Here is a 144,179-nt window from a genome sequence, read left to right as displayed (position 1 = left end):
TCCCTAGAGGTTGGCCGTTTTCCTTCTGAATGGAAACACTCTTTTCTCCAGCCCTTACTTAAGAAGCCCACTGCAGATCCGGCCACCTTGAGCAACTTTAGCCCATCTCCCTTTTACTAGCAGCAGCCACAATCTTGGAGAAATTGGTAAATGGCCAGCTCTCCTCCTTTCTAGAATCTAATGGCCGGTTGCACGACTCATAGACTGACGTATGGCAAGGTATGAGTACTGAATCCTCCTTAGTAAAAGGGACTTAAGATATAATAGAACATCTTGACTCTATCATGGTGATTATGTTCGATCTATCGGCAGCATTCGATACAGTTTCACATGCCACCATTTTGGATAGATTTAGTTGGGCTGACATACAAGGCACAACCTTCTCTTGGCTGAAGTTGTTTTTAGAGGATAGATCTCAGCGGATTTATCTTCATCCTTTCTCATCCCACTCTCAGCCTCTTCTATTTGGAGTTCCTCAGGGCTCAGCTTTGAGTCCTACTTTGTTCGATCTTTATCTAGCACCACAGCCCAGTTGGTTGAGTCTTGTGGTGTGCATGTGGTGTCTTATGCGGATGATACCCAACTACTATTGCCCTTCCGGCAACACTCAGATTCTGCCCTCAGTAAGCTCAAGGAATGTCTAAAGGGAGTTGCTGGTTGGATGGATGCTAAATTTCTTAAATTAAATTTGGACAAAACTAAAGTTCTTTTCTTTGATCCAAGTGTACCTCCTCTCCCTGGTCTTTGGTGGCCTGAGGAAATGAATCCGCCCGGCCCCTGCTTCCACAGCCTAGGAACAAGTTCTGCAGGACGGAGACAAAATCCCGCAGACAAGGACTGTATCGGGAAAGCCTTGGACTCGGAGTAATAAAGATTACCGGTAAGTAACTGGGACATTATGGTGCAGAATGTGGGACCCCGCCCCTCAACAGGCAGGGGAAGGGAATGTGCAGGTGCCATTTTGCTGCCTGCCCTTATTTTTCCTTCACAAGATTATGACTCGTTCAAGTTGTGCGCCTCACTTTCCATCCTCCTGGCATCAAGACTTTCTCCCTTTGGCTTTCACTCTCCATTGCAACTACCTCCTTCTCCACTCCTCCTGCCCGTCTCACTCCATTTTCCACAGCTCTCCCTCAACTTCCTAAACTTCATGCTTTGACTTCCCTCACTATCCAACCCCATGCCTACTTTTACGCGAGCGCGGGTGCGGTTTGCAGAAGGTTCTGTGGCGCTCTACAGAAGTACACTTGAAAGTTGTTGTGAACGTGTTTATGTGCGGTGCTTTGAGGTAGAGAGATCATCCACTCCCCAGTTAGACGATCAAAATCACCCCGTTTGTACAAAAAATTGTAAACAAGAACATATGAGAATAAACCTAACAAACACAACGAAAGACAAGAATTGTTGATATCTGTTATTTATATAATATATGTTAACATTAGCGTGTGCTGGGGAAACCAATTTCATGTCCACTTTTAGTTGGTGTCATCTGAGCTATTTCCTACCAGCTGTCCACAAAAAGGCCAATCTCTAACACAGTTCTATAGTGTTAAGCCCTATCCAACCCTCTAATAGCCTTAAAAAGAAGCAACAAGAAAGTCAATGCTCAGATCAAACACCATAGAATATTTATTTAAATATGTATTGAGATATTTATGGCTATTTTCAAAGTGCACCATTTACCAAGCATACTATAGAATAAATCTTTGCCATTTTTACACGCTAACGTTATCCGGGCCAAAGGTTCACCAAATTGTATCCATCTGACACCCAAATACAGCAAGAAGCAACAGAAAGATGACCAGTCAAACTCAGTGAAGGGATTTCCACTGTGTAGCAACAAGTGTTGTGCATTTCTGGTAACTTTTGATCCATTTGAGCTAGAAACAGCATTGTTTGTTGTTAAAATTTGCAGCAGACGATGGATAATGCAGCAAATCCATAACTATGCAGAAAACGAAGCGACTGCAAAGTTGTATAATTCCAGTGGCCCTGCACATAGGGCAATCTGGCAGCGCTGGTGGGGCTGCTCTGACCGGTCAGTGTGTGGGGCTTCTTTTGGCTGGTTGCGGGTGTGTTTTATAGTCTGGAGGACCGGTTTTTACTGTTGATATTTCTGATATTGCTACAAACAAACACCTTACAAAACATCTATGATGTGTCATAACAAGTTCGAAACTGACTCTATTTGGAAATGTCCCACCCACATTTGTAGCTATCTGATTCGCTAATGGGGGCACTTTATTTTGATGGCCTGACATATTTTCTGTCCCAGTCCTATCCTGCCCGCTTTTACGACTACAAGTACACTATCTGGGTAGTTTCAGGGGGAGGGGTTGGCAGAGCAATATTTACAAGAATTGTTACCAACTATACTTTTTTTCAAGCAGGTTGAAGGTCAGTAATAATGATACAAACTGTGCACGATTGAAAGCACCTCTAAACATATATGTAACTGTTAAACTCACTGCTAATTAGCCTTTGTGTAGTGCATAACTTGACTTTTGTGTGGTATTTCCCAGGAAAATTTTAGATAATTATATATTGAGGAATTTGTGGTTATTTTCAAAGTGCCACGTTTACTGAGGATCCTATAGAATAAATCTTGGGCTGATATCTGATCAGTGGTGTGGTCAAAACAAAGATTAAAGCTGGTTCACAAATCATCTTCAGAGTAAGTGGATTCCACGCCAGGGCCCCGTGAACGAACCCCGTAGGATCTAAGACCCCATTTCTTCAATTTTTCAAGGAAGAGGTGTCTCATAGAAATGTATGCCTTTCGATGAGCACATTTATTTAGCAAATTTCCCCATTGAAAGTCTGTATTGAGATCCTCACCTTGCACACTGAATAAGACCTTGATGTCATTTGTATGCATACAAATTCACAGGTGGCAACACTGTTAAGTAATATTGCTGGAGAGAGTAACAAAGATATGTGCCTGAAATGTGATATGTCACTGAAATTCTGCAACAGCAATTTTTGGAGCAGAAGGATTATTGCTTTTTAGGTAGAGCCTGGGCAGCGCGTGTGCTGCTCTGCGAGGCATGCTGTATTCAGGTATGGACTTGAAGCTCCACCCATTTTCCAGTCCATCTTTTTAATTGGCTCCTGTCACCGTCCTTTGTAAACTTATTGCGTTTTTTATTGGTCAATGGGTTTAGTAGTCTAACCACCTTGTCTCATCTTGTAACTTCCCATGAGGGCTGGCCCTCTTACGTGTGTAGTTACTCATAGTTACTCTGTAGGCTTTAATTACAGCCTCAGAGCACTATTTTCTTTAATGACTTTCGGCAGACCGGACATGCTTCCAACTGCTTTTTTTTTTTTTTAGCCAGCGTGTGCCTTTCTTTATCCAGCGCGCGACTTACTTTATCCGTCCCTCGCCATATCATTTTTTTTAAAGCGCTACGACACCGCACTTTAAATTTAATTATTATTTGTGAACGCACGGCATGGAGTGCTTTTACACACCAAAAAAAATGTGTTAACTTAACAAACAAACACTTCTTTTTTGTTAATCCGCTCCATACCGCACTTTCAGTTGAATGGCGGTCGCGCACCTTTCTTTAAACGCGGGTTGCCTAAAGAAAGGGGGTTGGCCACCATTAAAGTGAAAGCGCGGCATGGGGCGCTTTTACACAAAAGCATTTGCAATGCAATAGGTCTCACATTTGCGAGAGTTTAAGCTATTGGCACTCTAAATGACAATGTCTTTTCTTTATGTTTTACAAACCAATACATAAATAAAAGGCATTGTCATTTACAATGCCGATAGTTCAAACTCTCGCAAATGCGAGACCTATTGCATTGCAAATGCTTGTTTCTTTTCATTCCAAAGAAGCTGGACCTCAAGGATGCAGATGGGATTGTTATGTGAATGAGAACAATTTCAGCCGATAATTGCCACATATTTTTTTTACATTTTCAGTTGCATCTAGCAAATTGAAATATCAGCACATAAACATTTTATCCTATAACACTTGCAACCACAACCTATTGTGGCGCCAATACGAAATCACTCACTCAAAGAGGAACATATGAGTACATGTACAGCCACAGACACACTTGTGTGCACACACACACACACACGCACACACGCACATCCACACACACACACACACACACTGAATTCATTTGTGACTTCCTCTCTCCTGCTTTGCTTCTCTGATCCTACTTCCCATCACACAAGAACTTCCTTTTTTTGCAACAATACGCACTACACAACACCTTATCACTAGATTCATTATCTTCTTTTCTCAACCACAACAGATAACTTCCCTGACTGCACACCAGAACACCAAAGTCATATCCATCAATCAATCCGTCGGTATTGGTATAGCGCTGCTTGTCACCCGGCGGGTATCCAGGCGCTTTATATAGTTGGCAAAGTGCTGCCAGCTCCCCAGCTCTACCCAGGCAACCCATCGACATACGCCTTGAAGGCATTCAGATGATCTTAACGTAAATCTACTACACACACTGCATCGATAACTTTCACCAGACTAGTGATGCTGCCAGGAATCAATCTCCCTAGGCCGGGCCAATGGACAACTGACCACCCAGCTCAATATAAAACACCAAAGTGCTTTAGCACACCACAGACACTGACCACTAGAAGGACTTTACTTGAATCAGCTCATTTTAATTTCACGTTAACGATACACTTCACTATACCACAGCGGCAGCTCCTTTGCTATGGAGGACTTTTTATTATCGTGTTATTTCCTTTCCTGCCAAGTCTTTGACGGCGGGCCAGGGGGGATGACAGGCACTGAGTGGAGGGGAGTGGTGGGCCCCGCCTTCAGTGAGCATGATGGTTTGATCGTCCATCTCAGGCCGTCCAAACCGCAGTGGCGGCTGGTGACATTTGAAAGTGGTGGGGCGTAAAATTATTGTCCTAATGCAGCGCAACGAGCGAGCGTAGCGAGCGAGCCGGAACAACCTACGCAGAAAAAAGAGTGGACAAATGGTGCATTTTCAAGCAAATTTGAGAAAACAGGAAGGTTAATAAAGCAATTGTGAAAGTGCAGTTATTACATTAATAAAGAGATGTCATATAACATAGGTAGCTGCTTAGTCAGTATATGTGTCTTTGCTCTCCCTGTGCCCTTACATCTCACTCCTGTGTGTCTTTCCTTTGTCCGCGTCCTTACATATCTCTCATCTGTGCCTTTGCCTCTCCATGTGCCCTTACATATCACTACTGTGTGTTTTTTCTCTCCCAGTGTCACTACATATCACTCCTCTGTTTGTTTTCCTCTTCTTGTGCCCTTGCATATCACTCCTGTCTGTCTCTGCTCTCCCAGACCCCTTACATATCACTCCTCGGTGTCTTTGCTCTCCCTTTGCCCTTATACATCACACCTCTGTGTCTTTTCCTCTCCACGTGCCCTTACGGATCACTCCTCTGTACATTTTCTCTTCCCTGTGCCCATCCCCCCTAACCGCCTTTGCCTTTATCCACCACTCCTAGACCCTTTGCTCTCTGTGCCCCTTCTGCATCAGTCGCTGTGTCTTTCCTTCTCATATCTGTTTCACTTTTGCCTTTAACTTTATCTTGTATCCATCGCTCTGTCCCTTGCTCTACTTGGGACCTTATAATAATCTGTTTGTCTCCATCCTCTCCCTGTGCACTCATGCACTTCTCCAGAAAACTTAAATAAAACCATCATACTAAGGGGCTGCTAACCGTATCTACCTGCCAAAAATGCACCCATATCCCACAGCACTCTATCTTCAACCACCTCCTTCATCGCACTCTACGTCCTGCGAGGCGTCCTCAGGCCCCTCTGATCTGTCACAAACGACAAAAAAACTCTCCCCCACACAAGATCCCAACAATACACCCTGCCTACCACTCATTCCCCACTGTGCAGCCTGCTACCCGCTATGTGTAGAAAACATGCATCAGCTTCCAAGAGAGATTTCTCTGAGTGAGGGTCGTGCAATACTTTTGATGGGAGAGTGCCAGCACTTCTCAATAACACAAAGACACTCTTGGTCACTGAGTACCTACACACCTTTGTATTTCCCTTTCATTCACTGTCCATTACTGAAGTGTGCTGTTTAATAAAAGACTTTGCCACACGTGCAGTGGACTTGGAGCACGGAGAGTAGACGAGCCAGCCACACATCTCCCCTTGCTGTGATTTACCCGCTGCGACAAATGCTCGTGACCCGGGACACAACAAATGACCTGCGGTGCTCTTGGTATCTGTTAGACTCAGCAAGAACAATTGTCACAGTTGAAATACAATTTACACCAGGGAGTCTAAAATCATACGTAAATGGTATTATTGCTGGTATTAATCTTTTACATCACACATAACAACAACAAATAGCATTGTATCTCGGTGCTTCATCGTCGTACCTGATATACACAATGGTCTAAAACGTTATTTCTAAATGTAAATAGGGCAAGAATCAGTTTACAGATAAAATAAGGCAGACCCTCCCCCAACTACCAACCAATTTCTCCTAATGCAGACCACAAACACTGTTGGCAAGACACATGATAAACATCTGGCTGGTCAGATGTCATTATTTTCTCCTGATGAGGCCCCCGTTTACTTACAATACAATCGCTGCATCTACAACCCAGCCTGAATGCGCTGGTTTTAATCTTTTATATTGTGATGTTTCGGTTGCGCGTTTATATGCAAGGGTGAAATATTGCTTTGAGGTTGGTGGTGATTAACAAAAAGGACAGTGATAGCGCGTGTGTCATGAATAGAACATGTACCGGGCACCAATGGTTGGAAATGGAATTTTCTGACTGCACCCTACGATTGGAAGGACTGGGCTGGGCTCTCCTACGCATCAACGCGAACTCCCAGTGACCTGGAGACGGCTGTCCTCAGAGGAAGAATGTCATTGCGGCAAGCCAGCCTTGCAATCGCGGCATTTTGGGGGAAATAGAGGGGGATGCTAAAACCCTTAAATGAAACACACTGGACAAAGAGCTATCGAGGCCCATGTTAGTGCGGACAGGCTCGGACCGCGAGTCTCCAGCTTTCATTGTGCCTTGTATCTAGGGTGACGCCGCGCCTTGCTTTTGAAGACGCCCACGCGGGGTCATACATTTACGGTTTTGGCAGTAATGTGATTCACAACTGTACGGTTGTGTCTGTGCACATCGCAAAAGTAAAACTCGATTCCTGCGCATTTTTCTGGGGTTTATGACAAGTTCTCCTTTATCCTAACATTTTCCCCATCACTGTTCATGCTGAAAGGTGCTGGACCCTGAGCTAACGCTCAGGCCCGGGTTATTTTTGTAGTCATTCACACTTCCCTTAAACTTAAACAGACACAGACGGGGGTCAAAGGTCGCATTTTTCCTCGATAAGACGGTCCAGTGTCGACGAAGTGCCTCCTTCTGTGGACGGCTTCCTTTGACCTCGGATTCTGACGCGCTGAGGAGTGACAGGCTGCTAGTGACGGAAGAGCTTGTGACGGCGCGGCCAAGACCTTTTTTTGCAAGTCCAGGGCACTTCAGGTCGGCCGGACTGGGCTGGCATAAAGTATATAATAATCCAGAGTCCCTTCCTAAAACAGACTGTGTGCGGCGGTCTAACAACACCCATCATGAATCATGATGCCAGTCGCGGCTCGCGGGGAGGGGGGGGGGGGGGTCGCGCACGGGGGGAATGTAATATTTTTTTTAAAACTTACCTCACAGCCGGTCCACGGGTCCACGCCACCTCTCAGACCTCTGCTCCCCTGGGCGCCTTCACGAACGGCACTGGAGGGGCCTACCAACCCCTCTCAGCCAATCCTGGTGCTGCCAGCAGTGCCAGGATTGGCCGACGGCACAGCTTACGCTACGCCCGCCGCCTGCCCATTAGGAGACCGAGGGGCTCCTAATGGGCATGCGCAAGCCAGTGCAAACACAAGTGCGCATGACTGGGCACGGGTGAAAATCCGCTCACCTTCCCCACTCATGCGCACTTGTGCTGCTGCCTGTTGCCCCATGTCTGACACAATCATGTCAGTCAACATGACGCCGGACCGCCCACCCCCTTCAGACTCTGAAGGGGGTGGGCGGTCCAACGTCATGCTGACTGACATGATTGTCAGTTGGTTCTCCCTCGGCTGCTCGGCATCTTTAAACTTAAGTAAACTGATTCAGTTTACTTAAGTTTAGAAACGCCGAGGGAGCTACGGGCGGGGGGGCTACGCCCCAACGCCCCCAATGGACGAACCGCCACTGCCAAACCGTCATGCGTGCTGAAGCTGTCTCGAACCCGAGTTGCATTGCCGGGTTGGAGAAAGCAGGGACAGGCTCCCCGTCTCACTGGAAGCGCAAATACACGGCGCTCAGGCCAACCCTGACGCTGCCTTCATGCTGCCACCAGCAGCATGAGAGCTGCATCAGGATTGGCCGCAGTGGAGTCTGGGAGCTCGTGCCTGGAGGAGAAGAGCAGAACAGCGCGATGCGGACTGCTGAAGTTACATTTTTTTCTCGTCTCCGCGCCCCGTCATTCAGAATAGATAACATGACAACATAACAATACTTTAGAAGAAAACCTAATACCCACACATTAACCCTTTACTGCTCAGTCTAACGCTCCTTGACATACACTACTAACTCAGCATTGCACATATTCGCCCATTTTCCACAACCCAACAGAAATTTACTCACTTGCCCCATTTCCACAATGCCACAACAATGCACACATTTACCACAATGTAGCGCAATTCATTGACACACTGGTGTAACAAGCACACAAAAACAGAGGCAAATAGGTTCACAGTAACACACAGGCAGGTCACATAAAGAGGCAAACAGTACAAAAGCACAGTCTCTGGCAAGCCTCCTACCTTGCCAGTTTGTTGCCCGACACACAGACCCGACCGGGCTGTGCAGGCGGAGGAATGCACCCCATACAGAGATGCTGGGGCATCAGCAGAAGGGTAGATAGATGTGGTGGACAGCCAGAGGTTGGCAGAAAAAGGGTTGAAAAAAATCAGCCTTCTGCTATGCAACACACACAATGTGAATGGGCATGCATAAGTGAGACCTGCCCACTCCATGTGCTAGTACTTGTATGTGGGGGGCTTGAACCTGGTTCCTCCCCCGTGCTCCTACTTCATGTACCACCAGACCCTACAATGACAACCAACAGTGGACAATGCAGCCAATTAGAACTGACTCACACTCGCTGTCCATCTAGCACTGAGGGACAGCCAGCCTGTGCCTCGCCTTGCCCCTGTCGCTCCCCAATCCACTGGCCCTCTAATCCAACCTCCAGTTATTCTACCCCTGCACCACAGCCACCATTTATTTTCACACGCCTCAAACTGATGACATCTTCTGACTTCACTACCTCTCTCGCCTCCCCCAAAGCTAATCCTTAACCCTAGCCACCCCCATGACCACCTCGTCATCGTAGCAGCTCGTCCTTTGCTTGACACTACAGCCTCCCGTAGTCCCAACATGCCTTGCCCTTCCAATCTCACCAACAATGTCTGCTAGGACTCTCTCCCTAAACCCACAACTCCTTCCTCTGACTCCCTAGAATATACCCATCCTCTCGACTCCTCCTCGAGGTCTCCCTTCAAATCTCTTCCCATCCTCAACCCATCACCCTTGACTCTCCCCGGGGTCTCCCTTCATCTCACTCCCCCGCCTCTACCCATCCTTGACTCTCCCCCGAGGTCTCCCTTCATCTCACTCCCCAGCCTCTACCCACCACTTGACTCTCCCCTGAGGTCTCCCTTCATCTTACTCCCCAACCTCTACCCACCCCTTGACTCTCCCCCGAGGTCTCCCTTTATCTCACTCCCCCGCCTCTACCCATCCCTTGAATCTCCCCAGAAGGTCTCCCTTCATCTCACTCCCCAGCCTCTAGCCACCCCATTACTCTCCCTAGAGGGAACCCTTCATCTCCCTCCCCAGCTACTACCCACCTCTTGACACTCCCCTGAGGTCTCTCTTCATCTCACCCCTAAGCCACTATCCATCCCTTGACTCTCCCCGGAGGTCTTCCTTCATCTCACTCCCCTGCCTCTACCCATCCCTTCACTCTCCCACAAGGTCTCTCTTCAACCCACCCCTGCCTCTACCCATCCCTCAACTCTCCCACAAGATCTCCCTTCATCTTGCTCCCTGGCCTCTACCCAACCCTTGACTCTTCCCAGAGGACTACTTTTGTCTCACTCCCCAGCCTCTACACATCCCTTGACTCTCCCCCGAGGTATCTCTTCATCTCGAAACCCCGGTGTCTACTCATCTCTTGTCTTTCCCCCGAGGTCTCCCTTTGTATCATTCCCCAGCCTCTACCCATCCCTTGACTCTCCCGCGAGGTCTCCCTTCATCTCACTCCGCAGCCTCTACCAATCCCCTTGACTCTCCACCAAGGTCTCCCTTCATCTCACTCCTCAGTCTCTACCCACTCCTTGACTTTCCGCCGACGTCTCCATCTCACTCCCCAGCCTCTACTCATCCCATGACTCTCCCCTGAGGTCTCCCTTAATCTCACTCCCCCGCCTCTACCCATCCCTTGACTCTCCCCCGAGGTCTCTCTTCATCTCACTCTCCAGCCTCTACCCACCATTTGACTCTCACCAGATGTCCCCCTTCATCTCACTCCCCAGCCTCTACCCACCCCTTGACTCCCCCCGAGGTCTCTCTTCATCTCACTCCCCTGACTCTACCCATCCCTTGACTCTCCCCCGAGGTCTCTCTCCATCTCACTCCCCAGCCTCTACCCACCCCTTGACTCTCACCAGATATCTCCCTTCATCTCACTCGCCAGCCTCCACCCATCCATTGACTCTCCCCGAGATCTCACTTCATCTCACTACCCTGCCTCTACCCATCCCTTGACTCTCCCCGGTATTCTCCCTTCATCATACTCCCCAGCCTCTACCCATCCCTTGACTCTCCCTCGAGGTCTCCATCTCACTCCCCGCCTCTACCCATCCCTTGACTCTCCCCAGAGGTCTCCCTTCATCTCACTCCACAGTCTCTACCCATCCCTTGACTTCCCCCGAGGTCTCCCTTCATCTCACTTCCCAGCCTCTACACAACCCTTGACTCTCCCCTAAGGTCTACCTTCATCTCACTCCCCAGCCTCTCCCACCCCTTGACTCTCCCTCAAGGTCCCCATCTCACTCCCCAGCCTATACCCACATCTAGACTCTCCCCCGAGGTCTCTTTTCATCTCACTCCCCAGCCTCTATCCATCCCTCAACTCTCCAGCGAGGTCTCCCTTCATCTCACTCCCCAGCCTCTACCCATCCCTGACTCTCCCCGGAGGTCTCCCTTCCTCTCACTCCCCAGCCTCTACCCTCCCCTTGACTCTCCCCGAGGTCTCTCTTCATCTCACTCCCCAGCCTCTACCCACCCCTTGACTCTCCCCGAGGTCTCTCTTCATCTCAATCCCCAGCTTCTACCCATCCCCTTGACTCTCCCCTAAGGTCTGGCTTCATCCCACTCCCCAGCCTCTACCCTTCCCCTTGACTTGTCACCAAGGTCTCCCTTCATCTCACTCCCCAGCCTCTACCCATCCTTTGACACTCCCCAGAGGTCTCTTTCATCTCCCTCCCCAGCCTCTACCCATCCCTTGACTCTCCCCCAAGTACTCCCTTCATCTCACTCCCCGGCCTCTACCCACCCAAGACTCTCCCCCGAGGTCACCCTTCGCCTCACTCCCCAGCCTCTACCCATCCCTTGACTCTCCTGTGAGGTCTCCCTTCATCTCAGTCGCCAGCCTCTACCCATGACCCTTGACTCTGCACCAAGGTCTCCCTTCATCCCAGTCCTCAGCCTCTACCCACCCCTTGACTTTCCGCCGAGGTCTCCATCTCACTCCCCAGCCTCTACCCATCCCATGACTCTCCCCTGAGGTCTCCCTTCATCTCACTCCCCTGCCTCTACCCATCCCTTGACTCTCCCCCAAGGTCTCCCTTCATCTCACTCGCCAGCCTCCACCCATCCCTTGACTCTCGCTGAGGTCTCCCTTCATCTCACTCCCCCACCTCTACCCATCACTTGACTCTCCCCTGAGGTCTCTCTTCATCTCTCTCCCCAGCCTCTACCCACCCCTTGACTCCCCCGAGGTCTCTCTTCATCTCACTCCCCTGCCTCTACCCATCCCTTGACTCCCCCCCCAGATCTCCATCTCACTCCCCAGCCTCTACCCATCCCTTGACTCTTCCCGAGGTCTCCCTTCATCTCACTCCACAGCCTCTACCAATTCCTTGACGCTCCCCCGAGGTCTTACTTCATCTTACTCCCCAGCCTCTACCCATTCCTTGACTCTCCCCAGATATCACCCTTCATCTCACTCCCCAGCCTCTTCCCACCAATTGACTTTCCCCCGAGGTCTCTCTTCATCTCACTCCCCAGCCTCTGACCACCCCTTGACTCTCCCCGAGGTCTCTTTTTATCTCACTCCCCAGACTCTACCCATCCCCTTGACTCGCCCCTAAGGTCTTGCTTCATCCCACTCCCCAGCCTCTTCCCTTCCCCTTGACTCGTCACAGAGGGCTCCCTTCATCTCACTCCCCAGCCTCTACCCATCCCTTGACACTCCCCAGAGGTCTCCATTCATCTCACTCCCCAGCCTCTACCCATCCCTGGACTCTCCTCCGAGGTGTCCCTTTGTCTCACTCCCCAGCCTCTACCCATCCCTTGACTCTCCTGTGAGGTCTCCCGTTGTCTCAGTCCCCAGCCTCTACCCATGACCCTTGACTCTGCACCAAGGTCTCCCTTCATCCCACTCCTCAGCCTCTACCCACCCCTTGACTTTCCGCCAAGGTCTCCATCTCACTCCCCAGCCTCTCCCCATCCCATGACTCTCCCCTGTGGTCTCTCTTCATCTCACTCCCCTGCTTCTACCCATCCCTTGACTCCCCCCAGGTCTCCTTCTCACTCCCCCGCCTCTACCCATCCCTTGACTCTCCCCGAGGTCTCCCTTCATCTCAGTCCACAGCCTCTACCAATTCCTTGACGCTCCCCCGAGGTCTTTCTTCATCTTACTCTCCAGGCTCTACCCATCCCTTGACTCCCCCCGAGGTCTCCATCTCACTCCCCTGCCTCTACCCATCCCTTGACTCTCCCCGAGGTCTCCCTTCATATCACTCCACAGCCTCTACCAATTCCTTGATGCTCCCCCGAGGTCTTTCTTCATCTTACTCCCCAGCCTGTGCCCATTCCTTCACTCTCCCTTCGTCTCAGTCCCCAGCCTCTACCCATGACCCTTGACTCTGCACCAAGGTCTCCCTTCATCCCACTCCTCAGCCTCTACCCACCCCTTGACTTTCCGCCAAGGTCTCCATCTCACTCCCCAGCCTCTCCCCATCCCATGACTCTCCCCTGATGTCTCTCTTCATTTCACTCCCCTGCTTCTACCCATCCCTTGACTCCCCCCAGGTCTCCTTCTCACTCCCCCGCCTCTACCCATCCCTTGACTCTCCCCGAGGTCTCCCTTCATCTCAGTCCACAGCCTCTACCAATTCCTTGACGCTCCCCCGAGGTCTTTCTTCAACTTACTCTCCAGGCTCTACCCATCCCTTGACTCCCCCCCAGGTCTCCATCTCACTCCCCTGCCTCTACCCATCCCTTGACTCTCCCGAGGTCTCCCTTCATCTCACTCCACAGCCACTACCAATTCCTTGATGCTCCCCCGAGGTCTTTCTTCATCTTACTCCCCAGCCTGTGCCCATTCCTTCACTCTCCCTTCGTCTCAGTCCCCAGCCTCTACCCATGACCCTTGACTCTGCACCAAGGTCTCCCTTCATCCCACTCCTCAGCCTCTACCCACCCCTTGACTTTCCGCCGAGGTCTCCATCTCACTCCCCAGTCTCTCCCCATCCCATGACTCTCCCCTGAGGTCTCCCTTCATCTCACTCCCCAGCCTCTGCCCATCCCTTGACTCTCCCCCAAGGTCTCCCTTCATCTCACTCCCCAGCCTCTGCCCATCCCTTGACTCTCCCCCAAGGTCTCCCTTCATCTCACTCCCCAGCCTCTACCCATCCTTTGACTCTCACCAGATGTCTCCCTTCATCTCACTCCTCAGCCTCTACCCATCCCTAGACTCTCCCCCAAGGACTCCCTTCATTTCACTCCCCGGCCTCTACCCATCCCATGACTCTCCCCTGAGGTCTCCCTTCATCTCACTCCCCGCCTCTACCCATCACTTGACTCTCCCCTGAGGTCTCTCTTCATCTCACTCCCAGCCTCTACCCACCCCTTGACTCCCCCCGAGGTCTCTCTTCATCTCACTCCCCTGCCTCTTCCCATCCCTTGACTCCCCGCCAGGTCTCCATCTCACTCCCCCGCCTCTACCCATCCCTTGACTCTCCCCGAGGTCTCCCTTCATCTCACTCCACAGCCTCTACCAATTCCTTGACGCTCCCCCGAGGTCTTACTTCATCTTACTCCCCAGCCTCTACCCATTCCTTGACTCTCCCCAGATATCACCCTTCATCTCACTCCCCAGCCTCTTCCCACCCACTGACTTTACCCCGAGGTCTCTCTTCATCTCACTCCCCAGCCTCTGACCACCCCTTGACTCTCCCTGAGGTCTCTTTTTATCTCACTCCCCAGCCTCTACCCATCCCCTTGACTCGTCACCGAGGGCTCCCTTCAACTCACTCCCCAGCCTCTACCCATCCCTTGACACTCCCAAGAGGTCTCCATTCATCTCACTCCCCAGCCTCTACCCATCCCTTGACTCTCCCCCAAGGTGTCCCTTCGTCTCACTCCCCAGCCTCTACCCATCCCTTGACTCTCCTGTGAGGTCTCCCTTCAACTCAGTCCCCAGCCTCTACCCATGACCCTTGACTCTCCCCTGAGGTCTCCCTTCATCTCACTCCCCGCCTCTACCCATCCCTTGACTCTCCCCCTAAGTCTCCCTTCATCTCACTCCCCAGCCTCTACCCATCCGATGACTCTCCTCTGCGGTCTCCCTTCATCTCACCCCTCCGCCTCTACCCATCACTTGACTCTCCCCTGAGGTCTCTCTTCATCTCACTCCCCAGCCTCTAACCACCCCTTGACTCCCCCCGAGGTCTCTCTTCACCTCACTCCCCTGCCTCTACCCATCCCTTGACTCCCCGCCAGGTCTCCATCTCACTCCCCCACCTCTACCCATCCCTTGACTCTCCCCGAGGTCTCTCTTCATCTCACTCCACAGCCTCTACCAATTCCTTGACGCTCCCCCGAGGTCTTACTTCATCTTACTCCCCAGCCTCTACCCATTCCTTGACTCTCCCCAGATATCACCCTTCATCTCACTCCCCAGCCTTTTCCCACCCATTGACTTTCCCCCGAGGTCTCTCTTCATTTCACTCCCCAGCCTCTGACCACCCCTTGACTCACCACGAGGTCTCTTTTTATCTTACTCCCCAGCCTCTCCCCATCCCCTTGACTCTCCCCTAAGGTCTCGCTTCATCCTACTCCCCAGCCTCTTCCCTTCCCCTTGACTCGTCACCGAGGGTTCCCTTCATCTCACTCGCCAGCCTCCACCCATCCCATGACTCTCCCCGAGATCTCACTTCATCTCACTCCCCTGCCTCCTGCCATCCCTTGACGCTCCCCTGAGGTCTCTCTTCATCTCACTCCCCAGCCTCTACCCATCCTTTGACTCTCACCAGATGTCTCCCTTCATCTCACTCCCCAGCCTCTACCCATCCCTAGACTCTCCCCCAAGGACTCCCTTCATTTCACTCCCCGGCCTCTACCCATCCCTTGACTCTCCCTCGAGGTCTCGCTTCATCTCACTCCCCAGCCTCTACCCATCCGATGACTCTCCCCTGAGGTCTCCCTTCATCTCACTCCCCCGCCTCTACCCATCACTTGACTCTCCCCTGAGGTCTCTCTTCATCTCACTCCCCAGCCTTTACCCACCCCTTGACTCCCCTGAGGTCTTTCTTCATCTCACTTCCCTGCCTCTACCCATCCCTTGACTCCCCGTCAGGTCTCCATCTCACTCCCCCGCCTCTACCCATCCCTTGACTCTCCCCGGGGTCTCCCTTCATCTCACTCCACAGCCTCTACCAATTCCTTGACGCTCCCCGAGGTCTTACTTCATCTTACTCCCCAGTCTCTACCCATTCCTTGACTCTCCCAGATATTACCCTTCATCTCACTCCCCAGCCTCTACCCATCCCCTTGACTCTCCCCTAAGGTCTCTCTTCATCTCACTCCCCAGCCTCTGACCACCCCTTGACACTCCCCGAGGTCTCTTTTTATCTCACTCCCCAGCCTCTACCCATCCCCTTGACTCTCCCCTAAGGTCTCGCTTCATCCCACTCCCCAGCCTCTTCCCTTCCCCTTGACTAGAGGGATCCCTTCATCTCACTCGCCAGCCTCCAGCCATCCCATGACTCTCCCCGAGATCTCACTTCATCTCACTCCCCTGCCTCTACCCATCCTTTGACTTTCACCAGATGTCTCCCTTCATCTCACTCCCCAGCCTCTACCCATCCCTAGACTCTCCCCCAAGGACTCCCTTCATTTCACTCCCCGGCCTCTACCCATCCCTTGACTCTCCCACGAGGTCTCGCTTCATCTCACTCCCTAGCCTCTACCCACCCCTTGACTCCCCCCGAGGTCTTTCTTCATCTCACTCCCCTGCCTCTACCCATCCCTTGACTCCCCGCCAGTTCTCCATCTCACTCCCCCGCCTCTATCCATCCCTTGACTCTCCCCGAGGTCTCACTTCATCTCACTCCACTGCCTCTACCCATACCTTGACTCTCCCTCGAGGTCTCACTTCATTTCACTCCCCGGCCTCTACCCATCCCTTGACTCTCCCACGAGGTCTCGCTTCATCTCACTCCCCAGCCTCTTCCCATCCCATGACTCTCCCCTGAGGTCTCCCTTCATCTCACTCCCCCGCCTCTACCCATCACTTGACTCTCCCCTGAGGTCTCTCTTCATCTCACTCCCTAGCCTCTACCCACCCCTTGACTCCCCCCGAGGTCTTTCTTCATCTCACTCCCCTGCCTCTACCCATCCCTTGACTCCCCGCCAGGTCTCCATCTCACTCCCCCGCCTCTATCCATCCCTTGACTCTCCCCGGGGTCTCCCTTCATCTCACTCCACAGCCTCTACCAATTCCTTGACGCTCCCCCGAGGTCTTACTTCATCTTACTCCCCAGCCTCTACCCATTCCTTGACTCTCCCCAGATATCACCCTTCATCTCACTCCCCAGCTTCTACCCATCCCCTTGATTCTCCCCTAAGGTCACTCTTCATCCCATTCCCCAGCCTCTTCCCTTCCCCTTGACTCGTCACTGAGGGCTCCCTTCATCTCACTCCCCAGTCTCTACCCATCCCTTGACTCTCCCCCGAGGTGTTCCTTCATCTCACTCCCCAGTCTCTCCCCATGACCCTTGACTCTCCCCTGAGGTCTCCCTTCATCTCACTCCCCGCCTCTACCCATCCCTTGTCTCTCCCCCTAGCTCTCCCTTCATCTCACTCCCCTGCCTCTACCTATCCTTTGACTGTCCCCCAAGATCTCCCTTCATCTCACTCGCCAGCCTCCACCCATCCCTTGACTCTCCCCGAGGTCTCACTTCATCTCACTCCACTGCCTCTACCCATACCTTGACTCTCCCTCGAGGTCTCACTTCATCTCACTCCCCAGCCTCTACCCATCCCATGACTCTCCCCTGAGGTCTCCCTTCATCTCACTCCCCAGCCTCTACCCATCACTTGACTCTCCCCTGAGGTCTCTCTTCATCTCACTCCCCAGCCTCTACCCACCCCTTGATACCCCCCCGAGGTCTCTCTTCATCTCACTCCCTGCCTCTACCCATCCCTTGACTCCCCGCCTGGTCTCCATCTCACTCCCCCGCCTCTACCCATCCCTTGACTCTCTCCGAGGTCTCCCTTCATCTCACTCCACAGCCTCTACCAATTCCTTGACGCTCCCCCGAGGTCTTACTTCATCTTACTCCCCAGTCTCTACCCATTCCTTGACTCTCCCCAGATATCCCCCTTCATCTCACTCCCCAGCCTCTTCCCACCCATTGACTTTCCCCCGAGGTCTCTCTTCATCTCACTCCCCAGCCTCTGACCACCCCTTGACTCTCCCCAAGGTCTCTTTTTATCTCACACCCCAGCCTCTACCCATCCCCTTGACTCTCTCCTAAGGTCTCGCTTCATCCCACTCCCCAGCCTCTTCCCTTCCCCTTGACTCGTCACCGAGGGATCCCTTCATCTCACTCCCCAGCCACTACCCATCCCTTGACACTCCCCAGAGGTCTCCATTCATCTCACTCCCCATCCTCTACCATCCCTTGACTCTCCCCCGAGGTGTCCCTTCGTCTCACTCCCCAGCCTCTACCCATTCCCTTGACTCTCCTGTGAGGTCTCCCTTCATCTCAGTACCCAGCCTCTACCCATGACCCTTGACTCTGCACCAAGGTCTCCCTTCATCCCACTCCTCAGCCTCTACCCACCCCTTGACTTTCCGCCGAGGTCTCCATCTCACTCCCCAGCCTCTACCCATCCCTTGACTCTCCCCCGAGGTGTCCCTTCATGTCACTCACCAGCCTCTACTCATTCCCTTGACTCTCCTGTGAGGTCTCCCTTCATCTCAGTCCCCAGCCTCTACCCATGACCCTTGACTCTGCACCAAGGTCTCCCTTCATCCCAGTCCTCAACCTCTACCCACCCCTTGACTTTCCGCCGAGGTCTCCATCTCACTCCCCAGCCTCTACCCATCCCATGACTCTCCCCTGAGGTCTCCCTTCATCTCACTCCCCTGCCTCTACCCATCCCTTGACTCTCCCCCAAGGTCTCCCTTCATCTCACTCGCCAGCCTCCACCCATCCCTTGACTGTCTCGCTGAGGTCTCCCTTCATCTCACTCCCCCACCTCTACCCATCACTTGACTCTCCCCTGAGGTCTCTCTTCATCTCTCTCCCCAGCCTCTACCCACCCCTTGACTCCCCCCGAGGTCTCTCTTCATCTCACTCCCCTGCCTCTACCCGTCCCTTGACTACCCCCCACAGGTCTCCATCTCACTCCCCAGCCTCTACCCATCCCTTGACTCTTCCCGAGGTCTCCCTTCATCTCACTCCACAGCCTCTACCAATTCCTTGACGCTCCCCCGAGGTCTTACTTCATCTTACTCCCCAGCCTCTACCCATTCCTTGACTCTCCCCAGATATCACCCTTCATCTCACTCCCCAGCCTCTTCCCACCCATTGACTTTCCCCCGAGGTCTCTCTTCATCTCACTTCCCAGCCTCTGACCACCCCTTGACTCTCCTCGAGGTCTCTTTTTATCTCACTCCCCAGACTCTACCCATCCCCTTGACTCGTCACTGAGGGCTCCCTTCATCTCACTCCCCAGCCTCTACCCATCCCTTTGGACCTCCCCAGAGGTCTCAATTCATCTCACTCCCCAGCCTCTACCCATCCCTGGACTCTCCTCCGAGGTGTCCCTTTGTCTCACTCCCCAGCCTATACCCATCCCTTGACTCTCCTGTGAGGTCTCCCGTCGTCTCAGTCCCCAGCCTCTACCCATGACCCGTGACTCTGCACCAAGGTCTCCCTTCATCCCACTCCTCAGCCTCTACCCACCCCATGACTTTCCGCCAAGGTCTCCATCTCACTCCCCAGCCTCTCCCCATCCCATGACTCTCCCCTGAGGTCTCTCTTCATCTCACTCCCCTGCTTCTACCCATCCCTTGACTCCCCCCAGGTCTCCTTCTCACTCCCCCGCCTCTACCCATCCCTTGACTCTCCCCGAGGTCTCCCTTCATCTCAGTCCACAGCCTCTACCAATTCCTTGACACTCCCCGAGGTCTTTCTTCATCTTACTCTCCAGCCTCTACCCATCCCTTGACTCCCCCCCAGGTCTCCATCTCACTCCCCTGCCTCTACCCATCCCTTGACTCTCCCCGAGATCTCCCTTCATCTCACTCCACAGCCTCTACCAATTCCTTGATGCTTCCCCGAGGTCTTTCTTCATCTTACTCCCCAGCCTGTGCCCATTCCTTCACTCTCCCTTCGTCTCAGTCCCCAGCCTCTACCCATGACCCTTGACTCTGCACCAAGGTCTCCCTTCATCCCACTCCTCAGCCTCTACCCACCCCTTGACTTTCCGCCAAGGTCTCCATCTCACTCCCCAGCCTCTCCCCATCCCATGACTCTCCCCTGATGTCTCTCTTCATCTCACTCCCCTGCTTCTACCCATCCCTTGACTCCCCCCAGGTCTCCTTCTCACTCTTCCGCCTCTACCCATCCCTTGACTCTCCCCGAGGTCTCCCATCATCTCAGTCCACAGCCTCTACCAATTCCTTGACGCTCCCCCGAGGTCTTTCTTCATCTTACTCTCCAGCCTCTACCCATCCCTTGACTCCCCCCCAGGTCTCCATCTCACTCCCCTGCCTCTACCCATCCCTTGACTCTCCCCGAGGTCTCCCTTCATCTCACTCCACAGCCTCTACCAATTCCTTGATGCTCCCCCGAGGTCTTTCTTCATCTCACTCCCCAGCCTCTACCCATCCCTAGACTCTCCCCCAAGGACTCCCTTCATCTCACTCCCCGGCCTCTACCCATCCCATGACTCTCCCCTGAGGTCTCCCTTCATCTCACTCCCCGCCTCTACCCATCACTTGACTCTCCCCTGAGGTCTCTCTTCATCTCACTCCCCATCCTCTACCCACCCCTTGACTCCCCCCGAGGTCTCTCTTCATCTCACTCCCCTGCCTCTTCCCATCCCTTGACTCCCCGCCAGGTCTCCATCTCACTCCCCCGCCTCTACCCATCCCTTGACTCTCCCCGAGGTCTCCCTTCATCTCACTCCACAGCCTCTACCAATTCCTTGACGCTCCCCCGAGGTCTTACTTCATGTTACTCCCCAGCCTCTACCCATTCCTTGACTCTCCCCAGATATCACCCTTCATCTCACTCCCCAGCCTCTTCCCACCCACTGACTTTACCCCGAGGTCTCTCTTCATCTCACTCCCCAGCCTCTGACCACCCCTTTACTCTCCCTGAGGTCTCTTTTTATCTCACTCCCCAGCCTCTACCCATCCCCTTGACTCGTCACCGAGGGCTCCCTTCAACTCACTCCCCAGCCTCTACCCATCCCTTGACACTCCCAAGAGGTCTCCATTCATCTCACTCCCTAGCCGCTACCCATCCCTTGACTCTCCCCCAAGGTGTCCCTTCGTCTCACTCCCCAGCCTCTACCCATCCCTTGACTCTCCTGTGAGGTCTCCCTTCAACTCAGTCCCCAGCCTCTACCCATGACCCTTGAATCTCCCCTGAGGTCTCCCTTCATCTCACTCCCCGCCTCTACCCATCCCTTGACTCTCCCCCTAGGTCTCCCTTCATCTCACTCCACTGCCTCTACCCATCCCTTGACTCTCCCTCGAGGTCTCGCTTCATCTCACTCCCCAGCCTCTACCCATCCCATGACTCTCCTCTGCGGTCTCCCTTCATCTCACCCCTCCGCCTCTACCCATCACTTGACTCTCCCCTGAGGTCTCTCTTCATCTCACTCCCCAGCCTCTAACCACCCCTTGACTCCCCCCGAGGTCTCTCTTCACCTCACTCCCCTGCCTCTACCCATCCCTTGACTCCCCGCCAGGTCTCCATCTCACTCCCCCACCTCTACCCATCCCTTGACTCTCCCCGAGGTCTCCCTTCATCTCACTCCACAGCCTGTACCAATTCCTTGACGCTCCCCCGAGGTCTTACTGCATCTTACTCCCCAGCCTCTACCCATTCCTTGACTCTCCCCAGATATCACCCTTCATCTCACTCCCCAGCCTTTTCCCACCCATTGACTTTCCCCCGAGGTCTCTCTTCATTTCACTCCCCAGCCTCTGACCACCCCTTGACTCTCCCCGAGGTCTCTTTTTATCTTACTCCCCAGCCTCTCCCCATCCCCTTGACTCTCCCCTAAGGTCTCGGTTCATCCTACTCCCCAGCCTCTTCCCTTCCCCTTGACTCGTCACCGAGGGTTCCCTTCATCTCACTCGCCAGCCTCCACCCATCCCATGACTCTCCCCGAAATCTCACTTCACCTCACTCCCCTGCCTCCTGCCATCCCTTGACGCTCCCCTGAGGTCTCTCTTCATCTCACTCCCCAGCCTCTACCCATCCTTTGACTCTCACCAGATGTCTCCCTTCATCTCACTCCCCAGCCTCTACCCATCCCTAGACTCTCCCCCAAGGACTCCCTTCATTTCACTCCCCGGCCTCTACCCATCCCTTGACTCTCCCTCGAGGTCTCGCTTCATCTCACTCCCCAGCCTCTACCCATCCGATGACTCTCCCCTGAGGTCTCCCTTCATCTCACTCCCCCGCCTCTACCCATCACTTGACTCTCCCCTGAGGTCTCTCTTCATCTCACTCCCCAGCCTTTACCCACCCCTTGACTCCCCTGAGGTCTTTCTTCATCTCACTTCCCTGCCTCTACCCATCCCTTGACTCCCCGCCAGGTCTCCATCTCACTCCCCCGCCTCTACCCATCCCTTGACTCTCCCCGGGGTCTCCCTTCATCTCACTCCACAGCCTCTACCAATTCCTTGACGCTCCCCGAGGTCTTACTTCATCTTACTCCCCAGCCTCTACCCATTCCTTGACTCTCCCCAGATATCACCCTTCATCTCACTCCCCAGCCTCTACCCATCCCCTTGACTCTCCCCTAATGTCTCTCTTCATCTCACTCCCCAGCCTCTGACCACCCCTTGACACTCCCCGAGGTCTCTTTTTATCTCACTCCCCAGCCTCTACCCATCCCCTTGACTCTCCCCTAAGGTCTCGCTTCATCCCACTCCCCAGCTTCTTCCCTTCCCCTTGACTCGAGGGATCCCTTTATCTCACTCGCCAGCCTCCACCCATCCCATGACTCTCCCCGAGATCTCACTTCATCTCACTCCCCTGCCTCTACCCATCCTTTGGCTCTCACCAGATGTCTCCCTTCATCTCACTCCCCAGCCTCTACCCATCCCTAAACCCTCCCCCAAGGACTCCCTTCATTTCACTCCCCGGCCTCTACCCATCCCTTGACTCTCCCACGAGGTCTCGCTTCATCTCACTCCCCAGCCTCTACCCATCCCATGACTCTCCCCTGAGATCTCCCTTCATCTCACTCCCCCGCCTCCACCCATCACTTGACTCTCCCCTGAGGTCTCTCTTCATCTCACTCCCCAGCCTCTACCCACCCCTTGACTCCCCCGAGGTCTTTCTTCATCTCACTCCCCTGCCTCTACCCATCCCTTGACTCCCCGCCAGGTCTCCGACTCACTCCCCCGCCTCTACCCATCCCTTGACTCTCCCCGGGGTCTCCCTTCATCTCACTCCACAGCCTCTACCAATTCCTTGACGCTCCCCCGAGGTCTTACTTCATCTTACTCCCCAGCCTCTACCCATTCCTTGACTCTCCCCAGATATCACCCTTCATCTCATTCCCCAGCTTCTACCCATCCCCTTGATCTCCCCTAAGGTCACTCTTCATCCCATTCCCCAGCCTCTTCCCTTCCCCTTGACTCGTCACTGAGGGCTCCCTTCATCTCACTCCCCAGTCTCTACCCATCCCTTGACTCTCCCCCGAGGTGTTCCTTCATCTCACTCCCCAGCCTCTTCCCATGACCCTTGACTCTCCCCTGAGGTCTCCCCTTCATCTCACTCCCCGCCTCTACCCATCCCTTGTCTCTCCCCCTAGCTCTCCCTTCATCTCACTCCCCTGCCTCTACCTATCCTTTGACTCTCCCCCAAGATCTCCCTTCATCTCACTAGCCAGCCTCCACCCATCCCTTGACTCTCCCCGAGGTCTCCCTTCATCTCACTCCACTGCCTCTACCCATACCTTGACTCTCCCTCGAGGTTTCACTTTATCTCACTCCCCAGCCTCTACCCATCCCATGACTCTCCCCTGAGGTCTCCCTTCATCTCACTCCCCCGCCTCTACCCATCCCTTGACTCTCCCCTGAGGTCTCTCTTCATCTCACTCCCCAGCCTCTACCCACCCCTTGATACCCCCCCGAGGTCTCTCTTCATCTCACTCCCTGCCTCTACCCATCCCTTGACTCCCCGCCTGGTCTCCATCTCACTCCCCCGCCTCTACCCATCCCTTGACTCTCTCCGAGGTCTCCCTTCATCTCACTCCACAGCCTCTACAAATTCCTTGACGCTCCCCCGAGGTCTTACTTCATCTTACTCCCCAGTCTCTACCCATTCCTTGACTCTCCCCAGATATCCCCCTTCATCTCATTCCCCAGCCTCTTCCCACCCATTGACTTTCCCCCGAGGTCTCTCTTCATCTCACTCCCCAGCCTCTGACCACCCCTTGACTCTCCCCAAGGTCTCTCTTTATCTCAATCCCCAGCCTCTACCCATCCCCTTGACTCTCCCCTAAGGTCTCGCTTCATCCCACTCCCCAGCCTCTTCCCTTCCCCTTGACTCGTCACCGAGGGATCCCTTCATCTCACTCCCCAGCCTCTACCCATGACCCTTGACTCTGCACCAAGGTCTCCCTTCATCCCACTCCTCAGCCTCTACCCACCCCTTGACTTTCCGCCGAGGTCTCCATCTCACTCCCCAGCCTCTACCCATCCCTGGACCCTCCCCCGAGGTGTCCCTTCGTGTCACTCACCAGCCTCTACCCATTCCCTTGACTCTCCTGTGAGGTCTCCTTTCATCTCAGTCCCCATCCTCTACCCATGACCCTTGACTCTGCACCAAGGTCCCCCTTCATGCCACTCCTCAGCCTCTACCCACCCATTGACTTTCCGCCGAGGTCTCCATCTCACTCCCCAGCCTCTACCCATCCCATGACTATTCCCTGAGGTCTCCCTTCATCTCACTCCCCAGCCTCTACCCATCCCTTGACTCTCCCCGAGGTCTCCCTTCATCTCACTCCCCTGCCTCTACCCACCCCTTGACTCTCCCTCGAGGTCTCGCTTCATCTTACTCCCCAGCCCCTACCCATTCCATGACTCTCCCCTGAGGTCTCCCTTCATCTCACTCCCCCACCTCTACCTATCACTTGACTCTCCCCTGAGGTCTCTCTTCATCTCACTCCCCAGCCTCTACCCACCCCTTGACTCCCCCCAAGGTCTCTCTTCATCTCACTCCCCTGCCTCTCCCCATCCCTTGACTCCCCCCCAGGTCTCCATCTCACACCCCCGCCTCTACCCATCCCTTGACTCTCCCCGAGGTCTCCCTTCATTTCACTCCACAGCCTCCACCAACTCCTTGACGCTCCCCCGAGGTCTTTCTTCATCTTACTCCCCAGCCTCTACCCATACCATGACTCTCCCCCGAAGTCTCTCTTCATGTCGCTCCCTGGCCTCTACCCATTCTATAACTCTCCCCTGAGGTCTCCATTCATCTAACTCCCCAGCCTCTACCCATCCCTTGACTCTCTCCCAAGGTCTCCTTTCATCTCATTCCCCTGCCTCTACCTATCCCTTGATTCTCCCCGAAGGTCTCCCTTCATCTCACTCGCCAGCCTCCACCCATCCCTTGATTCTCCCAGAGGTCTCCCTTGATCTCACTTCCCAGCCTCTAAACATCCCTTGACTCCCCCCCAGGTCTCCATCTCACTCCCCTGCCTCTACCCATCCCTTGACTCTCCCCAAGGTCTCCCTTCATCTCACTCCCCAGCCTCTACCCATCCCTTGACGCTCCCCCAAGGTCTTTCTTCATCTTACTCCCCAGCATCTACCCATTCCTTGACTCTCCCTAGATGTCTCCCTTTATCTCACTCCACAGCCTTTTCCCACCCCTTGACTCTCCCCCGAGGTCTCTCTTCTTCTCACTCCCCAGCCTCTACCCATCCCTTGACTCTCCCCTGAAATCTCACTTCATCTCACTCCCCCACCTCTACCCAGCCCTTGACTCTCCCCGAGGTCTCTCCTCATCTCACTCCCCAGCCTATACCCATCCCATGACTCTCCCCTGAGGTCTCCCTTCATCTCACATCCCTACCTCTACCAATCCCTTGACTCTCCCCCAAGGTCTCCCTTCATCTCACTCGCCAGCCTCCACCCATCCCTTGACTCTCCAAGAGGTCTCCCTTCATCTCACTTCCCTGTCTCTACCCATCCCATGACTGTCCCACGAGGTCTCCCTTCATTTCACTCCCATGCCTCTACCCACCCCTTAACTCTCCCCAAGGTCTCTCATCGTTTTACTCCCCAGCCTCTCCCCATCCCTTGACTCTCCCCTGAATTCTCCCTTCATCTCGCTTCCGCACCTCTACCCATCCCTTGACTCTCCCCAGAGGTCTTCCTTCATCTCACTCCCCAGCCTCTACCCATCCCTTGACTCTCCCCGAGGTCTCCCTTCATCTCACTCCTCAGCCTCTAGCCACCCCTTGACTCTCCCCCAAGGTGTCACTTCATCTCACTCCCCTGTCCCTACCCATCCCTTGACTCTCCCCCGAGGTATCCCTTCATCTCACTCCTCAGCCTCTACCCGCCGCTTTACTTTCCGCTGAGGTCTCCATCTCACTCCCCAGCCTCTACCCATCCCTTGACTCTCCCCCAAGGTGTCCCTTCATCTCACTCCCCTGTCCCTACCCATCTCTTGACTCTCCCCCAAGGTCTCCCTGCATCTCACTCGCCAGCCTCCACCCATCCCTTGACTCTCCCCGAGTCCTCCATTCATCTCACTCTCCTGCCTGTACCCATCCCTTGACTCTCCCCCGAGGTCTCCCTTCATCTCATTCCCTAGCATCTACCCATCCCTAGAATCTCCCCCGAGATCTACTTCTCCCTTCACCGCCTCTACCCATCCCTTGACTCTCCCCTTGGTCTCCTTTCATCTCACTCCCCAGCCTCTACCCATCCCTTGACTCTCCCCTTGGTCTCCTTTCATCTCACTCCCCAGCCTCTACCCATCCCTTGACTCTCCCTCGAGGTCTCTCTTCATCTCATTCCCCAGCCTCTACCCATCCTTTGACTCGCCCCGGAGGTCTCCCTTCATCTCACTCCCCAGCCTCTACCCATCCCTTGACTCTCCCCTGAGGTCTCTCTGCATCTCACTCCCCAGCCTCTACCCATCCCTTGACTCTCCGCTGAGGTCTCCCTTCATCTCACTCCCCGGCCTCTACCCTCCCCTTGACTCTCCCCTGAGGTCTCTCTTCATCTCACTCCCCAGCCTCTACTCATCCCCTTGACTCTCCCCTGAGGTCTCCCTTCATCTCACTCCCAAACCTCTACCCATCCCTTCACTCTCCACAGAGGTCTCTCTTCATCTCACTCCCCAGTCTCTACCCACCCCTTGACTCTCCCCCGAGGTCTTTCTTCATCTCACTCCCCAGCCTCTACCCACCCCTTGACTCTCCCCCGATGTCTCCCTTCATCTCACTCCCCAGCCTCTACCCATCCCTTCAATCTCCCTCAAGGTCTCCATCTCACCCCCCGCCTCCACCCATCCTTTGAATCTCCCTGAGGTCTCTTTTTAGCTCACTCCCCCGCCTCTACCCACCCCTTGACTCTCCCGGAGGTCTCGCTTCATCTCACTCCCCAGCCTCTACCCATCCCTTAAATCTCACTCAAGGTCTCCATCTCACCCCCGCCTCCACCCATCCCTTGAATCTCCCGAGGCCTCTTTTTATCTCACTCCCCCGCCTCTACCCATCCCTTTACTCTCCCCGAGGTCTCCCTTCATCTCACTCCCCAGCCTCTACCCATCCATTGACTCTCCCTCGAGGTCTCCATCTCACTCCCAAGCCTATACCCACCTCTGGACTCTCCCCCGAGGTCTCTCTTCATCTCACTCCCCAGCCTCTACCCATCCCTTGACTCTCCCCCGAGGTCTCCCTTCATCTCACTCCCCAGCATCTACCCATCCCTTGACTTTATCCCGAGGTCTCCCTTTATCTCACTCCCCAGCCTCTACCCACCACTTGACTCTCCCCGAGGTCTCTTTTTATCTCACTCCCCAGCCTCTACCCATCCCATGACTCTCCCCTGAGGTCACCCTTCATCTCACAACCTAGCCTCTAGCCATCCCTTGGCTCTCCCTCAAGGTGTCCCTTCTTCTCACTCCCCTGTCCCTACCCATCCCTTGACTCTCCCCTGAGGTCTCCCTTCATCTCACTCCTCAACATCTACCCACCGCTTGACTTTCCGTCGAGGTCTCCATCTCACTCCCCTGCCTCTACCCATCCCTTGACTTCCCCCGAGGTCTCCCTTCATCTCACTCCCCAGCCTCTACCCATCCCTTGACTCTCCCCCGAGATCTACATCTCACTCCCCCACCTCTACCCATCCCTTGACTCTCCCCTTGGTCTATCTTCATCTCACTCCCCAGCCTCTACCCATCTCTTGACTCTCCCCCGAGGTCTCTCTTCATCTCACTTCCCAGCCTCTATTCATCCCTTGACTCGCCCGGAGGTCTTCCTTCATCTCACTCCCCAACCTCTATCCTTCCCTTGACTCTTCCCTGAGGTCTCCCTTCATCTCACTCCCTAGCCTCTACCCATCCCTTGACTTTCCCCTGAGGTCTCTTTTCATCTCACTCCCCAGCCTCTACCCACCCATTGACATTCCCCTGAGGTCTCTCTTCATCTCACTCCCCAGCCTCTACCCACCCATTGACTCGCCCCGAGGTCTCTCTTCATCTCACTCCCCAGCCTCTACCCATCCCCTTGACTCTCCCCTGAGGTCTCCCTTCCTCTCACTCCCCAGCCTCTACCCATCCCTTGACTCTCCCCCAAGATCTACATCTCACTCCCCCGCCTCTACCCATCCCTTGACTCTCCCCTTGGTCTATCTTCATCTCACTCCCCAACCTCTACCCATCTCTTGACTCTCCCCCGAGGTCTCTCTTCATCTCACTCCCCAGCCTCTATTCATCCATTGACTCGCCCCGGAGGTCTTCCTTCATCTCACTCCCCAACCTCTAGCCATCCCTTGACTCTTCCCTGAGGTCTCTCTTCATCTCACTCCCCAGCCTCTGCCCATCCCTTGACTCTCCGGCGAGGTGTCTCTTCATCTCACTCCCCAGCCTCTATCCATCCCTTGACTCGCCCCGGAGGTCTCCCTTCATCTCACTCCCCAGCCTCTACCCATCCCTTGACGCTCCCCTGAGGTCTCTCTTCATCTCACTCCCCAGCCTCTACCCATCCCTTGACACTACCCTGAGGTCTCCCTTCATCTCACTCCCCAGCCTCTACCAACCCCTTGACTCTCCCCCGAGGTCTCCCTTCATCTCACTCCCTAGCCTTTACCCATCCCTTGACTTTCCCCCGAGGTCTCTCTTCATCTCACTCCCCAGCCTCTGACCACCCCTTGACTCTCCCCAAGGTCTCTTTTTATCTCACTCCCCAGCCTCTACCCATCCCCTTGACTCTCCCCTAAAGTCTCGCTTCATCCCACTCCCCAGCCTCTTCCCTTCCCCTTGACTCGTCACCGAGGGATCCCTTCATCTCACTCCCCAGCCACTACCCATCCCTTGACACTCCCCAGAGGTCTCCATTCATCTCACTGCCCAGCCTCTACCCATCCCTTGACTCTCCCCCGAGGTGTCCCTTCGTCTCACTCCCCAGCCTCTACCCATTCCCTTGCCTCTCCTGTGAGGTCTCCCTTCATCTCAGTCCCCAGCCTCTACCCATGACCCTTGACTCTGCACCAAGGTCTCCCTTTATCCCACTCCTCAGCCTCTACCCACTCCTTGACTTTCCGCCGAGGTCTCCATCTCACTCCCCAGCCTCTACCCATCCCTTGACTCTCCCCCGAGGTGTCCCTTCGTCTCACTCACCAGCCTCTACCCATCCCTTGACTCTCCCCGAGGTCTCCCTTCATCTCACTCCCCTGCCTCTACCCATCCCTTGACTCTCCCTCGAGGTCTCGCTTCATCTTACTCCCCAGCCCCCACCCATCCCATGAGTTTCCCCTGAGGTCTCCCTTCATCTCACTCCCCCGCCCCTACCTATCACTTGACTCTCCCCTGAGGACTCTCTTCATCTCACGCCTCTACCCACCCCTTGACTCCTCCCAAGGTCTCTCTTCATCTCATTCCCCTGCCTCTCCCCATCCCTTGACTCCCCCCCCCAGGTCTCCATCTCACTCCCCCGCCTCTACCCATCCCTTGACTCTCCCCGAGGTCTCCCTTAATTTCACTCCACAGCCTCTACCAACTCCTTGACGCTCCCCCGAGGTCTTTCTTCATCTTACTCCCCAGCCTCTACCCATACCTTGACTCTCCCCCGAAGTCTCTCTTCATGTCGCTCCCCGGCCTTTACCCATTCTATAACTCTCCCCTGAGGTCTCCCTTCATCTCACTCCCCAGCCTCTACCCATCCCTTGACTCTCTCCCAAGGTCTCCTTTCATCTCATTCCCCTGCCTCTACCTATCCCTTGATTCTCCCCGAAGGTCTCCCTTCATCTCACTCGCCAGCCTCCACCCATCCCTTGACTCTCCAAGAGGTCTCCCTTCATCTCACTTCCCTGTCTCTACCCATCCCATGACTCTCCCCTGAGGTCTCCCTTCATCTCACTCCCCCGCCTCTACCTATCACTTGACTCTCCCCTGAGGTCTCTCTTCATCTCACTCCCCAGCCTCTACCCACCCCTTGACTCCCCCCAAGGTCTCTCTTCATCTCACTCCCCTACCTCTCCCCATCCCTTGACTCCCCCCCCCCAGGTCTCCATCTCACTCCCCCGCCTCTACCCATCCCTTGACTCTCCCCGAGGTCTCCCTTCATTTCACTCCACAGCCTCTACCAACTCCTTGACGCTCCCCCAGGTCTTTCTTCATCTTACTCCCCAGCCTCTACCCATACCTTGACTCTCCCACAAAGTCTCTCTTCATGTCGCTCCCCTGCCTCTACCCATTCTATAACTCTCCCCTGAGGTCTCCCTTCATCTCACTCCCCAGCCTCTACCCATCCCTTGACTCTCTCCCAAGGTCTCCTTTCATCTCATTCCCCTGCCTCTACCCATCCCTTTACCCTCCCCGAGGTCTCCCTTCATCTCACTCCACAGCCTCTACCCATCCATTGACTCTCCCTCGAGGTCTCCATCTCGCTCCCCAGCCTCTACCCATCCCTTGACTCTCCCCCGAGGTCTCCCTTCATCTCACTCCCCAGCATCTACCCATCCCTTGACTTTATCCCGAGGTCTCCCTTTATCTCACTCCCCAGCCTCTACCCACCCCTTGACTCTCCCCGAGGTCTCTTTTTATCTCACTCCCCCGCCTCTACCCATCCCTTGACTTTTCCTGAGGTCTCCCTTCATCTCACTCCCCAGCCTCTACCCATCCCATGACTCTCCCCTGAGGTCACCCTTCATCTCACAACCCAGCCTCTAGCCATCCCTTGGCTCTCCCTCAAGGTGTCCCTTCTTCTCACTCCCCAGCCTCTACCCACCCCTTGACTCCCCCCAAGGTCTCTCTTCATCTCACTCCCCTACCTCTCCCCATCCCTTGACTCCCCCCCCCAGGTCTCCATCTCACTCCCCCGCCTCTACCCATCCCTTGACTCTCCCCGAGGTCTCCCTTCATTTCACTCCACAGCCTCTACCAACTCCTTGACGCTCCCCCAGGTCTTTCTTCATCTTACTCCCCAGCCTCTACCCATACCTTGACTCTCCCACAAAGTCTCTCTTCATGTCGCTCCCCTGCCTCTACCCATTCTATAACTCTCCCCTGAGGTCTCCCTTCATCTCACTCCCCAGCCTCTACCCATCCCTTGACTCTCTCCCAAGGTCTCCTTTCATCTCATTCCCCTGCCTCTACCCATCCCTTTACCCTCCCCGAGGTCTCCCTTCATCTCACTCCACAGCCTCTACCCATCCATTGACTCTCCCTCGAGGTCTCCATCTCGCTCCCCAGCCTCTACCCATCCCTTGACTCTCCCCCGAGGTCTCCCTTCATCTCACTCCCCAGCATCTACCCATCCCTTGACTTTATCCCGAGGTCTCCCTTTATCTCACTCCCCAGCCTCTACCCACCCCTTGACTCTCCCCGAGGTCTCTTTTTATCTCACTCCCCCGCCTCTACCCATCCCTTGACTTTTCCTGAGGTCTCCCTTCATCTCACTCCCCAGCCTCTACCCATCCCATGACTCTCCCCTGAGGTCACCCTTCATCTCACAACCCAGCCTCTAGCCATCCCTTGGCTCTCCCTCAAGGTGTCCCTTCTTCTCACTCCCCTGTCCCTACCCATCCCTTGACTCTCCCCCGAGGTCTCCCTTCCTCTCACTCCTCAACATCTACCCATCGCTTGACTTTCCGTCGAGGTCTCCATCTCACACCCTAGCCTCTACCCATCCCTTGACTCTCTCCCCAGGTCACCCTTCATCTCATTCGCCAGCCTCCACCCATCCCTTGACTCTCTCCGAGTTCTCCCTTCATCTCACTCCCCTGCCTCTACCCATCCCTTGACTTCCCCCGAGGTCTCCCTTCATCTCACTCCCCAGCCTCTACCCATCCCTTGACTCTCCCCAGAGATCGACATCTCACTCCCCCGCCTCTACCCATCCCTTGACTCTCCCGTTCATCTCACTCCCTAGCCTCTACCTATCCCTTGACTTTCCCCTGAGGTCTCTCTTCAACTCACTCCCCAGCCTCTACCCACCCATTGACTTTCCCCTGAGGTCTCTCTTCATCTCACTCCCCAGCCTCTACACACCTATTGACTCGCCCGAGGTCTCTCTTCATCTCACTCCCCAGCCTCTACCCATCCCCTTGACTCTCCCCTGAGGTCTCCCTTCCTCTCACTCCCCAGCCTCTACCCATCCCTTGACTCTCCCCCGAGATCTACATCTCACTCCCCCGCCTCTACGCATCCCTTGACTCTCCCCTTGGTCTATCTTCATCTCACTCCCCAGCCTCTACCCATCTCTTGACTCTCCCCCGAGGTCTCTCTTCATCTCACTCCCCAGCCTCTATTCATCCCTTGACTCGCCCGGAGGTCTTTCTTCATCTCACTCCCCAACCTCTATCCATCCCTTGACTCTTCCCTGAGGTCTCTCTTCATCTCACTCCCCAGCCTCTGCCCATCCCTTGACTCTCCGCCGAGGTGTATCTTCATCTCACTCCCCAGCCTCTATCCATCCCTTGACTTGCCCTGGAGGTCTCCCTTCATCTCACTCCCCAGCCTCTACCCATCCCTTGACGCTCCCCTGAGGTCTCTCTTCATCTCACTCCCCAGCCTCTACCCATCCCATGACTCTCCTCTGCGGTCTCCCTTCATCTCACCCCTCCGCCTCTACCCATCACTTGACTCTCCCCTGAGGTCTCTCTTCATCTCACTCCCCAGCCTCTAACCACCCCTTGACTCCCCCCGAGGTCTCTCTTCACCTCACTCCCCTGCCTCTACCCATCCCTTGACTCCCCGCCAGGTCTCCATCTCACTCCCCCACCTCTACCCATCCCTTGACTCTCCCCGAGGTCTCCCTTCATCTCACTCCACAGCCTGTACCAATTCCTTGACGCTCCCCCGAGGTCTTACTTCATCTTACTCCCCAGCCTCTACCCATTCCTTGACTCTCCCCAGATATCACCCTTCATCTCACTCCCCAGCCTTTTCCCACCCATTGACTTTCCCCCGAGGTCTCTCTTCATTTCACTCCCCAGCCTCTGACCACCCCTTGACTCTCCCCGAGGTCTCTTTTTATCTTACTCCCCAGCCTCTCCCCATCCCCTTGACTCTCCCCTAAGGTCTCGGTTCATCCTACTCCCCAGCCTCTTCCCTTCCCCTTGACTCGTCACCGAGGGTTCCCTACATCTCACTCGCCAGCCTCCACCCATCCCATGACTCTCCCCGAGATCTCACTTCATCTCACTCCCCTGCCTCCTGCCATCCCTTGACGCTCCCCTGAGGTCTCTCTTCATCTCACTCCCCAGCCTCTACCCATCCTTTGACTCTCACCAGATGTCTCCCTTCATCTCACTCCCCAGCCTCTACCCATCCGATGACTCTCCCCTGAGGTCTCCCTTCATTGCACTCCCCCGCCTCTACCCATCACTTGACTCTCCCCTGAGGTCTCTCTTCATCTCACTCCCCAGCCTTTACCCACCCCTTGACTCCCCTGAGGTCTTTCTTCATCTCACTTCCCTGCCTCTACCCATCCCTTGACTCCCCGCCAGGTCTCCATCTCACTCCCCCGCCTCTACCCATCCCTTGACTCTCCCCGGGGTCTCCCTTCATCTCACTCCACAGCCTCTACCAATTCCTTGACGCTCCCCGAGGTCTTACTTCATCTTACTCCCCAGCCTCTACCCATTCCTTGACTCTCCCCAGATATCACCCTTCATCTCACTCCCCAGCCTCTACCCATCCCCTTGACTCTCCCCTAACGTCTCTCTTCATCTCACTCCCCAGCCTCTGACCACCCCTTGACACTCCCCGAGGTCTCTTTTTATCTCACTCCCCAGCCTCAACCCATCCCCTTGACTCTCCCCTAAGGTCTCGCTTCATCCCACTCCCCAGCCTCTTCCCTTCCCCTTGACTCGAGGGATCCCTTCATCTCACTCGCCAGCCTCCACCCATCCCATGACTCTCCCCGAGATCTCACTTCATCTCACTCCCCTGCCTCTACCCATCATTTGACTCTCAACAGATGTCTCCCTTCATCTCACTCCCCAGCCTCTACCCATCCCTAGACTCTCCCCCAAGGACTCCCTTCATTTCACTCCCCGGCCTCTACCCATCCCTTGACTCTCCCACGAGGTCTCGCTTCATCTCACTCCCCAGCCTCTACCCATCCCATGACTCTCCCCTAAGGTCTCGGTTCATCCTACTCCCCAGCCTCTTCCCTTCCCCTTGACTCATCACCGAGGGTTCCCTACATCTCACTCCCCAGCCTCTACCCATCCGATGACTCTCCCCTGAGGTCTCCCTTCATTGCACTCCCCCGCCTCTACCCATCACTTGACTCTCCCCTGAGGTCTCTCTTCATCTCACTCCCCAGCCTTTACCCACCCCTTGACTCCCCTGAGGTCTTTCTTCATCTCACTTCCCTGCCTCTACCCATCCCTTGACTCCCCGCCAGGTCTCCATCTCACTCCCCCGCCTCTACCCATCCCTTGACTCTCCCCGGGGTCTCCCTTCATCTCACTCCACAGCCTCTACCAATTCCTTGACGCTCCCCGAGGTCTTACTTCATCTTACTCCCCAGCCTCTACCCATTCCTTGACTCTCCCCAGATATCACCCTTCATCTCACTCCCCAGCCTCTACCCATCCCCTTGACTCTCCCCTAACGTCTCTCTTCATCTCACTCCCCAGCCTCTGACCACCCCTTGACACTCCCCGAGGTCTCTTTTTATCTCACTCCCCAGCCTCTACCCATCCCCTTGACTCTCCACTAAGGTCTCGCTTCATCCCACTCCCCAGCCTCTTCCCTTCCCCTTGACTCGAGGGATCCCTTCATCTCACTCGCCAGCCTCCACCCATCCCATGACTCTCCCCGAGATCTCACTTCATCTCACTCCCCTGCCTCTACCCATCCTTTGACTCTCACCAGATGTCTCCCTTCATCTCACTCCCCAGCCTCTACCCATCCCTAGACTCTCCCCCAAGGACTCCCTTCATTTCACTCCCCGGCCTCTACCCATCCCTTGACTCTCCCACGAGGTCTCGCTTCATCTCACTCCCCAGCCTCTACCCATCCCATGACTCTCCCCTGAGGTCTCCCTTCATCTCACTCCCCCGCCTCTACCCATCACTTGACTCTCCCCTGAGGTCTCTCTTCATCTCACTCCCCAGCCTCTACCCACCCCTTGACTCCCCCGAGGTCTTTCTTCATCTCACTCCCCTGCCTCTACCCATCCCTTGACTCCCGGCCAGGTCTCCGACTCACTCCCCCGCCTCTACCCATCCCGTGACTCTCCCCGGGGTCTCCCTTCATCTCACTCCACAGCCTCTACCAATTCCTTGACGCTCCCCCGAGGTCTTACTTCATCTTACTCCCCAGCCTCTACCCATTCCTTGACTCTCCCCAGATATCACCCTTCATCTCACTCCCCAGCTTCTACCCATCCCCTTGATCTCCCCTAAGGTCACTCTTCATCCCATTCCCCAGCCTCTTCCCTTCCCCTTGACTCGTCACTGAGGGCTCCCTTCATCTCACTCCCCAGTCTCTACCCATCCCTTGACTCTCCCCCGAGGTGTTCCTTCATCTCACTCCCCAGCCTCTTCCCATGACCCTTGACTCTCCCCTGAGGTCTCCCTTCATCTCACTCCCCGCCTCTACCCATCCCTTGTCTCTGCCCCTAGCTCTCCCTTCATCTCACTCCCCTGCCTCTACCTATCCTTTGACTCTCCCCCAAGATCTCCCTTCATCTCACTAGCCAGCCTCCACCCATCCCTTGACTCTCCCCGAGGTCTCCCTTCATCTCACTCCACTGCCTCTACCCATACCTTGACTCTCCCTCGAGGTTTCACTTCATCTCACTCCCCAGCCTCTACCTAACCCATGACTCTCCCCTGAGGTCTCCCTTCATCTCACTCCCCCGCCTCTACCCATCCCTTGACTCTCCCCTGAGGTCTGTCTTCATCTCACTCCCCAGCCTCTACCCACCCCTTGATACCCCCCCGAGGTCTCTCTTCATCTCACTCCCTGCCTCTACCCATCCCTTGACTCCCCGCCTGGTCTCCATCTCACTCCCCCGCCTCTACCCATCCCTTGACTCTCTCCGAGGTCTCCCTTCATCTCACTCCACAGCCTCTACCAATTCCTTGACGCTCCCCCGAGGTCTTACTTCATATTACTCCCCAGTCTCTACCCATTCCTTGACTCTCCCCAGATATCCCCCTTCATCTCACTCCCCAGCCTCTTCCCACCCATTGACTTTCCCCCGAGGTCTCTCTTCATCTCACTCCCCAGCCTCTGACCACCCCTTGACTCTCCCCAAGGTCTCTTTTTATCTCACTCCCCAGCCTCTACCCATCCCCTTGACTCTCCCCTAAGGTCTCGCTTCATCCCACTCCCCAGCCTCTTCCTTCCCCTTGACTCGTCACCGAGGGATCCCTTCATCTCACTCCCCAGCCACTACCCATCCCTTGACACTCCCCAGAGGTCTCCATTCATCTCACTCCCCATCCTCTACCCATCCCTTGACTCTCCCCCAAGGTGTCCCTTCGTCTCACTCCCCAGCCTCTACCCATTCCCTTGACTCTCCTGTGAGGTCTCCCTTCATCTCAGTACCCAGCCTCTACCCATGACCCTTGACTCTGCACCAAGGTCTCCCTTCATCCCACTCCTCAGCCTCTACCCATCCCTTGACCCTCCCCCGAGGTGTCCCTTCGTGTCACTCACCAGCCTCTACCCATTCCCTTGACTCTCCTGTGAGGTCTCCCTTCATCTCAGTCCCCAGCCTCTACCCATGACCCTTGACTCTGCACCAAGGTCTCCCTTCATGCCACTCCTCAGCCTCTACCAATTCCTTGACGCTCCCCCGAGGTCTTACTTCATCTTACTCCCCAGTCTCTACCCATTCCTTGACTCTCCCCAGATATCCCCCTTCATCTCACTCCCCAGCCTCTTCCCACCCATTGACTTTCCCCCGAGGTCTCTCTTCATCTCACTCCCCAGCCTCTGACCACCCCTTGACTCTCCCCAAGGTCTCTTTTTATCACACTCCCCAGCCTCTTCCCTTCCCCTTGACTCGTCACCGAGGGATCCCTTCATCTCACTCCCCAGCCACTACCCATCCCTTGACTCCCCCCCAGGTCTCCATCTCACTCCCCCGCCTCTACCCATCCCTTGACTCTCCCCGAGGTCTCCCTTCATTTCACTCCACAGCCTCTACCAACTCCTTGACGCTCCCCCGAGGTCTTTCTTCATCTTACTCCCCAGCCTCTACCCATACCATGACTCTCCCCCGAAGTCTCTCTTCATGTCGCTCCCCGGCCTCTACCCATTCTATAACTCTCCCCTGAGGTCTCCATTCATCTCACTCCCCAGCCTCTACCCATCCCTTGACTCTCTCCCAAGGTCTCCTTTCATCTCATTCCCCTGCCTCTACCTATCCCTTGATTCTCCCCGAAGGTCTCCCTTCATCTCACTCGCCAGCCCCCACCCATCCCTTGATTCTCCCAGAGGTCTCCCTTGATCTCACTTCCCAGCCTCTAAACATCCCTTGACTCCCCCCCAGGTCTCCATCTCACTCCCCTGCCTCTACCCATCCCTTGACTCTCCCCAAGGTCTCCCTTCATCTCACTCCCCAGCCTCTACCCATCCCTTGACGCTCCCCCAAGGTCTTTCTTCATCTTACTCCCCAGCATCTACCCATTCCTTGACTCTCCCTAGATGTCTCCCTTTATCTCACTCCACGGCCTCTACCCACCCCTTGACTCTCCCCCGAGGTCTCTCTTCTTCTCACTCCCCAGCCTCTACCCATCCCTTGACTCTCCCCTGAAATCTCACTTCATCTCACTCCCCCACCTCTACCCACCCCTTGACTCTCCCCGAGGTCTCCCTTCATCTCACTCCACAGCCTGTACCAATTCCTTGACGCTCCCCCGAGGTCTTACTTCATCTTACTCCCCAGCCTCTACCCATTCCTTGACTCTCCCCAGATATCACCCTTCATCTCACTCCCCAGCCTTTTCCCACCCATTAACTTTCCCCCGAGGTCTCTCTTCATTTCACTCCCCAGCCTCTGACCACCCCTTGACTCTCCCCGAGGTCTCTTTTTTATCTTACTCCCCAGCCTCTCCCCATCCCCTTGACTCTCCCCTAAGGTCTCGGTTCATCCTACTCCCCAGCCTCTTCCCTTCCCCTTGACTCGTCACCGAGGGTTCCCTTCATCTCACTCGCCAGCCTCCACCCATCCCATGACTCTCCCCGAGATCTCACTTCATCTCACTCCCCTGCCTCCTGCCATCCCTTGACGCTCCCCTGAGGTCTCTCTTCATCTCACTCCCCAGCCTCTACCCATCCTTTGACTCTCACCAGATGTCTCCCTTCATCTCACTCCCCAGCCTCTACCCATCCCTAGACTCTCCCCCAAGGACTCCCTTCATTTCACTCCCCGGCCTCTACCCATCCCTTGACTCTCCCTCGAGGTCTCGCTTCATCTCACTCCCCAGCCTCTACCCATCCGATGACTCTCCCCTGAGGTCTCCCTTCATCTCACTCCCCCGCCTCTACCCATCACTTGACTCTCCCCTGAGGTCTCTCTTCATCTCACTCCCCAGCCTTTACCCACCCCTTGACTCCCCTGAGGTCTTTCTTCATCTCACTTCCCTGCCTCTACCCATCCCTTGACTCCCCGCCAGGTCTCCATCTCACTCCCCCGCCTCTACCCATCCCTTGACTCTCCCCGGGGTCTCCCTTCATCTCACTCCACAGCCTCTACCAATTCCTTGACGCTCCCCGAGGTCTTACTTCATCTTACTCCCCAGCCTCTACCCATTCCTTGACTCTCCCCAGATATCACCCTTCATCTCACTCCCCAGCCTCTACCCATCCCCTTGACTCTCCCCTAACGTCTCTCTTCATCTCACTCCCCAGCCTCTGACCACCCCTTGACACTCCCCGAGGTCTCTTTTTATCTCACTCCCCAGCCTCTACCCATCCCCTTGACTCTCCCCTAAGGTCTCGCTTCATCCCACTCCCCAGCCTCTTCCCTTCCCCTTGACTCGAGGGATCCCTTCATCTCACTCGCCAGCCTCCACCCATCCCATGACTCTCCCCGAGATCTCACTTCATCTCACTCCCCTGCCTCTACCCATCCTTTGACTCTCACCAGATGTCTCCCTTCATCTCACTCCCCAGCCTCTACCCATCCCTAGACTCTCCCCCAAGGACTCCCTTCATTTCACTCCCCGGCCTCTACCCATCCCTTGACTCTCCCACGAGGTCTCGCTTCATCTCACTCCCCAGCCTCTACCCATCCCATGACTCTCCCCTGAGGTCTCCCTTCATCTCACTCCCCCGCCTCTACCCATCACTTGACTCTCCCCTGAGGTCTCTCTTCCTCTCACTCCCCAGCCTCTACCCACCCCTTGACTCCCCCGAGGTCTTTCTTCATCTCACTCCCCTGCCTCTACCCATCCCTTGACTCCCCGCCAGGTCTCCGACTCACTCCCCCGCCTCTACCCATCCCTTGACTCTCCCCGGGGTCTCCCTTCATCTCACTCCACAGCCTCTACCAATTCCTTGACGCTCCCCCGAGGTCTTACTTCATCTTACTCCCCAGCCTCTACCCATTCCTTGACTCTCCCCAGATATCACCCTTCATCTCACTCCCCAGCTTCTACCCATCCCCTTGATCTCCCCTAAGGTCACTCTTCATCCCATTCCCCAGCCTCTTCCCTTCCCCTTGACTCGTCACTGAGGGCTCCCTTCATCTCACTCCCCAGTCTCTACCCATCCCTTGACTCTCCCCCGAGGTGTTCCTTCATCTCACTCCCCAGCCTCTTCCCATGACCCTTGACTCTCCCCTGAGGTCTCCCTTCATCTCACTCCCCGCCTCTACCCATCCCTTGTCTCTCCCCCTAGCTCTCCCTTCATCTCACTCCCCTGCCTCTACCTATCCTTTGACTCTCCCCCAAGATCTCCCTTCATCTCACTAGCCAGCCTCCACCCATCCCTTGACTCTCCCCGAGGTCTCCCTTCATCTCACTCCACTGCCTCTACCCATACCTTGACTCTCCCTCGAGGTTTCACTTCATCTCACTCCCCAGCCTCTACCCATCCCATGACTCTCCCCTGAGGTCTCCCTTCATCTCACTCCCCCGCCTCTACCTATCACTTGACTCTCCCCTGAGGTCTCTCTTCATCTCACTACCCAGCCTCTACCCACCCCTTGACTCCCCCCAAGGTCTCTCTTCATCTCACTCCCCTGCCTCTCCCCATCCCTTGACTCCCCCCCAGGTCTCCATCTCACTCCCCCGCCTCTACCCATCCCTTGACTCTCCCCGAGGTCTCCCTTCATTTCACTCCACAGCCTCTATCAACTCCTTGACGCTCCCCCGAGGTCTTTCTTCATCTTACTCCCCAGCCTCTACCCATACCATGACTCTCCCCCGAAGTCTCTCTTCATGTCGCTCCCCGGCCTCTACCCATTCTATAACTCTCCCCTGAGGTCTCCATTCATCTCACTCCCCAGCCTCTACCCATCCCTTGACTCTCTCCCAAGGTCTCCTTTCATCTCATTCCCCTGCCTCTACCTATCCCTTGATTCTCCCCGAAGGTCTCCCTTCATCTCACTCGCCAGCCCCCACCCATCCCTTGATTCTCCCAGAGGTCTCCCTTGATCTCACTTCCCAGCCTCTAAACATCCCTTGACTCCCCCCCAGGTCTCCATCTCACTCCCCTGCCTCTACCCATCCCTTGACTCTCCCCAAGGTCTCCCTTCATCTCACTCCCCAGCCTCTACCCATCCCTTGACGCTCCCCCAAGGTCTTTCTTCATCTTACTCCCCAGCATCTACCCATTCCTTGACTCTCCCTAGATGTCTCCCTTTATCTCACTCCACGGCCTCTACCCACCCCTTGACTCTCCCCCGAGGTCTCTCTTCTTCTCACTCCCCAGCCTCTACCCATCCCTTGACTCTCCCCTGAAATCTCACTTCATCTCACTCCCCCACCTCTACCCACCCCTTGACTCTACCCGAGGTCTCTCTTCCTCTCACTCCCCAGCCTCTACCCATCCCATGACTCTCCCCTGAGGTCTCCCTTCATCTCACATCCCTACCTCTACCAATCCCTTGACTCTCCCCCAAGGTCTCCCTTCATCTCACTCGCCAGCCTCCACCCATCCCTTGACTCTCCAAGAGGTCTCCCTTCATCTCACTTCCCTGTCTCTACCCATCCCATGACTGTCCCCCGAGGTCTCCCTTCATTTCACTCCCATGCCTCTACCCATCCCTTGACTCTACCCCGAGGTCTCTCTTCATCTCACTCCCCAGCCTCTACCCACCCCTTAACTCTCCCCCAAGGTCTCTCATCGTTTTACTCCCCAGCCTCTACCCATCCCTTGACTCTCCCCTGAATTCTCCCTTTATCTCGCTTCCGCACCTCTACCCATCCCTTGACTCTCCCCAGAGGTCTTACTTCATCTCACTCCCCAGCCTCTACCCATCCCTTGACTCTCCCCGAGGTCTCTCTTCATCTCACTCCTCAGCCTCTAGCCACCCCTTGACATTCCGCCGAGGTCTCCATCTCACTCCCAAGTCTCTACCCATCCCAACACTCTCCCCTGAGGTCACCCTTCATCTCACTCCCCAGCCTTTACCCATCCCTTGACTCTCCCCCCGGTGTCACTTCATCTCACTCCCCTGTCCCTACCCATCCCTTGACTCTCCCCGAGGTATCCCTTCATCTCACTCCTCAGCCTCTACCCGCCGTTTTACTTTCCGCTGAGGTCTCCATCTCACTCCCCAGCCTCTACCCATCCCTTGACTCTCCCCCAAGGTGTCCCTTCATCTCACTCCCCTGTCCCTACCCATCTCTTGACTCTCCCCCAAGGTCTCCCTGCATCTCACTCGCCAGCCTCCACCCATCCCTTGACTCTCCCCGAGTCCTCCATTCATCTCACTCTCCTGCCTGTACCCATCCCTTGACTCTCCCCCGAGGTCTCCCTTCATCTCACTCCCCAGCATCTACCCATCCCTAGAATCTCCCCCGAGATCTACATCTCCCTTCCCCGCCTCTACCCATCCCTTGACTCTCCCCTTGGTCTCCTTTCATCTCACTCCCCAGCCTCTACCCATCCCTTGACTCTCCCCTTGGTCTCCTTTCATCTCACTCCCCAGCCTCTATCCATCCCTTGACTCTCCCTCGAGGTCTCTCTTCATCTCATTCCCCAGCCTCTAGCCATCCTTTGACTCGCCCCGGAGGTCTCCCTTCATCTCACTCCCCAGCCTCTACCCATCCCTTGACTCTCCCCTGAGGTCTCTCTTCATCTCACTCCCCAGCCTCTACCCATCCCTTGACTCTCCGCTGAGGTCTCCCTTCATCTCACTCCCCGGCCTCTACCCATCCCTAGACTCTCCCCCAAGGACTCCCTTCATTTCACTCCCCGGCCTCTACCCATCCCTTGACTCTCCCACGAGGTCTCGCTTCATCTCACTCCCCAGCCTCTACCCATCCCATGACTCTCCCCTGAGGTCTCCCTTCATCTCACTCCCCCGCCTCTACCCATCACTTGACTCTCCCCTGAGGTCTCTCTTCCTCTCACTCCCCAGCCTCTACCCACCCCTTGACTCCCCCGAGGTCTTTCTTCATCTCACTCCCCTGCCTCTACCCATCCCTTGACTCCCCGCCAGGTCTCCGACTCACTCCCCCGCCTCTACCCATCCCTTGACTCTCCCCGGGGTCTCCCTTCATCTCACTCCACAGCCTCTACCAATTCCTTGACGCTCCCCCGAGGTCTTACTTCATCTTACTCCCCAGCCTCTACCCATTCCTTGACTCTCCCCAGATATCACCCTTCATCTCACTCCCCAGCTTCTACCCATCCCCTTGATCTCCCCTAAGGTCACTCTTCATCCCATTCCCCAGCCTCTTCCCTTCCCCTTGACTCGTCACTGAGGGCTCCCTTCATCTCACTCCCCAGTCTCTACCCATCCCTTGACTCTCCCCCGAGGTGTTCCTTCATCTCACTCCCCAGCCTCTTCCCATGACCCTTGACTCTCCCCTGAGGTCTCCCTTCATCTCACTCCCCGCCTCTACCCATCCCTTGTCTCTCCCCCTAGCTCTCCCTTCATCTCACTCCCCTGCCTCTACCTATCCTTTGACTCTCCCCCAAGATCTCCCTTCATCTCACTAGCCAGCCTCCACCCATCCCTTGACTCTCCCCGAGGTCTCCCTTCATCTCACTCCACTGCCTCTACCCATACCTTGACTCTCCCTCGAGGTTTCACTTCATCTCACTCCCCAGCCTCTACCCATCCCATGACTCTCCCCTGAGGTCTCCCTTCATCTCACTCCCCCGCCTCTACCTATCACTTGACTCTCCCCTGAGGTCTCTCTTCATCTCACTACCCAGCCTCTACCCACCCCTTGACTCCCCCCAAGGTCTCTCTTCATCTCACTCCCCTGCCTCTCCCCATCCCTTGACTCCCCCCCAGGTCTCCATCTCACTCCCCCGCCTCTACCCATCCCTTGACTCTCCCCGAGGTCTCCCTTCATTTCACTCCACAGCCTCTATCAACTCCTTGACGCTCCCCCGAGGTCTTTCTTCATCTTACTCCCCAGCCTCTACCCATACCATGACTCTCCCCCGAAGTCTCTATTCATGTCGCTCCCCGGCCTCTACCCATTCTATAACTCTCCCCTGAGGTCTCCATTCATCTCACTCCCCAGCCTCTACCCATCCCTTGACTCTCTCCCAAGGTCTCCTTTCATCTCATTCCCCTGCCTCTACCTATCCCTTGATTATCCCCGAAGGTCTCCCTTCATCTCACTCGCCAGCCCCCACCCATCCCTTGATTCTCCCAGAGGTCTCCCTTGATCTCACTTCCCAGCCTCTAAACATCCCTTGACTCCCCCCCAGGTCTCCATCTCACTCCCCTGCCTCTACCCATCCCTTGACTCTCCCCAAGGTCTCCCTTCATCTCACTCCCCAGCCTCTACCCATCCCTTGACGCTCCCCCAAGGTCTTTCTTCATCTTACTCCCCAGCATCTACCCATTCCTTGACTCTCCCTAGATGTCTCCCTTTATCTCACTCCACGGCCTCTACCCACCCCTTGACTCTCCCCCGAGGTCTCTCTTCTTCTCACTCCCCAGCCACTACCCATCCCTTGACTCTCCCCTGAAATCTCACTTCATCTCACTCCCCCACCTCTACCCACCCCTTGACTCTCCCCGAGGTCTCTCTTCCTCTCACTCCCCAGCCTCTACCCATCCCATGACTCTCCCCTGAGGTCTCCCTTCATCTCACATCCCTACCTCTACCAATCCCTTGACTCTCCCCCAAGGTCTCCCTTCATCTCACTCGCCAGCCTCCACCCATCCCTTGACTCTCCAAGAGGTCTCCCTTCATCTCACTTCCCTGTCTCTACCCATCCCATGACTGTCCCCCGAGGTCTCCCTTCATTTCACTCCCATGCCTCTACCCATCCCTTGACTCTACCCCGAGGTCTCTCTTCATCTCACTCCCCAGCCTCTACCCACCCCTTAACTCTCCCCCAAGGTCTCTCATCGTTTTACTCCCCAGCCTCTCCCCATCCCTTGACTCTCCCCTGAATTCTCCCTTTATCTCGCTTCCGCACCTCTACCCATCCCTTGACTCTCCCCAGAGGTCTTCCTTCATCTCACTCCCCAGCCTCTACCCATCCTTTGACTCTCCCCGAGGTCTCTCTTCATCTCACTCCTCAGCCTCTAGCCACCCCTTGACATTCCGCCGAGGTCTCCATCTCACTCCCAAGTCTCTACCCATCCCAACACTCTCCCCTGAGGTCACCCTTCATCTCACTCCCCAGCCTTTACCCATCCCTTGACTCTCCCCCCGGTGTCACTTCATCTCACTCCCCTGTCCCTACCCATCCCTTGACTCTCCCCGAGGTATCCCTTCATCTCACTCCTCAGCCTCTACCCGCCGTTTTACTTTCCGCTGAGGTCTCCATCTCACTCCCCAGCCTCTACCCATCCCTTGACTCTCCCCCAAGGTGTCCCTTCATCTCACTCCCCTGTCCCTACCCATCTCTTGACTCTCCCCCAAGGTCTCCCTGCATCTCACTCGCCAGCCTCCACCCATCCCTTGACTCTCCCCGAGTCCTCCATTCATCTCACTCTCCTGCCTGTACCCATCCCTTGACTCTCCCCCGAGGTCTCCCTTCATCTCACTCCCCAGCATCTACCCATCCCTAGAATCTCCCCCGAGATCTACATCTCCCTTCCCCGCCTCTACCCATCCCTTGACTCTCCCCTTGGTCTCCTTTCATCTCACTCCCCAGCCTCTACCCATCCCTTGACTCTCCCCTTGGTCTCCTTTCATCTCACTCCCCAGCCTCTATCCATCCCTTGACTCTCCCTCGAGGTCTCTCTTCATCTCATTCCCCAGCCTCTACCCATCCTTTGACTCGCCCCGGAGGTCTCCCTTCATCTCACTCCCCAGCCTCTACCCATCCCTTGACTCTCCCCTGAGGTCTCTCTTCATCTCACTCCCCAGCCTCTACCCATCCCTTGACTCTCCGCTGAGGTCTCCCTTCATCTCACTCCCCGGCCTCTACCCTCCCCTTGACTCTCCCCTGAGGTCTCTCTTCATCTCACTCCCCAGCCTCTACTCATCCCCTTGACTCTCCCCTGAGGTCTCCCTTCATCTCACTCCCAAGCCTCTACCCATCCCTTCACTCTCCCCAGAGGTCTCTCTTCATCTCACTCCCCAGTCTCTACCCACCCCTTGACTCTCCCCCGAGGTCTTTCTTCATCTCACTCCCCAGCCTCTACCCACCCCTTGACTCTCCCCCGAAGTCTCCCTTCATCTCACTCCCCAGCCTCTACCCATCCCTTCAATCTCCCTCAAGGTCTCCATCTCACCCCCCGCCTCCACCCATCCTTTAAATCTCCCTGAGGTCTCTTTTTAGCTCACTCCCCCGCCTCTACCCACACGTTGACTCTCCCCGAGGTCTCGCTTCATCTCACTCCCCAGCCTCTACCCATCCCTTGAATCTCACTCAAGGTCTCCATCTCACCCCCCGCCTCCACCCATCCCTTGAATCTCCCGAGGCCTCTTTTTATCTCACTCCCCCGCCTCTACCCATCCCTTTACTCTCCCCGAGGTCTCCCTTCATCTCACTCCCCAGCCTCTACCCATCCATTGACTCTCCCTCGAGGTCTCCATCTCACTCCCCAGCCTATACCCACCTCTGGACTCTCCCCCGAGGTCTCTCTTCATCTCACTCCCCAGCCTCTACCCATCCCTTGACTCTCCTCCGAGGTCTCCCTTCATCTCACTCCCCAGCATCTACCCATCCCTTGACTTTATCCCGAGGTCTCCCTTTATCTCACTCCCCAGCCTCTATCCACCACTTGACTCTCCCCGAGGTCTCTTTTTATCTCACTCCCCAGCCTCTACCCATCCCATGACTCTCCCCTGAGGTCACCCTTCATCTCACAACCTAGCCTCTAGCCATCCCTTGGCTCTCCCTCAAGGTGTCCCTTCTTCTCACTCCCCTGTCCCTACCCATCCCTTGACTCTCCCCTGAGGTCTCCCTTCATCTCACTCCTCAACATCTACCCACCGCTTGACTTTCCGTCGAGGTCTCCATCTCACACCCTAGCCTCTACCCATCCCTTGACTCTCTCCCAAGGTCACCCTTCATCTCATTCGCCAGCCTCCACCCATCCCTTTACTCTCCCCGAGATGTCCCTTTATCTCACTCCCCTGCCTCTACCCATCCCTTGACTTCCCCGAGGTCTCCCTTCATCTCACTCCCCAGCCTCTACCCATCCCTTGACTCTCCCCCGAGATCTACATCTCACTCCCCCACCTCTACCCATCCCTTGACTCTCCCCTTGGTCTATCTTCATCTCACTCCCCAGCCTCTACCCATCTCTTGACTCTCCCCCGAGGTCTCTCTTCATCTCACTTCCCAGCCTCTATTCATCCCTTGACTCTTCCCTGAGGTCTCCCTTCATCTCACTCCCTAGCCTCTACCCATCCCTTGACTTTCCCCTGAGGTCTCTTTTCATCTCACTCCCCAGCCTCTACCCACCCATTGACTTTCCCCTGAGGTCTCTCTTCATCTCACTCCCCAGCCTCTACCCACCCATTGACTCGCCCCGAGGTCTCTCTTCATCTCACTCCCCAGCCTCTACCCATCCCCTTGACTCTCCCCTGAGGTCTCCCTTCCTCTCACTCCCCAGCCTCTACCCATCCCTTGACTCTCCCCCAAGATCTACATCTCACTCCCCCGCCTCTACCCATCCCTTGACTCTCCCCTTGGTCTATCTTCATCTCACTCCCCAACCGCTACCCATCTCTTGACTCTCCCCCGAGGTCTCTCTTCATCTCACTCCCCAGCCTCTATTCATCCCTTGACTCGCCCCGGAGGTCTTCCTTCATCTCACTCCCCAACCTCTAGCCATCCCTTGACTCTTCCCTGAGGTCTCTCTTCATCTCACTCCCCAGCCTCTGCCCATCCCTTGACTCTCCGGCGAGGTGTCTCTTCATCTCACTCCCCAGCCTCTACCCATCCCTTGACTTGCCCCTGAGGTCTCCCTTCATCTCACTCCCCAGCCTCTACCCATCCCTTGACGCTCCCCTGAGGTCTCTCTTCATCTCACTCCCCAGCCTCTACCCATCCCTTGACACTACCCTGAGGTCTCCCTTCATCTCACTCCCCAGCCTCTACCAACCCCTTGACTCTCCCCCGAGGTCTCCCTTCATCTCACTCCCTAGCCTTTACCCATCCCATGACTTTCCCCCGAGGTCTCTCTTCATCTCACTCCCCAGCCTCTGACCACCCCTTGACTCTCCCCAAGGTCTCTTTTTATCTCACTCCCCAGCCTCTACCCATCCCCTTGACTCTCCCCTAAAGTCTCGCTTCATCCCACTCCCCAGCCTCTTCCCTTCCCCTTGACTCGTCACCGAGGGATCCCTTCATCTCACTCCCCAGCCACTACCCATCCCTTGACACTCCCCAGAGGTCTCCATTCATCTCACTCCCCAGCCTCTACCCATCCCTTGACTCTCCCCCGAGGTGTCCCTTCGTCTCACTCCCCAGCCTCTACCCATTCCCTTGCCTCTCCTGTGAGGTCTCCCTTCATCTCAGTCCCCAGCCTCTACCCATGACCCTTGACTCTGCACCAAGGTCTCCCTTTATCCCACTCCTCAGCCTCTACCCACTCCTTGACTTTCCGCCGAGGTCTCCATCTCACTCCCCAGCCTCTACCCATCCCTTGACTCTCCCCCGAGGTGTCCCTTCGTCTCACTCACCAGCCTCTACCCATTCCCTTGACTCTCCTGTGAGGTCTCCCTTCATCTTAGTCCCCAGCCTCTACCCATGACCCTTGACTCTGCACCAAGATCTCCCTTCATCCCACTCCTCAGCCTCTACCCACCCCTTGACTTTACACTGAGGTCTCCATCTCACTCCCCAGCCTCTACCCATCCCATGACTATACCCTGAGGTCTCCCTTCATCTCACTCCCCAGCCTCTACCCATCCCTTGACTCTCCCCGAGGTCTCCCTTCATCTCACTCCCCTGCCTCTACCCATCCCTTGACTCTCCCTCGAGGTCTCGCTTCATCTTACTCCCCAGCCCCCACCCATCCCATGAGTTTCCCCTGAGGTCTCCCTTCATCTCACTCCCCCGCCCCTACCTATCACTTGACTCTCCCCTGAGGACTCTCTTCATCTCACTCCCCAGCCTCTACCCACCCCTTGACTCCTCCCAAGGTCTCTCTTCATCTCATTCCCCTGCCTCTCCCCATCCCTTGACTCCCCCCCCCCAGGTCTCCATCTCACTCCCCCGCCTCTACCCATCCCTTGACTCTCCCCGAGGTCTCCCTTCATTTCACTCCACAGCCTCTACCAACTCCTTGACGCTCCCCCGAGGTCTTTCTTCATCTTACTCCCCAGCCTCTACCCATCCCTTGACTCTCCCCCGAAGTCTCTCTTCATGTCGCTCCCCGGCCTCTACCCATTCTATAACTCTCCCCTGAGGTCTCCCTTCATCTCACTCCCCAGCCTCTACCCATCCCTTGACTCTCTCCCAAGGTCTCCTTTCATCTCATTCCCCTGCCTCTACCTATCCCTTGATTCTCCCCGAAGGTCTCCCTTCATCTCACTCGCCAGCCTCCACCCATCCCTTGACTCTCCAAGAGGTCTCCCTTCATCTCACTTCCCTGTCTCTACCCATCCCATGACTCTCCCCTGAGGTCTCCCTTCATCTCACTCCCCCGCCTCTACTTATCACTTGACTCTCCCCTGAGGTCTCTCTTCATCTCACTCCCCAGCCTCTACCCACCCCTTGACTCCCCCAAGGTCTCTCTTCATCTCACTCCCCTACCTCTCCCCATCCCTTGACTCCCCCCCCCCCAGGTCTCCATCTCACTCCCCCGCCTCTACCCATCCCTTGACTCTCCCCGAGGTCTCCCTTCATTTCACTCCACAGCCTCTACCAACTCCTTGACGCTCCCCCAGGTCTTTCTTCATCTTTCTCCCCAGCCTCTACCCATACCTTGACTCTCCCCCAAAGTCTCTCTTCATGTCGCTCCCCTGCCTCTACCCATTCTATAACTCTCCCCTGAGGTCTCCCTTCATCTCACTCCCCAGCCTCTACCCATCCCTTGACTCTCTCCCAAGGTCTCCTTTCATCTCATTCCCCTGCCTCTACCCATCCCTTTACCCTCCCCGAGGTCTCCCTTCATCTCACTCCCCAGCCTCTACCCATCCATTGACTCTCCCTCGAGGTCTCCATCTCGCTCCCCAGCCTCTACCCATCCCTTGACTCTCCCCCGAGGTCTCCCTTCATCTCACTCCCCAGCATCTACCCATCCCTTGACTTTATCCCGAGGTCTCCCTTTATCTCACTCCCCAGCCTCTACCCACCCCTTGACTCTCCCCGAGGTCTCTTTTTATCTCACTCCCCCGCCTCTACCCATCCCTTGACTTTTCCTGAGGTCTCCCTTCATCTCACTCCCCAGCCTCTACCCATCCCATGACTCTCCCCTGAGGTCACCCTTCATCTCACAACCCAGCCTCTAGCCATCCCTTGGCTCTCCCTCAAGGTGTCCATTCTTCTCACTCCCCTGTCCCTACCCATCCCTTGACTCTCCCCTGAGGTCTCCCTTCATCTCACTCCTCAACATCTACCCACCGCTTGACTTTCCGTCGAGGTCTCCATCTCACACCCTAGCCTCTACCCATCCCTTGACTCTCTCCCAAGGTCACCCTTCATCTCATTCGCCAGCCTCCACCCATCCCTTTACTCTCTCCGAGTTCTCCCTTTATCTCACTCCCCTGCCTCTACCCATCCCTTGACTTCCCCCGAGGTCTCCCTTCATCTCACTCCCCAGCCTCTACCCATCCCTTGACTCTCCCCCGAGATCTACATCTCACTCCCCCACCTCTACCCATCCCTTGACTCTCCCCTTGGTCTATCTTCATCTCACTCCCCAGCCTCTACCCATCTCTTGACTCTCCCCCGAGGTCTCTCTTCATCTCACTTCCCAGCCTCTATTCATCCCTTGACTCACCCCGGAGGTCTTCCTTCATCTCACTCCCCAACCTCTATCCATCCCTTGACTCTTCCCTGAGGTCTCCCTTCATCTCACTCCCTAGCCTCTACCCATCCTTTGACTTTCCCCTGAGGTCTCTTTTCATCTCACTCCCCAGCCTCTACCCACCCATTGACTTTCCCCTGAGGTCTCTCTTCATCTCACTCCCCAGCCTCTACCCACCCATTGACTCGCCCCGAGGTCTCTCTTCATCTCACTCCCCAGCCTCTACCCATCCCCTTGACTCTCCCCTGAGGTCTCCCTTCCTCTCACTCCCCAGCCTCTACCCATCCCTTGACTCTCCCCCAAGATATACATCTCACTCCCCCGCCTCTACCCATCCCTTGACTCTCCCCTTGGTCTATCTTCATCTCACTCCCCAGCCTCTACCCATCTCTTGACTCTCCCCCGAGGTCTCTCTTCATCTCACTCCCCAGCCTCTATTCATCCCTTGACTCGCCCCGGAGGTCTTCCTTCATCTCACTCCCCAACCTCTAGCCATCCCTTGACTCTTCCCTGAGGTCTCTCTTCATCTCACTCCCCAGCCTCTGCCCATCCCTTGACTCTCCGGCGAGGTGTCTCTTCACCTCACTCCCCAGCCTCTATCCATCCCTTGACTCGCCCCGGAGGTCTCCCTTCATCTCACTCCCCAGCCTCTACCCATCCCTTGACGCTCCCCTGAGGTCTCTCTTCATCTCACTCCCCAGCCTCTACCCATCCCTTGACACTACCCTGAGGTCTCCCTTCATCTCACTCCCCAGCCTCTACCAACCCCTTGACTCTCCCCCGAGGTCTCCCTTCATCTCACTCCCTAGCCTTTACCCATCCCTTGACTTTCCCCCGAGGTCTCTCTTCATCTCACTCCCCAGCCTCTGACCACCCCTTGACTCTCCCCAAGGTCTCTTTTTATCTCACTCCCCAGCCTCTACCCATCCCTTGACTCTCCCCTAAAGTCTCGCTTCATCCCACTCCCCAGCCTCTTCCCTTCCCCTTGAGTCGTCACCGAGGGATCCCTTCATCTCACTCCCCAGCCACTACCCATCCCTTGACACTCCCCAGAGGTCTCCATTCATCTCACTCCCCAGCCTCTACCCATCCCTTGACTCTCCCCCGAGGTGTCCCTTCGTCTCACTCCCCAGCCTCTACCCATTCCCTTGCCTCTCCTGTGAGGTCTCCCTTCATCTCAGTCCCCAGCCTCTACCCATGACCCTTGACTCTGCACCAAGGTCTCCCTTTATCCCACTCCTCAGCCTCTACCCACTCCTTGACTTTCCGCCGAGGTCTCCATCTCACTCCCCAGCCTCTACCCATCCCTTGACTCTCCCCCGAGGTGTCCCTTCGTCTCACTCACCAGCCTCTACCCATTCCCTTGACTCTCCTGTGAGGTCTCCCTTCATCTTAGTCCCCAGCCTCTACCCATGACCCTTGACTCTGCACCAAGGTCTCCCTTCATCCCACTCCTCAGCCTCTACCCACCCCTTGACTTTCCACTGAGGTCTCCATCTCACTCCCCAGCCTCTACCCATCCCATGACTATACCCTGAGGTCTCCCTTCATCTCACTCCCCAGCCTCTACCCATCCCTTGACTCTCCCCGAGGTCTCCCTTCATCTCACTCCCCTGCCTCTACCCATCCCTTGACTCTCCCTCGAGGTCTCGCTTCATCTTACTCCCCAGCCCCCACCCATCCCATGAGTTTCCCCTGAGGTCTCCCTTCATCTCACTCCCCCGCCCCTACCTATCACTTGACTCTCCCCTGAGGACTCTCTTCATCTCACTCCCCAGCCTCTACCCACCCCTTGACTCCTCCCAAGGTCTCTCTTCATCTCATTCCCCTGCCTCTCCCCATCCCTTGACTCCCCCCCCCCAGGTCTCCATCTCACTCCCCCGCCTCTACCCATCCCTTGACTCTCCCCGAGGTCTCCCTTCATTTCACTCCACAGCCTCTACCAACTCCTTGACGCTCCCCCGAGGTCTTTCTTCATCTTACTCCCCAGCCTCTACCCATACCTTGACTCTCCCCCGAAGTCTCTCTTCATGTCGCTCCCCGGCCTCTACCCATTCTATAACTCTCCCCTGAGGTCTCCCTTCATCTCACTCCCCAGCCTCTACCCATCCCTTGACTCTCTCCCAAGGTCTCCTTTCATCTCATTCCCCTGCCTCTACCTATCCCTTGATTCTCCCCGAAGGTCTCCCTTCATCTCACTCGCCAGCCTCCACCCATCCCTTGACTCTCCAAGAGGTCTCCCTTCATCTCACTTCCCTGTCTCTACCCATCCCATGACTCTCCCCTGAGGTCTCCCTTCATCTCACTCCCCCGCCTCTACCTATCACTTGACTCTCCCCTGAGGTCTCTCTTCATCTCACTCCCCAGCCTCTACCCACCCCTTGACTCCCCCCAAGGTCTCTCTTCATCTCACTCCCCTACCTCTCCCCATCCCTTGACTCCCCCCCCCCAGGTCTCCATCTCACTCCCCCGCCTCTACCCATCCCTTGACTCTCCCCAAGGTCTCCCTTCATTTCACTCCACAGCCTCTACCAACTCCTTGACGCTCCCCCAGGTCTTTCTTCATCTTACACCCCAGCCTCTACCCATACCTTGACTCTCCCCCAAAGTCTCTCTTCATGTCGCTCCCCTGCCTCTACCCATTCTATAACTCTCCCCTGAGGTCTCCCTTCATCTCACTCCCCAGCCTCTACCCATCCCTTGACTCTCTCCCAAGGTCTCCTTTCATCTCATTCCCCTGCCTCTACCCATCCCTTTACCCTCCCCGAGGTCTCCCTTCATCTCACTCCCCAGCCTCTACCCATCCATTGACTCTCCCTCGAGGTCTCCATCTCGCTCCCCAGCCTCTACCCATCCCTTGACTCTCCCCCGAGGTCTCCCTTCATCTCACTCCCCAGCATCTACCCATCCCTTGACTCTCCCCGAGGTCTCTTTTTATCTCACTCCCCCGCCTCTACCCATCCCTTGACTTTTCCTGAGGTCTCCCTTCATCTCACTCCCCAGCCTGTACCCATCCCATGACTCTCCCCTGAGGTCACCCTTCATCTCACAACCCAGCCTCTAGCCATCCCTTGGCTCTCCCTCAAGGTGTCCCTTCTTCTCACTCCCCTGTCCCTACCCATCCCTTGACTCTCCCCCGAGGTCTCCCTTCCTCTCACTCCTCAACATCTACCCATCGCTTGACTTTCCGTCGAGGTCTCCATCTCACACCCTAGCCTCTACCCATCCCTTGACTCTCTCCCCAGGTCACGCTTCATCTCATTCGCCAGCCTCCACCCATCCCTCGACTCTCTCCGAGTTCTCCCTTCATCTCACTCCCCTGCCTCTACCCATCCCTTGACTTCCCCCGAGGTCTCCCTTCATCTCACACCCCAGCCTCTACCCATCCCTTGACTCTCCCCAGAGATCTACATCCCACTCCCCCGCCTCTACCCATTCCTTGACTCTCCCCTTCATCTCACTCCCTAGCCTCTACCTATCCCTTGACTCTCCCCCGAGATCTACATCTCACTCCCCCGCCTCTACGCATCCCTTGACTCTCCCCTTGGTCTATCTTCATCTCACTCCCCAGCCTCTACCCATCTCTTGACTCTCCCCCGAGGTCTCTCTTCATCTCACTCCCCAGCCTCTATTCATCCCTTGACTCGCCCCTGAGGTCTCTCTTCAACTCACTCCCCAGCCTCTACCCACCCATTGACTTTCCCCTGAGGTCTCTCTTCATCTCACTCCCCAGCCTCTACACACCTATTGACTCGCCCGAGGTCTCTCTTCATCTCACTCCCCAGCCTCTACCCATCCCCTTGACTCTCCCCTGAGGTCTCCCTTCCTCTCACTCCCCAGCCTCTACCCATCCCTTGACTCTCCCCCGAGATCTACATCTCACTCCCCCGCCTCTACGCATCCCTTGACTCTCCCCTTGGTCTATCTTCATCTCACTCCCCAGCCTCTACCCATCTCTTGACTCTCCCCCGAGGTCTCTCTTCATCTCACTCCCCAGCCTCTATTCATCCCTTGACTCGCCCCGGAGGTCTTTCTTCATCTCACTCCCCAACCTCTATCCATCCCTTGACTCTTCCCTGAGGTCTCTCTTCATCTCACTCCCCAGCCTCTGCCCATCCCTTGACTCTCCGCCGAGGTGTATCTTCATCTCACTCCCCAGCCTCTATCCATCCCTTGACTTGCCCTGGAGGTCTCCCTTCATCTCACTCCCCAGCCTCTACCCATCCCTTGACGCTCCCCTGAGGTCTCTCTTCATCTCACTCCCCAGCCTCTACCCATCCCATGACTCTCCTCTGCGGTCTCTCTTCATCTCACCCCTCCGCCTCTACCCATCACTTGACTCTCCCCTGAGGTCTCTCTTCATCTCACTCCCCAGCCTCTAACCACCCCTTGACTCCCCCCGAGGTCTCTCTTCACCTCACTCCCCTGCCTCTACCCATCCCTTGACTCCCCGCCAGGTCTCCATCTCACTCCCCCACCTCTACCCATCCCTTGACTCTCCCCGAGGTCTCCCTTCATCTCACTCCACAGTCTGTACCAATTCCTTGACGCTCCCCCGAGGTCTTACTTCATCTTACTCCCCAGCCTCTACCCATTCCTTGACTCTCCCCAGATATAACCCTTCATCTCACTCCCCAGCCTTTTCCCACCCATTGACTTTCCCCCGAGGTCTCTCTTCATTTCACTCCCCAGCCTCTGACCACCCCTTGACTCTCCCCGAGGTCTCTTTTTATCTTACTCCCCAGCCTCTCCCCATCCCCTTGACTCTCCCCTAAGGTCTCGGTTCATCCTACTCCCCAGCCTCTTCCCTTCCCCTTGACTCGTCACCGAGGGTTCCCTTCATCTCACTCGCCAGCCTCCACCCATCCCATGACTCTCCCCGAGATCTCACTTCATCTCACTCCCCTGCCTCCTGCCATCCCTTGACGCTCCCCTGAGGTCTCTCTTCATCTCACTCCCCAGCCTCTACCCATCCTTTGACTCTCACCAGATGTCTCCCTTCATCTCACTCCCCAGCCTCTACCCATCCCTAGACTCTCCCCCAAGGACTCCCTTCATTTCACTCCCCGGCCTCTACCCATCCCTTGACTCTCCCTCGAGGTCTCGCTTCATCTCACTCCCCAGCCTCTACCCATCCGATGACTCTCCCCTGAGGTCTCCCTTCATCTCACTCCCCCGCCTCTACCCATCACTTGACTCTCCCCTGAGGTCTCTCTTCATCTCACTCCCCAGCCTTTACCCACCCCTTGACTCCCCTGAGGTCTTTCTTCATCTCACTTCCCTGCCTCTACCCATGCCTTGACTCCCCGCCAGGTCTCCATCTCACTCCCCCGCCTCTACCCATCCCTTGACTCTCCCCGGGGTCTCCCTTCATCTCACTCCACAGCCTCTACCAATTCCTTGACGCTCCCCGAGGTCTTACTTCATCTTACTCCCCAGCCTCTACCCATTCCTTGACTCTCCCCAGATATCACCCTTCATCTCACTCCCCAGCCTCTACCCATCCCCTTGACTCTCCCCTAACGTCTCTCTTCATCTCACTCCCCAGCCTCTGACCACCCCTTGACACTCCCCGAGGTCTCTTTTTATCTCACTCCCCAGCCTCTACCCATCCCCTTGACTCTCCCCTAAGGTCTCGCTTCATCCCACTCCCCAGCCTCTTCCCTTCCCCTTGACTCGAGGGATCCCTTCATCTCACTCGCCAGCCTCCACCCATCCCATGACTCTCCCCGAGATCTCACTTCATCTCACTCCCCTGCCTCTACCCATCCTTTGACTCTCACCAGATGTCTCCCTTCATCTCACTCCCCAGCCTCTACCCATCCCTAGACTCTCCCCCAAGGACTCCCTTCATTTCACTCCCCGGCCTCTACCCATCCCTTGACTCTCCCACGAGGTCTCGCTTCATCTCACTCCCCAGCCTCTACCCATCCCATGACTCTCCCCTGAGGTCTCCCTTCATCTCACTCCCCCGCCTCTACCCATCACTTGACTCTCCCCTGAGGTCTCTCTTCATCTCACTCCCCAGCCTCTACCCACCCCTTGACTCCCCCGAGGTCTTTCTTCATCTCACTCCCCTGCCTCTACCCATCCCTTGACTCCCGGCCAGGTCTCCGACTCACTCCCCCGCCTCTACCCATCCCTTGACTCTCCCCGGGGTCTCCCTTCATCTCACTCCACAGCCTCTACCAATTCCTTGACGCTCCCCCGAGGTCTTACTTCATCTTACTCCCCAGCCTCTACCCATTCCTTGACTCTCCCCAGATATCACCCTTCATCTCGCTCCCCAGCTTCTACCCATCCCCTTGATCTCCCCTAAGGTCACTCTTCATCCCATTCCCCAGCCTCTTCCCTTCCCCTTGACTCGTCACTGAGGGCTCCCTTCATCTCACTCCCCAGTCTCTACCCATCCCTTGACTCTCCCCCGAGGTGTTCCTTCATCTCACTCCCCAGCCTCTTCCCATGACCCTTGACTCTCCCCTGAGGTCTCCCTTCATCTCACTCCCCGCCTCTACCCATCCCTTGTCTCTCCCCCTAGCTCTCCCTTCATCTCACTCCCCTGCCTCTACCTATCCTTTGACTCTCCCCCAAGATCTCCCTTCATCTCACTAGCCAGCCTCCACCCATCCCTTGACTCTCCCCGAGGTCTCCCTTCATCTCACTCCACTGCCTCTACCCATACCTTGACTCTCCCTCGAGGTTTCACTTCATCTCACTCCCCAGCCTCTACCCATCCCATGACTCTCCCCTGAGGTCTCCCTTCATCTCACTCCCCCGCCTCTACCCATCCCTTGACTCTCCCCTGAGGTCTCTCTTCATCTCACTCCCCAGCCTCTACCCACCCCTTGATACCCCCTTGAGGTCTCTCTTCATCTCACTCCCTGCCTCTACCCATCCCTTGACTCCCCGCCTGGTCTCCATCTCACTCCCCCGCCTCTACCCATCCCTTGACTCTCTCCGAGGTCTCCCTTCATCTCACTCCACAGCCTCTACCAATTCCTTGACGCTCCCCCGAGGTCTTACTTCATCTTACTCCCCAGTCTCTACCCATTCCTTGACTCTCCCCAGATATCCCCCTTCATCTCACTCCCCAGCCTCTTCCCACCCATTGACTTTCCCCCGAGGTCTCTCTTCATCTCACTCCCCAGCCTCTGACCACCCCTTGACTCTCCCCAAGGTCTCTTTTTATCTCACTCCCCAGCCTCTATCCATCCCCTTGACTCTCCCCTAAGGTCTCGCTTCATCCCACTCCCCAGCCTCTTCCCTTCCCCTTGACTCGTCACCGAGGGATCCCTTCATCTCACTCCCCAGCCACTACCCATCCCTTGACACTCCCCAGAGGTCTCCATTCATCTCACTCCCCATCCTCTACCCATCCCTTGACTCTCCCCCGAGGTGTCCCTTCGTGTCACTCCCCAGCCTCTACCCATTCCCTTGACTCTCCTGTGAGGTCTCCCTTCATCTCAGTCCCCAGCCTCTACCCATGACCCTTGACTCTGCACCAAGGTCTCCCTTCATGCCACTCCTCAGCCTCTACCAATTCCTTGACGCTCCCCCGAGGTCTTACTTCATCTTACTCCCCAGTCTCTACCCATTCCTTGACTCTCCCCAGATATCCCCCTTCATCTCACTCCCCAGCCTCTTCCCACCCATTGACTTTCCCCCGAGGTCTCTCTTCATCTCACTCCCCAGCCTCTGACCACCCCTTGACTCTCCCCAAGGTCTCTTTTATCCCACTCCCCAGCCTCTTCCCTTCCCCTTGACTCGAGGGATCCCTTCATCTCACTCGCCAGCCTCCACCCTTCCCATGACTCTCCCCGAGATCTCACTTCATCTCACTCCCCTGCCTCTACCCATCCTTTGACTCTCACCAGATGTCTCCCTTCATCTCACTCCCCAGCCTCTATCCATCCCTAGACTCTCCCCCAAGGACTCCCTTCATTTCACTCCCCGGCCTCTACCCATCCCTTGACTCTCCCACGAGGTCTCGATTCATCTCACTCCCCAGCCTCTACCCATCCCATGACTCTCCCCTGAGGTCTCCCTTCATCTCACTCCCCCGCCTCTACCCATCACTTGACTCTCCCCTGAGGTCTCTCTTCATCTCACTCCCCAGCCTCTACCCACCCCTTGACTCCCCCGAGGTCTTTCTTCATCTCACTCCCCTGCCTCTACCCATCCCTTGACTCCCGGCCAGGTCTCCGACTCACTCCCCCTCCTCTACCCATCCCTTGACTCTCCCCGGGGTCTCCCTTCATCTAACTCCACAGCCTCTACCAATTCCTTGACGCTCCCCCGAGGTCTTACTTCATCTTACTCCCCAGCCTCTACCCATTCCTTGACTCTCCCCAGATATCACCCTTCATCTCACTCCCCAGCTTCTACCCATCCCCTTGATCTCCCCTAAGGTCACTCTTCATCCCATTCCCCAGCCTCTTCCCTTCCCCTTGACTCGTCACTGAGGGCTCCCTTCATCTCACTCCCCAGTCTCTACCCATCCCTTGACTCTCCCCCGAGGTGTTCCTTCATCTCACTCCCCAGCCTCTTCCCATGACCCTTGACTCTCCCCTGAGGTCTCCCTTCATCTCACTCCCCTCCTCTACCCATCCCTTGTCTCTCCCCCTAGCTCTCCCTTCATCTCACTCCCCTGCCTCTACCTATCCTTTGACTCTCCCCCAAGATCTCCCTTCATCTCACTAGCCAGCCTCCACCCATCCCTTGACTCTCCCCGAGGTCTCCCTTCATCTCACTCCACTGCCTCTACCCATACCTTGACTCTCCCTCGAGGTTTCACTTCATCTCACTCCCCAGCCTCTACCCATCCCATGACTCTCCCCTGAGGTCTCCCTTCATCTCACTCCCCCGCCTCTACCCATCCCTTGACTCTCCCCTGAGGTCTCTCTTCATCTCACTCCCCAGCCTCTACCCACCCCTTGATACCCCCCCGAGGTCTCTCTTCATCTCACTCCCTGCCTCTACCCATCCCTTGACTCCCCGCCTGGTCTCCATCTCACTCCCCCGCCTCTACCCATCCCTTGACTCTCTCCGAGGTCTCCCTTCATCTCACTCCACAGCCTCTACCAATTCCTTGACGCTCCCCCGAGGTCTTACTTCATCTTACTCCCCAGTCTCTACCCATTCCTTGACTCTCCCCAGATATCCCCCTTCATCTCACTCCCCAGCCTCTTCCCACCCATTGACTTTCCCCCGAGGTCTCTCTTCATCTCACTCCTCAGCCTCTGACCACCCCTTGACTCTCCCCAAGGTCTCTTTTTATCTCACTCCCCAGCCTCTACCCATCCCCTTGACTCTCCCCTAAGGTCTCGCTTCATCCCACTCCCCAGCCTCTTCCCTTCCCCTTGACTCGTCACCGAGGGATCCCTTCATCTCACTCCCCAGCCACTACCCATCCCTTGACACTCCCCAGAGGTCTCCATTCATCTCACTCCCCATCTTCTACCCATCCCTTGACTCTCCCCCGAGGTGTCCCTTCGTCTCACTCCCCAGCCTCTACCCATTCCCTTGACTCTCCTGTGAGGTCTCCCTTCATCTCAGTACCCAGCCTCTACCCATGACCCTTGACTCTGCACCAAGGTCTCCCTTCATCCCACTCCTCAGCCTCTACCCACCCCTTGACTTTCCGCCGAGGTCTCCATCTCATTCCCCAGCCTCTACCCATCCCTTGACCCTCCCCCGAGGTGTCCCTTCGTGTCACTCACCAGCCTCTACCCATTCCCTTGACTCTCCTGTGAGGTCTCCCTTCATCTCAGTCCCCAGCCTCTACCCATGACCCTTGACTCTGCACCAAGGTCTCCCTTCATGCCACTCCTCAGCCTCTACCCACCCATTGACTTTCCGCCGAGGTCTCCATCTCACTCCCCAGCCTCTACCCATCCCATGACTATTCCCTGAGGTCTCCCTTCATCTCACTCCCCAGCCTCTACCCATCCCTTGACTCTCCCCGAGGTCTCCCTTCATCTCACTCCCCTGCCTCTACCCATCCCTTGACTCTCCCTCGAGGTCTCGCTTCATCTTACTCCCCAGCCCCTACCCATCCCATGACTCTCCCCTGAGGTCTCCCTTCATCTCACTCCCCCACCTCTACCTATCACTTGACTCTCCCCTGAGGTCTCTCTTCATCTCACTACCCAGCCTCTACCCACCCCTTGACTCCCCCCAAGGTCTCTCTTCATCTCACTCCCCTGCCTCTCCCCATCCCTTGACTCCCCCCCAGGTCTCCATCTCACTCCCCCGCCTCTACCCATCCCTTGACTCTCCCCGAGGTCTCCCTTCATTTCACTCCACAGCCTCTATCAACTCCTTGACGCTCCCCCGAGGTCTTTCTTCATCTTACTCCCCAGCCTCTACCCATACCATGACTCTCCCCCGAAGTCTCTCTTCATGTCGCTCCCCGGCCTCTACCCATTCTATAACTCTCCCCTGAGGTCTCCATTCATCTCACTCCCCAGCCTCTACCCATCCCTTGACTCTCTCCCAAGGTCTCCTTTCATCTCATTCCCCTGCCTCTACCTATCCCTTGATTCTCCCCGAAGGTCTCCCTTCATCTCACTCGCCAGCCCCCACCCATCCCTTGATTCTCCCAGAGGTCTCCCTTGATCTCACTTCCCAGCCTCTAAACATCCCTTGACTCCCCCCCAGGTCTCCATCTCACTCCCCTGCCTCTACCCATCCCTTGACTCTCCCCAAGGTCTCCCTTCATCTCACTCCCCAGCCTCTACCCATCCCTTGACGCTCCCCCAAGGTCTTTCTTCATCTTACTCCCCAGCATCTACCCATTCCTTGACTCTCCCTAGATGTCTCCCTTTATCTCACTCCACGGCCTCTACCCACCCCTTGACTCTCCCCCGAGGTCTCTCTTCTTCTCACTCCCCAGCCTCTACCCATCCCTTGACTCTCCCCTGAAATCTCACTTCATCTCACTCCCCCACCTCTACCCACCCCTTGACTCTCCCCGAGGTCTCTCTTCATCTCACTCCCCAGCCTCTACCCATCCCATGACTCTCCCCTAAGGTCTCCCTTCATCTCACATCCCTACCTCTACCAATCCCTTGACTCTCCCCCAAGGTCTCCCTTCATCTCACTCGCCAGCCTCCACCCATCCCTTGACTCTCCAAGAGGTCTCCCTTCATCTCACTTCCCTGTCTCTACCCATCCCATGACTGTCCCCCGAGGTCTCCCTTCATTTCACTCCCATGCCTCTACCCATCCCTTGACTCTACCCCGAGGTCTCTCTTCATCTCACTCCCCAGCCTCTACCCACCCCTTAACTCTCCCCCAAGGTCTCTCATCGTTTTACTCCCCAGCCTCTCCCCATCCCTTGACTCTCCCCTGAATTCTCCCTTCATCTCGCTTCCGCACCTCTACCCATCCCTTGACTCTCCCCAGAGGTCTTCCTTCATCTCACTCCCCAGCCTCTACCCATCCCTTGACTCTCCCCGAGGTCTCCCTTCATCTCACTCCTCAGCCTCTAGCCACCCCTTGACATTCCGCCGAGGTCTCCATCTCACTCCCAAGTCTCTACCCATCCCAACACTCTCCCCTGAGGTCACCCTTCATCTCACTCCCCAGCCTTTACCCATCCCTTGACTCTCCCCCCGGTGTCACTTCATCTCACTCCCCTGTCCCTACCCATCCCTTGACTCTCCCCCGAGGTATCCCTTCATCTCACTCCTCAGCCTCTACCCGCCGCTTTACTTTCCGCTGAGGTCTCCATCTCACTCCCCAGCCTCTACCCATCCCTTGACTCTCCCCCAAGGTGTCCCTTCATCTCACTCCCCTGTCCCTACCCATCTCTTGACTCTCCCCCAAGGTCTCCCTGCATCTCACTCGCCAGCCTCCACCCATCCCTTGACTCTCCCCGAGTCCTCCATTCATCTCACTCTCCTGCCTGTACCCATCCCTTGACTCTCCCCCGAGGTCTCCCTTCATCTCACTCCCCAGCATCTACCCATCCCTAGAATCTCCCCCGAGATCTACATCTCCCTTCCCCGCCTCTACCCATCCCTTGACTCTCCCCTTGGTCTCCTTTCATCTCACTTCCCAGCCTCTACCCATCCCTTGACTCTCCCCTTGGTCTCCTTTCATCTCACTCCCCAGCCTCTACTCATCCCTTGACTCTCCCTCGAGGTCTCTCTTCATCTCATTCCCCAGCCTCTACCCATCCTTTGACTCGCCCCGGAGGTCTCCCTTCATCTCACTCCCCAGCCTCTACCCATCCTGTTGGAAAATACTCCCACTCCCACACCGGAAAGGGTGGTGGTAACGGGGTCTTTCCAGGACATACAGTGGTAGCTTGGCTCGAGTGGTCAGGAATCAGGCACCGTGCTAAGCATACGTCATACCCATACAATAACCATGCGTGCATCCGTTCCAAAAACGACTCTACACCGTAAAAATTATGAAAATATCTCTGTTTATCTTCTTTTTCTCTTAGTTGCTGATTAGATAAATAATAACACAATCACAATATACAAGGCTTTTTAAATAGTGCAGGTCAAATAAATACTGGCTTAATGATTCAATAAATAGGGGTGATCATAAATAATTAAGGCATAAATATAAGTGCAAAACATACAGGCAATTAAATATTCTGAGGCAATAAATACTGCAAACCAATAAATATTGTGCGACAATAAATACTGTGGAACAATAAATACAGTGGAGCAATAAATAGGTTAAATACAATAAATACAGTGCTCTCAATAAATAATTAAAAGCTGACAATGACACTTATAGAATCAGATCACATTTGAGATTACTATGGGCTGATTTGGCCCAGGCACAGCTTGTGGTTAGGTGGATGGCTTGAGGGTGTCTACTCCCTGGCTTGGACAAGGCTGAGGCCTAAACTGAGGTAGATCAAGGGGGGAATACTAGAGACCTGGCTCTCTCACTCTACACAACCCCTCTGAATTAGTCTCAGCTCACCCCTGGCACAGTCAAGCTGGTTCCAGCACCTCTCTAACCCCTAGAGTAGTCTCTTAGGATTCCACAGGGCCTTAGGCGCCCTCTATTCCACTTACTGCCCTTTTTCTGAAGCTCCGACGCCGCTGGAGTCGTGTCGACGCCGTGAGGCGGTTCCGGTTCGATGTCGGCGGCCTCGGCACAATGTCAGTTCTTGACGACGCCGGTAGGCGGTTCCGGATCGATGTCGGCGGCCTCGGCTCGATCTCGACCTCCGATTCGATGACGTCGGGCAGTCTTGGCTCGATGTCGACTTCGGGCGGCTCCGGTCCGATGGCGACCTCAGGTTCGATGACGTCGGCCGGCCTTGACTCGATGGCGACTTCCGGCGGCTCCGGAGTGCGATCCCCACTCCCGACCTCCGGTGCTCCTCTCCTCAGGTTCCGGCGACTCCGGAGTGCGACCTCACTCCCGACCTCCGGTGCTCCTCTCCTCAGGTTCCGGCGACTCCGGAGTGCGATCTCCACTCCCGACCTCCGGCACGCTTCACCTCGGTCTCCGGCGACTCCGGAGGGCGGACTTCACTCCCCCGTCGACGCCGCTCACTCGACCTCGGGTGACTTCCTCCTCGACCTCTGGTACTTCTCCGACCTCCGTCGGCGCCCTCTCTCGACCTCTGGCGGCTCCGGGTACGACGTCTGCTTTTCCAGTCAGCGCCGCTTCTCCACCTCGGGCTCCAGGTCTCCAGGCTACTCGACGTCGGACTCCAGGGAAACCAGTATCCAGGTCAGGATCTTGCTGTTCTTGGATTCTAAGGCCTGTTCCTGCTGTCCAGGTCCTTAAGATGATTTTTCTTGCTTCTTCCCACACAGGGCTTCAGGCTGGGCTCAGTCAGTAGGGACTAGTATCAAGGGTGGGTTTATGGACCCCACTCCAGGCACAAGTTTCCACCCCTGCTGCCTCACTCCTTCCTCCTTCAGGTTTCTGCTGCTCACTCTTCACCAGTCAGGTGCCAACTGCCAGCTCCAACTGCCAACTCTCTGTCTTAGCTTCCCAACATTCTAAACCGCCTCCAACTGTCACAGGGTTCTGGAATGTTCTGGAAGGTGCTAGTAGGTTCCAGTGGGTGCTGGTGATGTCACAGGTGGCCACCATTTTGTGCTCCAGGCCCTCAGACAGAAGTTCCAGGGGTAGATAAAATGGCTCCCTGAATCTGCATCAACACTAACAAAATCTGGTGGTTCCCAAAAAGGAAAAATACCAACAGGGTTTGAGGCAAAAGTGGGACAAAATAAATAATGATGAGGAGGGACCACCCAAAGGGCTGACAGGTCTAACACATCCCTTGACTCTCCCCTGAGGTCTCTCTTCATCTCACTCCCCAGCCTCTACCCATCCCTTGACTCTCCGCTGAGGTCTCCCCTCATCTCACTCCCCGGCCTCTACCCTCCCCTTGACTCTCCCCTGAGGTCTCTCTTCATCTCACTCCCCAGCCTCTACTCATCCCCTTGACTCTCCCCTGAGGTCTCCCTTCATCTCACTCCCAAGCCTCTACCCATCCCTTCACTCTCCCCAGAGGTCTCTCTTCATCTCACTCCCCAGTCTCTACCCACCCCTTGACTCTCCCCCGAGGTCTTTCTTCATCTCACTCCCCAGCCTCTACCCACCCCTTGACTCTCCCCCGAAGTCTCCCTTCATCTCACTCCCCAGCCTCTACCCATCCCTTGAATCTCCCTCAAGGTCTCCATCTCACCCCCCGCCTCCACCCATCCTTTGAATCTCCCTGAGGTCTCTTTTTAGCTCACTTCCCCGCCTCTACCCACACGTTGACTCTCCCCGAGGTCTCGCTTCATCTCACTCCCCAGCCTCTACCCATCCCTTGAATCTCACTCAAGGTCTCCATCTCACCCCCCGCCTCCACCCATCCCTTGAATCTCCCGAGGCCTCTTTTTATCTCACTCCCCCGCCTCTACCCATCCCTTTACTCTCCCCGAGGTCTCCCTTCATCTCACTCCCCAGCCTCTACCCATCCATTGACTCTCCCTCGAGGTCTCCATCTCACTCCCCAGCCTATACCCACCTCTGGACTCTCCCCCGAGGTCTCTCTTCATCTCACTCCCCAGCCTCTACCCATCCCTTGACTCTCCCCCGAGGTCTCCCTTCATCTCACTCCCCAGCATCTACCCATCCCTTGACTTTATCCCGAGGTCTCCCTTTATCTCACTCCCCAGCCTCTACCCACCACTTGACTCTCCCCGAGGTCTCTTTTTATCTCACTCCCCAGCCTCTACCCATCCCATGACTCTCCCCTGAGGTCACCCTTCATCTCACAACCTAGCCTCTAGCCATCCCTTGGCTCTCCCTCAAGGTGTCCCTTCTTCTCACTCCCCTGTCCCTACCCATCCCTTGACTCTCCCCTGAGGTCTCCCTTCATCTCACTCCTCAACATCTACCCACCGCTTGACTTTCCGTCGAGGTCTCCATCTCACACCCTAGCCTCTACCCATCCCTTGACTCTCTCCCAAGGTCACCCTTCATCTCATTCGCCAGCCTCCACCCATCCCTTTACTCTCCCCGAGTTCTCCCTTTATCTCACTCCCCTGCCTCTACCCATCCCTTGACCTCCCCCGAGGTCTCCCTTCATCTCACTCCCCAGCCTCTACCCATCCCTTGACTCTCCCCCGAGATCTACATCTCACTCCCCCACCTCTACCCATCCCTTGACTCTCCCCTTGGTCTATCTTCATCTCACTCCCCAGCCTCTACCCATCTCTTGACTCTCCCCCGAGGTCTCTCTTCATCTCACTTCCCAGCCTCTATTCATCCCTTGACTCGCCCGGAGGTCTTCCTTCATCTCACTCCCCAACCTCTATCCATCCCTTGACTCTTCCCTGAGGTCTCCCTTCATCTCACTCCCTAGCCTCTACCCATCCCTTGACTTTCCCCTGAGGTCTCTTTTCATCTCACTCCCCAGCCTCTACCCACCCATTGACTTTCCCCTGAGGTCTCTCTTCATCTCACTCCCCAGCCTCTACCCACCCATTGACTCGCCCCGAGGTCTCTCTTCATCTCACTCCCCAGCCTCTACCCATCCCCTTGACTCTCCCCTGAGGTCTCCCTTCCTCTCACTCCCCAGCCTCTACCCATCCCTTGACTCTCCCCCAAGATCTACATCTCACTCCCCCGCCTCTACCCATCCCTTGACTCTCCCCTTGGTCTATCTTCATCTCACTCCCCAACCGCTACCCATCTCTTGACTCTCCCCCGAGGTCTCTCTTCATCTCACTCCCCAGCCTCTATTCATCCCTTGACTCGCCCCGGAGGTCTTCCTTCATCTCACTCCCCAACCTCTAGCCATCCCTTGACTCTTCCCTGAGGTCTCTCTTCATCTCACTCCCCAGCCTCTGCCCATCCCTTGACTCTCCGGCGAGGTGTCTCTTCATCTCACTCCCCAGCCTCTATCCATCACTTGACTCGCCCCGGAGGTCTCCCTTCATCTCACTCCCCAGCCTCTACCCATCCCTTGACGCTCCCCTGAGGTCTCTCTTCATCTCACTCCCCAGCCTCTACCCATCCCTTGACACTACCCTGAGGTCTCCCTTCATCTCACTCCCCAGCCTCTACCAACCCCTTGACTCTCCCCCGAGGTCTCCCTTCATCTCACTCCCTAGCCTTTACCCATCCCTTGACTTTCCCCCGAGGTCTCTCTTCATCTCACTCCCCAGCCTCTGACCACCCCTTGACTCTCCCCAAGGTCTCTTTTTATCTCACTCCCCAGCCTCTACCCATCCCCTTGACTCTCCCCTAAAGTCTCACTTCATCCCACTCCCCAGCCTCTTCCCTTCCCCTTGACTCGTCACCGAGGGATCCCTTCATCTCACTCCCCAGCCACTACCCATCCCTTGACACTCCCCAGAGGTCTCCATTCATCTCACTCCCCAGCCTCTACCCATCCCTTGACTCTCCCCCGAGGTGTCCCTTCGTCTCACTCCCCAGCCTCTACCCATTCCCTTGCCTCTCCTGTGAGGTCTCCCTTCATCTCAGTCCCCAGCCTCTACCCATGACCCTTGACTCTGCACCAAGGTCTCCCTTTATCCCACTCCTCAGCCTCTACCCACTCCTTGACTTTCCGCCGAGGTCTCCATCTCACTCCCCAGCCTCTACCCATCCCTTGACTCTCCCCCGAGGTGTCCCTTCGTCTCACTCACCAGCCTCTACCCATTCCCTTGACTCTCATGTGAGGTCTCCCTTCATCTTAGTCCCCAGCCTCTACCCATGACCCTTGACTCTGCACCAAGGTCTCCCTTCATCCCACTCCTCAGCCTCTACCCACCCCTTGACTTTCCACTGAGGTCTCCATCTCACTCCCCAGCCTCTACCCATCCCATGACTATACCCTGAGGTCTCCCTTCATCTCACTCCCCAGCCTCTACCCATCCCTTGACTCTCCCCGAGGTCTCTCTTCATCTCACTCCCCTGCCTCTACCCATCCCTTGACTCTCCCTCGAGGTCTCGCTTCATCTTACTCCCCAGCCCCCCCATCCCATGAGTTTCCCCTGAGGTCTCCCTTCATCTCACTCCCCCACCCCTACCTATCACTTGACTCTCCCCTGAGGACTCTCTTCATCTCACTCCCCAGCCTCTACCCACCCCTTGACTCCTCCCAAGGTCTCTCTTCATCTCATTCCCCTGCCTCTCCCCATCCCTTGACTCCCCCCCCCCCCCAGGTCTCCATCTCACTCCCCCGCCTCTACCCATCCCTTGACTCTCCCCGAGGTCTCCCTTCATTTCACTCCACAGCCTCTACCAACTCCTTGACGCTCCCCCGAGGTCTTTCTTCATCTTACTCCCCAGCCTCTACCCATACCTTGACTCTCCCCCGAAGTCTCTCTTCATGTCGCTCCCCGGCCTCTACCCATTCTATAACTCTCCCCTGAGGTCTCCCTTCATCTCACTCCCCAGCCTCTACCCATCCCTTGACTCTCTCCCAAGGTCTCCTTTCATCTCATTCCCCTGCCTCTACCTATCCCTTGATTCTCCCCGAAGGTCTCCCTTCATCTCACTCGCCAGCCTCCACCCATCCCTTGACTCTCCAAGAGGTCTCCCTTCATCTCACTTCCCTGTCTCTACCCATCCCATGACTCTCCCCTGAGGTCTCCCTTCATCTCACTCCCCCGCCTCTACCTATCACTTGACTCTCCCCTGAGGTCTCTCTTCATCTCACTCCCCAGCCTCTACCCACCCCTTGACTCTCCCCAAGGTCTCTCTTCATCTCACTCCCCTACCTCTCCCCATCCCTTGACTCCCCCCCCCAGGTCTCCATCTCACTCCCCCGCCTCTACCCATCCCTTGACTCTCCCCGAGGTCTCCCTTCATTTCACTCCACAGCCTCTACCAACTCCTTGACGCTCCCCCAGGTCTTTCTTCATCTTACTCCCCAGCCTCTACCCATACCTTGACTCTCCCCCAAAGTCTCTCTTCATGTCGCTCCCCTGCCTCTACCCATTCTATAACTCTCCCCTGAGGTCTCCCTTCATCTCACTCCCCAGCCTCTACCCATCCCTTGACTCTCTCCCAAGGTCTCCTTTCATCTCATTCCCCTGCCTCTACCCATCCCTTTACCCTCCCCGAGGTCTCCCTTCATCTCACTCCCCAGCCTCTACCCATCCATTGACTCTCCCTCGAGGTCTCCATCTCGCTCCCCAGCCTCTACCCATCCCTTGACTCTCCCCCGAGGTCTCCCTTCATCTCACTCCCCAGCATCTACCCATCCCTTGACTTTATCCCGAGGTCTCCCTTTATCTCACTCCCCAGCCTCTACCCACCCCTTGACTCTCCCCGAGGTCTCTTTTTATCTCACTCCCCCGCCTCTACCCATCCCTTGACTTTTCCTGAGGTCTCCCTTCATCTCACTCCCCAGCCTCTACCCATCCCATGACTCTCCCCTGAGGTCACCCTTCATCTCACAACCCAGCCTCCAGCCAACCCTTGGCTCTCCCTCAAGGTGTCCATTCTTCTCACTCCCCTGTCCCTACCCATCCCTTAACTCTCCCCTGAGGTCTCCCTTCATCTCACTCCTCAACATCTACCCACCGCTTGACTTTCCGTCGAGGTCTCCATCTCACACCCTAGCCTCTACCCATCCCTTGACTCTCTCCCAAGGTCACCCTTCATCTCATTCGCCAGCCTCCACCCATCCCTTTACTCTCTCCGAGTTCTCCCTTTATCTCACTCCCCTGCCTCTACCCATCCCTTGACTTCCCCCGAGGTCTCCCTTCATCTCACTCCCCAGCCTCTACCCATCCCTTGACTCTCCCCCGAGATCTACATCTCACTCCCCCACCTCTACCCATCCCTTGACTCTCCCCTTGGTCTATCTTCATCTCACTCCCCAGCCTCTACCCATCTCTTGACTCTCCCCCGAGGTCTCTCTTCATCTCACTTCCCAGCCTCTATTCATCCCTTGACTCACCCCGGAGGTCTTCCTTCATCTCACTCCCCAACCTCTATCCATCCCTTGACTCTTCCCTGAGGTCTCCCTTCATCTCACTCCCTAGCCTCTACCCATCCTTTGACTTTCCCCTGAGGTCTCTTTTCATCTCACTCCCCAGCCTCTACCCACCCATTGACTTTCCCCTGAGGTCTCTCTTCATCTCACTCCCCAGCCTCTACCCACCCATTGACTCGCCCCGAGGTCTCTCTTCATCTCACTCCCCAGCCTCTACCCATCCCCTTGACTCTCCCCTGAGGTCTCCCTTCCTCTCACTCCCCAGCCTCTAGCCATCCCTTGACTCTCCCCCAAGATATACATCTCACTCCCCCGCCTCTACCCATCCCTTGACTTTCCCCCGAGGTCTCTCTTCATCTCACTCCCCGGCCTCTGACCACCCCTTGACTCTCCCCAAGGTCTCTTTTTATCTCACTCCCCAGCCTCTACCCATCCCCTTGACTCTCCCCTAAAGTCTCGCTTCATCCCACTCCCCAGCCTCTTCCCTTCCCCTTGACTCGTCACCGAGGGATCCCTTCATCTCACTCCCCAGCCACTACCCATCCCTTGACACTCCCCAGAGGTCTCCATTCATCTCACTCCCCAGCCTCTACCCATCCCTTGACTCTCCCCCGAGGTGTCCCTTCGTCTCACTCCCCAGCCTCTACCCATTCCCTTGCCTCTCCTGTGAGGTCTCCCTTCATCTCAGTCCCCAGCCTCTACCCATGACACTTGACTCTGCACCAAGGTCTCCCTTTATCCCACTCCTCAGCCTCTACCCACTCCTTGACTTTCCGCCGAGGTCTCCATCTCACTCCCCAGCCTCTACCCATCCCTTGACTCTCCCCCGAGGTGTCCCTTCGTCTCACTCACCAGCCTCTACCCATTCCCTTGACTCTCCTGTGAGGTCTCCCTTCATCTTAGTCCCCAGCCTCTACCCATGACCCTTGACTCTGCACCAAGGTCTCCCTTCATCCCACTCCTCAGCCTCTACCCACTCCTTGACTTTCCACTGAGGTCTCCATCTCACTCCCCAGCCTCTACCCATCCCATGACTATACCCTGAGGTCTCCCTTCATCTCACTCCCCAGCCTCTACCCATCCCTTGACTCTCCCCGAGGTCTCCCTTCATCTCACTCCCCTGCCTCTACCCATCCCTTGACTCTCCCTCGAGGTCTCGCTTCATCTTACTCCCCAGCCCCCACCCATCCCATGAGTTTCCCCTGAGGTCTCCCTTCATCTCACTCCCCCGCCCCTACCTATCACTTGACTCTCCCCTGAGGACTCTCTTCATCTCACTCCCCAGCCTCTACCCACCCCTTGACTCCTCCCAAGGTCTCTCTTCATCTCATTCCCCTGCCTCTCCCCATCCCTTGACTCCCCCCCCCCCAGGTCTCCATCTCACTCCCCCGCCTCTACCCATCCCTTGACTCTCCCCGAGGTCTCCCTTCATTTCACTCCACAGCCTCTACCAACTCCTTGACGCTCCCCCGAGGTCTTTCTTCATCTTACTCCCCAGCCTCTACCCATACCTTGACTCTCCCCCGAAGTCTCTCTTCATGTCGCTCCCCGGCCTCTACCCATTCTATAACTCTCCCCTGAGGTCTCCCTTCATCTCACTCCCCAGCCTCTACCCATCCCTTGACTCTCTCCCAAGGTCTCCTTTCATCTCATTCCCCTGCCTCTACCTATCCCTTGATTCTCCCCGAAGGTCTCCCTTCATCTCACTCGCCAGCCTCCACCCATCCCTTGACTCTCCAAGAGGTCTCCCTTCATCTCACTTCCCTGTCTCTACCCATCCCATGACTCTCCCCTGAGGTCTCCCTTCATCTCACTCCCACGCCTCTACCTATCACTTGACTCTCCCCTGAGGTCTCTCTTCATCTCACTCCCCAGCCTCTACCCACCCCTTGACTCCCCCCAAGGTCTCTCTTCATCTCACTCCCCTACCTCTCCCCATCCCTTGACTCCCCCCCCCCCCAGGTCTCCATCTCACTCCCCCGCCTCTACCCATCCCTTGACTCTCCCCGGGGTCTCCCTTCATTTCACTCCACAGCCTCTACCAACTCCTTGACGCTCCCCCAGGTCTTTCTTCATCTTACTCCCCAGCCTCTACCCATACCTTGACTCTCCCCCAAAGTCTCTCTTCATGTCGCTCCCCTGCCTCTACCCATTCTATAACTCTCCCCTGAGGTCTCCCTTCATCTCACTCCCCAGCCTCTACCCATCCCTTGACTCTCTCCCAAGGTCTCCTTTCATCTCATTCCTCTGCCTCTACCCATCCCTTTACCCTCCCCGAGGTCTCCCTTCATCTCACTCCCCAGCCTCTACCCATCCATTGACTCTCCCTCGAGGTCTCCATCTCACTCCCCAGCCTCTACCCATCCCTTGACTCTCCCCCGAGGTCTCCCTTCATCTCACTCCCCAGCATCTACCCATCCCTTGACTTTATCCCGAGGTCTCCCTTTATCTCACTCCCCAGCCTCTACCCACCCCTTGACTCTCCCCGAGGTCTCTTTTTATCTCACTCCCCCGCCTCTACCCATCCCTTGACTTTTCCTGAGGTCTCCCTTCATCTCACTCCCCAGCCTCTACCCATCCCATGACTCTCCCCTGAGGTCACCCTTCATCTCACAACCCAGCCTCTAGCCATCCATTGGCTCTCCCTCAAGGTGTCCATTCTTCTCACTCCCCTGTCCCTACCCATCCCTTGACTCTCCCCTGAGGTCTCCCTTCATCTCACTCCTCAACATCTACCCACCGCTTGACTTTCCGTCGAGGTCTCCATCTCACACCCTAGCCTCTACCCATCCCTTGACTCTCTCCCAAGGTCACCCTTCATCTCATTCGCCAGCCTCCACCCATCCCTTTACTCTCTCCGAGTTCTCCCTTTATCTCACTCCCCTGCCTCTACCCATCCCTTGACTTCCCCCGAGGTCTCCCTTCATCTCACTCCCCAGCCTCTACCCATCCCTTGACTCTCCCCCGAGATCTACATCTCACTCCCCCACCTCTACCCATCCCTTGACTCTCCCCTTGGTCTATCTTCATCTCACTCCCCAGCCTCTACCCATCTCTTGACTCTCCCCCGAGGTCTCTCTTCATCTCACTTCCCAGCCTCTATTCATCCCTTGACTCGCCCCGGAGGTCTTCCTTCATCTCACTCCCCAACCTCTATCCATCCCTTGACTCTTCCCTGAGGTCTCCCTTCATCTCACTCCCTAGCCTCTACCCATCCTTTGACTTTCCCCTGCGGTCTCTTTTCATCTCACTCCCCAGCCTCTACCCACCCATTGACTCGCCCCGAGGTCTCTCTTCATTTCACTCCCCAGCCTCTACCCATCCCCTTGACTCTCCCCTGAGGTCTCCCTTCCTTTCACTCCCCAGCCTCTACCCATCCCTTGACTCTCCCCCAAGATATACATCTCACTCCCCGCCTCTACCCATCCCTTGACTCTCCCCTTGGTCTATCTTCATCTCACTCCCCAGCCTCTACCCATCTCATGACTCTCCCCCGAGGTCTCTCTTCATCTCACTCCCCAGCCTCTATTCATCCCTTGACTCGCCCCGGAGGTCTTCCTTCATCTCACTCCCCAACCTCTAGCCATCCCTTGACTCTTCCCTGAGGTCTCTCTTCATCTCACTCCCCAGCCTCTGCCCATCCCTTGACTCTCCGGTGAGGTGTCTCTTCACCTCACTCCCCAGCCTCTATCCATCCCTTGACTCGCCCCGGAGGTCTCCCTTCATCTCACTCCCCAGCCTCTACCCATCCCTTGATGCTCCCCTGAGGTCTCTCTTCATCTCACTCCCCAGCCTCTACCCATCCCTTGACACTACCCTGAGGTCTCCCTTCATCTCACTCCCCAGCCTCTACCAACCCCTTGACTCTCCCCCGAGGTCTCCCTTCATCTCACTCCCTAGCCTTTACCCATCCCTTGACTTTCCCCCGAGGTCTCTCTTCATCTCACTCCCCAGCCTCTGACCACCCCTTGACTCTCCCCAAGGTCTCTTTTTATCTCACTCCCCAGCCTCTACCCATCCCCTTGACTCTCCCCTAAAGTCTCGCTTCATCCCACTCCCCAGCCTCTTCCCTTCCCCTTGAGTCGTCACCGAGGGATCCCTTCATCTCACTCCCCAGCCACTACCCATCCCTTGACACTCCCCAGAGGTCTCCATTCATCTCACTCCCCAGCCTCTACCCATCCCTTGACTCTCCCCCGAGGTGTCCCTTCGTCTCACTCCCCAGCCTCTACCCATTCCCTTGCCTCTCCTCTGAGGTCTCCCTTCATCTCAGTCCCCAGCCTCTACCCATGACCCTTGACTCTGCACCAAGGTCTCCCTTCATCCCACTCCTCAGCCTCTACCCACTCCTTGACTTTCCGCCGAGGTCTCCATCTCACTCCCCAGCCTCTACCCATCCCTTGACTCTCCCCCGAGGTGTCCCTTCGTCTCACTCACCAGCCTCTACCCATTCCCTTGACTCTCCTGTGAGGTCTCCCTTCATCTCAGTCCCCAGCCTCTACCCATGACCCTTGACTCTGCACCAAGGTCTCCCTTCATCCCACTCCTCAGCCTCTACCCACCCCTTGACTTTCCGCCGAGGTCTCCATCTCACTCCCCAGCCTCTACCCATCCCATGACTATACCCTGAGGTCTCCCTTCATCTCACTCCCCAGCCTCTACCCATCCCTTGACTCTCCCCGAGGTCTCCCTTCATCTCACTCCCCTGCCTCTACCCATCCCTTGACTCTCCCTCGAGGTCTCGCTTCATCTTACTCCCCAGCCCCTACCCATCCCATGAGTTTCCCCTGAGGTCTCCCTTCATCTCACTCCCCCGCCTCTACCTATCACTTGACACTCCCCTGAGGACTCTCTTCATCTCACTCCCCAGCCTCTAGCCACCCCTTGACTCCTCCCAAGGTCTCTCCTTATCTCATTCCCCTGCCTCTCCCCAACCCTTGACTCCCCCCCCCCCCCAGGTCTCCATCTCACTCCCCCGCCTCTACCCATCCCTTGACTCTCCCCGAGGTCTCCCTTCATTTCACTCCACAGCCTCTACCAACTCCTTGACGCTCCCCCGAGGTCTTTCTTCATCTTACTCCCCAGCCTCTACCCATACCTTGACTCTCCCCCGAAGTCTCTCTTCATGTCGCTCCCCGGCCTCTACCCATTCTATAACTCTCCCCTGAGGTCTCCCTTCATCTCACTTCCCTGTCTTTACCCATCCCATGACTGTCCCCCGAGGTCTCCCTTCATTTCACTCCCAAGCCTCTACCCATCCCTTGACTCTCTCCCAAGGTCTCCTTTCATCTCATTCCCCTGCCTCTACCTATCCCTTGATTCTCCCCGAAGGTCTCCCTTCATCTCACTCGCCAGCCTCCACCCATCCCTTGATTCTCCCCGAGGTCTCCCTTGATCTCACTTCCCAGCCTCTACCCATCCCTTGACTCTCCCCGAGGTCTCCCTTCATCTCACTCCCCAGCCTCTACCCATCCCTTGACGCTCCTCCAAGGTCTTTCTTCATCTTACTCCCCAGCATCTACCCATTCCTTGACTCTCCCTAGATGTCTCCCTTCATCTCACTCCACAGCCTCTACCCACCCCTTGACTCTCCCCCGAGGTCTCTCTTCGTCTCACTCCCCAGCCTCTACCCATCCCTTGACTCTGCCCTGAAATCTCCCTTCATCTCGCTCCCCCACCTCTACCCACCCCTTGACTCTCCCCGAGGTCTCTCTTCATCTCACTCCCCAGCCTCTACCCATCCCATGACTCTCCCCTGAGGTCTCCCTCCATCTCACATCCCTACCTCTACCCATCCCTTGATTCTCCCCCAAGGTCTCCCTTCATCTCACTCGCCAGCCTCCACCCATCCCTTGACTCTCCAAGAGGTCTCCCTTCATCTCACTTCCCTGTCTTTACCCATCCCATGACTGTCCCCCGAGGTCTCCCTTCATTTCACTCCCAAGCCTCTACCCATCCCTTGACTCTACCCCGAGGTCTCTCTTCATCTCACTCCCCAGCCTCTACCCACCCCTTAACTCTCCCCCAAGGTCTCTCATCGTTTCACTCCCCAGCCTCTACCCATCCCTTGACTCTCCCCCGAAATCTCCCTTCATCTCGCTCCCGCACCTCTACCCATCCCTTGACTCTCCCCAGAGGTCTTCCTTCATCTCACTCCCCAGCCTCTACCCATCCCTTGACTCTCCCCGAGGTCTCCCTTCATCTCACTCCTCAGCCTCTAGCCACCCCTTGACATTCCGCCGAGGTCTCCATCTCACTCCCAAGTCTCAACCCATCCTATGACTCTCCCCTGAGGTCACCCTTCATCTTATTCCCCAGCCTCTACCCATCCCTTGACTCTCCCCCAAGGTGTCCCTTCATCTCACTCCCCTGTCCCTACCCATCCCTTGACTCTCCCCCGAGGTATCCCTTCATCTCACTCCTCAGCCTCTACCCACCGCTTTACTTTCTGCTGAGGTCTCCATCTGACTCCCCAGCCTCTACCCATCCCTTGACTCTGCCCCAAGGTCTCCCTTCATCTCACTCGCCAGCCTCCACCCATCCCTTGACTCTCCCCGAGTCCTCCATTCATCTCACTCTCCTGACTGTACCCATCCCTTGACTCTCCCCCGAGGTCTCCCTTCATCTCACTCCCCAGCCTCTACCCATCCTTAGACTCTCCCCCGAGATCTACATCTCCCTGCCCTGCCTCTACCCATCCCTTTACTCTCCCCTTGGTCTCCTTTCATCTCACTCCCCAGCCTCTACCCATCCCTTGACTCTCCCCTTGGTCTCCTTTCATCTCACTCCCCAGCCTCCACCCCAACCCTTGACTCTCCCTCGAGGTCTCTCTTCATCTCATTCCCCAGCCTCTACCCATCCTTTGAATCGCCCCGGAGGTCTCCCTTCATCTCACTCCCCAGCCTCTACCCATCCCTTGACTCTCCCCTGAGGTCTCTCTTCATCTCACTCCCCAGCCTCTACCCATCCCTTGACTCTCCGCTGACGTCTCCCTTCATCTCACTCCTCAGCCTCTACCCTCCCCTTGACTCTCCCCTAAGGTCTCTCTTCATCTCACTCCCCAGCCTCTACTCATCCCCTTGACTCTCCCCTGAGGTCTCCCTTCATCTCACTCCCCTGCCTCTACACATCCCTTCACTCTCCCCAGAGGTCTCTCTTCATCTCACTCCCCAGTCTCTACCCACCCCTTGACTCTCCCCCAAGGTCTTTCTTAATCTTACTCCCCAGCATCTACCCATTCCTTGACTCTCCCTAGATGTCTCCCTTCATCTCACTCCACAGCCTCTACCCACCCCTTGACTCTCCCCCGAGGTCTCTCTTCGTCTCACTCCCCAGCCTCTACCCATCCCTTGACTCTCCCCTGAAATCTCCCTTCATCTCGCTCCCCCACCTCTACCCACCCCTTGACTCTCCCCGAGGTCTCTCTTCATCTCACTCCCCAGCCTCTACCCATCCCATGACTCTCCCCTGAGGTCTCCCTTCATCTCACATCCCTACCTCCACCCATCCCTTGATTCTCCCCCAAGGTCTCCCTTCATCTCACTCGCCAGCCTCCACTCATCCCTTGACTCTCCAAGAGGTCTCCCTTCATCTCACTTCCCTGTCTCTACCCATCCCATGACTGTCCCCGAGGTCTCCCTTCCTTTCACTCCCAAGCCTCTACCCATCTCTTGACTCTACCCCGAGGTCTCTCTTCATCTCACTCCCCAGCCTCTTCCCACCCCTTAACTCTCCCCCAAGGTCTTTCTTCGTCTCACTCCCCAGCCTCTACCCATCCCTTGACTCTCCCCCGAAATCTCCCTTCATCTCGCTCCCGCACCTCTACCCATCCCTTGACTCTCCCCAGAGGTCTTCCTCCATCTCACTCCCCCACCTCTACCCATCCCTTGACTCTCCCCGAGGTCTCCCTTAATTTCACTCCACAGCCTCTACCAACTCCTTGACGCTCCCCCGAGGTCTTTCTTCATCTTACTCCAAAGCCTCTACCCATACCTTGACTCTCCCCCGAAGTCTCTCTTCATGTCGCTCCCCGGCCTCTACCCATTCTATAACTCTCCCCTGAGGTCTCCCTTCATCTCACTCCCCAGCCTCTACCCATCCCTTGACTCTCTCCCAAGGTCTCCTTTCATCTCATTCCCCTGCCTCTACCTATCCCTTGATTCTCCCTGAAGGTCTCCCTTCATCTCACTCGCCAGCCTCCACCCATCCCTTGATTCTCCCCGAGGTCTCCCTTGATCTCACTTCCCAGCCTCTACGCATCCCTTGACTCCCCCCCAGGTCTCCATCTAACTCCCCCGCCTCTACCCATCCCTTGACTCTCCCCGAGGTCTCCCTTCCTCTCACTCCCCAGCCTCTACCCATCCCTTGACGCTCCTCCAAGGTCTTTCTTCCTCTTACTCCCCAGCATCTACCCATTCCTTGACTCTCCCTAGATGTCTCCCTTCATCTCACTCCACAGCCTCTACCCACCCCTTGACTCTCCCCCGAGGTCTCTCTTCGTCTCACTCCCCAGCCTCTACCCATCCCTTGACTCTCCCCTGAAATCTCCCTTCATCTCGCTCCCCCACCTCTACCCACCCCTTGACTCTCCCCGAGGTCTCTCTTCAGCTCACTCCCCAGCCTCTACCCATCCCATGACTCTCCCCTGAGGTCTCCCTCCATCTCACATCCCCACCTCTACCCATCCCTTGATTCTCCCCCAAGGTCTCCCTTCATCTCACTCGCCAGCCTCCACCCATCCCTTGACTCTCCAAGAGGTCTCCCTTCATCTCACTTCCCTGTCTTTACCCATCCCATGACTGTCCCCCGAGGTCTCCCTTCATTTCACTCCCAAGCCTCTACCCATCCCTTGACTCTACCCCGAGGTCTCTCTTCATCTCACTCCCCATCCTCTACCCACCCCTTAACTCTCCCCCAAGGTCTCTCATCGTCTCACTCGCCAGCCTCTACCCATCCCTTGACTCTCCCCCTAAATCTCCCTTCATCTCGCTCCCGCACCTCTACCCATCCCTTGACTCTCCCCAGAGGTCTTCCTTCATCTCACTCCCCAGCCTCTACCCATCCCTTGACTCTCCCCGAGGTCTCCCTTCATCTCACTCCTCAGCCTCTAGCCACCCCTTGACATTCCGCCGAGGTCTCCATCTCACTCCCAAGTCTCAACCCATCCTATGACTCTCCCCTGAGGTCGCCCTTCATCTTATTCCCCAGCCTCTACCCATCCCTTGACTCTCCCCCAAGGTGTCCCTTCATCTCACTCCCCTGTCCCTACCCATCCCTTGACTCTCCCCCGAGGTATCCCTTCATCTCACTCCTCAGCCTCTACCCACCGCTTTACTTTCCGCTGAGGTCTCCATCTGACTCCCCAGCCTCTACCCATCCCTTGACTCTGCCCCAAGGTCTCCCTTCATCTCACTCGCCAGCCTCCACCCATCCCTTGACTCTCCCCGAGTCCTCCATTCATCTCACTCTCCTGACTGTACCCATCCCTTTACTCTCCCCCGAGGTCTCCTTTCATCTCACTCCCCAGCCTCTACCCATCCCTTGACTCTCCCCTTGGTCTCCTTTCATCTCACTCCCCAGCCTCCACCCATCCCTTGACTCTCCCTCGAGGTCTCTCTTCATCTCATTCCCCAGCCTCTACCCATCCTTTGAATCGCCCCGGAGGTCTCCCTTCATCTCACTCCCCAGCCTCTACCCATCCCTTGACTCTCCCCTGAGGTCTCTCTTCATCTCACTCCCCAGCCTCTACCCATCCCTTGACTCTCCGCTGAGGTCTCCCTTCATCTCACTCCTCAGCCTCTACCCTCCCCTTGACTCTCCCCTAAGGTCTCTCTTCATCTCACTCCCCAGCCTCTACTCTTCCCCTTGACTCTCCCCTGAGGTCTCCCTTCATCTCACTCCCCTGCCTCTACACATCCCTTGACTCTCCCCAGAGGTCTCTCTTCATCTCACTCCCCAGTCTCTACCCACCCCTTGACTCACCCCCAAGGTCTTTCTTCATCTCACTCCCCAGCCTCTACCCACCCCTTGACTCTCCCCCGAAGTCTCCCTTCATCTCACTCCCCAGCCTCTACCCATCCCTTCAATCTCCCTCAAGGTCTCCATATCACCCCCCCCCGCCTCCACCCATCCTTTGAATCTCCCCGAGGTCTTTTTTTAGCTCACTCCCCCGGCTCTACCCATCCTTTGACTCTCCCCCGAGGTATCCCTTCATCTCACTCCTCAGCCTCTACCCACCGCTTTACTTTCCGCTGAGGTCTCCATCTCACTCCCCAGCCTCTACCCATCCCTTGACTCTGCCCCAAGGTCTCCCTTCATCTCACTCGCCAGCCTCTACCCATCCCTTGACTCTCCGCTGAGGTCTCCCTTCATCTCACTCCTCAGCCTCTACCCTCCCGTTGACTCTCCCCTAAGGTCTCTCTTCATCTCACTCCTCAGCCTCTACTCATCCCCTTGACTCTCCCCTGAGGTCTCCCTTCATCTCACTCCCCAGCCTCTACACATCCCTTCACTCTCCCCAGAGGTCTCTCTTCATCTCACTCCCCAGTCTCTACCCACCCCTTGACTCTCCCCCAAGGTCTTTCTTCATCTCACTCCCCAGCCTCTACCCACCCCTTGATTCTCCCCCGAAGTCTCCCTTCATCTCACTCCCCAGCCTCTACCCATCCCTTCAATCTCCCTCAAGGTCTCCATCTCACCCCCCCGCCTCCACCCATCCTTTGAATCTCCCCGAGGTCTCTTTTTAGCTCACTCCCCCGCCTCTACCCATCCCTTGACTCTCCCCGAGGTCTCCCTTCATCTCACTCCCTAGCCTCTACCCATCCCTTGACTCTCCCCCGAGGTCTCCCTTCATCTCGCTCCCCAGCCTCTACCCATCCCTTGAATCTCCCTCAAGGTCTCTGTTGGACTTGGCCCTTCTGGCCGGTTCACCCCTGGACTTTTTGGCTTTTTATTGGTGACTTGGTGTGGTAATTGTTTGGTCTCTGCGCACTTTCCCTGTGTCCAAGGGTAAAGTGCGTGCGTGCTCTGAGTGCATGTGGTGAGATAGGCCTGCCCTCCCATAGGAATGCATGGGGAGTGTATGTGTCCCTAGTAGTTCCTGATGCGTGGGGTGTGCAGGCCCAAGTTTGGTATGTGCGGACTCGTGGGAGTGAATGCTGCGCGATGATGTGTGCGGCGTGCATGTACCTAGTGTGGAAGTGCCACTTCTAGAAGTGGGCACTTCTGTGTGCAGTGTGTCTGTCGCGTGATTGGCTGGTCGTGTCATGTGACGGGCTAGGGATTCCCCAGAGTCAGGATGAGTCACCCAGTGGTGAATGGGGAGATCAGCAGCTAGATGGGTGGGAGGAGTACACCTGGGTCCTGAATAGGACAGGGTTTTCCACACACAATGCTGGCCCCGCCCCCTGTGGTGCGACTGACGACCCTAGCCCTGCCAGTGAATAGAGTGAGGGGCTGAGCACATCAAGGGTGCTCCCCAACCAGCTGCGACTGGTTTTCCCCCTCACCCTGAACCCAGAACAAAGGGTTTGCCTGTATAAAAATGGGGCTGTGTCCCCACAGAAACTGTTCTCTGCCAGGATCTTACCTGAGGGGGGCTGCTGCTGCTGCTGGACCAGAGGACCGCCACCTGGACTACCTCCCTGCCTGGAGGCCCAGTGAGCTGGCTCTGGGTCCAGCCTTGCCCCCACCCCTGCCCTGATGCATGCAGGGAAGAACATTGCTGGACTTTGGTACTTTCCTGCTCCCCAAAGCACCTGGGAGCGCTTTAATTTGCCAAAGCGCTGGGAGCGCTTTATTTGTCCCTCAAGCGCCTGGAAGCGCTGGTAATTGCCTTTTAGCGCTCAGAGCGCTTTCACGTTTTCTCCCTAGCGCTAGGAGCGCTGTATTTCTGGAAGCCGGTGCCCACCCGGCATTGTTACCTCCATAGCGGGTGCCCACCCCGCTTCATTGCGTGCCTTTGGCCTTGACAACGAACGCGGGTGCCACCCCGTATTGCCAGCCTTCGCGGGTGCCCACCCCGCATCACCGCAATCCAGAAATCACCGCCGCAGCCGGGCTTCAGCCGGAAGTCAGGCGGGCCGAGGGCGGGCCTCCGGGACAACCGGAACTTAAGAAGGAGGGCGGGAGCCTACCCCGCCTCCTACCGAGCGTCGCGGCTGATCCGAGCCCCGGAGCAGGCAGGAGCCTACCCTGCGCCCCGAGGCACTCTGCCCAAGAAAGAAGCGGCAGACAAGAAAGGAGAGCCCCGCAGCCACCGAGGAGGTAGGAGCGCTGCGAGATCCTGGCAGCTGTCCCCATCGCCAGACCGGAGCAGTCCGGAGAAGCCCGGGTGAGTGGGGGCTGAGGGGGGAACCGGGTTCGCCCTCTCCCATTTGCGGCACGAGCCTGCGAGGCTCACCAGTCCCCCGAGCGGGACTCCACCGGCAGGCACCGGGGCAGTGCAGGTGTCGGGCGGCCCCGGAAGGCAGCGGGCCGCCCCAACGTGTACTCGAGCCCACGAGGCTCCAACGAAGCAGTGATTGCTCAGAGCGCCCAGAGCGCTCCAACGTTACCGGGGCCTTTCTTCAGCGTTTGAGTGGCCCCAGATGGCAGCGGGCCACTCCCACCTTGCCCCACATTAGTTTACAGAGCCACAGAGGCTCTAGGGGGCTTTTGTTGTTGTTTTGAGCCCCGAGGCTCCAACGGAGGGGCACAGTATTGAAAGAGCCTAGAAGGCTCCAAAAAGGCGCACTGTTCGTATCAGAGAGCCCCGAGAGGCCCCACGTGACTACAATCCTGGTGTTCAAGGCCCAGTGGTGCCCCAGTTCAGTTCCACAGCTGCCCAGCACTTAGTGGGCAGCTGCAACGTTTAGGTTGGGGGCCCGTTGCGCTTTGCGCCGACTGCGTGCGCAGTCTTGCCTTGACTCTGCGTTTTGGATTGCCCCCCCTGCGCAGTCGTCCCCTAACCTTACTGGGACACCGGGCGTCCTTGCCCCTTCACGGCCAGTTGGCCTAGGGACTGCCACAGGTAGTGGCTTATGTGAGTTCTTGCGCAATTGTGTTTCCCTGCACCTCTGAATGTACGGTTATGCGTCATGTGCTTTGCTTTACACCTCTGAATGTTATGCATCATGTGTTTATGTGCTTAGACCCCTACAGGTATAGTGATACTTAGGTGGTTGTTTTCTCCCTAGTACAGGTGGTGCCAGTGAGGTCCTGATTCCCTGCGCAATATTTTCCTAAGGTGGTTAGGGTTGCGTAGGTGGTACTTACCTGATACCAGTAGTGACTGGTTGTGTGCTAGGTGTAATTTAGTGCTACAGTGATTGTATGTGCTATGTTCTAAAATATTATTCCTACGTTCTAATTGCTATTTCTACAAAGTGCTAATTCCTGACAGTGGTCCATGTGGCCCTGTCCCCTGTATATATAATCCCTTTTAAATTCTGCCCGTGCCTGTTGGCACATTGTAGAGTGTGTGTTTTTATCTAATGGGTTGTGTATAATACAAAGGCTATTTTTATAGAATACCTTGTGTGGAGTTTCCTTTGTGGTGGGCCTTGGGTGTTGTTGCTGGGTGCGCGCGCAAACGCTTTACACATCGCCTCAGGGATAAGCCTGACTGCTCGTGCCAAGCTACCAAGGGGGTGAGCAGGGGTTATCTTTGGCGTGTAACTCCCCAGCCCTGACTAGAGTGGTGGTTTCTGTCCGGCTTTGGCGCAAGCCCTAGCCAACCAGAAATCCCATTTCTAACATTGGTGATCAGCGGTGGGATTTGGACTTGCGTTTGCGCTGTACCGCAGCGGCAACTGGCCGCACTACAAAACTCTGCATTTAGATAAATCACATGGTATAGGGATTATTGTTTTAAAATTGTTTTTAATTGTCATTTCTTTGGAAATGTGGTTTTGTGCACTGTGAGTTAGGTGTCCCTAGCTCGGGAGGGTAGATCATCCCCCTTAGTGCATTGTGTTTCTGGATTCACCAGAGGGTGGGATCCAGTGGTGGCAGCGTAATAGTGTCCTGTACATTTGTCCCCCGCCCTGCGCCCAGAGTTGGTACCTGTGTCACGTGGTGGTCAGGTTGAGGAATCAGGGGTGGTAGAAACTGCCTTACCAGTCCGAGGGGAGGGTTGTGTGTGTGGATGAATGGTGTGTGGCACTAGGCAAGTGAGTGTGAGTTCTCTGGGTTAGAGAGCTTGCTGAATCTTTTTGTGAATTGTGTGCTCCTGTGTGAAACTCAGACCCCTAGGTTCCCTGTATAATTGTTACCATAACGTCCTCCAGAATGGAGCCTGCTTGTGATCCCTATGAGCTAGCTTGGCGCCAGAGGCAGGAGTTAGAAAGGTACTGTACAGAGGAAGAGTCAGAAGAGGAGGTAGAGGATGACAATACCTGGACGCCAGTAGAGAGTGAGGACCCCATAGGTAGGGCGTCCCGTGCTGGGTCCAGCGTAGGAGGCAGCGCCTCATCCCTGTCCCTGTCCCCAGAGGAGTGGGAAGATAGGAGGAAAGAAAGGGAGCACCAGCTGGCGTTAGAGAAGCTCAGGTTAGAGCATGCTCAGGCTATGGCGCAGCTGGAGGCCAGGAAGCAGCAGCGAGAGACTGAGTGGGTCTTGGCACGGGAGAGGGTAGAGGAGGCTGAGAGGGCCTCCACCAGAGGCAAAGTAGCTCTGGAGGGTAGACTATCCCCTGCGCGCAGTTTTAATTTTCTGGGCTCCCCAGGGAGGGTTGAGTCCAGTGGTAGTAGCGATGTAGATTCCAGTGTAGGAAATCCCAGTCCCAGTTCCCCCAGTCTGGTACCTGTTCCCCAGGAGGAGGAGTTAAGGTTGAAATTCAGGGGCAGTAGGAAACTGTCTCACCAGACTTGGGAGGAGTTTGTGGATGGATGTGAGGATGCAATGTTTGATTGGATTTCCACAGCAAGTGATTTTGACATACTGTGTAATCTGGTTCTCAAAGAACACCTGCTCAGTTGTTGTGTGCCGGGGCTGCGCCAACACCTGTTGGGGTGTGGATTGTCTGAGCCATTTGACCTTGCGGATGAGGCAGAGCGCTGGGAAAGGGCTAGAGGTTCTCTAGAGTCATTAGGGAGTGACTCCAAAAGTAGTGGGTCAGGTATCTTCCAGCCCAGCGTGGTGGAAGAGGCTCAGTGTAGCCCAGCTAGGTCCCAGGATAGCGAGGAGGGTGTAGGGGCTCACCGCCTGGCTCAGTGGAGCAGGAGTGAGAGGGTGACCGAGGGTCCCCTGACGTACGAAACCCTGCCTCAGGACTTGGATGGTTCCATGAGGGAACACCAAGTTGGGGACCTAGGCTGTCCTGTTAGCCCATTTGAGGGAGATCTCCTGGTGAGTAGAGGACCTAGAGCACCTGTAACCAGGGCTCCTGTGGTTCTAGAGTCTGGCAGTACCGCTCCGGTAGGGAGGGTACAGGAGTCCAGTGTGAGGAGTGATTGGGGGATGAGTTTCCCAGTGGAAGAGCCTGTGGGTCAGGGACTACCCAGTTGGGCTAGGATCCCGTGTAGTGACCAGGGTGGCACCACTTCTGTTCTGGGGGATCTCCGCGCACTGTCAGGTGGACAGGGGACGGGAGATCAGCGCCAGACAGACAGTCGCTTGACGTATGTGTCCTTTGATAGCCTCAGGGGGATGGAGTGGAAATCCCCAGAAGTCCTGGAGTGCCAGGCAATTATTCCACCAAAGGTTCTAGGCCGGAGGTTGGGAGGCCAGGTTCAGGATCAGCCTGACCTGAAGGGTGGGACGTCTGTAATCAGCGTCCCGACCAGTTCTTCTTCCAGAGGTACCGCCCCAGTTGGTAGGGAGCAGGGTTCTGGAAGGGGGTGCAGAGGGTGGGAGAGCCCACCTCTGCCCCCGGTACAACCTGAGGGGTTAAACCCTGGGTGGGAATGGCGATCTAGGTGTACCCCTCGCCAGAGGAGGAGGAACCCTAGGAGAAGAGGTAGGGGGAGGAGAGCCTCCCCTGAGACTCCTGGTCCGCCTGAGGGTGTAGACCCTAGGCTGGAGAACCAGTGGCAGTCTAGTCCTGTCTTTCAGAGAGGAAGAGTGGAGAATGGCCGCTATGTGCCAGGGGTTACTACCCCCCACTCTATGGTTAGGCAAAGACCAGTGGCACCTGGGTGGCCTAGGGCCTGGTCTTGGCCGCGGACAGCTTGGGAGTACCAGTGGGGTAGCCCAGTTGGTCCAGACAGTGGTGTTAAAAAGAATTCCATGGGTTCACCGTGGCGTAGAACCGGAGGGTGTCCATGCAGTTGCGGGCCCGCGTCCGTGTTCTATCGCCCCAAGCAGGGAAGTCCATCACGGTGGTGATTGGTCTGCCCTGCGTTTTGGCTGGAAGGGGGTTGTGTTGGACTTGGCCCTTCTGGCCGGTTCACCCCTGGACTTTTTGGCTTTTTATTGGTGACTTGGTGTGGTAATTGTTTGGTCTCTGCGCACTTTCCCTGTGTCCAAGGGTAAAGTGCGTGCGTGCTCTGAGTGCATGTGGTGAGATAGGCCTGCCCTCCCATAGGAATGCATGGGGAGTGTATGTGTCCCTAGTAGTTCCTGATGCGTGGGGTGTGCAGGCCCAAGTTTGGTATGTGCGGACTCGTGGGAGTGAATGCTGCGCGATGATGTGTGCGGCGTGCATGTACCTAGTGTGGAAGTGCCACTTCTAGAAGTGGGCACTTCTGTGTGCAGTGTGTCTGTCGCGTGATTGGCTGGTCGTGTCATGTGACGGGCTAGGGATTCCCCAGAGTCAGGATGAGTCACCCAGTGGTGAATGGGGAGATCAGCAGCTAGATGGGTGGGAGGAGTACACCTGGGTCCTGAATAGGACAGGGTTTTCCACACACAATGCTGGCCCCGCCCCCTGTGGTGCGACTGACGACCCTAGCCCTGCCAGTGAATAGAGTGAGGGGCTGAGCACATCAAGGGTGCTCCCCAACCAGCTGCGACTGGTTTTCCCCCTCACCCTGAACCCAGAACAAAGGGTTTGCCTGTATAAAAATGGGGCTGTGTCCCCACAGAAACTGTTCTCTGCCAGGATCTTACCTGAGGGGGGCTGCTGCTGCTGCTGGACCAGAGGACCGCCACCTGGACTACCTCCCTGCCTGGAGGCCCAGTGAGCTGGCTCTGGGTCCAGCCTTGCCCCCACCCCTGCCCTGCTGCATGCAGGGAAGAACATTGCTGGACTTTGGTACTTTCCTGCTCCCCAAAGCACCTGGGAGCGCTTTAATTTGCCAAAGCGCTGGGAGCGCTTTATTTGTCCCTCAAGCGCCTGGAAGCGCTGGTAATTGCCTTTTAGCGCTCAGAGCGCTTTCACGTTTTCTCCCTAGCGCTAGGAGCGCTGTATTTCTGGAAGCCGGTGCCCACCCGGCATTGTTACCTCCATAGCGGGTGCCCACCCCGCTTCATTGCGTGCCTTTGGCCTTGACAACGAACGCGGGTGCCACCCCGTATTGCCAGCCTTCGCGGGTGCCCACCCCGCATCACCGCAATCCAGAAATCACCGCCGCAGCCGGGCTTCAGCCGGAAGTCAGGCGGGCCGAGGGCGGGCCTCCGGGACAACCGGAACTTAAGAAGGAGGGCGGGAGCCTACCCCGCCTCCTACCGAGCGTCGCGGCTGATCCGAGCCCCGGAGCAGGCAGGAGCCTACCCTGCGCCCCGAGGCACTCTGCCCAAGAAAGAAGCGGCAGACAAGAAAGGAGAGCCCCGCAGCCACCGAGGAGGTTGGAGCGCTGCGAGATCCTGGCAGCTGTCCCCATCGCCAGACCGGAGCAGTCCGGAGAAGCCCGGGTGAGTGGGGGCTGAGGGGGGAACCGGGTTCGCCCTCTCCCATTTGCGGCACGAGCCTGCGAGGCTCACCAGTCCCCCGAGCGGGACTCCACCGGCAGGCACCGGGGCAGTGCAGGTGTCGGGCGGCCCCGGAAGGCAGCGGGCCGCCCCAACGTGTACTCGAGCCCACGAGGCTCCAACGAAGCAGTGATTGCTCAGAGCGCCCAGAGCGCTCCAACGTTACCGGGGCCTTTCTTCAGCGTTTGAGTGGCCCCAGATGGCAGCGGGCCACTCCCACCTTGCCCCACATTAGTTTACAGAGCCACAGAGGCTCTAGGGGGCTTTTGTTGTTGTTTTGAGCCCCGAGGCTCCAACGGAAGGGCACAGTATTGAAAGAGCCTAGAAGGCTCCAAAAAGGCGCACTGTTCGTATCAGAGAGCCCCGAGAGGCCCCACGTGACTACAATCCTGGTGTTCAAGGCCCAGTGGTGCCCCAGTTCAGTTCCACAGCTGCCCAGCACTTAGTGGGCAGCTGCAACGTTTAGGTTGGGGGCCCGTTGCACTTTGCGCCGACTGCGTGCGCAGTCTTGCCTTGACTCTGCGTTTTGGATTGCCCCCCCTGCGCAGTCGTCCCCTAACCTTACTGGGACACCGGGCGTCCTTGCCCCTTCACGGCCAGTTGGCCTAGGGACTGCCACAGGTAGTGGCTTATGTGAGTTCTTGCGCAATTGTGTTTCCCTGCACCTCTGAATGTACGGTTATGCGTCATGTGCTTTGCTTTACACCTCTGAATGTTATGCATCATGTGTTTATGTGCTTAGACCCCTACAGGTATAGTGATACTTAGGTGGTTGTTTTCTCCCTAGTACAGGTGGTGCCAGTGAGGTCCTGATTCCCTGCGCAATATTTTCCTAAGGTGGTTAGGGTTGCGTAGGTGGTACTTACCTGATACCAGTAGTGACTGGTTGTGTGCTAGGTGTAATTTAGTGCTACAGTGATTGTATGTGCTATGTTCTAAAATATTATTCCTACGTTCTAATTGCTATTTCTACAAAGTGCTAATTCCTGACAGTGGTCCATGTGGCCCTGTCCCCTGTATATATAATCCCTTGTAAATTCTGCCCGTGCCTGTTGGCACATTGTAGAGTGTGTGTTTTTATCTAATGGGTTGTGTATAATACAAAGGCTATTTTTATAGAATACCTTGTGTGGAGTTTCCTTTGTGGTGGGTGTTGTTGCTGGGTGCGCGCGCAAACGCTTTACACATCGCCTCAGGGATAAGCCTGACTGCTCGTGCCAAGCTACCAAGGGGGTGAGCAGGGGTTATCTTTGGCGTGTAACTCCCCAGCCCTGACTAGAGTGGTGGTTTCTGTCCGGCTTTGGCGCAAGCCCTAGCCAACCAGAAATCCCATTTCTAACAGTCTCCATCTCACCCCCGCCTCCACCCATCCCTTGAAACTCCCGAGGTCTCTTTTTAGCTCACTCCCCCACCTCTACCCATCCCTTGACTCTCCCCGAGGTCTCCCTTCATCTCACTCCCCAGCCTCTACCCACCCATTGACTCTCCCTCGAGGTCTCCATCCCACTCCCCAGCCTCTACCCACCTCTGGACTCTTCCCCGAGGTCTCTCTTCATCTCACTCCCCAGCCTCTACCCATCCCTTGACTCTCCCCCGAGGTCTCCCTTCATCTCACTCTCCAGCATCTACCCATCCCTTGACTTTATCCCGAGGTCTCCCTTCATCTCACTCCCCAGCCTCTACCCACCACTTGACTCTCCCCGAGGTCTCTTTTTATCTCACTCCCCCGCCTCTACCCATCCCTTGACTTTTCCCGAAGTCTCCCTTCATCTCACTCCCCAGCCTCTACCCATCCCATCACTCTCCCCTGAGGTCACCCCTCATCTCACAACCCAGCCTCTAGCCATCTCTTGGCTCTCCCTCAAGGTGTCCCTTCTTCTTACTCCCCTGTCCCTACCCATCCCTTGACTCTGCCCCGAGGTCTCCCTTCCTCTCACTCCTCAACATCTACCCATCGCTTGACTTTCCGTCGAGGTCTCCATCTCACACCCTAGCCTCTACCCATCCCTTGACTCTCTCCCAAGGTCACCCTTCATCTCATTCGCCAGCCTCCACCCATCCCTTGACTCTCTCCGAGTTCTCCCTTCATCTCACTCCCCTGCCTCTACCCATCCCTTGACTTCCCCCGAGGTCTCCCTTCATCTCACTCCCCAGCCTCTACCCATCCCTTGACTCTCCCCAGAGATCTACATCTCACTCCCCCGCCTCCACCCATCCCTTGACTCTCCCCTTGGTCTATCTTCATCTCACTCCCCAGCCTCTACTCATCTCTTGACTCTGCCCCGAGGTCTCTCTTCATCTCACTTCCCAGCCTCTATTCATCCCTTGACTCGCCCCGGAGGTCTTCCTTCATCTCACTCCCCAACCTCTATCCATCCCTTGACTCTTCCCTGAGGTCTCCCTTCATCTCACTCCCTAGCCTCTACCTATCCCTTGACTTTCCCCTGAGGTCTCTCTTCAACTCACTCCCCTGCCTCTACCCACCCATTGACTCGCCCGAGGTCTCTCTTCATCTCACTCCCCAGCCTCTACACACCTATTGACTCGCCCGAGGTCTCTCTTCATCTCACTCCCCAGCCTCAACCCATCCCCTTGACTCTCCCCTGAGGTCTCCCTTCCTCTCACTCCCCAGCCTCTACCCATCCCTTGACTCTCCCCCGAGATCTACATCTCACTCCCCCGCCTCTACGCATCCATTGACTCTCCCCTTGGTCTATCTTCATCTCACTCCCCAGCCTCTACCCATCTCTTGACTCTCCCCCGAGGTCTCTCTTCATCTCACTCCCCAGCCTCTATTCATCCCTTGACTCGCCCCGGAAGTCTTTCTTCATCTCACTCCCCAACCTCTATCCATCCCTTGACTCTTCCCTGAGGTCTCTCTTCATCTCACTTCCCAGTCTCTACCCACCCCTTGACTCTCCCCCAAGGTCTTTCTTCATCTCACTCCCCAGCCTCTACCCACCCCTTGACTCTCCCCGAAGTCTCCCTTCATCTCACTCCCCAGCCTCTACCCATCCCTTCAATCTCCCTCAAGGTCTCCATATCACCCCCCCCCGCCTCCACCCATCCTTTGAATCTCCCCGAGGTCTCTTTTTAGCTCACACCCCCGGCTCTACCCATCCCTTGACTCTCCCCCGAGGTATCCCTTCATCTCACTCCTCAGCCTCTACCCACCGCTTTATTTTCCGCTGAGGTCTCCATCTCACTCCCCAGTCTCTACCCATCCCTTGACTCTGCCCCAAGGTCTCCCTTGATCTCACTCGCCAGCCTCTACCCATCCCTTGACTCTCCTCTGAGGTCTCCCTTCATCTCACTCCTCAGCCTCTACCCTCCCGTTGACTCTCCCCTAAGGTCTCTCTTCATCTCACTCCTCAGCCTCTACTCATCCCCTTGACTCTCCCCTGAGGTCTCCCTTCGTCTCACTCCCCAGCCTCTACACGTCCCTTCACTCTCCCCAGAGGTCTCTCTTCATCTCACTCCCCAGTCTCTACCCACCCCTTGACTCTCCCCCAAGGACTTTCTTCATCTCACTCCCCAGCCTCTACCCACCCCTTGACTCTCCCCCGAAGTCTCCCTTCATCTCACTCCCCAGCCTCTACCCATCCCTTCAATCTCCCTCAAGGTCTCCATCTCACCCCCCCGCCTCCACCCATCCTTTTAATCTCCCCGAGGTCTCTTTTTAGCTCACTCCCCCGCCTCTACCCATCCCTTGACTCTCCCCGAGGTCTCCCTTCATCTCACTCCCTAGCCTCTACCCATCCCTTGACTCTCCCCCGAGGTCTCCCTTCATCTCGCTCCCCAGCCTCTACCCATCCCTTGAATCTCCCTCAAGGTCTCCATCTCACCCTCGCCTCCACCCATCCCTTGAAACTCCCGAGGTCTCTTTTTAGCTCACTCCACCGCCTCTACCCATCCCTTGACTCTCCCCGAGGTCTCCCTTCCTCTCACTCCCCAGCCTCTACCCACCCATTGACTCTCCCTCGAGGTCTCCATCTCACTCCCCAGCCTCTACCCACCTCTGGACTCTCCCCCGAGGTCTCTCTTCATCTCACTCCCCAGCCTCTACCCATCCCTTGACTCTCCCCCGAGGTCTCCCTTCATCTCACTCCCCAGCATCTACCCATCCCTTGACTTTATCCCGAGGTCTCCCTTCATCTCACTCCCCAGCCTCTACCCACCCCTTGACTCTCCCCGAGGTCTCTTTTTATCTCACTCCCCCGCCTCTACCCATCCCTTGACTTTTCCCGAAGTCTCCCTTCATCTCACTCCCCAGCCTCTACCCATCCCATGACTCTCCCCTGAGGTCACCCCTCATCTCACAACCCAGCCTCTAGCCATCTCTTGGCTCTCCCTCAAGGTGTCCCTTCTTCTCACTCCCCTGTCCCTACCCATCCCTTGACTCTGCCCCGAGGTCTCCCTTCCTCTCACTCCTCAACATCTACCCATCGCTTGACTTTCCGTCGAGGTCTCCATCTCACACCCTAGCCTCTACCCATCCCTTGACTCTCTCCCAAGGTCACCCTTCATCTCATTCGCCAGCCTCCACCCATCCCTTGACTCTCTCCGAGTTCTCCCTTCATCTCACTCCCCTGCCTCTACCCATCCCTTGACTTCCCCCGAGGTCTCCCTTCATCTCACTCCCCAGCCTCTATCCATCCCTTGACTCTCCCCAGAGATCTACATCTCACTCCCCCGCCTCTACCCATCCCTTGACTCTCCCCTTGGTCTATCTTCATCTCACTCCCCAGCCTCTACCCATCTCTTGACTCTCCCCCGAGGTCTCTCTTCATCTCACTTCCCAGCCTCTATTCATCCCTTGACTCGCCCCGGAGGTCTTCCTTCATCTCACTCCCCAACCTCTATCCATCCCTTGACTCTTCCCTGAGGTCTCCCTTCATCTCACTCCCTAGCCTCTACCTATCCCTTGACTTTCCCCTGAGGTCTCTCTTCAACTCACTCCCCAGCCTCTACCCACCCATTGACTTTCCCCTGAGGTCTCTCTTCATCTCACTCCCCAGCCTCTACACACCTATTGACTCGCCCGAGGTCTCTCTTCATCTCACTCCCCAGCCTCTACCCATCCCCTTGAGTCTCCCCTGAGGTCTCCCTTCCTCTCACTCCCCAGCCTCTACCCATCCCTTGACTCTCCCCCGAGATCTACATCTCACTCCCCCGCCTCTACGCATCCCTTGACTCTCCCCTTGATCTATCTTCATCTCACTCCCCAGCCTCTACCCATCTCTTGACTCTCCCCCGAGGTCTCTCTTCATCTCACTCCCCGGCCTCTATTCATCCCTTGGCTCGCCCTGGAGGTCTTTCTTCATCTCACTCCCCAACCTCTATCCATCCCTTGACTCTTCCCTGAGGTCTCCCTTCATCTCACTCCCCAGCCTCTGCCCATCCCTTGACTCTCCGCCGAGGTGTCTCTTCATCTCACTCCCCAGCCTCTATCCATCCCTTGACTCGCCCTGGAGGTCTCCCTTCATCTCACTCCCCAGCCTCTACCCATCCCTTGACGCTCCCCTGAGGTCTCTCTTCATCTCACTCCCCAGCCTCTACCCATCCCTTGACACTACCCTGAGGTCTCCCTTCATCTCACTCCCCGGCCTCTACCAACCCCTTGACTCTCCCCCGAGGTCTCCCTTCATCTCACTCCCTAGCCTCTACCCATCCCTTGACTTTCCCCCGAGGTCTCTCTTCATCTCACTCCCCAGCCTCTACCCACCCATTGACTCGCCCCCGAGGTCTCTCTTCATCTCACTCCCCAGCCTGTACCCATCCCCTTGACTCTCCCCTAAGTTCTCCCTTCATCTCACTCCCTAGCCTCTACCCATCCCTTGACTTTCACCTGAGGTCTCTCTTCATCTCACTCCTCAGCCTCTACCCCCCATTGACTCGCTGCCGAGGTCTCTCTTCATCTCACTCCCCAGCCTCTACCCATCCCCTTGACTCTCCCCAAAGGTCTCCTGTGGTAAATTTAAATTACCTAGACTTAATTTATGCGGTAAAATTCAATAAGAATAACTCAGTAAAAATAAGAGGCAGAATCCGTGGTATTTGAGGTTATAAAAGGGAATTTATTCCTTACAAAGGAATGATGGTTCGAACCAGGCAATCGAGTTCCGTCACCACGAAGGTTCAGGAAGGGATCAGCAATACATTATTGACAGGTTATCATATTTATAGCAAAATGTATTACAGTAAACACATATGCAGAAGGCGTTACAGCTGAGAAGAGAGATAAGAATACACATACGTAATGAAAAAGGCGTTACAATAGGCGTGCATAAAGGCGTATACTAGAAACGTCATTATGATGATGACACAAGTGGGTGGATCCATAAAAGAATCCTGCAAAGTCAGCAAAAATACATGGCAGAGATGCGCGCGCAGCCGCATGACGTGTGATTGACGTGTAACTAGAGGGTAAAGGGAACTTGACATTTAGCCCTACATGAGGAGACAGAAGTCTGGGATGTCAGGAAAACCTAATCCCAAATCGTATCTAATATCTTGTGTTTAAGGAACTATATTATCTAGAAGGAAAGGTCTTTTCGGACAAAGTCTATTCTATACTGACTGCTAGTGCGTGTACAAGCGTCTAAGTGTCTACATGAGATGCGAGGGGGCATGGGCCTACCATGGTAACGAAAGTCATGAATTACTTGCACGGAGACAGTAAGGCCGGGCCCTTTGCTCTGCAGCTGGAGGGATGTTTACCTAAGCTACTAGACAGAAATGCATTTCTCGAGGAGCGGAGCAGATAACTTGAAGGCTGAATACAGTTTTGGCAGGCAACAGGCCGGGCTAGGCACCGTTAACCGCGCAGGAAGTAAGACAAAGTTCATGGATACAGATGCAGGTCCAGGCTGGAGTATTCAGAGGCAGAAGGCAGGAAAAGCTTGATGGCGGAATTCAGGGCCTACCTTGCCAGAGCTGGGAAACGTGAAAAGTATACCATATAAAGACGGTGGCAAGGCATACTTAGGAACGGAATATCTGACCCATTCATGGCAGATCTGAAAGAGGACATATTAACGTTGGACACAATTGTATTTGCGTCTTCATAGCTTGAAGTGGAGGGAACATACATGTACTTGTAGCATGTACATGGAGCCGTTGGGGTCTAGATAGGGGACACAATTGATCATAAAAATTCATATTTCCTCATTCCCTCCTTGTCCCCTACGGACCCTTCATGAAATATCGATCTTCAGGAATCCATCAATCTGTTCATGTAACATCATTTGCTCTTCTTTCTTCTTCCGGAATTTTGAATGAAAACTTGAACGTGGAATACACGATGTGGCACACAGGCCGCAAATCGCTGGTCCACATTGTAGACACAGGCAACAACTGAATACTACGAGAAGGCCAATACCTAGGAAGGATAGGACTTTCCATCCCCAGGCTGACAACACGCTCCAGAACCAACCGGACCATGTCCAGGTGCCTGGATTCTGATGTATCTGGTTTGCAATCTTGTGAAGACGAGTTATGGCCTTATATACGGATGGCGCGTTTTCTGGAATGAAAACACAGCAACTTGATCCGATGACCCTACAGGCTCCGCCCCTATCGGCTAGGATGACGTCAAGGACAAGACGATTTTGGAGAACAACAATCCGCATCGCAGACTGCTCCTCTGTTAAGTTGCCTAGGGCGGAAGTAGTTTCATTCACTACTGCTTCAAGGGTTCTGGTTAATCTACGTATCAGTTTACTGTTTGAGACAACACCTATGTAAGGAAAGAGACCTTTATTGAAGTCTGTATATTGTTCCCATGCTGTTTCAGTGTAGTCAACAATCGGAATATCTCTCTGGGGTCTATGGTATACTAGATTGGTATTTCTATGATAATCAGGAGGGGCTAGAAAAACAGGTGGCAGAAGGAATGCAATGTAACAGGTACCATCCCAATCTAGAGGTAGGCGTATATATGCGGTATGACCACATATGAAGTAGGAATGACGGGAAGCTCTAAATGTAGACTTGCCTTTATCACTGAATTCGATCATAGTAGTACATTTACTATGACCCAGGTGTACTGAACCATTCTTTCTTACACATAATTCACCTTTGACTGGAAATACTGACATAGCAGGCAAGACTAGTGCAGCTTCAGATTCAACATTCAGGATCATGAGGTTAAGCGTAAAATTACCTAATCCATATACTTCATTTTCTAGGTCAGTTCCTGTTCTTTTGGGAAGTCCCTCCTTGTTAGGGTAACAGGCTTTAAGCAAAACTAAGTTCAGGTTTCCCCATACCCAGTTGCTCTGGTAAACTACAGTGTTTGAATCTAAAGAGTTAATCAAACTAAACCATGCTCCACAGGAACCATTGTGTGTGAACGGGTACGGAAAGAGAGGCAGAACTCCTTTGTATTTCTGATAGGGAGGAAGTCGGCCACATATCCAACAATTTGTAGCATTGCTGGTCTGATGGGAATGATGTAACATACTAATGAATGTGTTGTTGCGCAGCGCAAATCTATAGGACAACTCATGTGGAGGTAGTTCACTAAAAGAATGTTCGGCAGTAACATTGTAAGCAGAATGAGCACGCTTGAAAATAGGATAGTACATGTGCAACAGTATACTTGCAGCAATAATAATAAGACTTAGAAAAAACATAATCAACAATGTCACTATACAGTGACTATGAAGTGATTTACAGTATGCATGTTTCTTGAGCTGTTTCTGTCTATTTCTCTCTCTAATTCGGTCTAGAGGATACATGTCAGAGACTTATTCAACCGATTCACCTTGGAGAGGACTTAAACAATCGAATTGTCTGACTTACTAGACCTTAGTTTCAGTTTATAGTTTTGAAATTCGGTCTTTTCAACCAGGGGGAGTTTTGAATCAGTCTCTGGAAGGGGGCAGGGCTGAGAGTTCAGATCAGATGGTAGTCCATGAAATTTCTTGATATGGCTCGAGTGTAACCAACCCTTGCGACCCTCGACCTTCACTGCTGTCCTCGTCGTTAGAAGTACCAGTTTTGGTGTTTGCCAGCGAGGCTCCAACGGGCTCCTCCTGTCGAAGTTTCGTATGAAAACTAAGTTTCCAGGAACCACTTCATGGGGCTTTACCTCGGTGTTGTCGGGAAAGGCTGCAGCTACCTGTGAACGGCAAGATTGTAGTGCAGACATCAAGGAAGCAAGGTAATCTGTCAGCATATTACAATCAACATCAGTTATTTTACGAGGTATAGGCGTCCCCCACATATTTGGTGGCCTACCGAAGACCACCTCGTACGGGGATAGCCCTGTGCGAGAATGTACTACCATTCTCATGTAAAAGAGTGCAACTGGTAAGGCTACTATCCAGTCGACACCTTTCTCTCTACAGATTTTAGAAAGTCGTATTTTCAGGGTCTGATTATGACGTTCCACGAGACCTGCTGCCTCGGGATGTCGGACACAGTGGAATTTCCATTGATAGCCTAATAAGAGTGAAATGTGTTTCATTAGCTCGGATGAGAACGGCTGGCCATTATCTGAGTACACGATACGGGGCAAACCATACCGTGGGAAGAATTCACGAACTAACTGTTTGGCAGTAGTCGGGGCAGTGTAATCTGAGACGGGATATGCCTCTGTCCAACGGGAAAGAGCGCATACAACTACGAGGACATATTTGAATCCTCAACATCGTTCCATCTGGATATAATCCATCTGGAGGACTTCAAAAGGGTGATCGGGAGGTTGAAATCCACCCTGCTCTACAGGTACGCCTTTACCTGGATTGAACTGACAACAAATCATACAAGTTCGGACTTTCTGTTTGGCTGCAGCTCGTAAGTGTTTGTTGAACCAAATGTGTTGAATACTGTCTAACATAGCTTTTTCTCCTAGATGTGCTGGACTATGTATTGTGTTAATGATAACTTGAACCATTGAGTCGGGGAGAAACCATATATATTTTCCCTTCGTCATCCATCCCTGATCTGTTTGGATCCCTCCTAATTCAGTCCATTTCTTTATTTCCTCTGGTGTAGCATGTGTCTGTATGTCAATTACATCAAGGGCGGGATCCCTAACTGTCATGCAGTGTGTCGGCGTCGGAACTATTGTCTGTGTCAAGTCAGTTGCGTGATTCCTATTCTGTGCTGTTTGCTTAGCTGTTCGGTCTGCTAGGTCGTTACCCTGGGAAATAATATCGGTGACTTTTGTATGGGCTTTGCACTTCATGATAGATATTGAAGTAGGTAGATGTATTGCATCTAACAAAGCTTGAATGAGGGGACCGTGTTGAATGTTGGCACCGTGAGAAGTCAAATAACCTCTTTCTTGCCAAAGGACTCCGAAGTCGTGTACAACTCCGAATGCATAACGTGAATCTGTGTATACGTTAACTTTTCTATTCTTGGCTTGAATACAGGCTTGTGTCAGAGCAATGAGCTCTGCTGCTTGAGCTGATAATGTGTCAATACAATTTGTTTCAATGACTTCGGTGTCTGTCGTGACTGCATAAGCGGCCACTAACTCTCCTGTACTTGTTCTCATACATGAACCATCTACATAAAATGTCAGGTCTGGGTCTGGTAATGGGACATCTGTCAAGTCTTGTCTGGGTTTTGTCGTAATAGTAATAACTTCAATACAATCATGTGCCAGTGGGTCTGTTCCACTTAATGGCAAAAGTGTGGCAGGATTTAATGTACTACAACGTCTGATCTCTATGTGTGGTTGAAACAATGTTAGTTCGTAACCTGTCAGTCGTGCTATAGTTAAGTGTTGTGTTTGTGTCCGGTTCAAGAGAACCTCTACTGCGTGTGGTACTTGTACTGTCAATTGATGTCCTAATACTATGGAATCGCTTTGTCTGATCGCTAGAGCTGTCGCTGCAACTGATTTCAGGCACGCAGGAAGAGCTTGAGCTACGGGATCTAACATGCTAGAAAAGTAAGCACATGGCTTGTGTGATCCTGCTTGTTCCTGAGTGAGTACTGACAAGGCAGTACCTTCACGTTCTGTAACAAAGAGTGTAAAAGGCTTACTGTAACATGGTGTCGCTAAAACAGGTGCTTGGCATAAAGCTTTCTTTAAGTCTTCAAAAGCTTGTGTATGTTCTGGAGTCCAAGGGAGGACAGTCGATGTCGCTGCCTCCTGCGTTGTCAACTGAATGAGTGGTTTTGCTAGAAATGCGTACTGGGGAATCCACTGCCTACAGTACGAAGTGAGGCCTATGAAGGCCCGTACCTCCTTTTGTGTCTTGGGTGGTGGCATGTTTACAATTAACTGGATGCGGTCAGGTGTGAGCTGTCTCCCCCCCTTGGACAGCAAGTGCCCTAGGTACACAACTTGCTGGGCACAGAATTGCAGCTTCGAAGGGGACACCTTGTGCCCCTTGTCGGCCAGAAAATGTAAAACCGTCAGTGATGCTTTTTCACATTCGGGTTCGCTTCGGGCGGTGATCAGCAGATCATCGACATACTGAAGCAGTGCAGTGTTATCTGGCATGTGGATACTGTCAAGTTGTCTTTTCAGTGCTTGGCTGTAGATGCTAGGACTTTCTGTAAATCCTTGAGGTGCGCGTGCGAATTTAAAACTTCGTCCATTTAAACTAAATCCGAACAAATATTGGCTTTCCGGATCGATTGGGACGCTAAAGAAGGCGTTCTTGAGGTCAATCACAGTAAAGAACGTTGCTTCTGAATCAATAGCTGTCAGTAATGAAGAGATATCTGGGACCACGGGATATTGTGGTACAATGCATTTATTCAATTCGCGCAGATCAATAACTAATCGATATACTGGCGGTGCTTTTGGATCAGTTCGTTTAAGAATTGGAATGATCGGAGAATTACAAATATTGGAGTCGGTTTCTACAACCACTCCTTGTGCAATGAGCTCGTCAATGATTTGCAGTAAAGCCACTACAGCATCTGGAGGTAACTTGTATTGTCGCATTCGTGGTAATACCACTCCTGTTTTGAGTGTGACTCGATATGGTGTAATGTGCATACACCCTACATCAGTGGGGCCTTGTGCCCATAAATGTGCAGGTAGATTCTGTAACCGGTGATCCATGTCTCTCGACACGTAGTGACCTTTAAAGTCACGCAAAAATAGTCGTACTCCGTCCGGAGAACAACATATTATAGCTCCTAGAGCTTTCAATGTTTTTATACCTAACAAGTTTTCTGGGCAAGATTTTGTAAGCAATAGATCTGTAGTCCGTGTCAATGGACCAACTGTAAATGCAAGCGGTTGCGATACTTCGTTAATAGTAGGCTTTCCTGAGAAACCAAGGGAAATATTTTGTGAGCCTGAGAGGGGTGCCCCTGGGACTTCGTCGTGACTTATAGTTGTTCTGCTTGCCCCTGTATCAAGTAGAAACTTTCTGTCTTTCCCTAATACTTGACTCTGTACATAAGGACCCTCTTGATCTACAGGAACCTCAATAAGGGGTAAGCCAACTTCCCTCTCTAGGCTATTTCATGTGTATCGCTGATATTCTGGATAGTCATTTTGTGCATACTGGTACATCTGTTGTGTCGTGTTTTGCGTTGCGGCAATGGGCTGTGGCTGTGGTACCACTACGGTCTGTTGTGGAACCGGCATAGGCTGTACATGTTGAGGTGCTTGTTGTTGGATCTGATCCTGTCTAGGCGGACGTGGTCTCTCCTTGGTTTTACTCGTAGAGATATTATGTTTCAGAACTGCACAATCGTTTATATAATGACCTGGCTGTTTACAATAGTTGCATGTCCCTTTAACGGGAACCGCTGAATTACTGGACTGTGTCGCACCCTTTTTATGACCGTCAGCTGGAACTGACTGAGCGACGAGCATTTTCATTTTCGTGTCTTTCATACGTCTTTGTTCGTGTTCTTGTTCTTCTCTAATTCTATTTTGGTAATACTGTAACATTTGTAACATTTGTGAAGGAGTGTTAGCTTGCCAAGTGCTCTCAACTTTCAATACTCTGTTTTTAACCTGTGGCAGGGAATTCTCGACTAGTTTTGTTACAAAAAGATGTGGATATGAATCGCTACTTGCTTTCAGGCCGCTATTAATACCAAAACATTTTTCAAATCGGGAATAAAAATCACTAGTGTCTTCATCGGGTTTCTGTTTACAAGCTGAGATTGCTCCCCAGTCTTCCTTTTTCGTAGTTAATAAACGTGGCAATACTTGTACTAATAATCCTGGTAATGCTTTAGTTTTGTCCCCAAGCCCTACGCCTGCAGTTCGGGCATTTTCTTCGTTTTCTAATACTGTCCAATCAATCTTTTGGTCTCCCACTTCCCACTCTTTTTCTTTGAGTTTCTCGTAAATACCGGCAGGCAATAATACTTTCAATATTTTCATAATGTCAGGATAGGTATAATCACCCATGAGTAACATGTCCTTTAGTTCACGGTGAAAACCTGCTGGATCTTTGTCATGGCTGGGCACTAATTTTTTCATCTCCAATAGTTCTATTTTAGTTATGGGCGTGTACACAAACACGCGTCTAAACGTATTATCATCATTTCTAACTGGGTGTACTTCGCGTAAGGGATTCTGTCTGTCTATGTAATACGTTTTTCTTTCCATGGGAGGAGCTGGATCATGTTCTGGACACAAAAAGGCACTATATCTATGTCGGTATTCTAGAATTACTTTAATTAGATCGGTACCTAGACCTCTCCATTTATTCAGGAGTAGTTCTATCAGTATATCAGGTAGGGGACCAGGATCGGAGTGTTCGTTTTTATACAATATAAGGAGGTGTTGTATCAGGTATATACCAGCTAAACGCTGTTCGTCTGGTGTGAGATTCAGAAACGTGTGTGCTAGCGCATCATCACTGTATTTTTCAGAACTGTCAGCCCATTGTATTGCTGACCTGGCTAATTCTTGTTCATCCATAGAATCGAGCACATGGTACCCCCTTCGTTCTTAAAGTAATTTATCAGTAGCCTGGAATAAGTGTTCAGGAGTCCTTGGATTTGAGATAACTGTTTGAAAAATTCTGTTACATTCTGGACGTATCGGACGTATTGTTTTATTAAAAGATCTTCCTTTTCCTACATAAACTATCGTTTGTCTAGCTGGTAATTCTAATTGTCCTGTGTTTATTTCTGACTGTTCCTCCTCCTCTTCCTCTGATTCAGTTTTATCTGCTTCTAATCTTCTTTCATGTATTCGTTCTACTTCTTTTCTGATCTTTCGGTGCATGACTTCTATATTCTTCTGTTTATCATGTTTTCCGTCTGCTATATTCTGACCCCATCTGGTAAGTACTTGTATTTCCTCCGGATCTACCTCAGGCCTATCTCTGTTTCTGATCAAACAGTTTATGAAAAAGCGTAACAATAATTTTTGCATGTCTACTTTCTGGTATTCCATGGCCTCGCCAATGCTTTCAGGACCTTGCCCTGTTTGGACAAAGCGATATATATTGTCTAGATGCTCAACCATTCCTGGTAATGTCATTAAATAGTTTGCAACTCGTCGTAAACGTACTGATGATAGCAACATTCTGTCGTGTTTACCTGGCACTGGATCATATCTACAATCTGTAAGAGGCTCATTAAATATATTGTGATTAGCTGTTTGGGGTGTACGTTGGTGTGCTAAATCCCTATAAGTCAATCTAGATGCTGGCGGTGGCGTGGAAAAACCTCCTGTCGCACCTCCTGAGGTGCCAAGTCCAAAAGGATTTGTTGGGTGTAGGGTAGAGAGTGTGGATGCAGGAAGGACTGTAGAAACAGATGGAACGGTCTGAACGTGAGGAGGAGTTTGTTGCTGCGGAGGTGGGTGCAGCTGATCTTGGGGTTGAGCGTCGTTAACAGGTGGTGTGCGTGGCTGCGCACCATTAGCATATACGGGGGCTGCATCATCTAAATAGGAAGAAAGGAAAATGTCCTTTGCGGTCTTGGGATGTACTTTAATCGGGAGTAATGGAGGTGTCAGATCTTTTGGTACCTCCATAGTGGCCTTAGGCAAACCCTCGGCCAGAAGAGGATACATACCATTCATGAGAGTGTTTCGTTGTCTGTCTACTTGTTCTGTTTTTACTCGGATACCTTCGTTAATTAATATGTTTTCTCGGGCTCTTTCTGAATCTTCCCTACTTTTCTCTTCTTTTCTGAGCGCTTTCTCTGTGCGCCTATGCGATTCTTTACGCCATAATTCAATAGCATCTTTCTGTGACTGTCTGGCTTTCTTTTTCCATAATACTTCTTCTACTCTCATGATGCAATCTGCATCCCATGTTCCAGCAACGGGCCATCTCTGACTCTCTGCTAAATCCTTGGTGTAGTCCACCCATAGATCAAGATATAATACGGCATCTAGGCCATGTTTATGGTACATAAAGTACCCTGGAGTGTCCCTAGGTGGAATGGGAACAGCTTCCTCGAGTATTCCTTTTCTAGTTTTTATCTGTCTTAATTTTGAGAAGAACGGCATCTTGAACCTTGCTACTTGATTCTTATTTGAATTTTAACACTTGGACTTGAACACAATTAATACAATAAACACAGTAATGAAAATCGAACAATCACTCATACCACGACATTTAAAACATATCAAAAATATTTTAGAACGTTCAATAATAATTAAAATAAAACTAGTTAACTGTATAATAATAAATATACTGGATGTACTGCTAAACAGTACAGATACACTGCTAAAACAGTGCAGACCAGGTCTGTGTACCCAAACCCGTCTTGACCGGCACAAACTAATGTGCACGTCTAGATGCGTCCCCAGCAACGGTACTCACCGGGAAGCACGGAACGGAAGGCCTCGGAAGTCTGGACTGGACTAGACCAAACTGGACTGGACTCGACTCGTGACTTAGATACTTCGGAACTTCGGAATCTGGTGGGCCTCTGTATACCTCGGATCTTGCTCTCTCAGCTAGGCTCTGGTCGGGATTCTCCGCACTCCTCACCGCCTCGTCTGGGTGTTGATCGCAGCCTCAGTCGCCCCCGTTGGCCTGTGGGAGATACAGGAAATCCTGCGAGTACGAGTAATTGTCCGTCCGGCTGTTGCAGGAGACCGGGTCTGCAACGCACCTCCGGCGCGTGGGGTGTGAGAGGTGTCCCTGTTCGGGCGCCAATTATGTGGTAAATTTAAATTGCCTAGACTTAATTTATGCGGTAAAATTCAATAAGAATAACTCAGTAAAAATAAGAGGCAGAATCCGTGGTATTTGAGGTTATAAAAGGGAATTTATTCCTTACAAAGGAATGATGGTTCGAACCAGGCAATCGAGTTCCGTCACCACGAAGGTTCAGGAAGGGATCAGCAATACATTATTGACAGGTTATCATATTTATAGCAAAATGTATTACAGTAAAGACATATGCAGAAGGCGTTACAGCTGAGAAGAGAGATAAGAATACACATACGTAATGAAAAAGGCGTTACAATAGGCGTGCATAAAGGCGTATACTAGAAACGTCATTATGATGATGACACAAGTGGGTGGATCCATAAAAGAATCCTGCAAAGTCAGCAAAAATACATGGCAGAGATGCGCGCGCAGCCGCATGACGTGTGATTGACGTGTAACTAGAGGGTGAAGGGAACTTGACATTTAGCCCTACATGAGGAGACAGAAGTCTGGGATGTCAGGACAACCTAATCCCAAATCGTATCTAATATCTTGTGTTTAAGGAACTATATTATCTAGAAGGAAAGGTCTTTTCGGACAAAGTCTATTCTATACTGACTGCTAGTGCGTGTACAAGCGTCTAAGTGTCTACATGAGATGCGAGGGGGCATGGGCCTACCATGGTAACGAAAGTCATGAATTACTTGCACGGAGACAGTAAGGCCGGGCCCTTTGCTCTGCAGCTGGAGGGATGTTTACCTAAGCTACTAGACAGAAATGCATTTCTCGAGGAGCGGAGCAGATAACTTGAAGGCTGAATACAGATTTGGCAGGCAACAGGCCGGGCTAGGCACCGTTAACCGCGCAGGAAGTAAGACAAAGTTCATGGATACAGATGCAGGTCCAGGCTGGAGTATTCAGAGGCAGAAGGCAGGAAAAGCTTGATGGCAGAATTCAGGGCCTACCTTGCCAGAGCTGGGAAATGTGAAAAGTATACCATATAAAGACGGTGGCAAGGCATACTTAGGAACGGAATATCTGACCCATTCATGGCAGATCTGAAAGAGGACATATTAACGTTGGACACAATTGTATTTGCGTCTTCATAGCTTGAAGTGGAGGGAACATACATGTACTTGTAGCATGTACATGGAGCCGTTGGGGTCTAGATAGGGGACACAATTGATCATAAAAATTCATAGTCATCTCACTCCCCAGCCTCTATCCATCCCTTGACTCTCCCCAGAGGTGTCCCTTTATCTCACTCCCCAGCCTCTTCCCATCCCTGGACTCTCCCCCAAGGACTCCCATCATCTCACTTCCCGGCCTCTACCCATCCCATGATTCTCCCCCGAAGTCTCTCTGCGCCTCACTCCCCTGCCGCTACCCATCCCTTGACTCTTACCCGAGGTCTCCCTTATCTCACTCCCCAGCCTCTACCCATTCCTAGACTCTCTCCCAAGGACTCCCTTCCTCTCACTCCCCGGCCTCTACCCTTCCCACGACTCTCCCCCGAAGTCTCCCTGCGCCTCACTCCCCAGCCTCTACCCATCCCTTGACTCTCCCCCAAGGTCTCTCTTCATCTCGCTCCCCGGCCTCTACCCATCCCTTGACTCTACCCCGAGGTTCCCCTTCATATCACTCCCCAGCCTCTACCCATCCCTTGACTCTCCCGTGAGGTCTCCCTTCATCTCAGTCCCCAACCTATACCCATCCCCTTGACTCTCCACCAAGGTCTCCCTTCATCCCACTCCTCAGCCTCTACCGACTCCTTGACTATCAGCCAAGGTCTCCATGTCACTCCCCAGCCTCTACCCATTCTATAACTCTCCCCTGAGGTCTCCCTTCATCTCACTCCCCAGCCTCTACCCATCCCATGACTCTCTCCCAAGGTCTCCTTTCATCTCATTCCCCTGCCTCTACCTATCCCTTGATTCTCCCCGAAGTTCTTCCTTCATCTCACTCGCCAGCCTCCACCCATCCCTTGATTCTCCCCGAGGTTTCCCTTGATCTCACTTCCCAGCCCTACGCATCTCTTGACTCCCCCCAGGTCTCCATCTCACTCCCCCGCCTCTACCCATCCCTTGACGCTCCCCCAAGGTCTTTCTTCATCTCACTCCCCAGCATCTACCCATTCCTTGACTCTCCCTAGATGTCTTCCTTCATCTCACTCCACAGCCTCTACCCACCCGCTGACTCTCCCCCGAGGTCTCTCTTCATCTCACTCCCCAGCCTCTACTCATCCCTTGATTCTCCCCTTCATCTCCCTTCATCTCGCTCCCCCACCTCTACCCACCCCTTGACTCTCCCCAAGGTCTCCCTTCATCTCGCTCCCCGGCCTCTACCCATCCCTTGAATCTCCCTCAAGGTCTCCATCTCACCCCCCCCGCCTCCATCCATCCCTAGAATCTCCCCGAGGTCTCTTTTTAGCTCACTCCCCGGCCTCTATCCATCCCTTGACTCTCCCCGAGGTCTCCCTTGATCTAACTCCCCAGCCTCTACCCATCCCTTGACTCTCCCCCGAGGTCTCCCTTCATCTCGCTCCCCAGCCTCTACCCATCCCTTGAATCTCCCTCAAGGTCTCCATCTCACCCCCCGCCTCCACCCATCCTTTGAATCTCCCCGAGGTCTCTTTTTAGCTCACTCCCCAGCCTCTACCCACCCATTGACTCTCCCTTGAGGTCGCCATCTCACTCCCCAGCCTCTACCCACCTCTGGACTCTCCCCCGAGGTCTCTCTTCATCTCACTCCCCAGCCTCTACCCATCCCTTGACTCTCCCCCGAGGTCTCCCTTCATCTCACTCCCCAGCATCTACCCATCCCTTGAGTTTATCCCGAGGTCTCCCTTCATCTAACTCCCCAGCCTCTACCCACCCCTTGACTCTCCCCGAGGTCTCTTTTTATCTCCCTCCCCCGCCTCTATCCATCCCTTGACTTTTCCCGAGGTCTCCCTTCATCTCACTCCCCAGCCTCTACCCATCCCATGACTCTCCCCTGAGGTCACCCTTCATCTCACAACCCAGCCTCTAGCCATCCCTTGGCTCTCCCTCAAGGTGTCCCTTCTTCTCACTCCCCTGTCTCTACCCATCCCTTGACTCTCCCCTGAGATATCCTTTCATCTCACTCCTCAGCCTCTACCCACCGCTTTACTTTCCGCTGAGGTCTCCATCTCACTCCCCAGCCTCTACCCATCCCTTGACTCTCCCCCAAGGTCTCCCTTCATCTCAACCGCCAGCCTCCACCCATCCCTTGACTCTCCCCGAGTTCTCCATTCATCTCACTCTCCTGCCTGTACCCATCCCTTGACTCTCCCCCGAGGTCTCCCTTCATCTCACTCCCCAGCCTCTACCCATCCCTAGACTCTCCCCCGAGATCTACATCTCCCTGCCCCGCCTCTACCCATCCCTTGACTCTCCCCTTGGTCTCCTTTCATCTCACTCCCCAGCCTCTACCCATCCCTTGACTCTCCACCGAGGTCTCTCTTCATCTCATTCCCCAGCCTCTACCCATCACTTGACTCGCCCCGGAGGTCTCCCTTCATCTCACTCCCCAGCCTCTACCCTCCCCTTAACTATCACTTGAGGTCTCTCTTCATCTCACTCCCCAGCCTCTACTCATCCCCTTGACTCTCCCCTGATGTCTCCCTTCATCTCACTCCCCAGCCTCTACCCATCCCTTGACTCTCCCCCGAGGTCTCTCTTCATCTCACTCCCCAGTCTCAACCCATCCCTTGACTCTCCCCCTAGGTCTTTCTTCATCACACTCACCAGCCTCTACCCACCCCTTGACTCTCCCCCGAAGTCTCCCTTCATCTCACTCCCCAGCCTCTACCCATCCCTTGAATCTCCCTCAAGGTCTCCATCTCACCCCCGCCTCCACCCATCCCTTGAATCTCCCCGAGGTCTCTTTTTGGCTCACTCCCCGCCTCTACCCATCCCTTGACTCTCCCCGAGGTCTCCCTTCATCTCACTCCCCAGCTTCTACCCATCCCTTGACTCTCCCCCGAAGTCTCCCTTCATCTCGCTCCCCAGCCTCTACCCATCCCTTGAATCTCCCTCAAGGTCTCCATCTCACCCCCGCGCCACCCATCCCTTGAATCTCCCCAGGTCTCTTTGTAGCTCACTCCCCCGCCTCTACCCATCCCTTGACTTTATCCCGAGGCCTCCCTTCATCTCACTCCCCAGCCTCTACCCACCCCTTGAGTCTCCCGTAGGTCTCTTTTTATCTCACTCCCCCGCCTCTACCCATCCCTTGACTTTTCCGGAGGTCTCCCTTCATCTCACTCCCCAGCCTCTACCCATCCCATGACTCTCCCCTGAGGTCACCCTTCATCTCACAACCCAGCCCCTACCCATCCCTTGGCTCTCCCTCAAGGTGTCCCTTCTTCTCACTCCCCTATCCCTACCCATCCCTTGACTCTCCCCCGAGGTCTCCCTTCATCTCACTCCTCAACATCTACCCACCGCTTGACTTTCCGTCGAGGTCTCCATCTCACACCCTAGCCTCTACCCATCCCTTAACTCTCTCCCAAGGTTTCCCTTCATCTCATTCGCCAGCCTCCACCCATCCCTTGACTCTCCCTGAGTTCTCCCTTCATCTCACTCCCCTGCATCTACCCATCCCTTGACTTCCCCCCGAGGTCTCCCTTTATCTCACTCCCCAGCCTCTACCCATCCCTTGACTCTCCCCCGAGATCTAGATCTCACTCCCCCGCCTCTACCCATCCCTTGACTCTCCCCTTGGTCTACCTTCATCTCACTCCCCAGCCTCTACCCATCTCTTGACTCTCCCCCGAGGTCTCTCTTCATCTCACTCCCCAGCCTCTATTCATCCCTTGACTCACCCCGGAGGTCTTCCTTCATCTCACTCCCCAACCTCTATCCATCCCTTGACTCTTCCCTGAGATCTCTCTTCATCTCACTCCCCAGCCTCTGCCCATCCCTTGATTCTCCCCCGAGGTGTCTCTTCATCTCACTCCCCAGCCTCTACCCATCCCTTGACTCGCCCCGGAGGTCTCCCTTCATCTCACTCACCAGCCTCTACCCATCCCTTGACGCTCCCCTGAGGTCTCTCTTCATCTCACTCCACAGCCTCTACCGATCCCTTAACACTTCCCTGAGGTCTCCCTTCATCTCACTCCCCAGCCTCTACCAACCCCTTGACTCTCCCCCGAGGTCTCCCATCATCTCACTCCCTAGCCTCTACCCATCCCCTTGACTCTCCCCTGAGGTCTCCCTTCATCTCACTCCCTAGTCTCTACCCAGCCCTTGACTTTCCCCTGAGGTCTCTCTTAATCTCACTCCCCAGCCTCTATCCACCCATCAACTCGCCCCCGAGGTCTCTCTTTATCTCACTCCCCAGCCTCTACCCATCCCCTTGACTCTCCCCTGAGGTCTCCCTTCATCTCACTCCCTAGTCTCTGCCCATCCCTTAACTTTCCCCTGAGGTCTCTCTTAATCTCACTCCCCAGCCTCTACCCACCGATTGACTCTCCCCTGATGTCTCCCTTCATCTCAGTCCCCAGCCTCTACCCACCCCTTGACTCTCCCCAAGGTCTCTTTTTATCTCACTCCCCCGCCTCTGCCCATCACTTGACTCTCCCCGAGGTCTCCCTTCATCTTTCTCCCCAGCCTCTACCCACCTCTGGACTCTCCCCGAGGTCTCTCTTCATCTCACTCCCCAGCCTCTACTCATCCCTTGACTCTCCCCCAAGGTCTCCCTTCATGTCACTCCCCAGCCTCCACCCATCCCTTGATTCTCCCCCGAGGTCTCCCTTTATCTCACTTCCCAGCCTCTACCCATCCCCATGACTCTCCCCTAAAGTCTCCCTTTATCTCACTCCCCAGCCTCTACCCACCCCTTGACTTTCCCTCGAGGTCTCCATCTCACTCCCCAGCCTCTACCCATGTCTGGACTCTCCCCCGAGGTCTCTCTTCATCTCACTCCCCAGGCTCTACCCATCCCTAGACTCTCCCCCGAGGTCTCCCTTCATCTCACTCCCCAGCCTCCACCCATCCCTTGACTCTCCCCCGAGGTTTCCCTTTATCTCACTCCCCAGCCTCTACCCACCCCTTGACTCTCCCCGAGGTCTCTCTTCCTCTCAGTCCCCAGCCTCTACCCATCCCCTTGACTCTCCCCCGAGGTCTCTCTACATCTCGCTCCCCAGCCTCTACCCATCCCTTGAATCTCCCTCAAGGTCTCCATCTCACTCGCCAGCCTCTACCCATCCCTTGATTCTCCCCGAGGTTTCCCTTGATCTCACTTCCCAGCCTCTACACATCTCTTGACTTCCCCCAGGTCTCCATCTCACTCCCCCGCCTCTACCCATCCCATGACGCTCCCCCAAGGTCTTTCTTCATCTCACTCCCTAGCCTCTACCCATCCCCTTGACTCTCCCCTGAGGTCTCCCTTCATCTCACTCCCTAGTCTCTACCCATCCCTTGACTTTCCCCTGAGGTCTCTCTTAATCTCACTCCCCAGCCTCTATCCACCCATCAACTCGCCCCCGAGGTCTCTCTTTATCTCACTCCCCAGCCTCTACCCATCCCCTTGACTCTCCCCTGAGGTCTCCCTTCATCTCACTCCCTAGTCTCTACCCATCCCTTAACTTTCCCCTGAGGTCTCTCTTAATCTCACTCCCCAGCCTCTACCCACCGATTGACTCTCCCCTGATGTCTCCCTTCATCTCAGTCCCCAGCCTCTACCCACCCCTTGACTCTCCCCAAGGTCTCTTTTTATCTCACTCCCCCGCCTCTGCCCATCACTTGACTCTCCCCGAGGTCTCCCTTCATCTTTCTCCCCAGCCTCTACCCACCTCTGGACTCTCCCCGAGGTCTCTCTTCATCTCACTCCCCAGCCTCTACTCATCCCTTGACTCTCCCCCAAGGTCTCCCTTCATGTCACTCCCCAGCCTCCACCCATCCCTTGATTCTCCCCCGAGGTCTCCCTTTATCTCACTTCCCAGCCTCTACCCATCCCCATGACTCTCCCCTAAAGTCTCCCTTTATCTCACTCCCCAGCCTCTACCCACCCCTTGACTTTCCCTCGAGGTCTCCATCTCACTCCCCAGCCTCTACCCATGTCTGGACTCTCCCCCGAGGTCTCTCTTCATCTCACTCCCCAGGCTCTACCCATCCCTAGACTCTCCCCCGAGGTCTCCCTTCATCTCACTCCCCAGCCTCCACCCATCCCTTGACTCTCCCCCGAGGTTTCCCTTTATCTCACTCCCCAGCCTCTACCCACCCCTTGACTCTCCCCGAGGTCTCTCTTCCTCTCAGTCCCCAGCCTCTACCCATCCCCTTGACTCTCCCCCGAGGTCTCTCTACATCTCGCTCCCCAGCCTCTACCCATCCCTTGAATCTCCCTCAAGGTCTCCATCTCACTCGCCAGCCTCTACCCATCCCTTGATTCTCCCCGAGGTTTCCCTTGATCTCACTTCCCAGCCTCTACACATCTCTTGACTTCCCCCAGGTCTCCATCTCACTCCCCCGCCTCTACCCATCCCATGACGCTCCCCCAAGGTCTTTCTTCATCTCACTCCCTAGCCTCTACCCATCCCCTTGACTCTCCCCTGAGGTCTCCCTTCATCTCACTCCCTAGTCTCTACCCATCCCTTGACTTTCCCCTGAGGTCTCTCTTAATCTCACTCCCCAGCCTCTATCCACCCATCAACTCGCCCCGAGGTCTCTCTTTATCTCACTCCCCAGCCTCTACCCATCCCCTTGACTCTCCCCTGAGGTCTCCCTTCATCTCACTCCCTAGTCTCTACCCATCCCTTAACTTTCCCCTGAGGTCTCTCTTAATCTCACTCCCCAGCCTCTACCCACCGATTGACTCTCCCCTGATGTCTCCCTTCATCTCAGTCCCCAGCCTCTACCCACCCCTTGACTCTCCCCAAGGTCTCTTTTTATCTCACTCCCCCGCCTCTGCCCATCACTTGACTCTCCCCGAGGTCTCCCTTCATCTTTCTCCCCAGCCTCTACCCACCTCTGGACTCTCCCCGAGGTCTCTCTTCATCTCACTCCCCAGCCTCTACTCATCCCTTGACTCTCCCCCAAGGTCTCCCTTCATGTCACTCCCCAGCCTCCACCCATCCCTTGATTCTCCCCCGAGGTCTCCCTTTATCTCACTTCCCAGCCTCTACCCATCCCCATGACTCTCCCCTAAAGTCTCCCTTTATCTCACTCCCCAGCCTCTACCCACCCCTTGACTTTCCCTCGAGGTCTCCATCTCACTCCCCAGCCTCTACCCATGTCTGGACTCTCCCCCGAGGTCTCTCTTCATCTCACTCCCCAGGCTCTACCCATCCCTAGACTCTCCCCCGAGGTCTCCCTTCATCTCACTCCCCAGCCTCCACCCATCCCTTGACTCTCCCCCGAGGTTTCCCTTTATCTCACTCCCCAGCCTCTACCCACCCCTTGACTCTCCCCGAGGTCTCTCTTCCTCTCAGTCCCCAGCCTCTACCCATCCCCTTGACTCTCCCCCGAGGTCTCTCTACATCTCGCTCCCCAGCCTCTACCCATCCCTTGAATCTCCCTCAAGGTCTCCATCTCACTCGCCAGCCTCTACCCATCCCTTGATTCTCCCCGAGGTTTCCCTTGATCTCACTTCCCAGCCTCTACACATCTCTTGACTTCCCCCAGGTCTCCATCTCACTCCCCCGCCTCTACCCATCCCATGACGCTCCCCCAAGGTCTTTCTTCATCTCACTCCCCAGCATCTACCCATTCCTTGACTCTCCCTAGATGCCTCCCTTCATCTCACTCCACAGCTTCTACCAACCCCTTGACTCTCCCCGAGGTCTCTCTTCGTCTCACTCCCCAGCCTCTACCCATCCCTTGACTCTCCCCTGAAATCTCCCTTGATCTAACTCCCCAGCCTCTACCCATCCCTTGACTCTCCCCCGAGGTCTCCCTTCATCTCGCTCCCCAGCCTCTACCCATCCCTTGAATCTCCCTCAAGGTCTCCATCTCACCCCCCGCCTCCACCCATCCTTTGAATCTCCCCGAAGTCTCTCTTTAGCTCACCCCCCCAGCCTCTACCCAGGCCTTGACTCTCCCCGAGGTCTCCCTTCATCTCACTCCCCAGCCTCTACCCACCCATTGACTCTCCCTCCAGGTCTCCATCTCACTCCCCAGCCTCTACCCACCTCTGGACTCTCCCCCGAGGTCTCTCTTCATCTCACTCCCCAGCCTCTACCCATCCCTTGACTCTCCCCCGAGGTCTCCCTTCATCTCACTCCCCAGCATCTACCCATCCCTTGACTTTATCCTGAGGTCTCCCTTCATCTCACTCCCCAGCCTCTACCCACCCCTTGACTCTCCCCGAGGTCTCTTTTTATCTTACTCCCCCGCCTCTACACATCCCTTGACTTTTCCCGAGGTCTCCCTTCATCTCACTCCCCAGCCTCTACCCATCCCATGACACTCCCCTGAGGTCACCCTTCATCTCACAACCCAGCCTCTAGACATCCCTTGGCTCTCCCTCAAGGTGTCCCTTCTTATCACTCCCCTGTCCCTACCCATCCCTTGACTCTCCCCCGAGGTCTCCCTTCATCTCACTCCTCAACATCTACCCACCGCTTGACTTTCCTTCGAGGTCTCCATCTCACACCCTAGCCTCTACCCATCCCGTGACTCTCTCCCAAGGTCTCCCTTCATCTCGTTCGCCAGCCTCCACCCATCCCTTGACTCTCCCCAAGTTCTCCCTTCATCTCACTCCCCTGCCTCTACCCATCCCTTGACTTCCCCCCAGGTCTCCCTTCATCTCACTCCCCAGCCTCTACCCATCCCTTGACTCTCCCCCGAGATATACATCTCACTCCCCCGCCTCTACCCATCTCTTGACTCTCCCCCGAGGTCTCTCTTCATCTCACTCCCCAGCCTCTATTCATCCCTTGACTCGCCCCGGAGGTCTTCCTTCATCTCACTCCCCAACCTCTATCCATCCCTTGACTCTTCCCTGAGGTCTCTCTTCATCTCACTCCCCAGCCTCTGCCCATCCCTTGACTCTCCCCCGAGGTGTCTCTTCATCTCACTCCCCAGCCTCTATCCATCCCTTGACTCGCCCCGGAGGTCTCCCTGCATCTCACTCCCCAGCCTCGACACATCCCTTGACGCTCCCCTGAGGTCTCTCTTCATCTCACTCCCCAGCCTCTACCCATCCCTTGACACTACCCTGAGGTCTCCCTTCATCTCACTCCCCAGCCTCTATCAACCCCTTGACTCTCCCCCGAGGTCTCCCTTCATCTCACTCCCTAGCCTCTACCCATCCCTTGACTTTCCCCTGAGGTCTCTCTTCATCTCACTCCCCAGCCTCTACCCACCCATTGACTCGCCACCGAGGTCTCTCTTCATCTCACTCCCCAGCCTCTACCCATCCCCTTGACTCTCCGCTGAGGTCTCCCTTCCTCTCACTCCCCAGCCTCTACCCATCCCCTCGACTCTCCCCTAAGTTCTCCCTTCATCCCACTCCCCAGCCTCTACCCATCCCCTTGACTCTTCACCGAGGTCTCCCGTCATCTCACTCCCCAGCCTCTATTCATCCCTTGACTCTCCCCAGAGGTGTCCCTTTATTTCACTCCCCAGCCTCTTCCCATCCCTGGACTTTTCCCCAAGGACTCCCATCATCTCACTCCCCGGCCTCTACCCATCCCAAGACTCTCCCCTGAGGTCTCCCTGCGCCTCACTCCCCAGCCTCTACCCATCCCTTGACTCTTCCCTGAGGTCTCCCTTATCTCACTCCCCAGCCTCTACCCATTCCTAGACTCTCCTTAAGGACTCCCTTCCTCTCATTCCCCGGCCTCCACCCATCCCATGACTCTCCCCGAGGTCTCCCTGCGCCTCACTCCCCAGCCTCTACCCATCCCTTGACTCTCCCCCGAGGTCTCTCTTCATCTCACTCCCCGGCCTCTACCCATCCCTTGACTCTCCCCTGAGGTTCCCCTTCATCTCACTCCCCAGCCTCTACCCATCCCTTGACTCTCCTGCGAGGTCTCCCTTCATCTCAGTCCCCAACCTCTACCCATCCCCTTGACTCTCCACCAAGGTCTCCCTTCATCCCACTCCTCAGCCTCTACCGACCCCTTGACTATCTGCCTTGGTCTCCATGTCACTCCCCAGCCTCTAACCATTCTATAACTCTCCCCTGAGGTCTCCCTTCATCTCACTCCCCAGCCTCTACCCATCCCTTGACACTCTCCCAAGGTTAACTTTCATCTCATTCCCCTGCCTCTACCTATCCCTTGATTCTCCCCGAAGGTCTCCCTTCATCTCACTCGCCAGCCTCCACCCATCCCTTGACGCTCCCCCAAGGTCTTTCTTCATCTTACTCCCCAGCCTCTACCCATTCCTTGACTCTCCCTAGATGTCTCCCTTCGTCTCACTCCACAGCCTCTACCCACCCCTTGACTCTCCCCTGAGGTTTCTCTTCGTCTCACTCCCCAGCCTCTACCCATCCCTTAACTCTCCCCTTAAATCTCCCTTCATCTCGCTCCCCCACCTCTACCCACCCCTTGACTCTCCCCGAGGTCTCCCCTCTTCTCGCTCCCCGGCCTCTACCCATCCCTTTAACTCTCCGCTGAGGTCTCCCTTCATCTCACTCCCCAGCCTCTACCCTCCCCTTGACTATCACTTGAGGTCTCCCTTCATCTCACTCCCCAGCCTCTACCCATCCCTTTAACTCTCCGCTGAGGTCTCCCTTCATCTCACTCCCCAGCCTCTACCCTCCCCTTAACTATCACTTGAGGTCTCTCTTCATCTCACTCCCCAGCCTCTACTCATCCCCTTGACTCTCCCCTGAGGTCTCCCTTCATCTCACTCCCCAGCCTCTACCCATCCCTTGACTCTCCCCCGAGGTCTCTCTTCATCTCACTCCCCAGTCTCAACCCACCCCTTGACTCTCCCCCGAAGTCTCCCTTCATCTCACTCCCCAGCCTCTACCCATCCCTTGAATCTCCCTCAATGTCTCCATCTCACCCCCGCCTCCACCCATCCCTTGAATCTCCCCGAGGTCTCTTTTTAGCTCACTCCCCCGCCTCTACCCCTCCCTTGACTCTCCCCGAGGTCTCCCTTCATCTCACTCCCCAGCTTCTACCCATCCCTTGACTCTCCCCCGAGGTCTCCCTTCATCTCGCTCCCCAGCCTCTACCCATCCCTTGAATCTCCCTCAAGGTCTCCATCTCACCCCCGCGCCACCCATCCCTTGAATCTCCCCGAGGTCTCTTTGTAGCTCACTCCCCGCCTCTACCCATCCCTTGACTTTATCCCGAGGCCTCCCTTCATCGCACTCCCCAGCCTCTACCCACCCCTTGACTCTCCCGTAGGTCTCTTTTTATCTCACTCCCCCGCCTCTACCCATCCCTTGACTTTTCCGGAGGTCTCCCTTCATCTCACTCCCCAGCCTCTACCCATCCCATGACTCTCCCCTGAGGTCACCCTTCATCTCACAACCCAGCCCCTACCCATCCCTTGGCTCTCCCTCAAGGTGTCCCTTCTTCTCACTCCCCTGTCCCTACCCATCCCTTGACTCTCCCCCGAGGTCTCCCTTCATCTCACTCCTCAACATCTACCCACCGCTTGACTTTCCGTTGAGGTCTCCATCTCACACCCTAGCCTCTACCCATCCCTTGACTCTCTCCCAAGGTTTCCCTTCATCTCATTCGCCAGCCTCCACCCATCCCTTGACTCTCCCCGAGTTCTCCCTTCATCTCACTCCCCTGCATCTACCCATCCCTTGACTTCCCCCGAGGTCTCCCTTTATCTCACTCCCCAGCCTCTACCCATCCCTTGACTCTCCCCCGAGATCTACATCTCACTCCCCCGCCTCTACCCATCCCTTGACTCTCCCCTTGGTCTACCCTCATCTCACTCCCCAGCCTCTACCCATCTCTTGACTCTCCCCCGAGGTCTCTCTTCATCTCACTCCCCAGTCTCTATTCATCCCTTGACTCACCCCGGAGGTCTTCCTTCATCTCACTCCCCAACCTCTATCCATCTCTTGACTCTTCCCTGAGGTCTCTCTTCATCTCACTCCCCAGCCTCTTCCCATCCCTTGACTCTCCCCCGAGGTGTCTCTTCATCTCACTCCCCAGCCTCTACCCATCCCTTGACTCGCCCCGGAGGTCTCCCTTCATCTCACTCACCAGCCTCTACCCATCCCTTGACGCTCCCCTGAGGTCTCTCTTCATCTCACTGCCCAGCCTCTACCCATCCCTTAACACTACCCTGAGGTCTCCCTTCATCTCACTCCCCAGCCTTTACCAACCCCTTGACTCTCCCCCGAGGTCTCCCTTCATCTCACTCCCTAGCCTCTACCCATCCCTTGACTTTCCCCAGAGGTCTCTCTTCATCTCACTCCCCAGCCTCTATCCACCCATTGACTCGCCCCGAGGTCTCTCTTCATCTCACTCCCCAGCCTCTACCCATCCCCTTGACTCTCCCCTGAGGTCTCCCTTCATCTCACTCCCTAGTCTCTACCCATCCCTTGACTTTCCCCTGAGGTCTCTCTTAATCTCACTCCCCAGCCTCTACCCACCGATTGACTCTCTCCTGATGTCTCCCTTCATCTCAGTCCCCAGCCTCTACCCACCCCTTGACTCTCCCCAAGGTCTCTTTTTATCTCACTCCCCCGCCTCTGCCCATCACTTGACTCTCCCCGAGGTCTCCCTTCATCTTTCTCCCCAGCCTCTACCCACCTCTGGACTCTCCCCGAGGTCTCTCTTCATCTCACTCACCAGCCTCTACTCATCCCTTGACTCTCCCCCAAGGTCTCCCTTCATGTCACTCCCCAGCCTCCACCCATCCCTTGATTCTCCCCCGAGGTCTCCCTTTATCTCACTCCCCAGCCTCTACCCATCCCCATGACTCTCCCCTAAAGTCTCCCTTTATCTCACTCCCCAGCCTCTACCCACCCCTTGACTTTCCCTCGAGGTCTCCATCTCACTCCCCAGCCTCTACCCATGTCTGGACTCTCCCCCGAGGTCTCTCTTCATCTCACTCCCCAGGCTCTACCCATCCCTAGACTCTCCCCCGAGGTCTCCCTTTCTCTCACTCCCCAGCCTCCACCCATCCCTTGACTCTCCCCCGAGGTTTCCCTTTATCTCACTCCCCAGCCTCTACCCACCCCTTGACTCTTCCCTGAGGTCTCCCTTCATCTCACTCCCCAGCCTCCACCCATCCCTTGACTCTCCCCCGAGGTTTCCCTTTATCTCACTCCCCAGCCTCTACCCACCCCTTGACTCTTCCCTGAGGTCTCTCTTCATCTCACTCCCCAGCCTCTGCCCATCCCTTGACTCTCCCCCGAGGTCTCTCTACATCTCACTCCCCAGCCTCTACCCATCCCCTTGACTCTCTACTGAGGTCTCCCTTTATCTCACTCCCCAGCCTCTACCCACCCCTTGACTCTCCCCTGAGGTTTCCCTTCATCTCACTCCCCAGCCTCTACCCATCCCTTGACTCTCCCTCGAGGTCTCCCTTTATCTCACTCCCCAGCCTCTATCCATCCCCATGACTCTCCCCTAAAGTCTCCCTTTATCTCACTCCCCAGCATCTACCCATCCCCTTGACTCGCCATCAACGTCTCCCTTCATCTCACTCCCCAGCCTCTTCCCATCCCTTGACTCTCCACCGAGGTGTCCCTTCATCAACCTCCCCAGCCTCTACCCACCCCTTGACTTTCCCTCGAGGTCTCCATCTCACTCCCCAGCCTCTACACACGTCTGGACTCTCCCCCGAGGTCTCTCTTCATCTCACTCCCCAGCCTCCACCCATCCCTTGACTCTCCCCCGAGGTTTCCCTTTATCTCACTCCCCAGCCTCTACCCACCCCTTGATTCTCCCCTAAAGTCTCCCTTTATCTCACTCCCCAGCCTCTACCCATCCCCTTGACTCGCCATCAACGTCTCCCTTCATCTCACTCCCCAGCCTCTTCCCATCCCTTGACTCTCCCCTGAGGTCTCCCTTCATCTCACTCCCCAGCCTCTACCCACCCCTTGACTTTCCCTCGAGGTCTCCATCTCACTCCCCAGCCTCTACCCACATCTGGACTCCCCCCCGAGGTCTCTCTTCATCTCAGTCCCCAGCCTCTACCCACCCCTTGACTCTCCCCCGAGGTCTCTCTTCATCTCACTCCCCAGCCTCTACCCATCCCCTTGACTCTCCACTGAGGTCTCCCTTTATCTCAAGCCCCAGCCTCTACCCACCTCTTGACTCTCCCCTGAGGTTTCACTTCATCTCACTCTCCAGCCTCTAGCCATCCCTTTACTCTCCCTCGAGGTGTCCATCTCACTCCCCCGCCTCCACCCATCCCTTGAATCTCCCCCGAGGACTCCCTTCATCTCACTCCCCAGCCTCCACCCATCCCTTGACTCGCCACTGAGGTCTCCATCTCACTCCCCAGCCTCTACCCACCACTGGACTCTCCCCCGAGGTCTCTCTTCATCTCACACCCCAGCCTCTACTCATCCCTTGACTCTCCCCCGAGGTCTCCCTTCATGTCACTCCCCAGCCTCCACCCATCACTTGATTCTCCCCCGAGGTCTCCCTTTATCTCACTCCCCAGCCTCTATCCATCCCTGACTCTCCCCTGAGGTCTCTCTTCCTCTCAGTCCCCAGCCTCTACCCATCCCTGACTCTCCCCTGAGGTCTCTCTTCCTCTCACTCCCCAGCCTCTACCCATCCCTTGACTCTCCCCTAAGGTCTCCCTTCATCTCACTCCCCAGCCTCTACCCACCCCTTGACTCTCCCAGAGGTCTCCCTTCATCTTTCTCCCCGACCTCTACCCATCCCCTTGACTCTCCACCGAGGTCTCCCTTTATCTCACTCCCCAGCCTCTACCCACCCCTTGACTTTCCCTCGAGGTCTCCATCTCATTCCCCAGCCTCTACCCATACCCTTGACTCTCCACTGAGGTCTCCCTTTATCTCAATCCCCAGCCTCTACCCACCCCTTGACTCTCCCCTGAGGTCTCCCTTCATCTTTCTCCCCGACCTCTACCCATCCCTTGACTCTCCCCCGAGGTCTCCCTTCATCCCCCTCTCCAGCCTCTACCCATCTCTTGACTCTCCCAGAGGTCTCCCTTCATCTTTCTCCCCGACCTCTACCCATCCCTTGACTCTCCCCCGAGGTCTCCCTTCATCCCCCTCTCCAGCCTCTACCCATCCCCTTGACTCTCCACCAACGTCTCCCTTCATCTCACTCCCCAGCCTGTACGCATCCCTTGACTCTCCTCCGAGGTCTCCCTTCATCTCACTCCCCTTTTCTCTGTCATCTCCTGGTTTCAGACTTTCCCCTTTGATCTCCCCGGAGTCGCTCAGCTCATTACGGGGCCTCTCCATTACAGTTTCCAGTCTGCGACCATCTCTTCGAGACCTCTCCTCATTGCTGTGACTGTCTGGGGGAGAGAGCGGACACTTCCGGTGAGGGAGGCCTTCAGGCCTGCAGCCACCACCCGGAGAATTCAGCCCACGCCACCTGATGGGGAGGGGGGGGGGGGGGGGTTAGTTTGGGTAAAGACCTCTCAACCCAACAGTCGTTGCGCACCTGCTGCACGACAATGCGCCTAATGTCGAAAATATTTATTGTAACGAAAGAATAAGAAAACGTCACATTTTAAAATTCATATAAAAGGTCCGCGCCTTCCCAGCACCAGAATCCTGTGAATGGATCACTGATGACGTGCCAGGGCCTCCACTGTCATGGCACGAGGTCCAGCCTGCACCAGCAGCAGAATCCTGTGAAGGGAACACCTGTGACGTGCCCGGCCCTTCACTGTGATGTTACGAGGTCCAGGCTAAGTGCAGAGGGGAGGCTTCCGCCGCAGTAGAGACAAAGAGGGGCCACTGAGGGGGGGAGAAGGTCGGGTAGGATGGGATCGTTTTTGAGGTTCATCGCAGAATCATTTTGTGACTAAATAGTTTTTTTTGCGTTTTGTTTTAGGAAATTGAATTAAAACTGTGTCTCGGTGCCCCCCCCCCCCTACACTGCAACACCTGTCATCACCCATACACCCGTGATGCATGATGACACGATGAAAAATCTCTATTGTGACGTGTCCGTGGTATAAAAGGCTGGTAACACGGCAACCCCAGCATTGCACTCATGAGCACCAGACGGAGAGGACCACTGCTGGCGGCTGGAGCCGAGGCCCACGAGAGGCCCAGGCAGTGGGGGCCTAACAGGCTCCAAAAAGAAGTGGGCGGGGATGGGTCAAAAGGGACAAGGTGAGTATATAAACCAAATGAAAACCGAACTTGAAACCAAACTGAAACCAAACTTGAAACCAAACTGAAACCAAACTTGAAACTGACTTGATACTGGCTTGAAACTGGCTTGATACTGACTTGATACTGGCTTGAAACTTCCCTTCCCTACCCTTCTGATCAAATTCCATTCCTTTCCCACTTCCTTCTTATTCCCTTCTATCCCTTTTTTTCTTCTCTGCCTTACATTCCCATCTCTCCTCTCCTATTCCCTTCTCACCCCTTTCTTTCCATTTCCCTTTTCCTCCATAACTTTCTTCTGTACCTCTTCAATCCTCTCCACTTCTGTCAGTCCCCCTTCCCTTCTCTTCCTTTTCCTTCCCATTCCATCCATTCCGGTCCCATCCCCACGTTCCCTTATCTCTCCTTTTCCCTCGCCACCCCTTCCCTTCTCTTCCTCTCCATTCCCTCCCATTCACCGGATCCCCCCCTTACATCCCATTCTCTTTTTTCAATCCGTTCCGTTCCCTTCTAATCTGTTCCCACCCCCTTGGCTCTTTCCCTTCCCCTTAACCTCCCACTCACCCTTCCCTTCCTCCCTTCACCTCCCTTCCGCTCCCCTCCCCTCACCCTTCCCTTCCCCTCTCTCCCCATCACCTTCCACTCACCCTTCCCTTCCCTTCTCCTCCCCTCCGTACCCCTTGACTCTACACCCTCCCCACTCTTCCCTTCCTTTCCCCTCTGCTCACCTTCCCTGACCTTCCCTACCCTCATCCCTTCACCAATCCCATTCTTCACCCTCCCCTTGTCTCTGCACCACAACCCTCCTCTTTTCTTCCCTTCCCTTCTTCCCTATATTCCTTCCCCTCACCTCCCTACCCCTTACCTTCCCACCCTCCCCAACCCTTCCTTCCCTTCCCCATCTCCTCCCATCTCATCACTCACCCAACCCCTTCCCTCCCATTCCCATCCCTTCCCTATCCTTTTCTCCCCGCCCCCTTCCATTTGAACCTCTCTGTACTTCCTTCCCCTCACTCCCCTTCCTTTCTTTCCCTTCCCATACCGTCCCTTCCTCCTCACCCTTCCCCTCTCCACCCTTCCCTTACTTCTCCTTTCCCTGCCCACCCCCCACTCTGTTCCCACCCCCTCTGCTCTCTTCCCCTCCCCTCCCCCTTCCACTCACCCATCCCATCCTCCTTATTCTTCATCATTTCACCTCCCTTCCCATCACCTTCTCCTCACCCTTCCCTACTTCCCTAGCCTACTCGAACCTTCCCTTCCCCTCACCTCCCTACACCTTGACTCCACACCCTCCCCACTCCTCCCTTTCCCCTCACCCTCCCCTTCTTCCCTAGCCTACTCGAACCTTCCCTTCCCCTCACCTCCCTACCCCTTAACTTAACACCCTTCCCAATCCTCCCTTTCCCCTCACCCTTCTCTTTCCCTCATCTGTCTACCCCTTGACTCCCCGCCCTCCCCACTCCTCCGTTCATTTCACCTCTGGTTGCTTTCCCTTCCCTGACATTCCCTTCTCTTCCCTTCACCAATTCCATTCTTCACCCTCACCTCCGCACCACACCCCACCTCTTTTCTTCCCTTCTTCCCTATACTTTTTCCCCCTCCCCTCCCTTCCCATTACCTTTCTACCCTCCCCACCACTTCCCGAACACATCTCTTACCGCCTTGTCGCTAACCCAACCCCTTCTCTTTCCCTTTCCTTTCACAATCTCCTCCTGTCTCATCGGTCACCAAACCCTTTCCTTCCTCTCCTCTCCTCTCCCCACCACACCCCTCCTCTTCCCCCTCTTCCCATTGCCATCCCTTCCCTACCTTTCTCTCCCCTCCCCCTTCCCTTTGAAATTCTCTATACTTCCCCTCAACCTCCTTACCCCTTCCCTCCCCACCCTCCCTTTACTTCTTAACCTATCCTTTCCCTTCACATCTCCCTCTCTACCCTCCCCTTACCCTTTGCATCTCTTCCCTTCCTTTCTGATCTTCTCCGCTATCCCTCCCCTTCTCCTCACCCTTCCTTTCACTCCCCTTCCCCATCCCCTTCCTCCCCTTCTTTCACCATTCCTTCCCTTCCCTTCCCTTCCGTACACACCCCTACTCTTCCCTTTCTTTCCCTTCCCTTCTCTACTCTAGTCTTCACTTCCCTTCCTGCTCCTTACCTTCTCACCCTTACTCCATCTCCTCCTTCCCCTCACTCTCCCTTTCTTTCCCTTCCTCTACCTCCCCTTCCTCCTCATCCTTCCCCTCTCTACCCTTCCCTTCCTTTTCCTTCTCTTTTCCCTGCCCAACCCCCACCCTACTCTGTTCCCATCCCCTCTGCTCTTTCCCCTCCCTTCACTCTTCCACTCACCCTTCCATTCCTCCTTATTCTTCCTCCCTTCACCTCCCTTCCCGCCACCTTCCCCTCACCCCTCCCTTCTTCCCTACCCTACCATTCCTTTACCCTCACCTCCCTATCCCTTGAGTCACCACCTTCCTCACTCCTCCCTTCCTTTTCCCTCCGCTGGCCGCCCCTTCCCTTCCCCTTCCCTTCACCAATCCCATTCTTCATCCTCACCTTTCCTCCGCACCACAACCTCATCTTTTCTTCCCTTCCCTTCCCTTCCCTTCCCTCACCCTACACTTCTTCCCTATACTTACTCCCCCTCACCTCCCTACCCTTTACCTTCCCACCCTCCTCACCCCTTCCCCATCTATTTATGCCTCATTGCTCGCCCAACCCATTCACTTTCCCTTTCCTTTCCCCATCTCACCGCTCAACCAACCCCTTCCCTTCCCCCTTCCTCTACCCTCCCCTCCCCACCACACCCCTTCTTTTCCCCTCTCCTCCGATCCCCACCCTTCCCTACCATTCCCTCCCCTCTCCCGTCTCTTTGAATGTCTCTATACTTTTTGCCCTAAAACTCCTTACCCCTTCCCTTGTCTCCCAACCCTCCCTTTCCTTCCCTTCCTACCATTTCCCTTCACATCTCCCTATCGCTGCCCTCTCCCTTCCCATCTCTTCTGTTCCTTTCTGATCTCTTCCCCTATCCCTCCCCTTCATATTACCCTTCTTTTCACTTCTCTTTCCCATATTACCCTTCTTTTCACTTCTCTTTCCCATCCCCATCCCCTCCCCTTCTACCCTACAATTCCCTTTGTTCCCCCTTCCCTTCTCGTTCCCTCATCCTCCCCTTCCCATCCACCATTCCTTCCCTTCCTCCTCACCCTTTCCCTCTCAACCTTCCCTTCCTTCTTCTGCTTTCCCTGCCCAACCCAAACCCTTCCCGTCCTATCCCCCACCCTTCACTTCCCCACCACACCCCTCTTCCTTTCCCTTCCCCCTCACCATTCCCTTCCTTTCACCCTTCACACGTCCCTTCCCCTCTTCCCTTCTTTCCTACCCTTACCTTCCCCTCACCTCTCTAACCCCTAACCCCTTGCCTCTGCATCCTCCCTGCCTTCCATTCCCTTCACCTCATTCACTCTCTACTCCCCTTTCCCTCTCCTTCCCCTCTCTTCCCTCTTTACCCTACCCCACACTACCCTTCCCCCCTTCCCTTCACTTTTCGCTTCCTTCACCCTTCCCCTACCCTCCCTTCTTCCCCACTCTTCCCTTGGCTCCCTCTCACCTCCCTACATCCCCACTCTTCTCCTTCCACTTGCCTTCTCTTCCTTCAGCTTCCCTTTCCCATATCTTCACTCTTCCGCCAGCACTCCCCTCCTACTTTCCTTCCCCATCCCCTATCATTTTTATCTCCCTTTCCGTACCACTTTTCCTTTTCTATTCTCTTTCCCTCCTCCCTTCATCTCCATCCCCTACCTTCCATTCTCTTTGTTTGATTCCTTTCCCTCCCCTCCCTTCCCCTTACCTTTCCACCCTCCCCACCCCTTCCCTGACCCATCTCTTCCTGCCTTGTCGCTTATCCAACCCCTTCTCTTTCCCTTTCCTTTCCCAATCTCCTCCTGTCTCATCGCTCACCAAACCCCTTTCCTTCCTCTCCTCTCCCCTCCCCCCTACACCCTCCTCTCCCCCCTCCTCCCATTGCCATCCCTTCCCTACCTTTCTCTCCCCTCCCCCTTCCCTTTGAAATTCTCTATACTTCTTCCCCTCAACCTCCTTACCCCTGCACTCCCCACCCCACCCTCCCTTTCCTTCCTATCCTATCCTTTCCCTTCACATCTCCCTCTACCCTCCACCTTCGCATCTCTTCCTTTACTTTCCGATCTCCTCCGCTATCCCTCCCCTTCTCCTCACCCTTCCTTTCACTCCACCTCCCCATCCCCTCCCTCCCCTTCTCTTCCACCATTCCTTCCCTTCCCTTCCCTCACCCCTTCCCTTTCCTTCCCTACACACCCCTACTCTTCCCTTTCTTTCCCTTCTCTGCTCTTCACTTCACTTCCCCTCCCCTTCCCTACCCCTTCCTACCCCTTACCTCCTCATCCTTCCTCCATCTCCTCCTTCCTCCATCTCCTCCTTCCCCTCACTCTCCCCTTCCTTTCTTTCCCTTCCTCTACCTTCCCTTCCTCCTCACCCTTCCCTTCTCTACCCTTCCCTTCCTTCTTCTCTTTTCCCTGCCCAACCCCCACCCCACTCTGTTCCCATCCCCTCTGCTCTTTCCCCTCCCCTCACCCTTCCACTCACCCTTCCATTCCTCCTTATTCTTCCTCCCTTCCCGCCACCTTCCCCTCACCCTTCCCTTATTCCCTACCCTACCATTCCCTTACCCTCACCTTCCTACCCCTTGAGTCACCACCCTCCCCACTCCTCCCTTCCTTTCCCCTCCACTGGCCTCCGCTTCCCTTCCCCTATCCCATTATTCACCTTCACCTTTCTTCCGCACCCTCCTCTTTTCTTCCCTTCCCTTCTCTCACCCTCCACTTCTTCCCTATACTTCCTCCCCCTCACCTCCCTACCCTTTACCTTCCCACCCTCCTCACCCCTTCCCTTCCCCATCTATTCCTGCCTCATCACTCGCACAACCCGTTCACTTTCCCTTTCCTTTCCCCATCTCATCGCTCACCCAACTCCTTCCCCCTTCCTCTACCCTCCCCCACCACACCCCTTCGTTTCCCCTCTCCTCCAGTTCTCACTCCTTCCCTACCATTCCCTTCCCTCCCCCTTCTCTTTGAACGTCTCTATACTTTTTTCCCCTCAACCTCCTTACCCCTTCCGTTCCCTCCCCACCCTCCCTTTACTTCTCTTCCTACCCTTTCCCTTCACATCTCCCTCTCTCTGCCCTCCCCTTCCCATCTCTTCCATTCCTTTCTGATCTCTTCCCCTATCCCTCCCCTTACCATTACCCTTCTTTTCACTTCTCTTCCCCATACACATCCCCTCCCTCCCCTTCTACCCTACAATTCCCTTCGTTCCCCCTTCCCTTCTCGTTCCCTCATCCTCCCCTTCCCATCCACCATTCCTTCCCTTCCTCCTCACCCTTTCCCTCTCTACCCTTCCCTTCCTTCTTCTCCTGCTTTCCCTGCCCAACCCCAACCCTTCCCGTCTCATCCCTCACCCTTCACTTTCCTCCCCTTCCCTATCGCTTCCCATCCCATCCTTCACCATTCCTTTTCCCTTCACCTCTCCCTCTCCCCCACTCTACCTTCTCACCTTTTCCCTTCCCTTCCTGTCCCACCACCACTCCCTTTCCTTCCTCCCCTTCTTACTTTCCTAAACATCCTTCCCCTCACCTCCCTACCCGTTTCCCAACCCTTACCACTTCTTCTTTCCCATCCCCTCCCCACCCATCAAACTCTCCCTCACTCTCACCCTCTCTCTTCCCCCTCACCCTTTCCTCGCCCTTCCCTTTCCCTACCCTCCCTTCTTCCCTTCCTGACTTCCTCTCACCTCCCATCACCATCTCTAACCTTCCCTTCCCTTGCTTCTCACTTCCCTACCCATCTCTTCCCCTCTGTTCTCTTCACTTCTCCTTTTCTCCCCTTCTCTGACTCTTCCCTTCCCTTTACATCTCCATCTGTCCTTTCCCTTCCCTCCTTTTCCCCTCTTTCCCATCCCCTTCTACCGTCCCCTCACTATTCTCTAACCTTCCCTTCCCTGCCCCTCCCCATCGCACTCCTCTTCCCCTCCCCGACCCTTTTGTTCCTTTTCCCCTCCCCGTCCTTTTGCTATTTCCATACCCTTCCTTCCCCTCACCTCCCTTCCCCTTGCCTCTTCACCCTCTCCACCCTACCCTCTCCTTCACATCTCCATCTCCCTCCCCTCCCCCTACCCCACACCCTCTCCAATCCTTCCCTTCCATTCTCTTCCTCTACCCTCCCACCCCTTTCCGCACCTCTTTTTCTCTTCTATTCTCTTCCCCTCTCCCTCCCTCTTTCCTCTCCCTTCCCATCCCCTCCCCTTGCCTCCCCACCACATGTCTCTTCCCCCTTCTCCATCTCTGCCCTCCCCACTCCCCCTTTACATTCCCTTTACTTCACTTTCCCTTCCCAACTTCTTTCTCCCCTTCTATTCTCTTCCCCTCTCCTCACCCTTGCCAACCCGTCCTGTCTTTTCTCCTCCCCTCCTCTTGCCTCCCCACCACACCCCTTTTCCTTTCCCTTCCCCCTCACCATTCCCTTCCTCTCACCCTTCACATGTCCCTTCCCCTCTTCTCTTCTTTCCTACCCTTACCTTCCCCTCACCTCTCTAACCCCTAACCCCTTGCCTCTGCATCCTCCCTTCCTTCCATTCCCTTCACCTCAATCACTCTCTACTCCCCTTCCCCTCTCCCTCCCCTCCCCTCTCCTCCCTCTTTACCCTACCCTACCCCACCCTTCCCTTCCCTTCACTCTTCCCTTCCCTCACCCTTCCTCTACCCTCCCTTCTTCCCTACTCTTCCCTTGACTTCCTCTCACCTCCCTACCATCCCCACTCTTCTCCTACCACTTGCCTTATCTTCCCTTAGCTTCCCTTTCCCATCCGTTCACTCTTCTGCCAGCACTCCCCTCCTACTTTCCTTCCCCATCCCATCCCCTCCCCTACCCTTTTTATCTCCCTTTCCGTACCTCTTTTCCTTTTCTATTCTCTGCCCCTCCTCCCTTCATCTCCATCCGCTACCTTGCATTATCTTCCGTTTGATTTCTTCCCCCACCCTTCCCTTCCCTTTCCTATTCTTCTCTACCTTGCCTTCCACCTCTTCCTTTTTCTCTCTCTCTCCCTTCCCATCCCCTCGCCTCCCCACCACAGGTCTCTTCCCCATCTCTTCCCTCCCCCTCCACTTTTCTTTCCCCTTTCCTTTCCCTTCACTTTCCCTTCCCTCCTTTCCCCCTTCTGTTCTCATCCCCTCTCTCCTACCCTTTCTGTTCCCTTCACTTCCCCTCCCCTTGCTTCCCCACCACACCACACCCTCCTCTTCCTCTACTTCTCCCTCACCATTCCCTTCCCCTCATCTCTTCTTTCTTACCCTTACCTCCCCCTCACCTCCCCACCCCCTTATCTCTGCACCCTGCCTTCTTTCCATTCCCTTCACCTCCATCATACTCTACTCCCCTTGCTTTCCCTCTCCCTCCCACTTCCTAATCACCTCACCCTCCACTTCCCCATCCCTATCCCCCTGTCTCTTCCCCTCATCCCTTCCCTTTCCCTTCCCCTTTCTTCCCCTTCCCCCTCAACCTTCCTTCCCCCTACCACTTCCCTTTACCCTTCCCTTCACCTTCCTACCTCTTGCCTCCCCAGTCCCTCGCTTCCCATTTTCTTCCATTTCCTTCCCCCTCCCCTTAATACCTTCACTCCCTTACTCACCCTCACCCTTCACCTTCCCGTCTCTTCCCTTTGCTCACCCAACCCCTCCCCTTACCCCACCCTTCCTTTCTCTTCCCTATCCTTTACTTCTCCCTAACACCATCCCTCTCCCTCTCTTTCCTCTTCCTTCCCCCTTCCCTTCCCATTCCGGTCCCTTTCCCCACTTTCTTATTTCTACTTTTTCTTCCCTGCTTTCTCGTCTCCATTTCTGCCCATTTTCACCATCTCCTCCGCTTCCCTTTCATCCCATTCTCTTTTCTTCCCTCTATTCCCTTTCAATCTGTTCCCATCCCCTCTGCCCTCTATTCTTCCTTGACCTCCCTTCCCCTCACCCTTTCCTTTCTCCTTACCCTTCTCTTCCCTTTCTCCCAACTCCCAACCCCTTGACTTCCCACCCATCCCCCTTCTCTTCACCAATCCCTTTCCATTCGACCCATAGCTAAACCATCCACCCCACACCCTGCCCCTTCACTTCCAATCTCCATCTACCTTCCTCTCACCCTTCCCTCCCCTTCACAATCCCCTCACCTGCCATTCTCTTCCCCCTCTTTCCTGCTTTGCTTCTCCCTCCCACAAGCCCTCTCCCTCACGTTTCCACTTCCCCTGACCTCCCCTCCCCGTCCATTGACTTCCCTCCAACCTTCCCCTCACCTGTATTCACCCTTTCGTCCCCCCAGTCCCTTCACTTCACCGTTCCACTTCCCCTCACCCTTTCCTTCTCCCTTCCCACTTCCCTCTTTCCCTTCCAGTCCCTCTACCCCCCCTTCCCTCCTGTTCCCTTCCCACCTACTCTTCTTTCCTTTCACCCTTCACTGCCCTTCCCTTCTCTTTTCCCCACCGTCTCATTACCCTTAGCACCACAAAACCCATTCCCACCCTGAACCCTAAAATGACCCTTGGCGCCCTCTTACCCATACCCATCCTGGAACCTAAATTTATCCTTGGCGCCCAAAAACCTATAGCCACCCTGAACCCTAAAATCACCCTTGCCACCCTAAAACCCATACCGGCCCTAAAATTACCGTTGGCACCCCAAAACCCATACCCACCCTGAACTCTAAAATCAGCCTTGGCACCCCAAAACTCATGCCCACCCTGAACCCTAAATTTACCCTTGACACCGCAAAACCAAAATGCACCCTGAACCCTAAAATTACCCTTGGCACCCCAAACCCAAATGCATCCAGAACCCTAAAACTACCCTTGCCACCCCAAACCCACACACACTCTAAACCCTAAAATTACCCTTGCCACCCCAAAACCCATACCCACCCTGAGCCCTAAATATACCCTTGGCACCCCAAAACCCAAATCCACCCTGAACCCTTAAATTACCCTTGGCACCCCAAAACCCATACACACCCTGAACCTTAAAATTACCCTTGGCACCCCAAAACCCATACCCACCACGAACCCTAAATCTACCCATGGCACCACACAACCTATAGCCACCCTGGACCCTAAATTTACCCTTGGCACCCAAAAACCCAAATCCACCCTGAACCCTAAAATTAGCCTTGGCATCCGAAAACCCATACAGAACCCTAAAATTACCCGTAGCACCCCAAACCCAATACCTCCCTGAACCCTAAAATCACCCTTGGCGCCCCAAAATGCATACCCACCTTGAATCCTAAAATTACCCTTGCCACCCCAAAAATCATACCCACTCTAAACCCAATAATTACCCGTGGAGCCCTAAAACTCACAACCACCCTGAACCTACAAATTACACTTGGCTCCTCATTACCCATACATACCCTGAACCCAACAATGACCCTTGTCACCCTAAAACACAAACCCACCCTGAACATTTAAATTACTCGTGGCACCCCAAAACACATACCCACCACGAACGCTAAATTTACCCTTGGCACCTCAAAACCCAAATCCACCCTGAACCCTAAAATGTCTCTGGCACCCCAGAAGCCATACCCACCCTGAACCCTAAAATTACCCATGGCACCCCAAAACCCATACAAACCATGACCCTAAAATTACCCTTGGCGCCACAAAACCTATAGCCACCCTGAACCCTAAATTTACCCTAGGCACCCAAAAACCCAAATCCACCCTGAACCCTAAAATTAGCCTTGGCATCCAAAAACCCATACAGAACCCTAAAATTACCCGTAGCACCCCAAAACCAATACCCCCTGAACCCTAAAATGACCCTTGGCGCCCTAAAATGCATACCCACCTTGAATCCTAAAATTACCCTTGCCACTCCAAAAATCATACCCACTCTAAACCCAATAATTACCCGTGGAGCCCTAAAACTCACAACCACCCTGAACCTAAAAATTACACTTGGCTCCTCATTACCCATACATACCCTGAACCCAACAATGACCCTTGTCACCCTAAAACACAAACCCACCCTGAACATTTAAATTACTCGTGGCACCCCAAAACACATACCCTCCACGAACGCTAAATTGACCCTTGGCACCTCAAAACCCAAATCCACCCTGAACCCTAAAATGTCTCTGGCACCCCAGAAGCCATACCCACCCTGAACCCTAAAATTACACTTGGTGCCCCATTACCCATACCCACCCTGAACCCCAAAATAACCCTTGGCACCCCAATACCCATACCCAACCTGAACCCTATATTTTTCTTTGGCACTCTAAACCTAAATCCACCCTAATATTACCCTTGGCACCCCAAAACCCATACCCACCCTAATCCCTAAAATTATCCTTGGCACCCCAAAACCCATACACACCCAAACCCTAAAATTACCCTTGGCACCCCAAAACTCAAATCCACCATGAACCCTAAAATTTCCTTTGGCACCCCAAAACCCATACCCACCCTGAACACTAAAATTACCCTGGGTACCCCAACACCTATACCCACCCTGAACCCTAAAATCACCTTTGGCACCCCGACAACTATACCCACCCTGAACCCTGTAATCACCTTTGGCACCCAAAAACTCATATCCACCCTGAACCCTAAATGTACCCTTGGCACCCCAAACCCCAAACTACAATGAACCCTAAAATTACCCTTGGCACCCCAAAATGTATACTCACCCTGAACCCTAAAATTACCCTTCCCACCCCCAAAACCTATACTCACTCTGAATCCTAAATTTACCCTTGTCGCCCCAAAACCCATACCCACCCTGAACCCTAAAATTACCCTTGGCACCCCAAAACTAATACCCACACTGAACCCTAAAATTACACCTGGCACCCCCAAACCCATACCTACCCTGAACCCTAAAAGTACCCCACAGGCACCTCAAAACCCATCCCCAACCTGAACCCTAAATTTACCCTTGGCACCCCAATACTTAAATCTCCCTGAACCCTAAAATATCCCTTGGCACCCCAAAACCCATACCCACACTGAACCCTAAATTTATCCTTACCGCCCCAAAACACAAATCCCCCCAAACTCTAAAATTACCTTGGTTCCCACCCATACCCCTGAACCATAATATTACCCTCGACACCCCAAAAGCCATAACCACTTCGGGTTTCGGGCGTGCCTGGTGTACTTTATGGTTCAGTGTGGGTATTGGTTTTAGGGTGCCAAGGGTAATTTTAGGGTTCAGGGCAGGTATGGGTTTTGGGGTGCCAAGGGTAATTTTAGAGTTCAGGATGGGTATGGGTTTTGGGGTGAAAAGGGTAAATTTGGGTTTAGGGTGGGTACAGGTTTGGGATGCCAAGGTTAATTTTAGGGTTCAGGGTAATTATAGGTTTTGGGGGTGCCAAGGGTAATTTATGGGTTCATGGTGGTTATAGGGTTTGAGGTGCCAAGGGTAATTTTGGAGTTCAGGATGGATTTGGGCTTTGGGGTGCCAAGGGTAAATTTAGGGTCCAGGGTGGGTATTGGTTTTGGTGTGCCAAGGGTAATTTTAGGGATCATGTTGGATTTGGGTGCCTGGGTAAATTTAGGGTTCAGGGTGGATAAGAGCTTGGGGTGCCAACGGTTCAGGGTGGGTATAGGTGTTGGGGTTCCCAGGGTAATTTTAGTGTTCAGGCAGGGTATGGGTTTTGGGGTGCCAAGGGTAATTTTAGGGTTCAGGGTGGGTATGGGTTTTGGGGTGCCAAGGGTAATTCTAGGGTTCAGGGTGGATTTGGATGTTGGGGTTACAAGGGTAAATTTAGGGTTCAGGTTTGGTATGTGTTTTGGGGTGTAAAGGGTAATTTTAGGGTACTGGGTGGATTTGGGTTGTGGGGTGCCAAGGGTAGATTTAGGGTTCAGGGTGGGTATGGGTTTTGCGGTGCCAAGGGTGATTTTTGGGTTCAGAGTGAGAATGGGTTTGGGGGTGCCAAGGGTAATTTTAGGGTCAGAGTGGGTATTGGCTTTGCGGTGCCAAGGGTAATTTTAGGGTTCAGGGTGGATTTGGGTTTTGGGGTGCCAAGGGCAATTTTAGGGTTCAGGTGGATATGATTTTTGGGGTGTCAAGGGTGAATATAGGGTACAGCTTGGATATGGGTTTTGGGGTGGCAAGAGTAATTTTAGGGTTCCGGTGGGTATGGGTTTTTGGGTACCAAGGGTAGTTTAAGGGTTCATGGTGGATTTAGGTTTTGGGGTGATAAGGGTAAATTTAGGGTTCAGGGAGGGTATGGGTTTTGGGGTGCCAATGGTTATTTTAGTGTTCAGGGTCGGTATTGGTTTTGGGGTGCCAAGAGGAATTTTAGAGTTCAGGGTGGATATGGGTTTTGGGGTGACCAGGTCAATTGTATGGTTCAGGGTGGATTTGGGGTGACATGGGTAGTTTCAGTGTTCAGGGTGGGTATGGGTTTTGGGGTACCAAGGATAATTTTAGGGTTGAAGTTGGGTATGGGTTTTGGGGTGCCAAGGGTAATTTTACGGTTCAGGATGTGTATGGGTACTGGGGTGCTAGTGGTAATTTTAGGGTTTAGGGTGGGTATGGGTTTTGGGGTGCCAAGGGTAATTTTAGATTTCAGGGTGGATTTGGGGTGACAAGGGTAGTTTCAGGGTGGATATGGGTTTTGAGGTGCCAGTGGTAATTTTAGTGCTCAGGGTGGGTATAGGTTTTGGGGTGCCATGGTTAATTTTAGGGTTCCGGTAAATATGGGTTTTGACATGCCAAGGATAATTTTAGGGTTCAGGGTGGATTTGGGTGTAGTGATTATAAGGGTAAATTTATGGTTCAGGGTGGGTATGGGTTTTGGGGTGCCAAGGATAATTTTAGGGTTGAGGGTGGGTATGTGTTTTGGGGTGCTCCATGTAATTTTAGGGTTTAGGGTGGGTATGAGTTTGTGGTTTTGAGGTGCCAGGGGTAATTTTAGGGTTCAGAGTGGGTATGGGTTTTGGGCTGGCAAGGGTAATTTTAGGGTTCAGAGTGGGTGGTGGATTTTTGGGGTGGCAAGGGTAATTTGAGGGTTGAGGGTGGGTATTGGTTTTGGGTTGCCAAGGGTATTTTAGGGTTCTGGGTGGGTATGGGTTTTGGGGTGCCTAGGGCAATTTTAGGGTTTAGGGTGGCTATGGGTTTTGGGGTACCAAGGGTAATTTTAGGTTTGAAGGTAGGTATGGATTTTGGGGTGAGTGGTGAGGGTGGGGAGTCAAGGGGTTGGTAGGTGAGGGGGAAGGGAAGAGAAGAATGGAAGGGTAAGTGGAAAGGGGAGGGAAGGGAAGGGTGAAGGATGGGGATGGGTTAGTGGAAGGGGGAGGGAGTGGAAAGCGAGCAGAGGGGATGGGAAGAGATTGGAAGGAAATGGAGAAGAAAAGAGAATGGGAGGGGTGGAATGGAGGTGGTGAATGGGAGGGAATAAGGGGGAGAGAAGGGAAGGGGTGGAGAGGGAAAAGGAGAGATAAGAGAGTGTGCGATGGGAACGGAATGAACAGAAGGGAAATGGAAAGATGGGGAGAAGGGGATAGTGGAGCAGAGATAGGAAATAAAGGCAGAGAAGGACAAAAGGGGGGAAGAGGGAAGGGAAAGGAAAGGGGTAGTGGGAGGGTGACGGCGAGGTAAAGGGGAGGGGAAGCAGGAAGGAGAGGGGAAGGGAAGGGAATGGAAGGTGAGGTGAGGTGATTGAGAAGGGAAAGGAAAGGAAGAATGAGGGGAGAGTAGGGGAGAGAAGAGAAATGAGAGAAAGGAAAGGGGAGGGAAGAGAAAGGAGGGAGAGGTCAGGGGAGGGGATGGAAGGGAGAGGGGAAGGGAGAGGGGCAGGGGGATAGGAATGGAACGGAAGTTGATCAGAAGGGAATAGAAGGGAAGGAAGGGTGGTTAGGGAGGCAACCGGACGGGAGGGGGAGGATGGGATGGGAAGGCAAGTGGGGGGAAGGGGGGATTGGGGAGGGTGGAGAGTCAAGGGGTAGGGAGGTGATGGAGAAGGGTAGGGTATAGAAGAAGGGAAGGGAAAGGAAAGGGGAGGGAATGGTGAAGGGCAAGCGAGGTGAAGGAGGGAGAAGGAGGAAGGGATGGGTGAGGGGGGTAGGGGGGGTGAAAGGGAGAAGAGGGAAGGGAACAGATTGGAAGGGAATGGAGAAGAAAAGGGAATGGGATGGAGGGGAGGGGAGCATAGGAAGCAGTGAATAGGAGGGAATGAGGGGAGATAAGGGAAGGGGTGGAGAGGGAAAATGAGAGATAAAAGAGTGCTGGATGGTACCAGAATGGACAGAAGGGGAGAGAATTGGAGAGGTAAAGAAGAAAGTATTGGAAGGGAAGGGGAATGGAAAGATGGGGAGAAGGGGACAGGAGAGGAGAGATAGGAAATGAAGGCAGAGAAGGACAAAAGTGAAAGAGAAGGGAAGAGGAAGGGAAAGGGGCAGTGGGAGGGTGAGATAAAGGGGAGGGAACGGAGGAAGGAGAGGGGAACAGAATTTAAGCTGAGGTGATGGAGAAGTGAAAGGGAACAAAGAATAAGGGGAAGAGAAGGGGAGGAAAGAGAAAGGGGGAAGGTCAGGGAAGAGGAGGGGAAGGTCAGGGAAGAGGAGGGGAGGGGAGGGGAAGGGAGAGGGGTAGAGAGGGAGACAATGGAAGGGAGAGGAGAAGGAGGAGGGAGTGTGAGAGGGAAGGATAAAAGCAAGGGGATGGGAATGGAATGTGATCAAAAGGGAATAGAAGGGAAGGAAGGGTGGGTGGGCAGGGGAGGGTGAGAGATGGGAAGGGAAGGGAAGGCAAGTGGAGGGGAAAGGGAGGAGTGGAGAGGATGAGGAGCCAAGGGGTAGGGAAGTGAGGAAGAAGGGTAGGTTAGGGTATGGAAGAAAGGAAGGGAAAGGGGAGGGAATGGTGAAAGAGAAGGGAGGTGAAGGAAGAATAAGGAGGAAGGGATGGGTGAGGGAGCCGGGGGATGCGAACAAGGAAGGGAAGGGAATGGAATGGAAGAGAAGACCAGAATGGAATAGCAGGGGAGGAGAGGAGACTGAGAATGGGAGGGAATGGAAGGGGAGAAAAGGGAAGGGTGGAGAGGGAAAAGGAGAGAGAAGAGTGCCAAATGGGACTGGAATTTATGGAAAGGGAAGGGGGAGTGACAGAAGGGGAGAGGATTGAATAGGTATGGAAGAAAGTAATGGAGGAAAAAGGAAATTGAAAGAAAGGGGTAGAAGGGGATAGGAATGTAAGATGGAAAATGGAAAAAGGGAAAGAGAATGGAATAGGGGGAAGGAGGAGGGAGAGGGGAAGCAGGAATGAGAGGGGAGGAAAGGGTGAGGGGAAGGTGGAGGGAGAGGAGAAGTAATGGGAAGGGGAGTGGGGGTGGATGGGTTAGGGAAGGGTGGGGGTGATGGAAAGGGAAGAGTGAGGGGAAGAAGGGAGAGGGAAGGGAAGAGAAAGGAGGGGAAGGGCAGGGACGAGTAGAAATGGAGGGAGAGGTGAACGGAGGCAGGAGAAACGTGAGGAGGGAGTGTGAGAGGAAGAGGGAAGGGGAAGAGCAGGAGAGAAGTTTGGGGAGGTAAGGGATGGGGATGGTGGATGGAAGGGAAGGAAGGGGTGTGGAGGCAAGGGGTAGGGGTGAGGGGAAGAAAGTATAGGGAAGGGAAGTGTGATGGGAAGGGAAAAGGAAGAAAAGAGATGGGGTGTGGGGGAGACAAGGGGAGGGTTAGAGATGAGAAGGGATTGGATTGGTGAAGGTCAGGTCAGGGAAGGGATGGCAAGCTGAGGGAAAACGAAGGGAGGAGTGGTGAGGGTGGGGAGTCAAGGGGTTGGAAGGTGAGGTTAAGTGTATGGTAGGGAAGAAGGCACGGGAAAGGTGAGTGGAAGGGTGAGGGGAGGCGAAAGAAAGAAAGCAGAGGGGATGGGAACAGATTGGATGGGAAGAACATGGGATGGAAGGGGAGGAGCTGGTGAATGGGAGGGAACGGAGAAGGAGTGGGGTGGAGAGGGAAAAGGAGAGATAAGAGAGCGCGTGAAGGGGCCGGAATGGGAAGGGAAAAGAAGAAAGGGAATGGGGAGTGACTGAAGGGGAGAGGTTTGAAGAGATAAGGAAGAAAGTAATCGAAGGAAAGGGTAATGGAAAGAAAGGGAGAGAAGGGGCTAGGAGAAGAGAGATGGGAATGTTAAGGCAGAGAAGGAAGAGAGGAGGGAAGAGAAAAGGGAGGGAGCGGGATGGTGGGAGGGTGAGGGAAAGGGGAGGGAGAGCACGAAGGAGAGGGGAAGGAAGGGAAGGGGAAATGGAAGGTGAGGGGATAGGGAAGGGAAGTGGAGGGATGGGTATGGGGAAGGTGGAGAGAGCGGGGAAGTGAAGGGGTGAGGGAAAGTGGAGATAAGGGAAGGGGTGGTGAGGGAAAAAGAGAGATAAGAGTGCGGGGTGGGACCGGAATGGATGGAATGGGAAGGGGTAGTGACAAAAGAGGAGAGGATTGAAGAGGTAAGAAGAAAGTAAGAGGGAAAGGGAAATGGAAAGAAAGAGGAAGAAGGGGATATGAATGTAAAGCAGAGAAGGAAAAGGGGGAAAGAGAAGGAAATGGAAAGAAAGAGGAAAGGGGAAGGAGAGGTGTAGTGGGAGGGTGAGGTTAAGGGGAGGGAAAGCAGAAAGGAGAGGGGAGAGAAGGGATGGAGAAGAGAATAGAAGTTGAGGGGAAGGTGGAGAGAGAAGGGCAGGGGTGGAGAGGGAAAGGGAGAGCTAAGAGAGTGTGGTATGGGACTGGACTGGACGGAATGAGAAGGGAAGGGGAGTGACAGAGGGGAGATGACTGAGGAGTAATGGAGGGAAAGGAAAATTAAAAGGGGGAGAAGGGGATAGGAAAGGAGAGATATGAATGTAAGGCAGAGGAGGGAAAAGGGGAAATAGAAAGGAAGAGGGAATGGAATTTGATCAGAAGGGACAGGGAGGGAAGTTTCAAGCCAGTATCAAGTCAGTTTCAAGCCAGTATCAAGCCAGTATCAAGCCAGTATCAAGTCAGTTTCAAGTTTGGTTTCAGTTTGCTTTCAAGTTCGGTTTTCATTTGGTTTAAATACTCACCTTGACCCTTTTGACCCATCCCCACTCCACCCACTTCTTTTTGGAGCCTGTTAGGCCCCGGCTGCTTCGGCCTCTCGCGGGCCTCGGCTCCAGCCGCCAGCAGTGGTCCTCTCCGTCTGGTGCTCATGAGTGCAATGCTGGGGTTGCCTGGTTACCAGCCTTGTATACCACGGACACGTCACAATAGAGACTTTTCAACGAGTCATCATGCATCACCGGTGTATGGGTGATGACGGGTGTTGCCGTGTAAGGGGGGGGGGGAGCAGCCGAGACACGGCTTTAATTCAATTTCCTAAAACAAAAATCAAAAACCTATTTAGTCACAAAATAATCCTGCGATGAACCTCAAAAACGATCTAATCCTGCCCGACCTTTCTCCCCATCAGTGGCCTCTCCTTGTCTGCTGCGGCGGAGGCCTCCCCTCTGCACTTAGCCTGGACTTCGTGACATCACAGTCGAGGGCCTGGCACGTCACAGGTGTTCCATTCACAGCATTCTGCAGCTGGTGCAGGCTGGAGCTGGACCTCGTGACATCACAGCGGAGGGACTGGCACGTCACAGGTGTTCCATTCACAGGATTCTGGTGGGAAGGCGCGGAGCTAAGGCTGATTGTCACAACTCGCTTGCACACTCACATCCGTTCAAGCACGTGCGAAGACACTCATGCAGGGGTGCCATACACTAGTCTTTATTAACTCTAACAAAAGAGCCGAATTAGGGCCTCTCTTCAACCAATGACATCCAGGAGCCGATAGGTGGGTCTGCCTCGGGAAGGGTACACCATTCACAGTACGAAGCTCTCATTCATCACCAGGCGCGTAACGGGTCTCACTGCTGAGAGATTCTAGAACAATCTTTACTGTGTCTCCTCTGGGGTGCTTCTACTTTTCCTGTGAGGCTTAGCCATAGCTGCCAGGTTCCCGCGGTCATTGTGTGATGTGCTGTTCCAGTCTAGGTTTTTTCCACTGGATTATGGGACATGTAGTTCTGTTATATAATGAAATAAACAAGACTACAAGTCTCAGAATTCAAGGGAAAAACGTGGACTGGAGCAGCACATCACGGATGGACCTGGTAGACTTGGCAGGGCTGCGAGAAACATGTGCTCAGGTGTGCCGGATGTACACAGAGCCTACTGTAAATAATGGCACAGATATACCGAAGATCACAAGAGTGCCAGCATGTGCGCGAGGTTACAGGGCTTTGGCGTCGCGGAGGTCCCCTTGAAATGTGGCCTGCTGTGAATGAGGAGGGGGGGGGGGCTGTGGTGTGGGGGCCTGAGATGCCTGAAGTTTGAGACTCCGATGTGCAGCTCTGGTCTCTGGGTCCCTTTATGTCAGGCTGTAGCGGCCCCTTTGAAGGCACAGTGGGAAGTAAATGAGGCGCAACCATAGAATCAACACCGGGAAGAATGTACCCGCACCCACGCACCTCATGACACATTCATGTAAACAGTCCTCGTACCTCTCTGCGGCCTCTAGTGGGATTAGCCTTCGGTTTCATCATGTAATATGGGCTCAGCTCTGTGATTTACCAGATTTTCACCTCACACGACTCTCACCCAGCCCTCGCCGCCGGACCCCACCCTGCTTTCGCCCCCCGTTAGGCCTCTCATCCCGGCTTCACCCCCTTGGCAGACCGCTCGACCATCCTACCGTCCCTTCACAGGCCTATAACCAACCTGCCTTCACCGCCTCACACGTCTATCATCCGGACCGGACCCCACCCCTCACGGCTCTTATTCCCTCTCTCCCATAAGCCTCCCCACCTGAGGTCTCGGACCCCACTCAACATGCACTGACCTCTCAACAGTCCTCGCTCACAGCTCTCAGATCCAGCCCTCACCACCCAGAGGCCTCCCAGTTATTGTCAACACATCACGGGCCCCCATCTCTTTACTGGCCTCAAACTCAGCCGACACCTCTTTCTTGGCCTCTCACGCTTGACACGCCTCTTATCCTGCCTGCGCCCCCTCATGGGGCCCTCCTCGAGCCTGCACCCCCCTCACGGGCCCTCCTTGAGCCTGCAACCCGTCACGGGCCCTCCTTGAGCCTGCACCCCCTCACGGGCCCTCCTCCAGCCTGCACCCCTCACACGCCCTCCCCCTTAAGAGCCCTCCTTCAGCCTGAAACCCCTCACGGGCCCTCTTGCACCCCTCCTGGGCCCTCCTCCAGCCTGAACCCCCTCACTGGCCCTCCTGCAGCCTGTGCCCCTCACGGGCCCCCCTATAGCCTTAGTCCCCTCACGGGCCCTCCTCCATCCTGCACCCGTCACAGGCCCTCCTCCAGTCTGCGCCCCTCACGGGCCCTCCACCAGCCTGTGCCCCGTACGGGCCCTCCTCCTGCCTGCATCCCCTCACGGGCCCTCCTCCAGCCTGCGCGCCTCATGGGCCCTCCTCCTGCCTGCACCCCTCGCAGACCCTCCTCCAGCTTGCACCCCCTCAAGGTCCCTCCTCCAGCCTGCCCCCCCCCTCATGGGCCCCCCCTCCAGCCTGCACCCCCTCAAAGTCCCTCCTCCAGCCTGCCCCCCCTTCATGGGGCCCTACTCCAGCCTGCACCCACTCACGGGCCCACCGCCAGCCTGCACCCTCACAGGCCCTCCTCCAGCCTGCACCCCTCACAAGCCCTCCTCCAGCCTGCACCCCCTCATGGGCCCTTATTCAGCCTGTGCCCCCTCACTGGCCCTCCTCCAGCCTGCCCCCCTCATTGGGCCCTCCTCCTTCCTGCACCCCCTCAAGGGCCCTCCTCCAACCTGCCCCCCCTCACGGGCCCTCCTCCAGCCTGCGCCCCCTCACAGGCCCCCCTCCAGCCTGCATCCACTCACGGGCCCTCCTCCAGCCTGCACCCCCTCACGGCCCCACCACCAGCCTGTACCCTCATGGGCCCTCCTCCAGCCTGCACCCCTCATGTGCCCTCCTCCAGCCTGCGCCTCTCTTGGGCCCTCCTCCCGCCTGCACCCCTCATGGGCCCTCCTCCAGCCCGCACCCCTCACGGGCCCTACTCCAGCCTGCACCCCTCATGCGCCCCCCCCTGCCTGCGGCCCCCCATGGGGCTCTCCTCCAGCCTGCACCCCTCACGGGCCCTCCTCCAGCCTGCGTCCCCTCACCTGCCCTCCTCAGGCCTGTGCCCCTCACGGCCCTCCTCCAGCCTGCACCCCTCACGGGCCCTCCTCCAGCCTGTGCCCCTCACGGGCCCTCCCCCAGCCTGCACCCCTCACGGGCCTTCCTCCAACGTGCACCCCTCACGGGCCCTCCTCCAGCCTGCGCTCTCTCACAGACCCCCTCCACCCTGCGCCCTTGTACAGGCCTCCACCCACCGCCATCTCACAGGCCTCCGTCATGCCTGCGCCCCTCACAGGCCTTGCATCCGACCTGCGCCCTCTTGCAGACCTCATATCCAAACTGCGGGGCAGATTTACAAAAACAAGCACATCTCTGCATATTAGCAGGGATGCGTTAGTTCATTTGCGTCCCGTAAAGAACCCCTTGCGCCACAATGGATGCGTCCCATTTACAATGCGGCACACTGTGGGGCAAGGATGGACAAATGCGTGATGCATCTTTTGGCGTACAGGCAGCGCATCCATGGAGTCATGTCTCAAGCACGTCGCTACTCCAGCAATGGTTAGGAATGCCTATTCCTAACCTGCTGCATCACTCCTTACGCCTGCTTTAAGCATGCATAAGGTTTTGACCCAGTGGCGTCGTAAAAGTGACTCTGTGAAATCTTGTAGATTTCACAGCATCACTTTTACGAGACTTTCTCGTGTCGGAACGCCCACCCTGCATGCATTATACCTGACGCAGGTATACTAGAGCGCAGGGCTTTACAATGTGACTCATCTCCCTAGATGCGTCACGTTGTAAATATGTTGCAACGTGGCGCATTGTTTACGACGCCGCTGCATCACAGAAGTGACGCAACGGCGGTGAAAGTTGTTGCAAGGGGCTTGTAAATCTGCCCCTGCATCTTTTCACAGATGTACTTCCATCCGCCCTGCACCCCTCACATGCCTCTCATCCAGCCTGCACCCTCTCACAGACCCCCATCCATCTTGCACCCTCTCACTGACCCCCACCCAGGCTGCACCCTCTCACAGACCCCCATCCACCCTGTGCCCTCTCGCAGATCTCATATCCAAACTTCAACTTTTCACAGACTTACTTCCATCCACCCTGCGCCCCTCACATGCCTCTGATCCAGCCTGCGCACCTTACAGACCTCTACCCACCATGCGCCCTCTCACATGCATCTCATCCAGCCTCTACCCTGAGCCAATCACATGCCTCTCGTCCAGCCTGCACCCTCTCAAAGGGCTTCCCTCCACCCGCACCATCTCACAGGTCTCCGTCCTGCCTGCGCTCCTTACATGCGTCTTATCCAGCCTGCCCCCTGTCAGAGGCCTCGCTCCAGCCTGCGACCTCTCACAGACCCCCATCCAGCCTACACCCCCCCACGGGCCCTTCTCCAGCCTGCACCACCTCACTGGCCCTCCTTCAGCCTGCACCCCGCAATAGCCCTCCTCCAGCCTGCATCTCTTCACAGGCCCTTCTCCAGCCTGCACCCCCTCACGGGCCCTCCTCCAGTTTGCGCCCCTCATGGGCCCTCCTCCAGCCTGCACACCCTCACGGACCCTCTTCCAGCCTGCACCCCACACAAGCCCTCCTCCAGCCTGCACCTCTTCATGGGCCCTCCTCCAGCCTGCGCACCCTCACGGGCCCCCCTCCAGCCTGCCCCCCTCACGGGCCCTCCTACAACCTGCACCCCCTCACGGGACCTCCTACAGCCTGCGCCCCTTACGGGCCCACCTCCAGCCCGCACCCCCTCACGGGCCCTCCTTCAGCCTGCACCCCTCATGGGCCCTCCTTCAGCCTGCACCCCTCATAGGCCCCCCTCCAGCCTGCAACCACTCACGGGCCCCCCTACAGCCTGCACCCACTCACGGGCCCTCCTCCAGTTTGCACCCCTCACGGGCCCTGCTCCAGCCTGCGCCCCTCACGGGCCCCCCTCCAGCCTGCCCCCCTCACGGGCCCTCCTACAACCTGCACCCCCTCACGGGACCTCCTACAGCCTGCGCCCCTTACGGGCCCACCTCCATCCCGCACCCCCTCACGGGCCCTCCTCCAGTTTGCACCCCTCATGGGCCCTGCTCCAGCCTGCGCCCCTCACGGGCCCTCCTCCAGCCTGTGCTCCTCATGGGCCCTCCTCCTGCTTGCACCCCTCATGGGCCCTCCTCTAGCCTGCGCCCCTCATGCCCCCTCCCCCTGCCTGCGGTCCCTCATGGGGCCCTCCTCCAGCCTGCACCCCTCACGGGTCCTGCTTCAGCCTGCACCCCTCATGGGCCCTCCTGCCTGCGGCCCCTCAAGGTCCCTCCTCCGGCCTGCACCCCTCACGGGGCCCTCCTCCAGCCTGCGCTCTCTCACAGACCCCCTCCACCCTGCACCCTTTTACAGGCCTCCACCCACTACCATCTC

The sequence above is a fragment of the Triturus cristatus genome, chromosome 12 (assembly GCF_964204655.1).
Source record: "Triturus cristatus chromosome 12, aTriCri1.1, whole genome shotgun sequence".
Classification (NCBI taxonomy): domain Eukaryota; kingdom Metazoa; phylum Chordata; class Amphibia; order Caudata; family Salamandridae; genus Triturus; species Triturus cristatus.
This window is presented reverse-complemented; position numbering follows the sequence as displayed.